This window comes from Manis javanica, chromosome 4, assembly GCF_040802235.1.
Source record: "Manis javanica isolate MJ-LG chromosome 4, MJ_LKY, whole genome shotgun sequence".
In the NCBI taxonomy this organism is placed as follows: domain Eukaryota; kingdom Metazoa; phylum Chordata; class Mammalia; order Pholidota; family Manidae; genus Manis; species Manis javanica.
Genome location: NC_133159.1, coordinates 166,729,542 through 166,837,875, shown reverse-complemented (window position 1 = coordinate 166,837,875; position 108,334 = coordinate 166,729,542). Strand labels below are relative to the sequence as shown.

General features: G+C 51.3%; 4 protein-coding genes and 1 long non-coding RNA gene across 15 annotated transcripts; 3 read left to right on the top strand and 2 right to left on the bottom strand.

Moving 5' to 3' along the window:
• Nucleotides 1-22,561: 22,561 nt before the first annotated feature.
• MAP3K14 (mitogen-activated protein kinase kinase kinase 14) lies at nucleotides 22,562-63,173 on the top strand. Of its 2 annotated transcripts, none has more exons than XM_036997071.2 (16): nucleotides 22,562-22,683; nucleotides 43,887-44,162; nucleotides 45,544-45,613; nucleotides 47,189-47,399; nucleotides 47,505-48,122; nucleotides 49,029-49,166; nucleotides 54,622-54,751; nucleotides 54,971-55,102; nucleotides 55,511-55,615; nucleotides 56,878-57,041; nucleotides 57,510-57,660; nucleotides 59,159-59,326; nucleotides 59,537-59,643; nucleotides 60,044-60,188; nucleotides 61,061-61,161; nucleotides 61,515-63,173. In XM_036997071.2, exons 2-16 carry the CDS (start codon nucleotides 43,907-43,909, stop codon nucleotides 61,677-61,679), a joined length of 2,661 nt encoding a protein of 886 aa, XP_036852966.1. In that variant the 5' UTR covers nucleotides 22,562-22,683; nucleotides 43,887-43,906; the 3' UTR covers nucleotides 61,680-63,173. The 2 variants fall into 2 exon arrangements, with proteins under 2 accessions (XP_036852966.1, XP_036852965.1); XM_036997070.2 differs by having other exon boundaries at nucleotides 58,970-59,326.
• LOC108386998 (uncharacterized) lies at nucleotides 44,101-56,881 on the bottom strand. 3 transcript variants are annotated; one of them, XR_012130814.1, is made up of 6 exons: nucleotides 55,478-56,881; nucleotides 54,590-54,703; nucleotides 53,755-53,914; nucleotides 52,205-52,462; nucleotides 50,780-50,963; nucleotides 44,101-44,270 (listed from the first exon to the last, which is right to left on the bottom strand). It is a non-coding gene; the product is annotated as an uncharacterized lncRNA (long non-coding RNA). The 3 variants fall into 3 exon arrangements; XR_001850705.3 differs by lacking the exon at nucleotides 55,478-56,881 and having other exon boundaries at nucleotides 54,590-55,451; XR_012130815.1 differs by lacking the exon at nucleotides 55,478-56,881 and having other exon boundaries at nucleotides 53,755-53,910; nucleotides 54,590-55,451.
• A 584-nt stretch (nucleotides 63,174-63,757) lies between the features above and the next one.
• Nucleotides 63,758-73,280, top strand: SPATA32 (spermatogenesis associated 32). Of its 4 annotated transcripts, none has more exons than XM_017645145.3 (5): nucleotides 63,758-64,128; nucleotides 70,384-70,438; nucleotides 71,289-71,343; nucleotides 71,630-72,555; nucleotides 73,163-73,280. In XM_017645145.3, exons 1-5 carry the CDS (start codon nucleotides 64,116-64,118, stop codon nucleotides 73,245-73,247), a joined length of 1,134 nt encoding a protein of 377 aa, XP_017500634.1. In that variant the 5' UTR covers nucleotides 63,758-64,115; the 3' UTR covers nucleotides 73,248-73,280. The 4 variants fall into 4 exon arrangements, 3 of the variants coding, with proteins under 3 accessions (XP_017500634.1, XP_073091815.1, XP_073091814.1); XR_012130813.1 differs by having other exon boundaries at nucleotides 63,968-64,128; nucleotides 71,630-72,791; XM_073235713.1 differs by having other exon boundaries at nucleotides 64,109-64,128; nucleotides 71,289-71,356.
• Nucleotides 73,281-74,815: 1,535 nt separating this feature from the next.
• Nucleotides 74,816-78,017, top strand: LOC108386994 (uncharacterized). The gene is given in 8 exon segments (XM_073232903.1): nucleotides 74,816-75,176; nucleotides 75,290-75,343; nucleotides 76,163-76,315; nucleotides 76,671-76,742; nucleotides 76,827-76,947; nucleotides 77,182-77,360; nucleotides 77,462-77,742; nucleotides 77,779-78,017. Coding segments are annotated over 8 exon segments (1,449 nt in total). The 5' UTR covers nucleotides 74,816-74,821; the 3' UTR covers nucleotides 78,013-78,017.
• Nucleotides 78,018-78,060: 43 nt separating this feature from the next.
• On the bottom strand, nucleotides 78,061-102,265 carry FMNL1 (formin like 1). 5 transcript variants are annotated; one of them, XM_036997201.2, is made up of 28 exons: nucleotides 101,846-102,265; nucleotides 93,609-93,692; nucleotides 91,925-92,038; nucleotides 91,095-91,168; nucleotides 90,655-90,738; nucleotides 90,150-90,287; nucleotides 89,843-89,860; nucleotides 88,427-88,535; nucleotides 87,827-87,903; nucleotides 87,517-87,610; nucleotides 86,516-86,590; nucleotides 86,106-86,216; nucleotides 84,851-85,000; nucleotides 84,220-84,321; nucleotides 83,796-84,048; nucleotides 83,256-83,555; nucleotides 82,967-83,091; nucleotides 82,076-82,278; nucleotides 81,399-81,633; nucleotides 81,158-81,226; nucleotides 80,507-80,587; nucleotides 80,294-80,423; nucleotides 79,974-80,137; nucleotides 79,657-79,758; nucleotides 79,423-79,518; nucleotides 79,050-79,170; nucleotides 78,786-78,885; nucleotides 78,061-78,532 (listed from the first exon to the last, which is right to left on the bottom strand). In XM_036997201.2, the coding sequence occupies exons 1-27, from the start codon at nucleotides 101,972-101,974 to the stop codon at nucleotides 78,794-78,796; spliced, it is 3,330 nt and encodes a 1,109-aa protein (XP_036853096.1). In that variant the 5' UTR covers nucleotides 101,975-102,265; the 3' UTR covers nucleotides 78,061-78,532; nucleotides 78,786-78,793. The 5 variants fall into 5 exon arrangements, with proteins under 5 accessions (XP_036853096.1, XP_036853099.1, XP_036853095.1 ...); XM_036997204.2 differs by lacking the exon at nucleotides 89,843-89,860; XM_036997200.2 differs by lacking the exon at nucleotides 78,786-78,885 and having other exon boundaries at nucleotides 101,846-102,244.
• Between the last annotated feature and the right edge of the window lie 6,069 nt (nucleotides 102,266-108,334).

Here is a 108,334-nt window from a genome sequence, read left to right as displayed (position 1 = left end):
TGCACATCCATTGTCAAATTTATTTCTGAGTATTTTATTCCTTTCAATGCTATTGTAAATGGACTTCTTTATTTTATTTTTGGGTTGTTCATTGCAGGTGTATAGATGTACAACTAATTTTTGTATCCTGACAACTTGCTGTACTTGCTTATTTATCCTAATAGCATTTTAATAGATTCTTTAGGATTTTTATATAAAAGATAACTGAGAATATAAAAACTTTTACTTCTTTCTTTCCAACCTGGAAGCTTTTAAGTTTTTTTATTTCATTATCTTCCCTAACTACCCTGACTAGAACCTCCAGTTCTGTGAGGCTTTTGTTTTAAATAGCTTTTTTGAGGTATAATTGATGTATCAAAAAACGGCACATATTTAATGTATACAATTTGATGAATTTGCATATATGTATATACCCATGAAAGCAATGGTAACAAAGGTAATAAACCAAGGTAAAATCAAGGTAATAAACATAACCATTACCTCCAAAAATGTTTTCACGCCCCTTGTTTTGGTTTGGTTTGGTTTGGTTTGGTTTGGTTAGGTTTGGTTTGGTTTGGTTTGGTTTTGATTGTAAGAACACTTAACATGAGATTTACCTTCTTACAAATTTTCTAAGTGCACAATCCATTATTGTTAACTATAGCCACTATGTTGTACAGCTGATTTCTAGAACTTATTCATCTTTTATAAATGAAACTTTAAACTCATTGAACAAATCCCCTCTTTTCTCCTGCCCCAGCCCCCAGCAACCACCATTCTACTCTTTACTCACTACAATGTTGAATAGCAGTGACAAGAGTGGACATCCTTGTTTGGTTCCTGATCTTAGAGGGAAACCGTTCAGTCTTTTACCATTAAATATGTTAACTGTGGGGTTTTTGTAGATGCCCATTACCAAGTTCAGGAAGTTCTTCACTATTCTTAGTTTACTGAGCATTTTTGTTTTTTTATCGTGAAGTGGTGTTGGAATTTGTCAAACTCTTTTCCTGTATGTATTGGGTGATCATATGGTGTTTATCTTTCATTCTGTTGATATGGTGTATTACCTCAATTGATTTCTGGATTTAAACCAACCCTGTATTTCTAGGCTAGATCCCACTTGATCGTGGTGTATAATCCTGATACATTGCCGAATTTGGTTTGCTCATACTTTGTTGAGGATTTTTGCATCATATAATTCATTGTATGTATATATTGGTCTCCAGTTTTGTCTTCTTGTGACGCTTGCCTGTTTTTATTATGAGGGAAATACTGGCCTCAAAAAATGAGTTGGGAAGTGTTTAGGTTTCTTTTTGACTACTCATTTGATCAAGTTTATCTCTTGATATTTACAGCACTGAGAAAAAGCAAGGCTGGGGAAAGTTTATCTGAGGTTCTCAATGGGAACATGCATCACAATGAACTGGGAAAACGTTCAGAACAGATTCCTGGGTCTTGGATGCAGAGACTCTGACTCAGAAAGTCTGCAGCAGGGCTGAGGACTCCATATTTCCTACAAGCTCCCCCAGGAGCCTCTGAGATGAGTGCCCTCTTGTTTCACTTTAAGAAACAGTGATAGGCTTTCCCAAGCTGGCCCAGCTAAGTAGCCACAGAGGCTGGGCTAGGAAATGAATGTTTTCAGGTACAGAAGTCTAAAGCCTTCAGTGTGTTCATGTCTATCGTGACTATCGGGGGGAAGCACAGTTCCCCAAACTTATTTGTCCACAAAATCTTTTCTTTTTGGAGGAGACCGTCACAGGATTGATGTTTCCAAAGCAAAACACTGCACCCAGGTTACTCAAATGTCCCTCTGAACTCTTAGGGGGCTTTGTTCTAATCACTCACTCCTCTGGCCTGGAGCTTCTTGGATATGTGTGGAGGTCAGAGGTCTGACCAGGCCTCTGTTAGGGTTAGATGAGTTGGGAATTTGCCTGAAGAGATAAATTTCAGGAGGTGCCAAAAAACTCAGTAATCAAGATAAATTCTTATTTGGAGGCTGGGTCATTCAGACAGCCCATCAGGCAGCCAATCGGATATAGGAGGGTGTAATAGTGTACAGGGGGGTTAATGATCACTGTGGGAGGGACCAAGGGCCAGGGTCTGTCTAGGTGGGATCCAGTCCTGGGCAGCAGGACAGTCACATCAGGTCTGTTGTCTGTCTCCCCTATGGACTGTGAACACCTGTAGAGTAGGGGCAGGTCTTCCTCCCCTCTGAACCCCCACTCAGAATCCACAGTGCCTGGAACACAGAATTGCTCAATTCCCTCCCAGGGAGAGCATAGGGATAATGCCAAGTTTACTTACCCCCCAGCTCCTGCCTCCTGCTTGAGCATCTAACCGACTGCTGGGCAAAAGGAGGCTCAACCAATGTATATTTTGAGGCAACTGAATGAATTTCATTTAGAGATCCACTGGTATCTGAGCTTCCCCGCAGCATCTGAGAAGTCTTTGTGATGTGAACTCTGTGATGAGAAGCTGTGCTCTGATGTGCTAATTGGTGGGGTGGGGGTGCGGGACTAGATGCCAGAGAGTTTCTGGAAAAAGCCTGTCCCTTCCGAATACCCTTCCTCTCTGTGTCCAGCAGAACTTGACCTCAAATGTGCAAGTTCTAACATTGAAAAAGTTGGACTTGGGCCAGATTGGCTGCACTAGATGTTTGTGATCTGTGTGGTCATCATGGCCTGCTTGAGCTCTGTAGGTGGGAGACACTCAGCCCTGGCCTTGGGAAATTATCTGAAAGCCAAGGGTGGTGGCCCACACCTTCCTGGGCCCACCCTTCAGGCTGGTTCTAGGATATTTCCTACCTCAGTCCCACTCATTCCTGTGTCTCATTGTATGAATAAGTACTTTATAGGTCCTCCTGTTTCTTCCTGAGAATTTCCATTTCTTCTTTCTTCCAAGAACTATAAAATCTTGTCAATTAGCTGGTGGCCAGGGAAACAAGAACATGGTTCCCTTTCAATAACTTGTGTAAAAAAGTTATTACAGTGGCTCCATGTTGGCCTGCTCAAGAGAGGAAACATTTTCACTCTCTTAGGCAACATCTAACTGCAGATAAGCCTCCAGCTGATTATAGAAGGTTTTTGTCTATGCAATAAAAAGCTGATTCCCCCATGACCTCTACTTATCAACACCTCATAAGTTTGCTTTGAGTTGCTTCATAACCTCAAAAGTACAGAGATGCCTTCTGGGAATCAAGCTTTATAATTACTTGATTGTGTTAAACAAATAAATATCAGAAAGCAGGGCAAGCTAGAGTCCAGGGATTCTGCACGGATATGCAGCTTTCAGGATTGCTGAAAGGCTGATTTGTAGGGATTGTAGAGTTGTCCCGGTAGTGGATTATAGCTCTAGGATGCTGGCTCTCAAAGGAATGTCATTTCACGGAGCGGGAACTGAGCTTCAAGGTCAGAGAGAGGAGTGATTTGTTCATGTTTACACAGTGACAAAGCTGAGGTTAGGATGCATGTCTCCAGACACCAAATCCAATTTCCCCCTTTCTTTCCCACTCCCAGGACCAATCCCCTCTGCTTTTATCCCTTTCCTACTAGGAAGGCAGAAAAAAATCTGACAGGTGACTGATAGAGGGTGTGGGAGAGAGATTCAGCCATTTCTCTCCTGTTAGTACTCTGCATTTTACGCCATTTATCTTTACTGTGCAGTGAAAGTCTTTGTGCTATGTCAAAGGAGTTTCAGGCCATGGGGAGAAAGCAGGGACAGGGAGGGGCCACTGAAGTCACACCTGGAGTTAAGGCTGCAGTTGTCACCCTTGGCTGCATGGTAGAATCATCTTGGGTCATTTGAAAAGTCCTGATGTCCAGGCCACACCTCAGATCAATTGCATCAGAATCTCTGAGGCTGAACTCAGTCATTAGGATTCTTTTTTAACCCCCCCCTTTGACGCGAACATGCAGCCAAGTTTGGGAACCATGGCTGTAAAACCATTCTAAATCAGATGAAGTGAGTGTAGGGCTGGAACAGCTGTGGTTGTGGTGATGAATGTCCACCATTTATGTAGACAAAGCTGTGTGATCTCATACAGAGGGTCCTGATCCTCACCCTCACCCATCCCTGTCCCCAGAGGGAATCCTCAGCATAGCAGCTTCCACTGGTGAGCGCATGCTCTGTCTCAGCGTTCTGCTGAGCGCTTTGTGTCCATTGTCACTGGTTCTGAAGTTGCCATGAGCCCGGTGCAATTAGTGCCCAACTTTGAAAATGGCAGATGGGAGGCTTGCTGAGATGGAATGTGAACCCAGGTCTGTGTGACTCCTAAGCCTGTCTTCCAGTAAAGATTTGTGGCAGTCATCATTGTATGGATTAATACTGTATGCTTACGTACAATAATGGCTTCAACAAATATTTCCTGGGTGCTTCCTGTGGGCTGGATGCTGAGCCGGGAGTGGGACAGGACACGGCCCTCAGGTTGCTTACAACCCAATGGGGCAGGTGGACTCTATTCAAAGGCTCTACTCCTACACTCGTGTGTGGAAACAGGTCATTTCCAGATGCTGAAGTCTGTGAAGGAGGCCAACAAGAGGCTCAAATGGAGCGTAACGGCAGACCTGCTTCAGCCAGAATAGCAGGAAGTGAGGAAGTGAGAGCCGAGAAGGTTCCAGTGGGCAGGGAGCACCGCTCTGCTGGGCTGGGGAGGGAATGAGCCTCCCCTTCTATTGGGAGGAGGCCCCTGAGGGTTTTCAGACAGAACAGTGACAGACTCAGATTTGGGTCATTAAGAGACCCCGACCCCCAATCCCTGGTAAATTCACTCTCAATCCCAACACCTACCAGCTGGGGACCTGCCCTCCCTGCCCCTCCCCTCGCCCTCCCCTGGCGAAGGAGGGGCTGCACGGTGGCATCTCAGGCCAACAGCTCACGGAATCCATGGGTAATGGGCTGAGGAGCACATTTGTCATCCAGCCCCAGCTCAGATTCTTAGGAAATACAGAAATAACAAGAGACCAAAGTGATCTAACTCAGCCAGAGAAGCTGGGAGGTTTTAATCAGAAACATCACAGAAATGAAAACCTTTACCCAGACCATCCCTGTCGGCTGGAAATTCAGTCTCTTCCTCAAGGTCAAAGCATTCTCTGTGCACCACCTGGCAGGTAGTTTGTGTGCCTAAACAGTATTCATGAGCTGGGCCTTCTTCAGCCTGGGCCTCTGTCTTCCTTACTGAAATCTAATATGAATACCAGCTTTTTGTGTATTTGAAAATAGTAAATTGTTTTACAATAAAATGTTAAAAATTAAAGATGACCCCAAGCTCTAAGGTAAAATAGAAAGCTATTCTCTTAAGCTTCTTTCTTCCCTGGGTTCTGCACCCAAGGCCCTTCCACCGTCGCTCCAGTCTTTGCCACCTGCCTTGTCACAAGAGCTAACACACACGTGCACACACACACACAGGTTGTCATGAACACCTTGGGGTGTTGAACTGAACAGAGCCAACCGAGGTTAGGATTGACAGATCTAAACTCTTGTCCCAGCTCTGTCCCTGCCAGCTATGTGACCTTGGACAAGGTTAACTGACCTCTCTGATGATTCGTATCCTCTCTGGGCAAATGGGTGAATAATCCACATAAGATATCCTCATGGGGCTGTTGGAGGATGGATGGGGTTTGGAGGTGGAAGCGGTTTGTGATTCATTAGCTTCATTGTTACCTTGGGTGTGACTCTGAAACAGGGGTCCAAGGGGGACAGACAGAGAAGAGGGAGAGGCTGAAGATGTGGGACTGCTGGGAGTGTCCCCAAAGCCCAAAGTAAGGCACCGGCAGCTGCTGTGGTGTCCCCCGGCTCTGGGGCTCACGTACACTGTGAACACAGTGGGGTCCCTGGGGCAGGCACAGGATCTTTCACAGGGCCATCTCGGAAGAACCTCAGAGGCAGATGCTCTCCTCCCATTCTACAGAAGAGGAAACTGAGGCTCAGCGAGGTTCTATTTCTAGGCTGGGCCAGTCAGTCATTGCCCTCTAACCTCTGAGTGCTGATCCCTATGCTGCACGGCCTGGTGGGGGTAACACAGCTTCTGCAGGACAGGAAAGTGCTAGGAGCTTTCCCACAGGGCTGACATCGTTTAGACCCAGGGCCCACCATACTTTTAGGGTCCCATGAAAATGTTTTCATTTTAATTCCTTTTAAAATCAGAAGATAAATTGAATAAAATTATAATGAATATATAATCATAAATCCAGCATAATTATACCCTTCTTAATGCCAGTGCAGTGATATAATATACTTTATAATATTTTCTGTGAAGGAAAGGGCCCGTGCAGGCAGAAGTTAGATGTGGCCCTGGCGTCCCATGACTCTGTGCCCACACGGGAGAGCAAGCTGGGTGCCCCTTCCCCCGACTTCCCACCTCCCTGCGATCTCTTGGCCCCTGAGGGGCTCAGCAAGGCCCGGCCAGGGCAAACTCAGCCTATCTGAGGAGCGCAGGCCCCCGTGGCTTGGCTGGCAGAGCACCTACCCCACACCCGCCCTGCGTCCTGCCCGCAGAGCCCCCTGCTGCCACAGCATCCCGCAGCCCTGGGCTGAGGAAGGGTGTGCTCTGATTCCTGGCAGAGCCCAGCTTCCTGTTTTTCTCCAAGTAGACAGAGTCAGGCTGCTGCTGGAAAGGAACATGGGGAGCCGTGTGGGGCCAACAGATCCCAGCCACACTGATGGGCCCAGTGGCTGAGAAAGGAGGGGACAGCAGGCAGGCCACACTGGGCTCCTGGATATCCTCCTCCTCTGCCCGGAGGGTCCTCTCGTCTCGATACTCCCACAGACCCCCACAGACCGAGCCAGGCTGAGATGGGAGGGGAAAGGGCTCTGCCAAACATACAGACCTCAGCAGCCATCAGAGCGGTAGACTCGGGGACCCGGAGCCCAATGCTACTGGTGCTGGTTTACTGCCTCCCTGCCCTGCGCAGGGCTCTGCCTGTGTGCCATTTCATCCTCCCAGTGACCCAGTGAGGCCCAGCCTACTGTTCCTATTTTGCAACTGAGGAAAGTGAGGCTAAACGTCTGCCTCTGGCCCGAGGGGTAGGAATTGACCAACATCAAGCTGTACACATACCACCACCACCTCCCTCCTCACACAGCTGGTGCCAGCCCAGAACTGGAGACCCCAGGTCTCCCTCGGGCACAGACCAAGGTGGGTGAGGAAGAGAAGCTGCTTTATTAGCCGATGCCAACAAACATTAGGGATTAGGGGAAGAGCCAGCCCACCTCCACCCTGCACCACCATCCATTGAACACTCTGCACTCCAATGCTGGCTACTGGCCAGGGGCTTGTCCTCCTCAGGATTCCCTCTGGGACTTCCGCACCCTTCCCCATCCAGGGGATGCAGTCAGACTCTGCATTGAAATTCCAGATCTGCCACTTAAAGCCATAGCTCTGGACAAGTTTCATAACCCATCTTTGCCTCAGTTCCCTCCCTTGGAAAATGGGGGTGGGATTAGTACTGACCTCCCAGGGCTATTATTCAGATTAAGGCCTGGATGTGTTAATTCACATGAAATGTCATCATCGGTGTTCTTTGGTCCTTCTTCCCTTCCCACCCTTTGCTTGACATGGCCTCATCCTTTCTTCCACTTGCTCTTACCCTTACCTCAACCCTTCCAAGGCCTTTCCTGACATCAGGAGAGACATCCCGAGAAAGGAGGCACAGGTCAGGAGTACACAGGGCCACAGCCAAGTTAGGATCAACATGGAGAATGCAGATACGTGAGAGAGCAGGGTTCCATGCTGCAGAGGGCCCCTATCCCACTGAGCCTTCTTGTGCCCAAGAGGAGGTCCATGGGGTCTTCCACGATGCTCGTTCTCAGCCAGCAGCTGAAGGTCCAAAAGTGAGGACAAGAGGCAGCTGGCTTCTCATCTGGGTGACCTGAGCATGAACAGGAAATGAATGGCAGGGGATGGGGCCTCCCTTCTCCAGCAAAAGCAAGCCTGAGCAGCCAGACTGTCAGCTCAAGGACTTGTGGGATGCAAAAGAATAAAGCAAGAGTTTAGTGCCTAGCACGTGGGTGGGCACTCAAGAAATGTTTGTTGACTGGATAAACAACTCCATGTGGGAGTGGGGAAGGGGGTACTGGAGACAGGAGCAGAAGGGGGATGGGACCAGAAGGGCCACCGACAGCCACATCTGCCATGTTCAACGTGGACCAAGATGCAGTTCACAGGGTCATACCAGTGGCTAACCCTGGAGGAGCGCCTCCCATGTGCCACAAGCACAGTTCTAAATATCTTACCCACATGACTCATTACTGCTCCTAAAGACCCTGTCTAATAGTTCTGTTATCACCACCACTGTTCTACAAGGAAATTGAGCCAGGAAGAAATCAGAAGCTGACCCAGGCACTCTGGCCTCAGGGACTATGCTGCTAACCACTTACTCTCCTGCCTGATTTTTTAGATCAAATGTTATGTTGTTAGCTTCCCTGAGGTTTCTGAGTTCTTGTGCTCCACTTGGGGTTCTTCAGTGGTCTTTTTGTTGTTCACATTGTTTCTTGTCTTTTCAGTAGCTCCATGCTGTTGGCCAGCTTGATTCAAAATCAGAACAATGTCAGCAGTTAGGAGAGAGGCGGTGGTGGTTTACACTGGGTGGAGGTAGTGAAGACAGAGGCAGTGAACTATTTGGGGCTCTATTTGGAGGTGACTGAGAATGGACTTCCTGAGAGTTTGGATGTGGGGATGAGAATAATAATTACATGCACCTTGCTGCAAATTAAATGATAGGATGCATATGAAGTGAATGATATAACGCATTGCAAGAGCTGTGAACTGTCCTCTAAGGCAAAGGAAACAGGTGATGGAAAGGGAGAGAGCTAACGATGATGACGCTGCAGGATGAACAAGCCGTAAGCTTGTTCCACTTGCCCAGAGCTTAATGCCACCCTGCACCGATACAGGACCAGCTGAAGAAAATAGTCTCACCCAAGGTCACACTCCTTCCAGAGGCAGCCAGTAGCCAATGACTGATCAACACGATGGTATTAAAGCCAGGCCCCCTTGACCCAATACAGCTGATGCTGAAGGGCTGTCTCAGCTCTGGGCTCCCTGTGAGGTTGGTGAGGCCTCCACTGAGATGGGGTCCCATCTCAACTTCTCTCTCTGCCCACTCTGGCTTCTGTCCCTCCCTTTCCACAGGTATTGACCCCCAAAGCGTGTCTAATAACCTTTCTGTCCACGAATCTCTGTCTCAGGATCTGCTTCCTGGAGAGCTCAATAGGTAACAATCACTTCTACTCTCAATTGTGTCCCAGTTAGGGTACTAAATTATACAGGCCTGCCAGCCCGATGAGACCCACCAGGTAACAGCACTTGTAATTACTCAGTGACACTGACTGCAAGCTCCTTGAGGCAGGCGACGTGTAGGTCTCATTCCCAAGCATGCAGAACCCAGGGCTTGTTGCGACAGGTGCTCAATAAATATTCGTTGAATGGATAAATAAACCACCTCTAATGCCCTGAGCATTTAGAGATCAGGGCACCTGGGGTTGGGGAGAAGGAGGAGGAGGAGCAGGAAGCCACTTTGAACCCCTAAAACTCAACAAGCAGCAGCAGGACATGAGCAACACCCCTCTGGGCACACACAATCAACCGTCTTTGCTTTTACCTCCTGGCTGGCCTCCTTGCAGTGACGTTTCACCCCTGACTGTGGTTTTTCATCTGTGACTTCATTCATTCACTCATTCTTTCATTCATTTGTGTAATGCCTGTTGAGACCTCCCTGCATACCAGGCCCAGTGGAGGACACTGGGATGCAGAGGTGAGTGCAGCCCAGCCCTCTGTCCCATGGGAGCTCACAGGTTAGGGGAGAGACAGATGTGTGAAGGACTAAAGTGATAACGGGTGAAAAGGCTAGAGTATGCCACGGCTATCCTTGATTTGTATTTTAGCAAGATGTCACTTGCACTAACATTGGGTGGACGGAAGAAATGGGATCCTTGGGTTTGTCTGTAACCTCAGGAAGGGCTCCAGGGCCTAAGAATCCCACGCCCACTGCTCCTCCCCCTCCTCTGCCTCCCCCTCCTGCTGAAATCCCGCAGTGCTGTGGCCAAGGCCAGGCTCATGGGGCCTTCCAAGATAACAACTACTCAACCATAAAAATGGCCATGAGGTCAGGGGTTCCTTCTTGGGGGAGGGTCCCATTTTTAAGCCGGCCTTCTGGAGATAGCCTCCATTTGGTCGCCTGCTCCAGAGCCTACGGGCAGAGGGCTTTATCCTGGGTGGGAAGAGAGCCTGACTCGCAGACTTCTTGCACAGCAGGCAGCCGCCCACCTTAACGGGCGAGGCTCTTAGGAGACCCAGGCTGGCTCCCGGAGAAAACCTGGCGCCAGCCTGCAGAGCTGGCAGTGCCCAGGGGAGAGCTGTCAGGCCACGTTCCCGCTTCCCATTCTCATCTCCTGTTAGTCAGAAGGGCCTTGGCTGCCGTGGGAAGCTTACACACAAAGCAGGATGCCAGGAACTCCAGGCGGAGCAGACTCCTGCCTGGTATCTCAGTTCCTTTTGCTTCTTAAAGGTCTCTGGGGCCAGAGCTCAGCCTCATGACCTTCCAAGCAGAATCCTGGTTAACTGTCTCCGGCTGCCTCCCTCCCTCCCCCACAGTCACACTTCTCCTCAGCAGCTTCTGAGAATCCTAGAAGGTCACTGCTGGAAAGGACCGTAGAGATAGTGAAAGAGGAAGCTAAGAAGCTCCAGTCCGGAGAGACCGCCCCCATCAAACTGTTCCCACCTGCCAAGCTGCCTCTCTCCAAGGTGCCCAGACTCTGGAAGGGCAGCCATTAACTAGCGCCAAGGGTTGTGGGGCACTGGAACAAGAAGAGCTTCACTCTTGGGGGCCTGACCATTTCTATAAGCGATCAAATGAAAAGGTTTAACTGTTCTAGGAAGGGTGAGGGAGTTGCTGATAACATACAAAGCCCAGGATATGAAGTGAAAAGGCAGCGATCTCCCCATCCCACCTTATCAACAAAGGGGGAGATGTAGAATTTTCTAGAAGGATGAAGAATATCTGCACGGACTGCTAAACTGAGTAAGTGCCAAGTGATGGGAAGATTGAGTAGAAGTGACTCCAGGCAAAAGGGGGTGATGAGAATTGCTTTGTAGAATTTAGGAGGAGGCTTTTCTAAGCCTGTGGTTTGTCCTGTTATTATGATGATGCAACAGGCTTGGGCCAGTGTTCACAAGTGCACTATAACCCCCAACCGCCAATCCCACTCCTCTCTCCCTCCCTGCAACCGAGAACTCTGGATAGGATGGACTCCCTCCTGCCTTCATGAGAAATGTGCGCACATTTATTTACCCATTTCTTTAGCAAAGATTTTCGAGCACCTATTCCAGACTCTGATGAGACAATAGTAATTAAGGTAGATGTGGTATTTGTTCTCATGGAGTATACACTCCAGTGGTGACAATTAAGAGAGAACACTAAGGAAGCACAGCTGAGGGATTTATCAATACAATCCCAGTGTGAGGGAGAGTCTAACCCAACCTATGTGATAACAATGGGTTACTTAAATGACAATACCTCAGGCTCAGAGACTAATTTTCCCCAAGATCATACATCTCCTAAGTGACAGTCACCAACTCAATCTCATCTCTATAGCGGATTTTGAATCCTAACTTTGCCATGTTCTAGCTGAGTGCCCTTGGATAAGTTAATTAACTTTACTGTGCCTCAGTTTCCCTAGCTGTAAAATTGGGATAAGAAGAAACCTGCCTCATTGAGCTGTTTGGAAAAATTAAATGCATTGGTACAACAATTCTTAAAGTGTCCCCCAGGGACCCCTGGAAATCCCCGGGACTCCTGGGGGTCCAAGAGGCCAAAACTACTTTCACAGTAATAGTAAGACATCATTTACCTTTATTTTCTCCAGTATTTTCCACAGACCACATGAGGTGTGACACTGCAACAGATTGAATGCAGAAGATGTATGAATCCAGCTGTTTTCATTAAGCTAGATATTAAAGGGAATTGCAAACATTTTTTTTAAGTCACTCTTCACTAAATATTTTTTATTTTGGAAATACAACATTTCCACAAAGAACATTACTTATATGCATATGTAATGGGTTTGTTATTAGTATTTTTAATGATAATATATTTTAAATTTTTTCTCCGTTTTAATTTCTAATACCTTAAATATCAATCCACATTCCCACAGTGTGCTGGAGGCAGCTTGCACTGGCTTGGGAGAGAGAGCTGATTGTTCACCTCTCTTCCCACATCACATTCAGTTATGTCAGGTTGGAATCCTGAAATTGGTCATGGTGGAAGTATTTACTTCATGGGAATTGGCAAATGCTAAAATCAGGGCTTTCCCCCAGAGAACCAGTTGTTAAACATCACATCACCAGATATAATCCGCAGAAACTAAAGCTCTTTAGAGGGGGGATCCTCAAAGTTGTTTAAGAGTGAGCCAAAATGTTTGAGAACCACTGAGTTAATCTTTATAAAATGCTTAAATCAGTGCCTAGCACATGGTAGGTCCTCAGTAATTTTCAACAGTTAATCTCCATCAAATTTCAAAGCTCACGGATTTAACTGCTAACAGATGGTCCAACTTTTTGTGCTTTCTCACTTTCCAAGCTCCCAGATGCCCCTTCATTGTCTACCCTCACCCTCACAGCACCCCTCCATTACCCTGGCCCTACCTATCTCTCACCACAAAGGTTCTCTGCCCCAGCCCCTTGAGGTACCACCCACCCTCTGACACCCACTGCTGACACTCACTGCTGGAGACTTACTACCTGCTTGACATAAAGAGCGTCTGTGAAATGCACTCTTGTTTACATTTGTGACCACAAGCTAATTGTTTGTGTCTTTAGCTAACAAGCTGTGGGTGATTACAGGCCCACTTGGTGGTTGCGGGATTGTTCCGAAGGTTCTGGCTTTGAAATCTCCTTGAAGGCCGGCTTGGGTTTGGCTGTTTCATCATGTTATATTTTAAGAGAATCATTGAGCAAGCCTCAGCCCGACTATGAAAATCTGACTAAGGGTGCTGCATGAACCCCCCTGGCAGAGGCGTCTCCAAGTATCTCCAGAGCCAGTGATGACAAAGAGGCCCAGGGCATCTTGGGAATTCAAGTGAAGAAATTTTCTGAAAGAATGCAAATTGATAACAGTTTATTAAAAAACAGAACAAACAAAAAAACTTTGGTGACCAGAAGTTCAGTGAAATCTAAGCATAATTATATGCAAATAATAGATGCCAAAAAAATAAAAATACCAAAAAAAGCTGCCTAGGAAGAAATATGGAGGCAAGACCGTTTCAACACCAAGGATGAGTGCAGATACAAAAATAAAATCAAGTACAGTATAGGGTATAAAAATCACCTTTTCTCCTTGCTTTGTTTACATCAGTGATTTTCTAACCTCAACACTTGACTATCACCTTTGTGGGTTTTTTCCACCACTGAATTCCACCTATGTTATTATTTATTTAACATTCTTCTCTAAACTGACTCATCTTTTGTGCTTTCAACTTAAATTATTTTGAAAGGGACCTTCATATTTTGACTGTAGATGGAAAATCAGTATTACTTGCTATGTAAAAATAAATCCAGTGAAAACCAAACTAGAGTTGTTAAACTCTAGCTAGGTTCTGCGGCCAGCCAAAGACTTTAATCCTAGAGCAATGCACTCTGTCTTAAAGAGGCTACCAAGTGTTAGAAACAGGTATTAAAACATATTGGCACTAAAGTGACACTTCCCCTACCCAAATGAGACTTTCTTCTTGATGTAATTAGGATTAATAGACAAGGTGCCCCACTTCTAGGAATCTATCCTACGGCTATTCTCCACTGTAGAATGACAGGTCCACGATATAAGGATGGGGTCTGTTGTGTTCAATGTCATACCTTCAGTGCCTAGGTGCTCAATAAATATTTGTTGACTACATAGATTAATTCATATACAGAATGAAATAGGTACAAGGCTGTAATTCTTACAATAGGAAATGGTTGGAAACAGTAAGTCCATCAATATGGGACCAGGTAAATTACATATCAACCATACAGTGGAATAGGATGCAGTCTTTAAAAAGAAGCCAGTTCTATATGTACTATATGGGATTCACTAATATGTAAAGTGAAATAGCAAGATACAGGGCATGAGGTACACATACACAGAGTTGTGTACAGCATGCTTCCATTAACTTTTTAAAAAGAGGTTATATGAATTTATGTGTTTGTAGATGCATAAAACGTATCTGGAAAAATACACAAGAAATCAGGAAGAAGATACAAAAGAAAAAGTTGCTTCAAAAGAGGAGAAACAGGGGCCAGAGGAGGGAGAAGCACACTCTTCTGAAATTTGTACAAAACATACACATCAACTATTTCAAGAGTAGATAAATCTAAAAAAAGAATTGGAAAGAGAATGACTTTCTCAGCAGGACATCTAATGTTACTTAGAGCTGTGGACCCACCACACATCATCGGGTACACCACTGGGGAACCACATGTCCCACTTTGGGAAGCTGTGGTTTATAGGAAAGCTCTGTCCAGACAGCACAGATTTTGTGAAAACAAACTAATCTCCACAGACTGACATCTGTTCTAATCTCTACATCTTAACACCTGGATTCCCCTCCACCTAATATAAGAACCTTTTCCTCTTAATTGGATAAAATATGTCTTTTTCCTGACTGGCCTGACAGCACCAAAGTCACATAGTCCTTGACTACCATTTCCAGCATCCTCAGCAGCCCTGTAAGTCACTCATCTCCTTCCACAGCTTTTGCCAGGCAAGGTTCTCTTCCTCAGAAAATAGGAGTAGAGCTCTTAACTGACATGAGCTACAGGCCTGTCTTCTTTCATTACTGTTTCTACATGTTACTCAATGCCTTATAAGCATAAGCTTATTACATATTAAGGCCTTTGACACAGTGTGATTTCATTCTGGGGCCATCTTTCACAGTTGGGAGTTCTCAAGTAGGATAAATTTTAAAAATCTCACCATACTGGCCAGTACTGCATGTAACAGAAACCCCACAGCAGTGGCCCCATCATGTTGTGGGAAGCTAGAGGTCAGAAGTCCCCGGGAGGTGGGCAGTCTCTGGTTGTATGATGGTTCCACAAGGCCATCAGGGACTCAGAGTCGATATAGCTCTCTGCTCTGCCATCAGAGAATGAGGTTTTCGTCTTATGCTCAAACACTGGCTGCTACACCTCCTGACAGCTGGCTTGCATTCAAGACTGAAGAAGGATAAGGCAAAAGCCAATGATAATGGGGGTGTGGGCTGGTCCTCTTAGCCAGTTTTCTCAGAAGCCCCACCCAGAGACTTCCATGTATGTCTCACTGGCCAGCACTTTGTCACATGGCTGCCCTCACTGCAAGGGAGTCTGGGGAAGCATGTAAAACTGACCAGGTCGCCACTATGAGTAAAATTAGGATTCTGACCTTAAAGAAGGACAAGCAGGATAACCCATGAGTAAAATATATTATTCTTAACTACCATTATATGCCATTAATATGCATAGCTTATCCACCCCGGTAGATAAAGGAAGGGAAGGCATGTGTTTTGTTCATGTTTATATCCTTCACACTTCGAGCATAGAGTTGAAATTGAATGTGGGACAGATTTTGAAGAACAGTGGAAGAATAAGGTTAGATACCTAAGACAGAACCTGGGAAGACCCTAGGAACAGGCTTCTGAAGTGAGTGACAATATGAAGCCACAGTAGGTTCCTGAGCTGAACAGTAGTTTTGAGCCAATTCAGTTCAACACCAATTTTCTGAATACCAGCTTACCATAGGTGATTATAAGCTGCCCTCAAGCTGCTTACTGTCTGTTAAGGAGATAAGGCTGACGATAAACTGGGAAGTATGATGCTTAAAGAAGCATTTCATCGGGGCCTTGAGGCATGGGTGTGATTCAACAGGCAGAGGCTGAGGGGTGCATCTCTCTGCAGGACAGTGTGTGGTCTGGATGCACAGCACACGGGTGGCTGGGGGCAATGGTAAGGGTGTCTGCAGGACAGTTGTGAAATGTCAGAGCAAAAAAAGGTAAGTTGGGGCTGGACTGTGAGTTCCTTAAGAGCCAGATAACATGCTTGTACTTCATCAGCAGGCAAAGGGGAGCCACTGAAAGTTTTGAACAAAGGAGTGACAGAACCGAGTAGGAAGAATTGAAATGGAGATGGCAGGAAGCAAGAGGAAAGACAAGGCTGTTGCAGAAAGGGGAGAGAGAAGGGGCCACAGACACAAAGGGCATGATGGAGATAGACTCAGCGCGGCCTGGGTGAGACAGCAAGAGGAGGTGACAGGACTCCTGGGGTTGGTGGTGATGCCATCAACAGAGACGGGGTGAGGAACAGCAGCTACGCAGAGCTGGAGATGCCGGGGGGCTTCAGGTGGAAATGTCTTATGGGACCCTGGAATTCCAGTTTGGAGCTCCAGCATTGAGGTCAGAGCTGAAGGTGTTAATTTGGAAGTCAGCAGCCAAGGTCAACTGAAGGGGCCAGAGGCACCCCAGATATACTATGTCCAAAGCAGACAAACCTTTTCTTCCCAGAACCTCTCCTCCCATGCTTCTGACCTCAACAGCAGCATCCCAGATTTGCCCCTCTCATCCTCCATCCATACCCTATCATCTGACTTATTTTCTCAATTATGCATCTCTCTATTTTGCTAATCTTTCCTGACTTCCCATTCCCTTGCACTGTCCCAGTCCAGCTCTGACTTTCTCTCACCTGGTTTACTGCAAAGCCCCCAACTGGCCTCCTAGCTTGTGGACAGCACAACCACCCATCCTAACTCTTTCACACTGCATCAGAGAAACATCTCTAAAATTCTGTTCTAGAAATGCTCATTGTCTTTTCCCCAGCCCAGCCTACTATAAGTGTGGTCTACAAGGCCCTCTACAATCCAGATTGCAGCCTGTAGGGCCACCCTGAGGATCCCTCTCTCCTTGCCCCTTACACCCCACACCCAGTTCTTCAAAAGTGTCTTGACATATCCTTTGTCTCCATGCCTTCACTCTTGTTATTTCTTCTGCCAGAATGCTCTTCCCACCCACCAGCTTACTGCTCACATACCTGGTGAGCAATTGGCTCAAGCATCACCTCCTTCAGGAAGCCTTCTTTGATCTCTTCTATGTGTTCTCCCTCCACCCCTTTTCTATGTGTTCTTACCTCAGCCAGGGCTTCCTTCTGCCCTTCTTTGTCTGTCTCCTCCTTGTGAGCTGGCCTCATGGTTCATGCATCTCTGTCACTGGGGCCTAATCAAGGGCCCAGCACATAGTAGGTACTCAACTAATGTTTGTTGAATTATTAAATGAAGTCAGGAATGAATGAGAACTCCCAGGGAGAAAGTGTAGAGAAGTGTGGGCTTAGGATTAAAACTTGGGGAGTGCCTCAATTTTTAAGAATGAGAGAAGGAAACAGAAATAGAAAGTACAGCACCTCTGAAGCCTCAGAAAGAAAATTGGCCAAAATACCAGTTATCTTTTTACTGTCTCCATAGTTTTGCCTTTTTCAGAATGTCATGTAGTTGGAATCACCCAATATAGAAATAGAAATCATCCTTATCAGATTGGTTTCTATCACTTAGTAATATGCACTTCAGTTTCCTGCATGTCTTTTCATGGCTTGATAGCTCATTTCTTTTTAGTGCTGAATAATATCCCATTGTCTGGATGTGCGTAAATCTATTTATCTATTACTATGCAGACAGTGAAAAGATCAGTGGTTCCAGGGGTAGGGGGAGGAAGGAAGGATCAGGCGGAACACAGGATTTTTAGGGCAGTGAATACTCTATGATACTATAATGATGGGTGAATGTGCAGCAGAGGGTGGAAGGTGGAAGAAGGAAAGGAGAATCTTCACCCCACTAGGTTCTGGGTGGTGTCTATGGACTCAGTTGTGGTGCCAACTTCTTCCAACTGACCCCAGCCCCCAGCCACTGATTACAATGTTTCCACCTCAAGTCCCTCCAACCCGGTGTAGTAGTGGAGTCCTGGGTGCCTCGCCACCTCCTGCTGGGCTTCTCAGTTCTTCCATTCCCTGTGTAACCCATTCCTTGCACTAAATCCCATGTTTAAAAACTCCGAGTGAATTCTGCCTCCTTGGATGGGTCCTACCTGATACTCTATCTACCCTCTGGTCACTTTCATCACCTGGAATGACTGAAGTTGAAGGTCTGCTTGCCCACTAGACTGGAAGCTTCCTAAGGCAGGGACGGGTCCTGGGGTTCTGAGTTCCCTCCTCCAGGACTGACATAATAGGTGCTCAGAGAATCATATTTGTGTCTGGCTACAGAGGAGAGCTGAGATAAGGTCATCTGACTAAGAGGCAGTTAGTGCATGTCCATGGAGAGTAGTGGCGGGCAGAAACCAGACCGCAAGGGTATGACAGGTGGGAGATGAGGCACCAGGAGTACCAAGAAGTTTGGGAGTTAGGAGGGGAAAGAAGGTTGGGCCAGCAGTGGAGGGAAAGCCAGGACAGGGGAGGAGTCTTCTTTGTTTTTGTCTATGACTAGGCTGGGACACCTGATCCCATCTGAAGGTTGAGAGGGAGCAGCTAAAGGGGCAGAGTTGAAGGGCAGGAAATGCTGGGACATAGGGGGTGCAACACATGACCTCAGTGGTCCCTCAGGAGGATTAAATATACTAGAAGGCTTGAGGATGGTACGGCCAGGAGACTGAAGGCAAGGAGGTGAGTTGGGAGAGGATAATCACTCAGGAAGGAAGACTTTGAATCAAGCTTTAACCCAGGGCTCCCAAGAAGGCTCCAAAGTTGGGAGGGGTACCAGAAAGGTATGTCCAGGCCCTGCTATGGTAATTTTGCCCAGTGCCCCACAAAGGCCCCCACCCAGGCAGCTCCATGCTTTGCAGAAATGGGCAACTTATCTCCTCCTCACCCACATTGCCATGGTTCCTCCCCCTCTTCAACAGCTCTGTGGTTCCCCAAGACCCGTTCCCCTTCCCAGGTGGGGCAGAATTGGTGGAGGCAGCCAGGGTCCAGAATCTGCATGTGGTGGTGTGCTAGTAAATGCTTAACAACCAGCTTGGGGTAGCCCTGGCTTATACTGTTTGTGAATTCCCGTGGTGTAAATACTCCCATCATGTCTGATTTCAGGCTACCAACGTGAGGTTACTGATGGCAAAGTAGACAGAATGCTCAGGCACACCACTCCCTGCACCCGTTCCCTCTCCTGCCTCCCCGGCCCCTCCTCTGGACTGGATGGCAGCAACGGGGCAGGTCTGAGCTGTGGAGGCTGGTGGCAGCCATGGGTAGGCCCCTGGTGGGCAAAGTATAACTGCCTCTCCTTCAGGAACATCTACTCCCAGAACCCAGTCATTCCTGATTTCAGCCTCAACTCCAAGTTCAAGTGTAACTCCAGGATTTCACAGGAATTTGGGACCTGAGAACCATAGACATTCAGATGATTCACTAGCCACTTTCTTACTAGACACAGCTGGACACCCTGAACTGTGCTGACTAAGGCAATAAAAAAACAGAATATCATTTCCTCCTCTCTTCCACAGCAAACAGAAAAGAAGAAAAATGATCCAAGAATAGCATTCTCTCACTGAAGAACAAAATTCACTCACTCTTTATCACTTTTCTACAGAATTGATGGGCAATTGGCTGGCTCCTCAAAGCCCAAAGTCTCTTTGCAGAGTCCAGCATGCAGGAAGGCAGGGGCCCCTGAGGTCACACTTGGTTTGAATCCCAGGTCTTCTGTTACAGCAAAGTGGCCTTGGGCCACTTGATTCTCTCTGAGCTTCAGTTTGCTCATCTGTGAAATGGGATGATAATAATAGTACCTACTCTATGGGGCTGGACTTCAAGCATACTCAACTGGGAGCAGTTTTGCTCCCTCAGGGACATCTGGCAATGTGTACAGACATTTTTTATTTTCACAACTTGTGTAAGAGGGTGGTGTTACTGACATCTAGTTAGCAGAGGCCAGGAATGCTCTTAAACCTCTTTCAATGCATATGATAGCCTCTAACAACAAGGAATTATCCGACCCAAGATGTCAATAGTACCAGGCTGAGAAGCCCTGGACTCCAGTGAGTATTCAGTGAGGCTATGCATGTGAAGCACTAGGACATGTCTAGTTTACGTTTTGCAAGCTCTCAAAAAACAGAAGCTGCTTTCTTTTTGGAAGACCACAGTCTAACTCCTCTATTTCCAGACTTCAACTGTTGGGGCGGGATGTGGAAATCCTTGAGTGCTGAGAACCTGGCTCACTGCTCCAGGTGTGAGTCACCCTGTAAATGTCAATTTATTTTATTTAAAGCAGAGTTGAGGCTGCACAAGTGACTCAGGGCTAGAAGCCTTCTCAGGTTGTTGTGACTTAACTGGCTGTGCTGGAAGGAAGTAATTTTGCCCTGAAGCTCTCCTAGACGGTGCAAGCCTTTCCAGGCTCAGACTCCACGGTGCTCAGTTGGAGTGGGTGTTGTGCTGTTTCTCACCACCTCCCTCCTTCACACACACATGGTGGGGCTTGGATAAGCCTCAGAAAAGTAGCTGAAACCATGGGGCCCTGCCTGTCCCAAATGCGTTCCTCACTCGTGTGCAATGGTTCATTCCAACCTGATGCAAAATTCCTTTTTGGGAGTTACAGCTTTGGGTCAGCACATTCACTCTCCTGTGAATACACATTAGTGTTAGTGGATAGATTTTAAGGCAGCTAATCTTGATGGGGTGGGTGGGGGAATGCAGGGAACCCAGGACTAGAGGAGTGTCAAGGGGAGCTGGGTAAAGTACGTGGGCATTGGGTGTCTAAGGGAACGGTAAAAGAGGAAGAAGGCAAAGGCAAACCAGGGAGTGTCTGCAGACTCTGGGCCTGTGCCCACATCTTTCCTGAGAAGCGGTGTGCCCAAAGGCAAACAGGTGGTGGAGAAGCAAGCCACGTATCCGGGCTTGCTGATACCGACCTGCTACCATCTGGCCAAGCTCCGCCTCTCCGAGTATCTGAAATGGGAAACCCTAGGTTTGGAAAGAGTTTTAGGGACCCCCCCCTTCTTTCTTGCCCACCATCTCCCAAGCTGGCCAGCAACTGTCCAGATCCAAAGCATGGGCTCTATCAGGGCCACAACCTCAAGTGCTTCAGGGTCCACACAACTGACATAAGGTTAAGTGGCTAGGTATAAGACAACATAGGCAGGAGCTATGAGGAATTCCTCTCTCTGTCCTAAGGTATGCAAATTAGAAAAAAGAAAAAACATTTGGCCAGCCAAACAAACATATTTGTGGCCTGCCTGAGTGGTTGAGGGCCTTAGGTTATGAGTTTTCAACCCCTGCCTAAGAGAATGGGGCTTCCCTACCCCCCAACAACAGAGATGTCTGTTGGGTGCAGAATTCCCAAAACAGGCTTTCAGCCACCAAGGACTGTCTGAAAAGTGGTTCTGAGCAGGTCCAGCACTTCCGGATATGAAATGATCCTTACTTCCCAGGACAACCTGCCTACTCCTACCACTAAAGCCAGTTACCCCCTGCTGTAGACCACTGATGGGCATGGGGTTCCCACGCAGAGGCATCTCCTTTATTTTACAAAATTTTTTTTTAAGTTTGTAGTTTTTTTATTTATTACAAATAAAATGCAAGCTCACTGTGAAAATGGACAATACAGACAAGCAAAAGTTAGAAAAGAAAAATATCCATACCTTCCCTAGCCTTCAGCCCACACCCCTCATTCAGAAAAAAGCACTGTTGACACCTTGGTGCATGTTTAGACTCCAGGGCCTTTTTTGCATAGGTAACAACTAGTCTTCTTTAAGGCTCTGTAACCTGTAAATCCAGAGGAGATGCTTCGCGTAGCACTAGCACCACATTGCTTCTCTGGCTGTGGGAAGGGGTTGCATGATGCCATATATCCTCTCTCATCAGATCTGGCTTTCAACACGCAGGTCGTGAAGGCCCTTGGCTCCTTAAGCTTTAGGAGGGTAAGTACTAGAACCTGTCTTACTCTACACGGACTCTGCAGCGCCAGGGACACTGTATGTGCTCAGTAAAAGTGCTTCCACCACCCACAACACACAGACGCACAAAGTACGTGCTCACTAAAGTGTTTCCAGCACCCCGCAACATACACACACGCGCGCGCGCACACACACACACACACACACGTGCCTCAACCACCACAGCCTCGAGCAAAGAGGAAGCATAATCAGACCTAGAAGAGCGCCTCGCCGTCTCCAAGGTAACTGAAGTCCAAGGCTGGGAGTGCCCACGCATGCGCACAATCGCCTTTCCTTCCCGTAACCTCCAGACGCAAGCAACCCGTAATGACTGCCAGAGCCCAGAGCGCATGTGTGGTTAGACCAACACCCCGACCGCCACCGCCTTCTGTCAACTGTCTGCCCAGCCATCTCTATAAACATTGCCCGGAAATAATGCCCATTTCTGGAAACGAGGCCTGTTTAACCAATTGTTGCTATGGGCGGTACGAGAGACTCGCCACCTTACTGGTTAGATCGGGGAGTGGGCGGAGCCAAGGGTGAGGGCGGCCACAGTAAGGGGGCGCGAAGCGAGGCAAATTTGCAGCCGCCGGGGGAGGCGTGGCCCCTTGGGCGGTCGGGAAAGCAGTGAGGGGGAGGGGCCCAAGGTCGGGGCGGGGCAACCGTGAGGCGGGGCAACCGTGAGGCGGGGCAACCGTGGGGCGGGGCGGCCGTGGGCCCAGAGAGCTGCTGTCGGCCACCGGCAGCGGGAGATCGCAAGCGAGGGGAGCGCGACACTCGCTGGTTGGGGAGATCGGCGCTCAGCCGGTAGGTGACTGGGCGGGACCGGAGCCCCGAAAGGGACGCTGAGGGAACGGCGGGGATGAGTCGCCCCTCCATTCTGGGCCGGGCTGTGGCCTGCCCGTCACCCGGGAATGGTGGGGTCTGCGGCGCCGCGGGTGGGACCCACTCGCACGCGAGCCCTAGGCGCCGGCAGCCGGCGCACCCGTCGCACGAACGCCTCCAGAGCCACGACCTCACGCCGCCCTCGCCCCGCAGCCCTGCAGGCCACAAGCTCGTCCGAAGCGCGCGCCGGGGCGCCCTGCTTCCCCTTCCCCAGCACCCCCATCCGCCCGCGTCAGCTGTCCCCGCCGCCAGGCCTGCCTCTCCTGCCGCGTTCCCGGGGTGTCCCCCAGGATGCGGGCTCGCCTGGGTACGGGGCGGAAGGTGTCTAATACACAAGTGCTACAGGTCCGTACACCCTCCCACCTGCCCTGACATTGAAACCCTCTGGCCTCCCTGAGAAGTTGGGTCACACCCGAAGGCGGGGAAAAGGAGCAGAGGCTGCCCTTGGCACTCGGCAGGACAGTGCTGGCCACGCGCAGCATCCTCTCCCTTCCCCTAACCCGCTGAGGTTCTTCTGTCGGCTCAGATATAATATTCCCATCTTGGAAGCCCATCATGGACGGCCCTGGCAACCCGCAGCCACAGGGCAACCAGACAAAAAGAGGCCAATTGTATAGTGCAAAGGGTCCCACCTGCCCTGGAGCCTCCTCAGGCCTGGGTAACTTCAGAAATAGCATTTCCTTCCTAGTTGAAGTTAAAATGTTGCTCTCAGTGCTAAATGGTGGACTGGAGAATGAGTTCAGGAGGAGAGAATGAGTGGAGAAAAGGTACAGAAATCAGTGGTGTAACTAGCAAAATGGTTTGTGTTAACCGGAGACAGTGAACACCGGTGACCTGATTAAGGACTCTAAAAGCAACTGAAGTTAAATGATGAAAGGTGGGCTTAATACATAACAGCAGTCTGAAGTTCAGTCCAGGAAAAATATTTAAAACAAAAAAACCTTGACTGGAAACATGGTCTTTGTGAACGATTAGAGGGAGATAGTATCTCAACGTTAGTGATGTGTTTTGTACTTAGTATCTTCATATGTTACCTCCTTTTTCCTTCAGACGTCTGTGTGGTAAAAGTGTGTGTGATAAGATAGATGGTATTGTTCTGTTTTATAGATAAGGTACCTGAGGCAGGTGCAGGGACGGGGAGGGTATATATCTTGCCTTATGCCTCATAGCTAGGACTTAGGGTGAGGAGCCTGGGCCATGAGAGTCTTCCTCTGGCTCTTTCCCCTGGACAGGACCACATCATGGGACTTAGCTACATGAAGAAGGGAGAAATATTGGTGTGGTGTTAATGTTCCTACAGTGAAAGGGCAGGTGCTTGTCTTGCTTACAAAGTGTTTGGATTTACTCTACATGTTTTTTTAAGTGATGTCAAAGTCAGTTCCTTTGGTGATGCAATGTCAGACCTCTGAGTTTTTCAGACACCTTTAGGATATCCTCATTTATTTGGAAGGGTGTGGTGAACTTCTCAGAAGGCCTTGAAATAAAAGTAATAGTCTCTAACTTTAATGTCAGAAACACATACCCAGGTATATGTTCTAGCACTTTTGTAAAATCAGACAGCAATAAGCTACCAAGCTTTGGGCCATCTCTGGCTATTTTCAGATTATAAGGACCCATTCTCATGGGGGATTTTGCCCCTGATATTGTCCGTTAGAGTTTGTAGGAGTGGCACCACCAACAGGGACCCTGCCAATGAGCCTTCATATATTAAACAAAAATGTCTGGTTGGCCGTTTCGCCTCAACAGATGGAGGTTTGGTTCCTCATTTTGGTTCTCCTGTTGAACACTGACTCCTTTGTGATCTGCTTGGAGTGTTTGTCTATCATTTAATGTTGAGAAGCAGGCTTGCCCTGATTGGTTGTCCAGCTCCAAGCAACTGTTGTGATTTTTTGGTTCATGACAACAGTTCCTCCTGGCCGGGGTCTGGTGAGAGGCCCGTGGAGGTGTGAAAGAGGTAAAGCTTCACCCAGGGTTGTTTTCTTCAGTGTTGGCACCCTCTTAAGAGTGTTCTACCCCTTTGGCCTGTGAAGTCACTTTTAATTTCCTATTTTTTTTCCTGTCTCAATGGACAGCACACGAACTTTCCTAACAGACCTGACTGCCTTGATGAAGAGCTGACAGATTCATGTTGGGCTTGACAGATGTTCTTCCTGGGAGGATAGTTAAGAAATCGTAAAACCAAATTCAGTCCCAAATTAAAAGTTGAAGTCAGCTTGATACACATAGAAGCAGCCTATTTGTACCAAGGGCTTCCATCATCTCAACGCTTTTTTTTTTCCTGGCAAAAGGTTAAAATGCAACTAAAATTCTGCTTTCATGATTAATAAGTCACTACCGCAGTTGTGTCTGATGCTTCCTGTTTGCTCCATTTTAGTACTTCAGTTAAACTGGAAACATCTGAGCATTATGGGCACTTCTGATGGCACCAGTGTGAAATTGGTGGGAAGGGGGACTATTCCATGTCAGTGGATTTGGGAACTCAAAGGATAAGCCAGCCTCTCTGGCCTCTGTACACTGAGCTCCCTCCGAAGAGAAAGAAGTAGGGGTTGAGCATCTTCAAGGGGTGGGGTGAGCATTTAACGTGACGCACGTGTGAAGGCTTAGCGTTTGCTTGGTGATGCTGACTGAAATGTTGAAAGCAGTAGATTAGAAATGGAAGGCCAAACCCAGGGCAAATCGTGTAGCAGAACACAGTTTCAGTTGAGCTGAGCAAGACATTTCAGCATGTTGGACAGGGAGGGGGTCTTCGGTTCAGGGCTTGAGTGACAATGCAGAGAAGAGTCATTTTTTTCTCAGGGGCCTGTGTGCCCTTCTCTATATTCTAATTTAAAAGCTCCTGTTCCCTTCTTGCTATTTTATATCTTTTAAGCCCTTATATCCGTCTGATAGAAACCCCTTGAAATTACGTGGCTTAAGAATAGTGGTACTTCGTGGCCATTTTTCATATTTTCTTACAAAACTCTATAAAGAGAGACAGGGAAAGAAATCTAGAAAGTGAAGCCTAGTAAGGAGAGATAAAGTGGATGAGATTACTCAAGAAATCAGTGTCGTGCCCAGAATCTAAACCCACGTTTCTTGACATCTAGTTAACTGTCTTTTCTACTAACTTACTCACGAAAGGGTACGTTGGATTTTTTTTTCCCAAAACATGGCAAGTTTTGAATGTAACTAAACCAGAGTAACTGCTCTATTTATCTATGTAGCAACAATAGTATTAATAGCATTAGTTAACATTAACAATAATTTGATTATTCATCATAATTAGGAGTAATAGGCTGAAAGATGAATAAATAGCACATCCTCCTGACAGGTCTGTTTATCCTTATTTTACAAATACAGAAATTAAGGCAGAGCGGGCAGGTGACTCACCCAGAGCAAGTCCATAGCGTCTCCATGTCAGAAGTGGAGGTTTAGGTTGTCTGGTCATACAGACCTGGGCCAGGGCCAGCTCTGCTGCTGTCTGCCTGTGTGACCACAGGCAAATCACTTCACTTCTCTGAACATTGGGTACCTCCTCTGTAATGGGATCAGAAATACTTCATGGGGTTTTGAGTAGAAAATGAGAGGATATATGTAAAGTGCTGAGCACAGTAAACCACAGAACACAGTGGCTGTGAATGTTGCTGCTGGTGGGGGTGGGGGTTGGGGTGGGGTTAATAGTAGTAATAGTAGTAATAGCAGTAGTACTTGCCAATTACCACATTGACTAGACCTGTTTTCTGTAAGATGATGTCAGGAAGGGTCAGATTGCCTGACAGAGTCATTTTCTCAGTACAACCTCCGGGGGATATTTCTTCTGTATAGAGGTTGTATCTGTCAGGTTCTCCCTGTCTTACACTAAATACTGCCCTCACCACTGTCCAAATGAGCCTGAAAAGGCCCAGGCCTGCCTGGGCAGAGTTTGTGATCCTAAACCTCGGGCACCCTTGGCTCTCCCAGGAGTTTGAGCTCAAGGAAGGGCTGGCTGGGCCTTCCTAGGGCTCCTTGTGTTCCCCGTGTGGAAAGGTGGGTCCCAGCTTTACTTAACTCTGGAGGTAAAAAAAAAAAAAGGAAAATACAGTGTAGAATATAAGTCAACAAGGACTTGTTCTCCTTTGAGGGACTAGGAGGGAAATTCTGGTTCTGAGGGGTGAGGTTCCCACCACCACATGGCACCCCCTGCTCGCTGTCCTTTCCTCTTATAAATATGTCTTTGTCACTTTATCACCAGTACAATGTCAGGGGGCCCTGGATCCTCAGTCAGCAACTTGCAGATTTCCCTTTAAACCACTCCAGGAGAAAAACAAATTCACATTACTTTTTAAATTCTTTTTTCCCCTTCTTAATACAAAACAGAAATACAGGCTCCCACCAGGCTGATGTTCCCTTTAAATAACATTTTGTTTTCTCCTGGGGAAGCTGTCTTGATGGCCAAAGAGTCATTTCTAAAGTGAACCTAGTTTTTAGAAAAAATAGTTCACCGGATGTCAAGCCTCATGCAGAGCTCAATTCAGATGAAAATGAAACCAGCAGGCCTGGATGGCAGCTCCACACTTGATTTCAGGCTGGAGGTGAAAGGCAGAGTGTGCCTGGGTCCGGCTTAATAACTGGTTGGCCCCACAGACTGCATTTGATAGGTGTCTTAGTCATTTTCCAGGCAGCTTTGCTTAGGTGAGCAGAGCACTTTCTCTGGAAGGTGAGTCACCCATGCAGGGGTGTAAGTGACAGGCCATTTATTCCCCAGCACAGTTGCAGAGGAAGTCTTGAGCAGACCTTGTTGAGAAGGCCTCTGCCAACTATCATATTCATTTCAGCCCAAAGGCTTTGGAGTCAGGGACAAGGATGCAATAGGAGGCTCCCAAACCTTGCCAACTGAGAGATGGAGCCCCTGTAAGAGGCAGGGGGGAGTCCCGTGGACAAGGCACAGAGCCCAGATAAGCAGTGTCCCTGCACTCCTGAGTCCAGCCACCTTGAGGGTGGAAAATGGCTTGCTTCCAGTGACAGTCAGCAAAGAAGCAGGAGGAGAGCTTTGGCTCTGGGGAACTGGGAAACCCCTTGGCAAAGAGCAGAGAAATATAAACCATACTTTGGTGTGAAAGACCTTTTGGGGAACCCTTTTCTATCTGAGTTCCTTTTTGCCACCTGAGTTGGGGGCCTCTAAAGAGCTCCAATGATTAGAAAGGCTAGATTAAACCCCAGATTTCAGAAAACTCTAATTCCAGGCCTACCAAAACCTTGGTTGTCTGCACTTCAAAGACCACTGTTTAGACTCAGAAGGAAGTAGCAGAGGGAACTCCTGTGCCATCCCTTCCACCCAGTTTCTGGCTGCTGATGCTTCTGCTGAGCCTCTTACCACTAAAGCCATGACCAGGTGATCCTCAAGGCTGTTCAGGTCTGTGTTCTGGACAGTGCACTTGGTGTTGTGCTTAACTGCTGGTGGTTAGGGACATTTGTAAGCCATGTCCAAGGTGGGCTTGACTTTATTGAAGCTGCAGGGGAAGAACCAGTATTACTTTGCAAGTGGTTGCATACTCCTCCTGGGCCCCATACGCACACCCCTTCAGTCTGAACCCACCAGCACTGACTTCAGGCAGGCATGGCTAAGTTACCCCAGGCCTCAGCCACTCTGTCTAGACACGGCTATTAGAATGACAGACTAGAAATGACCCTTACTCTTTGTGCACTCCCTTGTTTTGCAGAAGAGAAAATGGTGGCCCAAGGAAGCTAAGCAAGTTGCCCAAGGCCACTCGGCTACTTAATAACAGAAACTGAGCCAAAGTCCAGGCTCTTTTGTACTGTGCTTTTCACTGTACTTTTTCCTTAACAAAGGAACTCCTCCTGGAGCAGAAATTGTAATTTTTAATTAGCGTCCCCTTTATCGCCAACCCTGACCCCATCTGCAAGCACTGCCAGACCAGGGAAGGGGGGAACCAGAGCAGCAGCTGCTTTGGGTCTAAGAAAAAGTAAAAAGAAAGCTATTTATTTGGCACTGCCTTGTACCATGAGGTTCATGTAACCAAAAGGAGGCCAAGGTTGATAAGAAAATACAATTCTGGGCAGGGTTACCTGGAAGTCTCAAAGGTTGCCTGTACTTTTAGGGCACTTTCGTACTTGCCAAGCAGCATCTTACCCAGAGTGGGCCTTACTATCCGTGATTGATTGTGAGAGTACAAACCCACTGGGCACCAAGAAGCTCCTCCGCGTCTTTCTCCTGTGAAGAAGAGGTGTGTTGCGCACGGCATGCATGTGGCCAAAAGAGTCTGAGTACTCCGGCGCCATTCCAGCCCAATCCATCCAGCTCCTTTTAGTAAAGAGGTACTTCTTTGTGAGCAAAGCACCATGTCCCTTCTAGAGGGTGGCTCCGATAAATGCAAAGAGCTGTTGTATCCAAGATTTACCACCCACCTTCTACTGCCATTGACAGCATTGAGAGGTAGGAATAGCTTTACTGAGTTAAATGTGAAAGCAGAGATTTGTGTGCACCCTTCCATCTAGCACATATATGCTAGTCTGAGTCCAAGTGGATATCGTCCAGTTCAGAAGGGTCATCTTCTCAAAGAACTGGAAATAATTGGGTCTCTTGGTCAGCATTTGGGAGATGGAATGACAAGGCCAGCTTGCATGCTACCTTCTTGCTGGGGCACAGTCAGAATACAGCCACCGTGCTGTGCCCCACTGTGCAGGGGGCTGGCTCTGTCTCCTCCAGCTTGCCAGGTGATTGGACGTTCTGGACACTCATACCCCAGGCCAGCCAGGATCGTCACACCTGCGGCTCTCACTTATTCCTCAGGTGTGTGTCAGTCATTCACTCCATGACCACTTGCCCAGTGTATCAAATGTGGCAGGCTCTGCGAGCTGCCACAATATAAAAGGAGGACAACGGAGGTGCTGCCCTCAAGGGGCCCAGCATGGCAGGGGACAGACGGACATGGCAGCAGACAGACAGGGCTGAATCATGAGCCATGACTGTGGGAGTGGGAGAGGAGCGATGAAGTGCCAGAGGCTGGGAGCCTTCCCTTGCCAGCTTATCCTGGCGCTAACTGTCACCCACAGAGCTCCTCAGGGGGAGAAGCCCCACCTCCCCATCCTGCCCTGAGCATTTTTCATCTCAGGGCCTTGTACCACTCAGCTTGGAAAAGCAGTTTGCAAGCAATCTGGAAAGTTCAGCGCTTCGGGGGCAAGGAGTGCCCTTGCAGAGGTGTAGGCACCTCAGTGGGAATGTGCTCCTCAGAGTGGAAGCAGAGGATGAGTATCCAGCTGTTAAAGACATGGGCAGCTTTCCTAGCCTCCCAGGCTGGACTGGAGAGGGAGAGAGTGCACTGGCAAAGCCCGGGTGCATGGTGCCCCTCTGAGCCAGGGTCGAAAGTGGACTGTGAGACCTGAGCCATGACAGGCTTCTTCATGGTGAAAGCTCTGTGACAGCAAGGACCTTGTCTGTCTTAGCTGCCATCACATCTGCTCCGGCCAGCACATCACTTGGCCCTGACAGCCACCAGCTAGGTACTCGCTGTTGAGTGAAAGTTCAAGATGGGTATCCACACTCCTTCTTCTAGACCCTGCTGGCCTGAGAGAGGATGGAGATGTTTCATGGCTCCCCCTTTAAAAGGAATTGGTCCGAGATCCTCTGCAAATATTCCCTGTCACACCACCAGTCCCAGGCCCTTTCTCCGCTTCCTGGAAGAGGGCAAGAAAGTGACCCTTACTGTGAAGGGACATCAATGGCACCTTTGCTGCTCATGTCCTGAGGCTGGTCACTCAGGCCAGTCAGTCAAAGGCCATGTAGGCAACACCTGAAGTGAAGCTATGGTCAGGGTTCTACTGCTGAAGGGCAGAGCCGGACTGTGCTTCCTTCCATTTACACCTATGCATTGGAAATCTTCTGTGGAAAGCCGAGTTGTTTGGGTTTCTTGTTTATTCTGAAGTTCCTCAAACTAGTTCCTCAATTTCAGAACTAGTCACCAGTGACTACAATGAAGTTGATACCTCCTGCCTCATAGGGAGGCTGAGCCTGTCTTTCTCCATCTGCTCTGAATACAGGTAGACCCTGCTTAAAGCCAGTCCCACGTGGGAAAACCAGTTACAAACCAAGAAAGGAGGGGAGTGGTTGAATTTTAGCATGGTTGACCATGGCTCAGGAAACTGCCCCTGCTCAGAATACAGTCCGAAGGGTTAACTAAAGAGAACTGTTTCTCACAACCAAAGGTTGCTTGTAATGATGACTTCAAGGCTTGCCAGAAGCACGCGGAGACTCACCACAGCAAGCTGGTTGTGTTTGGCATGATTTTAGTGTCAGGAGCAGCTTATGGCGCTGTGATTTTTGGAAACCAGTCATTATTGAATGGTACCCACTGCAGCCCCCACTGAATCAGAATGTTCACTTAACACAAAATACCCCAACCTACCTACAGATTTCAGTGACCCTTGAAATATTATAGTAGAAGATACATTAAAAATTCCTTGCTGCTTATTGTATAAAATGAAGTACATATGCGGTTGGGTTTTTTCTCAATACCGCTTCCCCCATTCTCCTGCATACCGATTCCATAATTGTCTCTGTGATGCCGTCTTGGCATTTTTCTATATACTGTTGGCTGTCCTTGTTCAAAGGACTCAAAAGTAGAACTGAAATGCCATTGTAATTTTTCTTTTAAAGCTTATACAATGCCCTGTATCAAGTGCTGCCCTATTTACAAAGATAGCTGATGCTCAAGGCTTTGCTATTAAAAAAAAAAGTAAATTGGCCCAAGAAGCCTGGAACCAGATTTATAAAATGAAGGGCATATTTGGATTTTGTCATAGCGTAGGTCCTTCGGATGGGCCTGGCTCTGCTGGGCAAGGGTGGGCTAAGGCATGCAGGCCTGCTGCTTGACCAGCTTGGAGTCTCTGCTCCCAGCTTTGAGATCTTTGTCTTTAAATGTTGCCATTTTAAAAGATACTTTTTCCAAGAACATCACTGGCTACATTTATGCCTTTCCTAATTGAGATGCTTCCTCCTGGGTCAGTCCCCAGGTTTCTCACTATAAACCTTTGGCTTGTGACAGCTTCTGAGTTTGGGTCCCAATTTTTAAAGCTTAGATCGTTTGAAAGTGGGTACAGTGTTGTGCTTAAGGGTATGGGCTTTGACATGAAAGAGTCCAGTGTGAAAATCCTGCCACCTCTTTGCAGTGTGGCCTCAGACAAATTACTTGATGTACTGAACCTCAGCTTCTTCCTTCATATAAAGTAACATTAGTGCCTTGAGTTATTGAGGATTCAAGAAATAATGCACATATTACCTAATACATGGCAAGCAATTATAGCTGTCATTATTGTTTGTATTATTATTGACAACCAGGATGTAATCATGTGTATGTACATGTAGCAACAAATTGTTGAAACCCAAAGATGTCCACAGGACAACTAATTTCAGCTCTAGCTTCCAAGGAATTCTGGGTCCTTGTTCATCAGGCACCGGCAGGTCATTCCTCAGTCCATTCTGAGCTGAGGCATTGCCAGCAGAGGGAGGAGCTGAATGGCGTGCACAGAATGCTCTTCCAGCATGGAACAGCCTCCATCACGGGTTGTTCTTTTCTTGCTGACTGCTTCTACTCCTCTGCTCCCAGGCTTCTCCACTCCTCCTTTGACAGTATCTTTCCCAGACTTTCCTTCTGACTCTAAGGCTGCTGCTGGAAGCTGTGGGGGTGGGTTTCAGCTCTGCATAGGCAGGGACTTTAAACACCTGGCACTTGCAGTAATGGATAGGACTGCTCATCTTGTAACAGCTTCTGTCTCAGTGAAGGTTCTGCCAGTATATACAGAGCACCCATTGTGTGCCAGGCACTGTACTGGGCACTTAAGCATTGTTTCTGCATTTAATTGTCGGAAAATCCTATAGTTTCAGTTTGAGGATCGCTGTGTTAACAGATGAGACCCCCAAGTCTCAGATTAAATGACCTGCCCCTGGTCACACAGCAGAGTGTGGAGAGACTGTGATTCAAACTCAAATCTTTTGACTCCAAGGCCATCCTCTTTGTAATTGGATGGTCATCCCTCAGTATTACTATGTGGTATAATTATTAAGTGAAACAAATTAACTCTAAGGGCCCTTCTGATCCCAAGACATTTTGTGATTTTTTTATCATTTATTTTTCCATCCACTAGATCATAAGCACCTTGAGGGCAAGGATAGCATCTTTACAGCAAAGAACTAACATGGTGTTTGGGAACCACCTGCCTTTGACTGACAGATGCTGCTACCTCCCTGACACAGAAACAGGAGAGGAGAGGTCCCACTAAGGAAAGGGTCCACCAGAAATTCCAGTTCCAGGAATGTACCACCTAAAATTACTTGTATAAGTGCACAAAGAAGTGAATAGAGCTTTGGGTGGGTGAGCTAGTTGGTTTTTGCAGTATTACTTATAAGAGTGACAAATTATGAACAAGTCCATCTATAAAGAATAGGTGGAGAAATAATGATACATCTATCCCATAGACTCTCATGGTGCCATTAAAAAAAATTAGATCTACATACACTGAAGTGGAACAATATCCATAATCTATTGTTAAGTGAAAGATGCTACTCATAGATATTATGCATATGTGTATATATAGATATACCCTCAAGTTTATTTTAAAGATAGTCCCTAACTATTTTGTGTATGTGTACTAATAAAACTAGAAGGATTTAGTCCAAGCTTACATGTGTCTCACATTGTGGGGAGCAGGGAATGGTGCAAGGATTTCTTGTTTTTCTCTCTATACACTTTTGTATGGTTGAAATTTTTACAATGAACAAGTATTACTTCTGTATTTGAAACAAAATTAATTTTTTCTTTAAAAAAAGCAAGGTCAAATGTTATCTAAGGAAGGTAGGAGAGCCTACACAGAAAAATGTCTCTTTCAGGTTTCCAGGATTACAACCAGCCCTCAGATCCCACCCCTTGACAGAAGCAGTCAAGGAGGGGCTGGTGGTTTTCTCTTAGGCCCAGTTCTGTTGTGTTTCCCACACCTTATGGGGCCTCTTGTGTCCATGAGCTGTTCTTACATCCAGCACTAGCTCAGGCCTCAGTTGCTGCCTACATTTGTCTTGGACAATTGTAAATAAAAGCAGAGAAGCAGAGGCCATCAGAGTTGAGGACGTCTGATGGAGCCATCTTTGAGCACCTTCCGGCTTGAGTCACAACTGATAAAACCCACAGTCCCCAGGGGAGAAAAAGAAAAGGAATGAAATGAAAACCGAAACCAGGAGGGGTGAGCATACCCATCTCTAGTCTTCTCTTTTAAAGGCCCTGGTGCCGGAACTCCCTGACCAGCCACAGAGATTCTGGTGAGGCTTCCTGTGTGGGTGGTATGTGCGGGCTGGGGGAAGCAGACATCTCGTATTTATGAAATCCACTCACAAATGTGGACCAGATGCTGTCTGAATTCTCATCCTGTACCGAGACCCTTTTGTAGTTAGAGCTTGTTTTCATTATAAAAGTAGTGCTTCAGAGAGGACCTCTCTGGAGGGACATACACCAAACCACTAAGAGGGGTCCCCTCGGAGGAATGGGGGGAGGGTGGGAAGGATGTGGATATTTCACTGTATATCCTTTCTCTGTTTTTCTTAACCACTGGAAACGTTATCTGTTAAAAAAATGAAAACTGAGAAAAGTAATACATGCTTACTGAAAAAATATGGAAAACATTGGAAAAGTGTACAGAATATTAAAACACCACCAAGAGAGAACCACTGCTGCCTGTGTGAGGTGTCTGCATTTTTATAAATGCTAATATTCAGACACATGCCAGGTGGGATCATACTTTAGAAATAATTCTGGTTCTTTGTCCTGTTACATTGTTTCCCATAAGCATTTTTCCATATAGTTAACAATTATTTATAAACATTTTGATGGTGTACCTGATTTATTAATAATTATCCTCCCCCTGTAATTAGACATTTTTGTTCCAGTTCTTTAATGTTAGAAAAATACACTGAACATCTTTGTGCATCTTTTCCTGTATGTCTATTCGCTCCATACCTAGATTGCAATTCTATGAGTTGTGCACACAAGACATGTCTCTCTCCTCTTGGGATAATGTTTTGTGGTTTCCAGGGTTCTTTGATCTAGATTATTTCATTTGACAAGTAAGGGAACGGCGGGTGTGATTAAGGCCAGGGTGAGCGTGTTGAAAGTGAGGAGACTGGATGCTGGGCTGAAGGCAGTCAGAAAAGGCTGCCAGTGCAGAAGAGCTGTTGGGAGGGACTTGCAGAAGGTGGAAGGCCTGAGCTTCACCTGTGAAGGACAAGCAGGAAGCACAGGGTGGCCCACACGGGGGTGGGGCCCATAGAGACCCGTAGATTTGAGTAGCTAGCAGGGCGTGGAGAGCTCAGACTGGCCCAAGCAGACCCATGTTTAGGGAAACAGTGGTCAGACAGATTAGGGACCACAGAGTTGGGACCAGGCCCATGAACAGTGCAGAGCCAACAGATGGTTTTGGGCTTGAGGTTATCTTAAGGACATGATGTTTTAAGATCAGCTCTGGATGGAAGGGGATCAGGGAGAAACTGGATGTGGGGAAGGCCTATGCTAATAGAATAGATGTGAGCTGATTGCCTTAAACATTTGAAGGGCCTGTAGACAGCAGTGTTCTGCACGTGTGGGCCTAGCGAACCCTGCCAGGCACGTGGTGGGAATTGGAGGAGAGTCAAATTTCACTCCATACACTTCATTTACCAGGCAGTTTGACCTATGGAATTGGCAGCAAGACTGAGTTTTTGTGGGCATGCCAGGTTTCTTTTTTATAATTGATCTGTGAGATTGTGTACATTCACATTTCATACCTCCTTAATGGAAAGTGCTTACATAGAAATTGCTCTCCTAGGAAGCAGGTCTCAGGATGGCTCTGAGATTCCCCTAGCTGAGTTTCACTGGAAGTGCTCCTTCCTGGGACATCTGTTCCTGGGTCCCAGTGCCCGTTTGGTCTCCCCGCCTAAGGGAAGGAATTAAACAAGACTGTAACTTGTGATATTGTCAGCCCAGGCGCAGGAGGTGGGAGTGGGAATTCTGTCCCAATGGCGGGGTTTTCATTTAAGGCCCAGTGTCCACCATCTGCCCCCACCCTGAGGGTCCTCCATCTGGAACTCTGCCGCTGAATTATATATACCCTTCTTGCTAAGAATTTAACCCCTGGGTTGTATTAGGACAAAGCGTATTTCCATGATCAGGTACCTGAACTCCATCTGCAAACTCATCTCTTGCGCCTCCCTGACCTAAGATTTGCCCACCAGCAACTTGGAGCAGTTTGTGATTCCCACATGGATTCACCTCGATGCCTTAACTTTTACCATCCCCTCTACCTGAAATGCCCTCTTCTTTCTCTAGGGCAGTTTTGCTCACCCGAGATTCAGTCTGGGCATCACGTGCTTTAGGAAGCCTTTCCTGACACCCACTAGGCCCGGCTAGGTATCCCTCTGTGTTCCCAGGGCATGTGCTGTGTGTCTGTGTCTGTGATTGCATTACCGTTGTGTTGTAATTTTCTGACTAGTCTCTTTCCCCCAGTAGATTGTAAGATCCTCAAGGGACTGCATCTTCTTCCTCTTTGTACACTCAGCGCAGGGCCCAACGCCCAGCGGCCCGAGTACACGCTCAAAGAACACTGTGTGTATGAGATCCTGCAGGTCTCTGCAGTCTGACAGGATACCGTGAAGCTGAGACTTACTCATCCTTAAGGCCTCAGCCTGCCACTAGCCTTTGGATTTTGAGACATTTTATTGGGTGCATATAAATGATTGTTACATCCTTTTGTCTTAAGTAGTTTGCCTAATATTAAATGTTTTTGGTTACTATTAGCCTAGCAAATCTCTTTCCATCCTTTATTTTCAATCTTTTTGTATGATTTTGTTTTGTCTCTTTTAGTCATCATCCAGCTTGGTCTTTTTAAATCCCATCTGATTGTCTTTTAATCGGTAGGCTTAATCTAGTCACGTGTGTTGTGGTTAATAATATATTAATACTTTGACTTACTTCTGACACCTTGTGTTTTTGTTTGATACTTACTGTCCTTTACTTTGCTTTTTCCTCCCTTTTGTTAGAGTGATCAAGTTTTCTGTTTTTCTTTCTTTACCCTTTTGGTTTGAAAACTCTGGATTGGATTTCTATTCTTAGTTAGTTACTCTTAACTTTTAGCATACATACTTAGCTATAGTTTTTTCTAATGATGGGTAAACATTTTCATATGTAAATTCCCCAAAAAGGCAAGGCTCTTTACGCATTGACCAACCTATTCCACCCTTCTTTCTTATTTATATTGTTCAGAACTTAACATTTTAAAGTGGTTCAACTTTTTTTTTCAATTGTTAATTAAATCAACCAACAAATTATATCAATTCCTGTGCCTACCATTGTTTCTTGCATCCCCTTTCTTCTCTAGTTTACTTTTCTGCTTGCTAAAGCACATCCTTCAGTGGTTCTTTCAGAAAAGGTGGTAGCATCTTTCCTGGAACTCTTGTTTATATGTGTGGGTTTTTTTTTTTTTTAATGGTTTTAGGAAAATGAAATGACTTGTTAAAGCTAGTCAAGTTTAAAATTGTAACACCCAGGAACATGTACTGGTGTAACTCAATGAGAAGCCTGACCAATTTATTGCTGATTCAGCTCTTGCTGATGAGACCCCTCATTCTTGTGCTTTTACCCACACAGGCTAAGAAATTATTACTGTAAGATAAATTTTAGCCGAAATAAGCAGGCGAAGAGAGGCAACAAAGGGCCAGGTAGTTTATTTGAATGCCACTCCTGGGTGATGTTCCGCGGTCTGGGTACTACAGGCCAGGGAAGTTACACCCGGTCAGGGAGGTGAGGGCTTATAAGGGATTAGGAGGGGGAGGAGTGGGCAAGCTATCCTAGGGGGTGTGGAGAGGTATGATTGGCTAAAGGTGACATAATAGACAACAAGAAACTTTTTTTCCTTCCAAGAGGGAGGAGGCTGACATCCAAGTTTTAGTTGGCACATCAGAAGGATGGAATTCAGGAAGAGCTGTCCCCTTTCCATATAAAGCACGGACCTTGGGGTCTGGTCTGTTCTCCCCCTATGGCATCTCTCTATTCTGTTTGCATGTCCTTGTTTTTCCTTCCTCCAGCCTAACAATTACCCAGCAGTAGGCAGATCCTATGGGTAAAATAGGGGTAGTAATATCCACATAAGTAGTAATGTTGCTTGGTTCCTGGATGTTCCAGGTACCTCTGCCAACAGGCTTTTATTCTAGAAAGGAACCTGGGATCCTTGGGCCCTAGAGGAAAGGGCCAGGCGTGTCCTGGCTTTAGCCCTAACCCCATGTTAGATGCTCTAGTTGTACACATTGGGTCTCATTTGTTTCTGCAGGTAACTTATCTCTTAGAGCCTTAGTTTCATCTGTAAAATGGGAATAATACTACCAACCTTGCAGGGTTGCTGTGAGGTCCATCAGTAATGTTGATAAAGCACATAGCACATGTCCAGCACACAGAAGACATTTAATGAGTGGTAGTGGTTATTATAGTCCCAGGCATTTAGAACACTCATTGAACATTTGTTGAATGAATGCTGAAGCCCACCATAAAAGGCTTCATTGAAGACACAGGTTATAAAGGACAGGTGAGACCTGGACAGACACTAAGAAAGGAAGAAGGCATTCTCCATCAGAGGAACAGGGTGAACAGAGGAAAAGAAACAGGCTTACCCACTGCTGCCCTGCTCAGGCAAGTGAAAGGAGCAGTCTGGCTGGAACAGAGACTTGGGGACAGAGAGGTTAGGGAGAGCAGGCAGGGCAGAAAGAGGGGCCGGGGCTGAGCATGCAGAGGACCTCTAGGCCCACCTGACTAAATGTTTGTCTTGCCAGGCCAGCTCACCCTGCCTGGTACTTGCCCTTGGTTCCCCTTCCTGCAGAGCCCCTTGTTCTTGATAGGGAGAGGCTGGCCCATTGTGGCCTAGTGGCCAGGCAAGCTAAGCCTTAAAAGAGGAACCATCAGAATGAGATTGGTTTTCAACTAATATCTTATTAAGGAAGTTGAGTCATTCTACTTCTGCTATTTGCCCCCTCTGGGCACTCAGAGAAGAACAAGTTTTTACTTCCAGATGAAACAGTCATGAGAGGGATTTGCCCTGGTCTGCCCTAGCCCTTTGGTGGACATTTTCAAGATGACCCTGTAAGACAGAGATTTTATTTCCCCTTTATATAGAGAGAACCAAGGCTCAGCACTCTAACTATATGGTGCTGAAACAGAGGAGTCCCATTGTCTCCATGATGACATTTATGAGCCTGCTGAATGAAGGGCAAGGAAACGACCTTTCATTTAGCATCACCTGTGGGCCAGGCAAACCGGGTGGCATGCACGTATCCTACCTCCTTCAGTCCTCGAAACAAGTCTGAAGCAACTAAGAGGAAAACCAGTGGTCTGCTCAAGGTTTAGCGTGCAGGCTAGGGAGCTGCAGCAGGAGTTCAGCCCCACCTCTGCCAACTTGTAACTATGTGACTGTTTGGGAAGGCTACCGAGTATCTCTAAGCCTAAATCTTTACATCTGAAAATGAGATTAATAATGGTAGGTGCTCCAGAGAAGACAAGTAGTGATTCTGTAGTATCTTACTATGCTGATAGACAGTAACTGCAATGGGGGGGTAAGGACTTGATAATATGAGTGAATGTAGTAACCACGTGTTGCTCATGTGAAACCTTCATAAGATTGTATACCCATGATACCTTAATAAAAATAAAAATAATGGTAGGTTCTCAGTAAATGCAGACAATGTTCATTCTGAATTGGAGTTGTCCAGCCCTCAAATAATCCTGCCAAATCTGTTGTGCTAGAAGAAACCTCAAACGATTTCCCAGCCACTGGTTTTCCAATTCTCTTCCTCAGAAGAGAGGACCTAGGATTCTGCAGAGACCCCCAGTGGATGAAGAGAAGCCCAGCTCTTGTCCACCTTCTTTAGCACAGCAGCTGTTTCTAAGGAGAATTACCTGTCAGTTGCATGCTCCTAGCTCCTTTGTATATCAGCAGTTGAGGTATGATTTCATTTGACAGAAATAGTCCCACTGCTTTGTATTTTAAGTTTCAAAGACTATAACCCATATCTTCTGGTTCCTAATCTGGTGTTTTTACTGTACTTATTAAAAGAGGGAACTGAAATATGATACTTTTTAGAAAGGTTATCATCACTGAAGATCAAAATCTAAAACATTATTTTTGTACCTTCCAGTTAATCAAAAATTCATTTAGCCTAAACCCCATTCCTGTCCCAGAATCCTAGGAACAGAAATTTTGCTGTCAGAGAAAACATAGGTGTCATAGCCTCAGACAAGAACTGTCCGGTAGGACTCCCTGCAGTGGTTGAAAAGTTCTCTTCCTACACTGTTCAATATGGAAGCCAGTGGAGATGAGGAACTGATTTTTAAATTTAATTTAATTTTAATTGATTTAAATGTAAATGGCTACCTGTGGCTAGTGGCTGCCATATTGGACAGCATAGCCTTACAGTAGAGAGCAGGAGTCAAATGACAGTCCCTGGCCCCTTGGCATCAGAATCTTCCAGAGAACTTGTCAAAAGTACAGATTCTGGGCCGAACGCCCAGTGACTGATTCAGGAGGCCGAGGGTGAGTGCATTTTAGAACTCATCTGGTTGTTTTAACTTGTAGTTAGGTAGGAAGGTGCTGCATTGGTGAGCTCTTCTTTGGCATGGAAGAGCAGTGCCAGAATCAGGTGTTTAACCCTGGCCTTGATCTTCTGGGGAGACTGCAGCAATCTTCTGGGGCATGTCAGACCCCTGGAGGACAGGATGAAAGCTCTGGACCTCTTCCCTGGAAAAACAGAAACTGCATATAGTTTCCAGGCTCACATCATCCTGAAGCCATCCTTGAATCCACATTAAGAAATCCCAAAGTTGAACAGAAGACCTTTCCTGGCTGATGAGGGAGCTGAGTTTGAGTCCCAGGCCCAGGAGCCTTGTCCACAGCCAGCATGTCATGCAGTTATGTACAAGGATTGATCTGATACTGTCTCAGTCTTTGCTACCCAGACTTCTCCAGGGGATCATCAAGGCAGCACAGAAGAAAGAATAGGCCGTGTACATGCATTAGGCCCTTGAAAGAATACTGAATGAATCCCACCTTCTCCTTTCCCCTTGCATTTCCACGGCCTTGTAGGTGAGCTGAGTGGGTTTGACTGTTGCCGGTGCTCACATCCTCAGCTTTGACACAGAACAGAGAGGCAGAATGCATTTGAGGCCTGAGTGGAGTTGGGGAGAGTGTCCAGACTGAGTAATGAATCAGGATTTTGACTCGCTGCCAAAGGAAGAGACAAATGGACTCCCACTTAGTCCTCATTCCCTACAGGCTGCAGGAGAGAGAAGGGGTAGAGCCCAGGGCTGGGAAGGCCACCTGGCCAAAAGTCCCAGTCTTAATGCAGACTCCTGTTCTTTGTAGAACAAAAAAGAACCCATATAGAAGTGGGGAAGGAAGGAGGGAGCAAGCGTGTGTGAATGTGAGTGAGAGCTGCTGTCAGGCCAAAGTGTCCCAAGAATAGCCTCTTGAACTTGCAGGCTGTTGGTGAGGGTCTGAGTCATGGTCATGTGGCACAAGAAAGCCAGCCACAGAAGAAGCCGTACAGCTCCCAGCCGTGATTTCGTGCCTTGGGAGGTGAGGGTCAGCCTGTTTTCCCGTGCCCTTCACAGGTCCAGTTGCCAGCTGCTGGGTTAGGTTCTCCACGACCTGCTTGGTCTCCTCTCTGCCTGCCAGGCTTCTGAATGAGTCATCAGGGAACTGCAGTGGAGGCCCTGAGCTCGGCTGCCTGAGCCTCAGCTTCCCCGGGACAGGGGAGCCCAGCATGCTTGTGGAGGGGGGGATCAGGGCCCCTGCCAGCAGCGCACATAGCCACCAAGGTGAAAGGACAGCCCCTGGGGGCAAGGGGTGGCCCACAGCCTCCCTGGAGGAGCTCCGGCTCAGAATGAGTCAGCCAGGCAAAGACGGGCTATGTCACCCAAGCACAGCTGGATCTCCAACCACTGGGCGCCGTCAGAACAACTGTGGCCACTTGGCCTCATTCTCTCACCTTTCCCACGGGACTGTCTTCATCCTTATTGCTCAGGATCACCCTGTCTCTGAAGGTCATCCTTCGATTCCCTCATTCAGCCAACCTCCATTGTCTTGTCTGTGCCCCGCTGTGCTGTCCACTGAGAGCACCACCTCTGCCCTCAGGAGCCTTCTGACCAGGGGAGACCATGAGTCCCCTCTTCCCCTATCCCGTGTTTGCCTGGAGCCCAGGAGACGTGGGGAGTGGACGGCACAGCCTAGAGCCTAGGGGTCTTGGCCCTGGCCCTGCACTGCCACATGCATGCTGGGTGACCTTGGGCAAGTCTCTGCCTAATTAGTGCCAGTTTCTTCATGTGAAAACAAGGAAGTTAAAATACTATTGAGATCTCTGTAAACATGCCTCTAATATTGTTAGGCTTGGAGGATTTGGGGTTGTTTTTAAGATCGTGTTTCCCCTGGTAAAGAGGCTGGGAAAGGTACACGCTACCATAGGCCCTAGATCGGTTCCTTTTTGGAGGTAGAAGGGGTTGAGCAGGTAAGGGATGGGACGGAAGCATGCTTACAAGAAAAGCAGCCTGCCTTGGAGGACTTTCCCCTACCTGGAAATCAGAATACCCCTTAGACTTCTTCAGTCATCAGGTAACCAGGAGGTGCCCATTCAGCTCCCTCAGCATCCAGCCTTCAGGACCAAACCCCGGCATCCACGCTGAAAGCTGGAGCTGCTTGGAGTTCAGAGCCAGTAGGCCCTTGAAGGCAGAGCTCTAAGGATCAAATTAGCAGTGACCAACACACTCATTCCACCCTCACCCCACCTCCAGCTGAGCTGGCTCAGCCTTTCATAGCCATTGGGTGTTTCGGTAGGAGGAAGGCTTCAGCATAGTGTCCTCACTTCCCACTGTCTCCTTTAAGCTTCCAGCCTGATAGGGCAGAGGGCCAGAGGCATTTGGGGTTTGGTTTCACATGGTCTGCCTTTCTGCCCCAAGAGCAAGCAGAGGCATGATCCAGAATGAATGGCATTATAGCAGAAGACTGCATCTGTTAGTAACAGCTTTAAGACCAACCTGCCAGCAGACACCACTTATTAAAAACCTGTCTGAATTTAATGCCTTCTCAGACTTTATCTAAACCAAGTCATGACCCAGAAGGGCCCTGGCCTCTGAGAGTTCACCATCCCAGTCAAATGGTAACAGTCTCAGATTAGTGCTGTCTCTTTCACAACAATTCCAGTTCACAAACCATTTGCACAGATTGTCTCAATGCTGGGCCGACTCTCCCTTGTAGCTGCCTAGTAACACCCACGGCTGATGGAGATAGACCCCAGAGAGAGGTAAATTCTTATCCTTGGTCCTCCTGTTTCTAGGGGTATAGGTTGGTGTTGGGAGCTCTAATGTAAACTGCACTACTAAGATCACCTAAAAGAAAAGTGATCCCTAGGAAAGGTTTTCAGCAAGTAAGTTTGGAAATCACAGAGGAATCACGTCAATTCCTCCTGGAGAGCCACGGACAGATGATCCTGGGGAGGCGCCAAGTACTGGGGCTGTCATTTGCATGCTCATATTTTAAACTTTGTAAAATTTCATATATATGCATGTGTGTGTGTGCATATATATACTTCCTACTAGGGAATGAAAACTTGATTTTCCCCACTTGGAGAAAAGCCACGTTGATAGTGTAGACATGTCCTCTAAGAAGGCAAGCCTTGTTCAAAGTCAGTGAAGTGCCTGATGGTTTTGGAGCATAGGATCCACCACTGTGTTCTAGGGAAGCAAATTTCCCCACAAACAAGAGAAAAAGATTCAGCCATTATTTATAAAGGCAAGAAAGAACCAACCCAGATGTTTCTGCTGTGGCTGACTGGGAGGAGGTGGGCTGGAATCCTCTTTTATTGGGCAAAGCAGAGGAGTCTGTTTTTGGTGGTGTGCCAGTAGGACTGTGGGGGGCTTACACCACATGGAACAATCATAGATGTTGAGAGGTTGTCTCCTTTGCCATTTGAGATGTTTGGAGGAGAATGTGGCATAAAGAAACAGAGACCCTTTTCCTCCTGCTTTTCTCCTCTGACCCAAACCAGCCCTGGGCCCCTTGGGGTCTGGGAGTGACCCCTTCTGTGTTTGGTCTCTCAGTGTGAGCGTGAGCCTTGGAGATGGCAGTGATGGAAATGGCCTGCCCAGGCGCCCCTGGCTTGGCGGTCGGGCAGCAGAAGGAGCTCGCCAAAGCCAAGGAGAAGACACAGGCCATGGGGAAGAAAGAAAGCTCCATCAACAAGCTTGAGGCCGTGGAGAAGAGCCCAGTGTTCTGCGGGAAGTGGGAGATCCTGAACGACGTGATTACCAAAGGCACGGCCAAGGACGGCTCCGAGGGAGGGCTGGCAGCCATCTCCATCATTGCCCAGGCTGAATGTAAGGGGCCCGGATTGGGGCTGGTGGCAGGGTGGGCGGGCGTCTGGGTCTGCAGGCAGGTGCAGTCCTCGTGCAAGGGCGGCTGTGCACAGGTGAGGCTCAGGACCCCTGTGGAAAAGGGAGGTCAGGGTGACTGCTATGAGATTCCCACAAGTCACAACTTGGGGATTAAGCTAAGAATGAGTGTGACGCGGGAGCTATAGTTGTGTTAGGGAGTGGGATGCAGGAAGGGAGAAGTGGCAAATGGAGGCTTCTGCCCATCATAACCAGAGCAGGGAGGAGAGCTGGGAGGCAGGAATGCATGGGCTGCCCAGGTCCTGGGGATCTTGGCAGGATCGTCAAGCAGACCATTAGCCTTCCGCTGTGACCTTGAGCAGCCTAAGCATCTCTGGAGAGGCCCCAGACAGGAAAGGCCAGGTCTCCTGGAAAGCCCCTTTGTGGCCCGTAGGCTTTGCACCACCTTCCACCTCGAGGTGGCCCCGCCCTGAGAATGAACACCTGCTTTGGGGCCTGCTGGGCCAGTCAAGGGGCCAAAGGCCACTGCAGGGTGAGGCCCCCTCTGGGCCTTTGTGCTTCCACTCATGATACCTCAAAATGACTCGGAATGGTAGCTGCCACCAGAACCTAAGACACTCCCAGGAGGGTGGGACCCAGGAGCCCTCCTCTCCCCCCACACCTACCCTGTAACCCAGGAGCATTCTTAGGGTGGAGCCTGCAAGACCAACAGCTCATGGTAGCATTTTTCCACTTATACGTACGCCTAGGATACTCCACAACACTAACAATACTTCCAGCTGCCAACAACATAAAAATAAAATGACAATTTGAAACAATAAAAATTACAAAACTAACTTCACCCCTAATTATTCTATCCACAATAGCACTTCCACTCACCCCTATCATATCAATATCCACAATCTATCCACAATAGCACTTCCACTCACCCCTTCCTCTCATTTTCCACTTCCTTCTGGCTGGTTTTGAGGCAAGATGAGAGGATAAAAATTAAATTGGAATGAGTAACATAATGTTATACACACACACACACACACACACACACACACATACACACATACATATATAACTATATAATAGTTTCTGTTGGCCTCTGCCAGGCACTGCGTTGGGTCACCTCACTTAAGCTTCAGCTGTGAAGTAAGTGGGTGCCCCCACAGTCCCATATTAGAGGCATGCCTTCTGCTCCTGACCTCCAGCTGGAGGGTGGGGTGAGGGGCTGAGACAGTGAGGGCTGCTGGCATTGGCAGTTGTAGGTGGTCTGGGAAGGAGAAGTGCCCCAGGAGGGTAGTATCTCTCCTAAGTGCTGAACTCCTGTTTGTTCACTCCACTGTGCTTGTTCAACCCCTTCTCTTTTACTTACAAGGTGAGAATAGCCAAGAGTTCAGCCCCACCTTTTCAGAACGGATTTTCATCGCTGGGTCCAAACAGTACAGGTAAGGAGGCAAGCTTGAGTGGGACCCAGGGAGCTGAAACCGGAGCCCTCGCTCCCCCAGCTGCTTGCCCAGGCTGCTCCCAAGTGACCCCTGGCACCCTCCCTCAGCACCTGTGGTTCAACTCTTGGAACCCACCCAGGCTTTCTTGGCTGAGCTGCTCTCTCGGCCAAATAAGCTTTTCAAAAGCTTTTCACGGAGTGTGGATGACTGCCTCTGGGTCCCATCAACTTGACATTTATTTTTATTCCCCTCAGAGTCCTTGCTGCTCCCCTCGTTTCCCATCAATAGGGAGGGTGCTGGGAACAGGAGTCACTTTCCCACTGGTGCGTGACCCGAGTGCAGGCCCGGAGGGGCTCTAACTGTGGGAGAAACCTGCTGGTGTCTTTTCTCCTGAGAGATACACCCAAGGAGGGATGGAGGCTTAGAAACAGGTGGGGCCACAGACCTGAAGCTCAGGGACCCTGTGGAAAGAAAGCTGGAGGGAGGCTCAGTGTTTTCCCAGGCACCCTGCCCCCAAAGATGATTTTTGGCAAAAGATGAACCTGAAAACAATTCCCTCCTCTACCACCAGGTGGACCTTTTTACCATTGGAATTTGGAAATTGCTAGTGATAAAAAGATTGTGGGGAAGACCGTGGGGAAGGCTGCTGCCTTGAACCAAAAACGCTCAGTGTTTGGTCAGATTCTTTACACTCTCCCAGATGCCTTTTGGCCCAGGGTAGGGGGTTTCTGATGGACCTACTGCTTTCAGCTGCCTGAGAGAAACCTGTAGCAGCCCTTCAGGACTTGGGTGGGTCTGCCTCCCTTGTCAGGGGGATGGGGGCAGAAGATGAGGCCATGGGGAGTGGCTGAGGCTGCCGTCTGCTCCAAAGCTGTTTGGCAGCAGCCCTTTTTAGAAACTCTTGTGTTGCCAGTGCCTTCGTACCTGGCAAGGGTAAGAGCCAACTTAGATCTGTGACGGAGGTGAGCCCCTAGGCCGTCAGAGAAGGGCAGGCTTCCCTGGTACTAGCCCAGGCGTCTGTGTGTGCAACTCCTCACATTCCTACACCAGCCAGGCATCTCCAGGAACCAGGGGGGTGAAGGTGAACAACCTCAACTGTTCCTCCTGCCAGAGGTCATAGAAACAAACCCTCGTCAATCAGAGCTGAGATTGCCCACCGTGGAGTGCGGCCCTCTGAGTCGCACACCCCCTTCCAGGACCTTGCCAGAGGCAGCCCTCCTTGGAGAGCAGCAAGAGAACGCTGTGTCTACCCCACACGCTCCTCCCCCCAGCAGAGGAGAGGGGCTCACCTGTCACAACAGTGATAACTGCTGCTTATTGGCAGCTGGCTTTGGGGTCGGGCACAGAGATAGGCTGATTCACTTAAACCTCATCTCCACCTGTGTGGCAGAAAATACCACCCCAATTTTAAAATAAGAAAACTGAGGTTCCCTGTGGTTTAGGAACTTTCCCACATTCACACAAGTACTAACTAGGCTGGGATTTACCTTCGGGTGGATATGATTCTAACGGCAGCTACCTGTTAGGTCTTCCTGCCTCCCCACACTCAAAACGCCTATCTGTCCCATTTGACAGCCAGTCCGAGAGTCTCGATCAAATTCCCAACAATGTGGCCCATGCAACCGAGGGCAAAATGGCCCGTGTGTTTTGGAAGGGGAAGCGTCGCAGCAAAGCCCAGAAAAAACGCAAGAAGAAGAGCTCAAAGTCCCTGGCTCAGGCAGGAGTGACCTTGGCCAAACCCCTCCCCAGAACTCCTGAGCAGGAGAGCTGCACAGTCCCCGTGCAGGTGAGACCTGTCACCACACCCCAGGCCCCAGACTCCTGGGGCCTTTGGATTGGTGCTGCTGCCTTATCCCTGGCCCTGTGTCCTAACCTGCATTTTCCCCCACAGGAGGATGAGTCTCCGCTAAGTGCCCCATATGTTAGAAACACCCTCCAGTTCACCAAGCCTCTGAAGGAGCCAGGCCTTGGCCAACTCTGTTTTAAGAAACTTGGGGAGAGCCTGCGGCCAGCACTGCCTCGATCGGAACTCCATAAACTGATCAGCCCCTTGCAGTGTCTAAACCACGTGTGGAAACTCCACCACCCCCAGGACATAGGGCCCCTGCCCCAGCCCTCTCACCCCTTCCCCTACAGTAGACTGCCCCATCCCTTCCCATTCTACCCTCTCCAGCCCTGGAAACCTCACCCCTTAGAGTCCTTCTTCCTGGGCAAACTGGCCTACATAGACAGTCAGAAGCCCCTGCCAGGTCCATACCTGGGCAAACTGGCCTGTGTAGACAGTCAGAAGCCCTTGCCTGGCCCACACCTGGAGCCCGGCTGCCCAACTCGCGGCACATGTGAGAAGTTTTCTGTGGAGGAATACTTGGTGCATGCTCTGCGAGGCAGTGTGAGCTCAGGCCCGGCCCATAGCCTGGCCAGCCTGGCCAAGACCTGGTCGGCAGGGGGCTCCAAGCCCCAGGGGCCCAGCCCCGAAACAGAGGACAGCGAGGGAGTCCTGCTTACTGAGGTAGGCGATCCCCCAAACACAGGTACACACACCACCACCACCCGACTCCAGGGCTAAGAGCCTCAGCTAGGAGTCAGGGGGCACCTGCGGCAGGAGGAGCATCACTCAGAAGCTGCCAGACCTGCTTTCTGGTTCCCACCCTTTGGGGAGAAGTTTTCTGTCTTTATCAATGTCACTGATGCATGTGATAACGAGTTAAATAATGGAGAAGTACTTCTCATTGATGAAAAGCAGTGGCCCCCTACTCTACTCCCAGACTCCCTTTTCAGTGTTTGAACTTTTTCTGTGTTCTTCTGGTTGGTTCCCTCCGTGTTGCTGATGGTGTATACATGTGTGGCTGTGTTTTACAAATAATACATAGGCTGAGAAATAGGAATAAGCAAACATCAACTGCAGATGTTACCTTTCACGCCCGAGATGAAAAAAGGACTCTGCCCATCTTCACTACCTGCCTGCCTGCCCCTTTCTTCTAGTTCTCTTACTAGAGCACTTTGTACCTCTAAGTGATTTGCCAGACTTAAATTTTCAGGTTTTATGCCATCCAACTTTGACATCCCTGTGCCCTGCCTCTCTTCACTGTCCCTCCCTTTCTCCTACTTTATGGCTCACTGTCCAGGTTATTGGCCGTTTCATCTCTATCCCACAACCCCTAGCCTGGGAAGGTTTTCCCATCATAGGGATTGGCTGGCCTGGGGCATCCGTGAAGCTCTCCTTTGCCTTCTTATTCCCGTCACCCACTCTGGTCCTGCCCCTCCAGAGCCCTGCCTCAGACCTGGCACTGTCTTTGGTTGTGGGGGCTCAGCAGCCCGGTAAGGGCCACTGGCTGGACAGTCTTCTTCACTGTAACCCTTCGTCCCTCCACCGCTCTGACCACTGAACCTGGCCTCTCTCTCCTGCCAACCCCAGAAACTCAAGCCGGTGGATTATGAGTACCGAGAGGAGGTCCACTGGGCTGCACGCCAGCCCTGCCTGGGCAGAGGCTCCTTTGGAGAGGTGCATAGGATGGAGGACAAGCAGACCGGCTTCCAGTGTGCTGTCAAAAAGGTACACCAGAAACAAAAAGGCACGCCAGGGCTCCAGTGCTGAAGAGGGAAGCCAGGCAGGTGGCCTGCGGTTTTCCCTCTGCTTTCTTTCAAGGATAGTCACAGCCTAGTCAAAAGATAGGGTGGCCATGGATCTGACCTGTTAACAGAGTCTGATTATGGCTAGGCAGCTGGGTCAGCTGGAACCAGAAGGGAGCGGCCGCAGTCACACAGCCCTGCCTGGGAGCTGCCCTCCCTATGTGTGTAAGCGAGAGGGAGGGAGAGACTGCGCCTGCAGCCCTAGCCACTCCTGACGCCCAGGCCTTTAGGGAGCCAGGCAAAACCCAGAACGCAGTTGGGTCTTTGTGAACTTCACATTGAGCTGAAACCCCTAAACCACTTAGTGCGGCTGCCCACACCTGGACCGGAAGGTAGTAACAAGAGCAATAGCCTCCACCTAATACGTGCCTTCCAGAGGAGGCCATGCACTTGGGGAGTCAGATCTGAGGTGGGCTCTGCCTCCTGGTGGCCAGCTATGTAGGTCCTGGGAGATGGCCATCATGAGGAAATGAGATCCAGGTTTATCTGGCTTAGGATTCAGCTTTGAACCACTCTGCAAGAAGGAGTGTGGGAGGAACACTCACGGTTCTAGGATTTTGGTTCAAGGCAGAAGCGTGTATCATCCCTCCCGCTGCCTCATCTCAACAATGTTAGAACTGGAGACCAGAGAGGGCAGTGTGCCTTGCACAGAGCCACCCTGGAACTGAGGCCTCCTCCCGTCAGATCACACTGTCCTGGCCCAGCAGCCGCAGACCTTGAGGGGTGTCGACCCTGTGCCCCTGCGATGTCTTTTCTCCTACCACCAACTCTCAGCTCATTGTGATTGGAAGCTGCCTTGTCCTTGGCCCAAACAGTCCCAGAGCTGGCACCCAGGACCTCAGAAGGCAGAAATCAGGAACATTTCAGTGGGCCATTTCCTTGGCCTCAGCAAGGGGAAACAAGCTAGCTCAGAGATGGACCTTATTTCAAATGACCTTTGTCAAGGGCACACTGATCCCCAAGGAAAGGGACCAGAGAGACCAGGCAGGCCCAGCATGCTCAGGCCCCCTGCAGAGTGACACCACCAACCCCACCACTCATGGGTGCCTGTGGCTTTAAGGGTGTGATGCAGAGAAACCTGGCTGCCCTGGCTTATCTGTGGGCCAGGGTGGTAAGAGTTCTCGAGTTTGGGCCTCAGGGCAATGGGATGAGAGAGGGGACTATCCATAGGTATTACCCCAGACTTCAGGTGTACTGTGTCAGACAAGCAAGCTGCCCCTGTCACCCCCACTGGCTGAAACACGTGCTGAGTTCTTGCCAGCATGGGCTGTCATCTTCTGCTGGGATGCCAAGGCCACGTGCCTGGCCTCCGCAGCTGCAGGTCCCTCCCTCAGCCACCGGAGAAGGCTCAGCTGTCCCTCCTGGAGGCAGGGGGCGGAGGTCGAGAGTGTGAAGTGTCCTGGAGATCAATGCCCAGTGCTGGGGAGCTTAGTCACTGGGCTTCTCAGCTGTTCTCCTGCTGAGGTTCTCAGAGTCCTAGGCAACATGGTAAACAACCCTAATATAGTAGAAGAGGGCAAATACTCCATTTCTCACCTCCCAAGCCAGTCAGAAAACCTCCAAGCACACAGACCCCTGAGAGCCAGAGCAGCTGCTTGAGCCCACCGGAGCCGCCGCTTAGACCTCCGCCTCCTCCAGCGCAGTCTAGTGGGGATGGCTTCTTTCATGTGGAGAGGGTCGGGCAGGCAGTAGTGTCCTTCGGGATTATCAGCTGGAAAATCTAAGCAACAGTTCCCCACGGAGTGGGTGGGAGAGAGGTCAGAGGTCAGGCTGCACATAGGATCCAAGCAAGTCTGTGCACCTTCCCATGCTCCCCGTGGAGGGCCCAGCACAGGGGTGACAACAGCACTCCCTTGGTCCTCCCTCTAGACGTGTGGCCCCAGGTCAGATGCTGATTGGTCACAAGACTAGGGCTTAATGTAGGGTTTTTGGTTTTTGTCTTTTAAGGTTTTGTTTAATCTTTTAATTGCAAATAAATATAGGCTCATTATAAAAAAATTCAAATGATACCCCAAAAAGCAAATGTCTCCCTATTCCCCCAATCCATTCTCAGAGGTCACCATCTTTTGACTTAAACCTTTTTAGACTTGTTATGCATATATACATATGTAGTTTATTAAAATGAGATTGTACTCTAGAGGTTGTTCTGCACGATGTTTCTTCATGTAATGGTGTATCATGGACAGATTTCCTTATTGGTACATGGACATCTCTTCGGTGCTTTTTAACAGCCAATGTCTAAGTTCTTAGCCTAGTTAGAGGATGAATTCATAGGCTCCATGAACTCATGGAGCTTTATTCTAACGTGTGTATGTGTGTGGCATGTATGGATGCACACACATTTTTGATGGGTAAGGGTCTGTATCATTTATCAGATTTTTGAAGGGATCTGTGGTCGGAAGAGTTAAAAACCATTTATTTGAGAACATCTGGCTGGAGCATGGAGTTCCGGGAGCCTCCTTTTTGACTCTGCCAGTGATCTGGAATAGTGTGGCCTTGGCCAAATCAAGACAGCTGTTGCCAAGCACTTGCTCTGTGCCAGACACTGCGCCAGGGGCTGGAGACAGAGGTGCGGAATCTACACTCCTGACCGAAGGGGCTCAGATTATAACAGGGAGTGGATATTTACATGGTGTGAAGGTGGTAGAAGCAGCCGTCAGCCAGGGACATGGGCGAGGTCAGCCTGGACGAATGTTGAGAAGGAAAGCAGAACAAAGAAGGGAGACTTATCTCGATGGTGATGAGGAAATAGGGGACAAACCCCCTAATATTTATCAGGCTACTCTGTGCCCCAGACTGCACTAGTCACTTTCATGTATTTTATGTTCCTGGGAATCTTTAAAAGAACTTATAGAGAGTTATCTCCTTTTTTACTGATGAAATAAAGCAGATATGCATACTAAAGAAAACAAGAGGGGATATTTTCCAGAAGGCAAAAGTGATCCCCAGTGTCAAGCATACCATTAAGCAGAGGGAAGTGGCTCGTGGCTTGTGGCTTTGGCAATTAGGTGATTGCTGAGCACACTTCCATCCAGGTGTGCTCACTCCTGGGTGTCTGTAAACACGTTAGGATTTAAAGGCTAATACACCTGGAATGGCCTTTGGTGAGGCAGGGTAGCCAGCAGCTCTGGAGTCAGGCTTCCCCAACCACAATCCCAGCTCTGATACTTTATACCCAGTGACCTTGGGCAGCTTCCTTGTCCAGGCTTCAGCTTCTGTCTGTAAAATAGAGATAATGAGAATACCACCTCATAGGCTATATTGTAAGTTATAAATAACTAATGCTTATCAAGTGCTTAGAATAGTGCCTGGCATGTAAGTAGGCATTAAATATTAGCTCTTGTTAACATCTTCAGCACAGTTCAGCCCCTCACTTTACAGGTGGGGACACTGAAGTCCAGAGAGGAGAGGTGGGTTAGAAGGCCCAGGTGCTTTCTCGCCACCAGCCTCCCTCAGGACTGCCCTTCCAGCTTGCTCTCCCGGGGGCTGGCACATTCTTCTAAAGCACCCTGTTTCGAAGAGTCCCCTCTGATCCCCTCTGGTCTGGGTAAGTGGGAAGGTTTTAACATTGCTGGGACACTCTGAAGGATTGAAGGATTTCTTAAAAGTTAAATCAGAGATTCCCAAACTTTCCTGGTTTACAGCTCTTAATGTCTCAGTAATTTTTCATGGCACCCCAGGCCAAAACAAGTACATGACAGTTCCATGTATTACATTATCAGGTCAAATAAGTCTTTATCCTAACAACTTAGTCACCATTTGAATAACAATACATTCAAGTTGAAAATTTTTTCTTCTGTTCTCAACCATAATTACTAATGGGAGGTATGCCTCATTGGCCTGCCGACCTTCTCAAACTTTGAAATCAGATTGGACACCATTCACCTTCATTTCCTGCTCCACATTTTCCCTGAAGTGCCTTTTTTGTCACAACACCCTCCAAAACTTACATAAAAATAAATAATCGGAGACTGCATCATGATCTAATATTGAAACAGAACTACCTTATGCTAGTAGTTTACAAAGCGTCCTGCAAATATCAATCATCACTCTTTCTTTCCAATATGTAAAATTGCCTGTAGCATCCCAAGGTGTTTCATTTCAACTCACAGCTCAGGAGCAGTAGGGTCAAAGACGTGTGCGAACACAAATCCTGCTGGTGAGTTAGTTCCAACTCAGGTTCAGAGCTGGAAACACTGACAGAGTCAGACTTGATGAAAGTTGACTAACCAACCCAGATATTTTGTAAGTAACCAGAAGAGAGACATTTCCCACTGATAGGCAAAAGTCCAATAGCCCCAAAGCCCCACATCGGCAGAGCTGCTGTTTGCCAAGTCAGCAGGTCTCCCAACAAAACCCTGCCCAGTCCTGACTGATTTATAAGAGGCCGCTTTTGTGCCCCCTGGTGCCCACTGGTGGTACCTCTCCAAGCTAACAGGAAAATCAGCCACAGCTCCAAAGGAGGACAAGTCTTTAATAGGAAGTCCAGGTGTTTAACAAGCGGTTCTTACTTGAGCTGGAGGGAGGAAGTGGGGAGCTGGCATTTTTGAGCACCCACTGGTCACCAGGCCTGTTGCTGGTCGTTATCCCTCCAAGTCCTCTCTCTCAGGATCAGATGCCAGTATCGCCACCATTTGCATGTGGAAACACCGCTTAGGGGACGTGATCTACCTTTGAAAATGACCAAGGCAGATTCTTAGCCTAGGATGTTTGTATCCAAGGCCTATTTCTTCCCACCATGTCCTGCTGGTCCCTGCAGAAAGGAGTGGGTGGTTCCAGGCCCGCCAGTCCACTGCAGGAGGCGCCTTGGCCAAGCCCCTTCCCAGAAGCCTCTCCTATGCCCTGGGGAAACAGCTGCAAACAGAATAAACAAACACTGCCCATCTACATGGATATTTAAGCCCTTGGGAAAGAGGATAAATTATGAGTTGAGAGAAGTGCCGAGAAGGATGCTGAGGATCCAGAGACACTGACAGAGCCAGTCTTGGCCGCATTAGCTCTGGCTACAGAGAAAGCCAGCATCTGGAAAATAGACATGGGTGTTGATAAGCAAAATGTCTCATGTCCTAGATAGACGCTGCCAGACATTTGGGCTGGGGAAGAAAGTTCTTTGGCAAATTTGGGGGTGGGTAGCATGCCAGGAGACTGTAGTTTTGTGTGACTGTTTTTACACACATCAGCCCTGTAGCAATTGAATCAAGTACTAGTTGGCCTTGACCCCCAGGGTCCAGTTCAGTCTCTCAGGTCGCAGTAGGCCCACCAGAGTCCTACCTGGCTTCAGACTCGTCACTTAAAATGCATGGTCTCTGTGCAGGGTATGCCGGGGAGCTAGCCTTAGGCCCTTACCCTGACTTGCAGCCACCTCTGGGCCCTTCCAGGTGCGAGTAGAAGTGTTTCGGGCAGAGGAGTTGATGGCATGTGCAGGACTGACCTCACCCAGAATTGTCCCTTTGTATGGAGCTGTGAAGGAAGGTCCTTGGGTCAACATCTTCATGGAACTACTAGAAGGTAAAAAGCCAGGTGCCGCTCTTTCTCCCTCAAAATTCTGAGCCAAGGATTTCCCCAAGTCTTGCCTAGATCCCCAGTCAATCCATTTTTAACCTCTTGACCCTGTGACATCAGCAGAAAAGGCCTGCTTTCCACCGCCTGCCCTGTGAAGGCCCTTGCCCCTGGCATGCTTGGAGGCCTGGAAAAGCCACGTGTAAAGACTGGCCATTGGTCTCCTAGGTGGCTCGCTGGGCCAGCTCATAAAGCAGAAGGGCTGTCTGCCAGAAGACCGGGCCCTTTACTACCTGGGCCAGGCTCTGGAAGGGCTGGAGTACCTCCACACCCGAAGGATTCTGCATGGCGATGTCAAAGGTGAGGCACAGGCCCCCACGCCCTGGTCCCCTGTGGGCTCCTTCCCCGTCCCATCCTACTTGATTTTCTCCCAGATCTGGGCCTGCCTGGTCATCTCCTGTAGCAGGGCCTGGGCGAGGCTGACGGTGCTGTACCCGTGTGAAGTGGGAATGTGTGCTCCCAGCCCTCTGTCTGGCAGTCTCCCCAGGAATAAACTGCTCCTGTCCCCTCTCCCTCAGAGATCCGGCCTGATGCCTGCCCCTACCCTGAGCTGATACCCTCCTCCCTTCCTCCATGACTAATGAAACTAATCAGAAGCAGCAGCTGCCACGTAGGGTCAGCCAGAAAATTGCCTCACTGGAGGTCCAGATTGGGCAGGGGCCCAAAATGACTCACCTGTTCCTCCTCTTCTCTGGGGCGGCCTGGCAGCTGACAATGTGCTCCTGTCCAGCGATGGGAGCTGTGCCGCTCTCTGCGACTTTGGCCATGCTGTGTGCCTTCAACCTGATGGCCTGGGGAAGTCTTTGCTCACAGGTGAGCCTCCCACATGATAATAGCCAGTAGCCTTTACTAAACATTAGCCATGTGCCTTCTGCACTTTCCATAATGGCAATCAGAGATGTGAGTACTTTGTGTCCACGACTATATTCCAGCCCACAACAATCCTGGCTTAGAAGGCTTTTGTTGGTAGGCTTAAATGCAGTGCACGTCAGGGGCTCACTGCTGATGTTCCACTACACAGAGAAGGGAGTCAAAGGGCCGGCACCGTGTGCTCGGCCCCAGGTCCTCTGCCTCAGAGCCCCCATGGCTCCACTCCTTGTGTCCAGCCCTTTTGGAGGAGCTGGGCTCCCAGCTTGTGATCTCAGCCCTCCCGTGCCTCTGAGAGCACAGTTTCTAGAAGCATGATAGGAAAGCTATCCAAGGGTCCTGGGCTCTGTAACTGGAGAAATGTGTTTTTAACTTATTTTTCTGATGATTAATCCATGCCCATTTTTGAATAGTTGGCAACTACAGAGTTAAGTGGAAGGGGAGGAAAAAAATTCTCACCATTCCTCTTGCCCAGAGAGATAATCATGATTATTTTAGATAATTCCTTCCAGGTCCTTTTTTTTCTATGCATAGTTAAGGCCATTATAACACAATTTTGTGTCCTGCTTTATTCATTGATAGCATTAAGCATAACATTATTTCATTTTGAGCAAAAGAAAAACAAACACAAGTGATTTCTTGTTGCTAAAGGACTGTGTTGGTAATTCTGAAGATGTAAACTGAACAGGGACACCTGCCCTGCACTTCCAGATAACTTAAGTGTTTTTTCTTATTATAGAAATAATTTCTAATATCTTTTGCTGAAAGGACAGCTAAGATAAAAAAATACAAATCACCAGGAAAAAATACTGTTCACACCTGGTGTCAGTCCTTCAAGTCATTATGCACATGTGTTTTCTTTTTCCTTTTTTCCCACTTGTTAAAATTTCAGGAACATTATGCCATTAATTGGTCTCCTACAGCCTAATTTTCAATGTCCAGGCCCCTCCTATTTTTAATAAGCACTTTAAGGGTTTGGTCCAAAGGGCTGAGCCTGTACTTTGGTTACTATATTCTTTGTACCAGTCCCCAGCAGAATCCAGCTTAGCTCTTCCCCTGCAAGTTTGATTTAGAGGCCTTATCTCTATATAAAGTACTTTAACAGAGACAGATTCAGGGTATCTCAGGAATTGCCTGAAGTGGTCATTGCCGAGGCTCTTGGCCGTCAGAGTTCACAGGTGACTTTTTGGTCTCTCTCTTCTTCTCAGGGGACTACATCCCCGGCACAGAGACCCACATGGCTCCAGAGGTGGTGATGGGCAAGCCCTGCGATGCCAAGGTGGATGTCTGGAGCAGCTGCTGCATGATGCTGCACATGCTCAATGGCTGCCACCCTTGGACCCAGTACTTTCGAGGGCCGCTCTGCCTCAAGGTCAGTGACAGCACCTGGGATGGCCAGGAGGGAAAGCCAGCCTGCCTACGGGACCCAGGCTGCAGGCTCGAGGTGGCCTCCCATTTGGGCCACTGTTCGGTGGCAGAGGAGAGCAGGAGGAGGCCTCATCCTAAAGGTGGGATTCCGACTAAAATACTTCCACCCAAACCTGAGGGTTCAAGGGGAGACCCTAGATGAGGACATAACTGAGTCATGGCAGGTCAGGGCTCTCTTCCGTCCACCCCCTGGGCTACCTCTGCAGGCTGCCTGGCTCTGTCCTGCACCACTGGCCCCTTTTGTCCCTTTTCTTAGAAAAGCACCAGCCCTCACTGTAGCCCAGGCCACTCCAGTCCTTGTGACTGACCCCAGCACAGCAGGGTGGGGGTAGGTCAGGAAGAGCAAGAACAGAAAGTGGCCGCTGGGAAATGAGGGGGAGGCACACCTTACACGTTGCCTCTTGACCCCCAGATTGCCAGTGAGCCTCCGCCTGTGAGGGAGATCCCACCCTCCTGTGGCCCTCTCACAGCCCAGGCCATCCAGGAGGGGCTGAGGAGAGAGCCTGTCCACCGAGCGTCTGCAGTGGAGCTGGGGGGGAAGGTCAGCCTGGCGCTGCAGCACGGTAAGAACCCTGTGCTGGCTGCAGGGGCAAGAGGCGGCTGAGTGGTGTAGTGGTCAAGGGCAAGGCACGCCACCTCTCAGAGCCTTGGTTTCCCATCGAGAGCTTGGAGGTGACACCAACCTAACTGTCGGGCTTGGTAGGAAGACCAAGGTGATGTGAGTGGAAGTACCTCGTGCTACACCTCAAGGCAGAGACAGTGCTCAAGAGATGGGGGAAGGGCTACAGCATATAAAGGGGGCTCGGACTCATTAGTAATCAGCAAATATGAAATAAAGCCAGGTATCACTTTGCCACCATTTGACTGGGAAAAATCAGAAAGTTGGTAACACCAAGTGCTGGTGGGAAGGTGGGGCAGCAGCCCTTGGGGTCTGCTGGGGGGCACCTGGCAGCACTTGGGCAGACATAGTGACCTGTGGCCCAGCACTCTATCCTGGGAGCGCTGCCAAAGAGACTGTCACGAGATCCACAAGGGGTTATGTGTGAGGACGTGCACTGCAGCATCATTTGCGAGAGGGGAGTTGGGTGCAGATGGGTGTCCCTCCCAGGAGAGAGGAGAGGCCAAAGGCAGGGATGCCCCATGGAGCACCCTGCAGCAGTTAAAGCAACTCCATGTTCACCAAGCAGCCTGGATCTTAAAACCACAATGCTGGGCAAAAAGAGGACCAACAGGGCAAGGCCTGGAACATGATGCCCTCTTCGTATTTAAAGATTGATAAAAGCAACACGCACTTTGCAAGAAGGTCCTCAAACCTGGAGTGACACATGGAACATAACAGAGCATCACATGGGGTGGTCAGAGGAAAGGCAGTGGTTATGGGAATGAAAAAGGAATAAAACAGGAGAGAGACCTTGTGTGGCCCACCACCCCAGATACAGATGAACAGCCCCTTACTCCAGAGAAATGGTGCCTCAGGAAGTACTGTCTGTTGGGGGGCAGTGGGGGGCAGGAAGGGAGGGAGGGTCAGGGAGGCCAGTTTGCCTGGGAACTCTAAACTGGTGTTACCCCAGAGCTGTTTTAAATCTTCTCTTTACTATTAATGTTCACAAAATCCTTCTCTGGAAGCAACTCTAATTTTTAAATTTGCAATTGTAACCTAGAAAGAAAGTAGAATAAAGTAAAAAATACTGCCCTATTCGCATTATAGGAAGCCTCCTACAGAAGAGACGTCCTCCAGAGACCACACACCACCCTCCTAAATTGTGTCCCTTAGTGAGGAAAGAGTCCTCCCTCCCTGGAAGGGCTGCCTCCCTGGCCTGGAGTGTGTGCTGGTCCGCTGTCTCCTCACCACATGTGCTCTCTGTTTTGTAGTGGGAGGTCTGAGGAGCCCGTGGAGAGGGGAGTATAAAGAGCCCAGACGGCCACCCCCACAGCCAGCCCATGTGCCAAGCCATGCCCGCTCTCGCCAGACCGTGCACGCCCAGCCCAGGGAGCCGGGGCCCCAGCCAGCTGAGGACACAACAGGCGGGGCCCCTAAGCTCCAACCTCCCCTACCCCCAGAACCCCCAGAGCGGAACAGGTCTGCAAGCCTGAACTGGGCCAAGGAGGAACCTGGGACGTGGGAACCACTGCCCCTGTCCTCCCTGGACCCAGCGCCCCCCAAAAACCCCAGCTCACCAGAGCGGAAGGCAACCTTCCCTGAGCAGGAACTGCAGCAGCTGGAAATAGGTATGGGCAGCCATAGCTGTGGCCTCTGGGTCCCTGGGTTGGGGCCTGGGCCCCCACCAAGTCCAGTGCTTCATCCTTTTTCCAGCCAGTGTGAGTTTTCCTCCAGCCCCTCCCCAGAGGTTGGCTCCTGCAGTCTGTGCAGGAAGAACCCTGACAGCACAGCCAGCCCCTTCCCAGGCGTTCACAGCCACCTTTGGCTTTTCTCTGCAGAATTATTTCTGAACAGCCTGTCCCAGCCATTTTCTCTGGAGGAGCAAGAGCAAATTCTCTCGTGCCTCAGTGTTGACAGCCTCTCCCTGTCAGAAGACAGTGAGAAGGTGAGGTGGCCATGGACCAGGAGCCAGGGCACAGAGCAGGTGGCTTTGTGTCCAGCCGGTGGATGGGCTATGTGCAAGGAGTGGGTAAAGGGAGGGTGATGGGGGTCACCTTTGCTTCTGGGAGGGGTCCTCACCAGGGCAGGTGGTCCTGGTTTCTCAGAATGAGACAGTCCACCTTCAGCACACCGGGGGGTTAGGGCCTGTTTGGCTACAGGATAGTGGGGAAGAGGCTTGGACTTCAGTCCCCATAGGTACACTCCTCACTTCCTCCAACCCAGGGGCCCCTCATGGCCTCAGCCCCCCATTTAGCCCCAACAGGCCCACAGAGCCATGCTCCAGCCTAGAACATGAGCAGTTCTGAGCCCAGGGGCCTGAGTCTGTGCCCACCTTGTTGTTTCAGAACCCATCAAAGGCCTCTCAGAGCTCACGGGACACCCTGAGTTCCGGTGTGCACTCCTGGAGCAGCCAGGCAGAGGCTCGCAGCTCCAGCTGGAACATGGTGCTGGCCCGGGGGCGGCCCACTGACACTCCGAGCTATTTCAATGGTACAGTCCAACACGTGCCTGCCTAGCAGCTCCCACAGCACCTGATCCGCCTGGGACTAGGGAGTCTGAGGGGCTTATGTCCCCCTTCCCCTCACACAGTGGGGAAGAAGAGGAAGGCACCAGACACCCAGTACGTGCAGGGCAAAGGCCAGGCTCATGCAGAGCCTTTCCCACTGCCTCTCGGGAGCTGCTGATGAAGTCCCAGAAGGTCCCTAGCTTGGCCCAGAGAGCAGTCCCTCCTAGCTTGGAGTCAGGAAAACTGAACAATTCATGTCTTCTGAATAGAAAAGGAAGACAGGACCACATAAGCATTTTAATCAAGAACTCAGCAATAGGTTTGCTGGGACCCTCTTCTGGGATTTGAAGACAGATGATGAGAAAGAGCATAAATAAAGCTTTGTTTTCAAGTTGGTTGCCTAGGTTATGTTGTGATTTTGATATAACAAGGGTTTCATCAGCTCAGAGTTTCATCAGCTCATATCCCAGGGCCAGTGTGACTCATGGCATCAAACCCTCAAGGCCTGGCCAGGAGCCACTCCAACTCAGGGAACATTACAATCCAAGCTGCCCACAATCTCATTTGATACTTATAATTTAAATGTATCTTTGTTTCCAGTTCCTTGCTGCTTTGTGTACAAGTTGGAATACTACTTCCCCATAGAAGCCAACCTTAGCTCTCAGCTTTGTGCAAGCCAAATTCCAGATGTTGATGGAAAATGGCTAGGAAGAGCTAACAGGCGTATAACATCAGGGCCAGCCCAGTGTAAATGTCATCTCTGCAGCTTCCTCACAACCGACCTGCTTTGCTCTGCACAGGGCTCCCGTGGGAGCCAGCAGCTGCTCTCCTGACAGTCACCCTGCCTGCCTTCTAGGTGTGAAAGTTCAAATACAGTCTCTCAATGGTGAACACCTGCACATCCGAGAGTTCCACCGGGTCAAGGTGGGAGATATCGCAACTGGCATCAGCAGCCAGGTAAGGGGACAGATCCACAACTAGAGGCAGGGTCCCAGAAGCCAGTAGCCCTGGCCTAGCCCTCCAGGAGGAAGGCTTTCGACTTAGTATAAGTGGCTCCATAGGGGGTAGTTGGCCTTGGAGGTCCCGCAGGGTCTCAGGGCAAGACTGGAAGTGTTTGTTGAGTGGCCCTCAGGACCTACATTTGGGCCAGGTCTTCAAGGCCTCCAGAATGGAAGGCAGGTAACTCCCTCAGGGATGCCTGCCTGACTGGAGATGTCTCAGCAGGGGAGGAGACTGTCAGCTTTACACTTCTGAGTAGCTTCTGAGCCCCACGCCACTGTCTCAGGCCCACTGGTTTTCTCTGCCGCCAGATACCAGCTGCAGCCTTCAGCTTGGTGACCAAAGATGGGCAGCCCGTGCGCTACGACATGGAGGTACCAGACTCAGGCATCGACCTGCAGTGCACCCTGGCCCCCGATGGCAGTTTCGCCTGGAGCTGGAGGGTCAAGCATGGCCAACTGGAGAACAGGCCCTAACCCAGCCTTCCACCACAGCTCTGCTCTGCCAGAAGCAGTCTTCCTCTGGTGCTCAGTGCTGCCCCTGAAACATGGGCTCCGCCTGCTCCCGGAGATCCGCCACACCCTGGCTCAGCTGGGACCAGGGGCTGGCAGCAGCCAAGTGGGGGTTAGCCAGACGCCTCCCAGAATTTCCCAGCTGTGCTCTGCCTGACCCCACCCAGAGAGCACCCACATGAGGAGGAGGAAGGCAGGAGGCCTCTTCCCATGGGAGCACAGAGGGTCTTGTCTGCCCTGGCTTAAACAAGCTGGCCTGAGCAGTTTGGATTGGCCTGAGCAAGTGCCCCGACTTGCTGGCAGTCGGGGGGAGGGCAAGCCCCTTGGGTGACCTCCATGCAGGTGTGAGGGGGCTGAGTGCCCAAGGACCCACACCTAGTCCATCACATGACCAAGGTGGCAGGCATGCCTGCCCTTGGGTTAATGGGGGGGCCCTCTGACCCCCTTGCCTGGCCATCAAACCCCCTCTTCGGTCTAGAAACTCTTCCAACAAAGTCAGGGAGGGATGCCTTGACTGGGAAGTCTCCCTGGGAGGACACACCACACTTTTCAGGGTGTTGCAACACAGGTCCTGAGCTGACCTTAGCTTCAGTCAAGGCCCAAAGAAGGTGTTGAAGTGAAATGGTTCTCAAGCCCCAGCCACGTGCCCATTTGATGCTGGCCACCTGTGTTCCCCAGAGCAGCAGGCCCAAGCCTCAGCCGCAGGCCCATCACTGCCCTGACTAGCTAGCACTCGGTGTCCTTCGCTGTTAAAGGGCAGGGTGACATGAGACCTACCTGAGGGGCACATCTGAGGCCGGGGCATGATAATGCGAAAGAAAGCAGCCATGTAGGCACTACTGTTAGCTGGGCCACAGCTTTCAACACTGAGCACACCAGCTTCCGGAAACACAGCTCAGGTACCACATGTGCTGACCCTGCCTGGCGCCCCCCTCAGGGGCATGCCAGCTGCGTTTTGCACTCGGACAACCTCAAAGCACTTTCATGGCCGCCCTCCAGGAGGGCAGGTCAGTGGCTCTTCATGAGCACAAGCAGGAGATGGGATGAAGGGACTCAAGTCTTGACCTGTTTCCACATGTGTAACCCCTCAAACCTCCAGATTTCTTTACGATGAGCCCCCCCAACCCACCCATTGCCCCAACCCAGTTTCTTCTTCACAGGGGAGCTGAATCAGGACTCATGTAGCATTAATCAACTGTGAATCATTGTGGGGTGAGGGGCCTGCTAGCATCAGCTCCTGGGGCAGAGGAGGCGTCCCCTGAGATCCTTCCTTGGGAGACGCTCATCCCCATGTCTTGCCAAGGTGGCCTCTGTCCGGCTGCCCACATCGAGCCATACTGCTCCCCAGGGAGAGACCCCCGCCCCCAGCCCCTAGCCTGTGAAGAACCGCAGCCTTGTTACCACAGAGTCCGGGTTATAGAGAACTCTGTAAGCAATAAAGTTTGGGGTGATGACTAATGTGGTTGGGCCCTGGCTGTCTGCACTCTTCCCACCTGCTTGCTGCACCTCAGATCCTAAGAGCTGCCTCCCTTTGCCTTCTTGATGGGGTCTTGTCAAGTCTGCCCCTGTTTGGGGCAAGGACTGTTTTCAACCCTTGAATGGGGCCGCTTTTCCCGCCACTCCTCCCAGAGGGAATTTCCAGTCCCATCTCTGGCCTATCAGACTAGTTAGGCGAGATGCCCCACCTGGTGGCAGCAGGGAAGTCCCTGGCCAGACACTGCCAGGCTGAAGCGGGGGGAGGCCCCCAAGGCCCAGGCACTGCCAGGCCTGGATAGGTGTGGGCATGCCACAATGCCCGGAGCCAGGACCCATTCCTGACCCTGTGGTCTGGACTGCCGGCCCTTCCAGCCGCCCCCTGAGTGCACTGAGCAGAGGTGACAACCCCGCACCGTGGGTTCCTTGGTCACAGGACAGAGGCCTGTCTGAAGGTGGATGCCACCAGCACACAGGGTGCCTTGTCTCATCTGGTTCTACATCTGAAGCTGTGCCCAAGCAAGTGTGACACTGTCATACATCTACACCGTGGAGTAAAGGCTGCAGGTTCAGCCGGATCTTGGACGGGTCCTGGGCACACGGAAGGGGCAGTGGCAGGGGCCTGGCCAGCCCACTCCAGGCTTACCGGTCGCCGCCCTCCTCCGGGCCGCTGCGGGGCGGGGCGGGGCAGCCTTCTCTAGGGGACAGCCCCCAAAGGCCGCGCTCACCCGCGCTAGGAATCCTGAGCGCAGTGCCCTGCCCGCGGGGGTCGGCGGGGACGTCACAAGAGATGGCGACAGCACAGGCGCCAGCGGCCCCAGCATTCCCACCGTTCCCGTTCGCACAGCCCCAACCCAAGAGCGCGGTGGAGGCGGAGGGGCAGCAGCCACCAGCCCGTCCCCGCCTCTGGGCAGAGCCCCGGTCAGCATGGGGGTGACAGGTGGGAGCCGGCGGGCGCGCAGCGGGCAGGGCGCAGAGGGGCGGCGTTGTGGGGAGTGGCGGGTTGGGGCGGCGGGCGGGAGGGAAAAAGTGAAAGTGAGGGGAAGGGGCGCGGGGCCGACGGTAGACCCGGGGCCCCTGTCCCCGCTCCCTAAGGCCCGGGCGCCTGAAAGGAAGGTCAAACCCAGCCAGACCCATCGCCACCCAGGCGCGGGTGAGGGGCAGGTGCCATCCGAGCTAGCATACCCAGCCTCTGCCGGGTGCAACGGGCAAAACGACTTATAAATTATCCTAAACTGCAGATAACCCCCAAATTCACATCCAGGTGTCCCTGGTTGACGCTTGGAGCTTTCGCAGGGAGAAGCAGACTGCTTCAACATTTACTGAGCGCCTCCTTTATGTTTGCGCTCTTCTCAGTAAGCAAAGAGTTGCCCCTCCGGGTCTTGAGTCCCCCACGTTTCTGATAATGGGGGCTCAGAGTACCACTGAAATGGGGGGCTTTCTTCTTGGGACCTTCTCTCCCACGGAGGATACGGGCCAGCATTAACACGTGCCAAGAACCAACAACCAAAGAGCAGCTTTTCTCCTTACCAAAATTTGTAGGGTAACAAATTTTGTCACAAACAAATGTATGCAGACACCTTAAATCACTCCTCTGGCATTTATTGCACCCCTTCAGGGCTTACTCTTGTGGTAGGTCCTGAGTCTGATGAGTTAACTTTAAAAATGTAGCTTGGACAGCTAGATATGTCACAGATATGATGACACTGGAGATGTGAGTTGAACTATCAGGCATGAGTAGGATTTTGCTTTCTGTGTATCAGAAATAGCATGTACAAAGGCACTGGGGCACTAAAGGGTCTGCCATACTCTGGGTGGCTTGAGCTTGGGGCAAGGCAGGGAGCTGGATACCAGAAAGCAAAAAAAGAAGGCAGAGGTCAAATGATGCAGGATCTTTGAGGCCATCCTACAGTCCGGATGCAACCAGAGGCAGGTGTGAGGCAGCAGGTTCACTTGGGTCATTGAGAAGACCAGGTTGGGGGACAGAGGAGGGGAGGAATGTGATTGTAGAGGTCCTTCTAGAAGCCTAAAGAGATACAGACAGCACAGTGATAAGCATCATGGGTTTTGGGGCCCATCAGACCTGCATTCAAGTCATGGCACTGGTCTTAATAGCTATGTGACCTTGTGCAAGTTTCCTCCTCTGTGTGAGGAGAGTGGTGGCAGTTTGTGCAGAATGACTAGAGGACTGATCATGTGCAAAGCACTCCGCCTTGAGCATCAGCGTGTGGTAAGCCCTAGGACTGTGCTGACTTTGGCGTTGGGAGATGAGACAATGCAGTGAGACTGGAGAAAGGGATGAACACAAGGTCAATCTCAGCAGTTTGAAGATCAGGAGCTGAGGGGTTGGGGGGGGTCACAAATGATCCAGGTTTCAAATTTGGGTAATAGGATGAGATGAACCAGGGAGAGGGGAGAAAGGGTTATCAAGAGATGAGAGATTAGAAAAGAGAAGGGTCAGACATCCACATGGGTCTAGACACACAGGGTATGAACTTGAATTAAGAAATGAAGGCTAAACTGCAGGGTTTGGCAAGATGAGAGGAAGGAGTTAATGTCTTTGTGCAGATTTTTGCTGAGTATCCACCTTGTGCTAGACTCTGTACAGAGGACCAGAGATTCAAAGTGAGCAACCCAGGGGTGACTAGGGGAGGAGTCCCAAGCCCAGTGCCACCGGGTGGAGTCCGGTAGGCCTCCAGGAAGAGGTCAACCCTGAGCACCATCACAATAAGGAACAAGGGATATTTCAGAGAGAGGAGACACCTCAGGCTCTGACAAGAGGGAGGTCCCCTTAGGGAGAAATGTGCAGCTGGTGGTGGGAGTTTGAGTCCAAAGCTCAGAAGTAGGAGAACTAAGCCTGGAGGGTTTTCTGAGGTTATGGCCACAGGCTTGAAAGCTCCCAGAGGGCAGAGACTGTGCGTGTTCATCACTGTGTCCACAGTCCCTAACACACTGCCTGGCCTGTAGCTAGGGCTCACCATTTTATTTTAATTTTATCAAAAAAAATATGTGTGTATGGTTAAATAGTACTGAAGAGCGCTTATTCAGTGATGGAAAGCAAGAATCTCCTATACCACAGCCCCAGTCTCACTCCTCAGTGCCACCACCAGGTTCACTTGAACTCTTTCTCTGCCTGGTTACCTTCAGGTCTTTCTTGATTTATCAGTTCTAGACATTACCACCTTCCTGCTCTACCACCTTCCCCCTCCTCCCAACATCGATTTTAGATCTGCTGATACCTTTCTAAGTTGAATATACTTTATTTTTCATCAACTTCAGACACTATCTTGACACCCACATAGTAAGATGAAGTCTTTAGCGCCCCTACCTTTCCCTTCAGCTTTCCTCCCTGCCTTCCACCTCCCGAAGACTCTAACCTATATATATATATATATGTATTTTTTTTAAATATCAAGGTTGGTAATATTTACATTGTCCCACAGCTCAAATTATGTTTTCCAAATTTTGTCTATATGTTGGCTCTAAAAGTTGGTAAACAGGATTTACATTATTGTGACTACGTAAGTACTATTCACTGCAGATAGGACAGATACCACAGTTTTGTTTCTCAAATAGCTTTTTGTTTTTCCTGGAATTTCTAGTTGCTTTTTCCAGGGTACTCTGGTTTTATCACAGTCTTAGTTTTTATCAACCTCTACATCTAGTCAACTATTCTATCAGGTTTGCTTTATTTTATTTCATCCTTCAGCTCAAGTAAAATTTGATTTCTCTTTGTTTCCATGTTCTCTATTCTTTCTGGATCTCCTTCCTGTAACTCAGAACTAGACTTCCTATTGATCTTTTTCTCTCACTTTTTCTTGATATATTTTGGTTCCACTTTTTGGGAAGATCCTCGGTGTTTCATTTACCAGTTCTGTTTGCCAAAAAGCACTTTATTTTCCTAATTCTTTTTAGTAGCATCCCTATCTTGTTTTGTTGGATGCGATATATATTAATGAGTATCTTCATCTCCGAATCTCTGAAGATAGTAAATTTTTCTTTAAGGTACCTTCTGTTTCCCAAATCACCTCTGGTACTCTGGAGTCATCTTTTCTCTGGGTCTGTCAGTTGCATGTTAGTGGTTTCCTCAAATACCTGGTGGTACTTAGTTGCCCATGTTTAACAGTTAGCAGTGAAATCATAAAAACCTGATTGGAAACCTGTGGCTCTGCAACTGATTGCCTGGCTGATGTCACTTTAGGGTGATCAGGCAGGAATCAGACATATCTCTGGCTGATCCAAGAAGATCCACAAAATTGATAAATCTCGAGCCAAACTGGAACAAAAAAAGAAATTACCAATATAAGGAATAAAAAGGTGGCAGCACTACAGATTCCACAGATATAAAAAGGATAATAAGGAGATATTGTGAACAACTTAGGCCAATAAATTTGACAACTTAGATGAAAAGGACAGATTCCTTAAAATATACAAACTCCCAAAGTTCACTCAAGAAGAAATAGGTATTCTGGAAATAGATGATGGTGATGGTTGCACAATAATGTGAATGGCCTTAATGCCACTGAACTATATACTTAACTGTATTCTTAAGAAGACCTTAAAAGGGCAATTTTATACTATGTATATTTCACCACAAAAAAAGAAAAAATAGGCTAAACAGCCCTGCATCTATTTTTTTTTTAAGGTTAGATTTGTAATTAACAGTCTTCCCACAAGGAAACTCCAGGCCTAGTTTCCCAAGCTTCATTTTGTAAATTCTGCCAAAAGGAAGGAAGAAATAATACCAGTTCTATACAAGCTCTTCCAGAAATTTTAATAGGGAATATCTCTCAACTCTTTCTACGAGGCTAGAATTACACTAATATCCAAACCTGACAAAGACAGTATAAGAAAATTATACACCAATATACCTCATGAACATATATATAAAAATTTTCTAAAAAGTTACCAAATTAAACTCAGCAATGTATAGAATGACCAAATGAGATTTATCCTAGGAATGTAAGGCTGATTTTAATATTTTAAAAATGATCCATCATAAAAGACTTATTTTTAAAATATAACATTATTCATATGTTAACATAACATGTTCTATATAGCATATATATTAGAATCTGAAAGAAAAACCATATGATCGTCACAATAAGTGTTGAAAAAGTATCAGAGAAAATCCAACAACAGTTCCTAATTAAAAACTAAGTAAATCAGGGATAGAAGGGAAATTCCTCAACTTAAAAAAGAACACCAGTGACAAAAACTACAGCCAGCATCACACTTATGGCGAAATACTGAGTGCCTGCCCCCCGCGCTCTCAGTTCTGTCCATCCTGGTACTGGTGTTCTCAGTGCTGTCAAACAAGAGAAGGAAATAAGAGACATCCAGATTGGAAAGGGGAAGTAAAACTGTCTTGAAGGACACACATTATTGTGTATGTAGAAAAACCTTATGGAAAAGAAAGAAGAAAGAAAGGAAGGGAGGAAGGAGGGGGAGAAAGAAAGAGAAAGGAAGGAAGGAAGAAAAAGAAAGAATAAAGAAAAGAAAAAAGGAAGGAAGGAAGAAGAGAAAAGAAACTAGAAATAATAGGATTTTAGGGTGATTTCAGGGTTTACAATTCTGTATACTAGCAACCAGCAACTGAAAATCAAAATTATTTCATGCCTACAGAATGTCACTTGACTCCCTATAGAACATTCCAAAGTTAGGCACAAAGTCCCCAAGTTGAGTCAACCTCAGACTTTTGCTTCCAATCCTCCAGTGCTGCTGAGGACAAGGGCCAAGATAGCAGCAAACTGCTGACAAATGAGGTTCACACCATAGCACTTTCCCTTCTTATCCACAGCCAATGGCTGTTCATGGAAGGATTAAGGCCGTGGGTGTTAATTAAGTTGCCCAGAGAAAGTCTGCAAAGCAAGCAAAGCTCTGAGATCAGAAGCCTGGGGAATAGCAACACTTGCGGCCCGTGGATTTGAGAGACGGGTGAGGGGGGGAAGCCAAGGGAGCGTGGTTGTTGAGACGGAGGCTCTGAAGAGAGCACTGAGCTGACGGTTGGGAGCCTGCCCATGGAGGGGGACCCCTAGCCTGTGGAGGGGGCCCCTAGCCCGGCCCCCCAGCTGATCCAAGATCCCCAGGCCCAGGCAGAACATGGATGTGCCCACATTCCAGTCCCAGGACCAGCCCCACAAGGACCCTCCCCAGCCTCTACATCTCTAGGAAGAGGCGCGTTCTCATCCTTCCGATGTAGTCCTGGGAGCAGTTCTTCTCAGCCGGAGCCAAGGCGCTCATTTCCTGCCACACTCCAGGCTCATGGGGACCCAGCTTGCCCATTGCCTTGATGGCCCAGCATCAGCCCCCATCTGTACCTCAGGTAGCAGAGAATGGGATAGTGTGGTGGCCCCACCTCCAGAGAATGAAAAAGAAACTTCTGCAGTAAAAGACACAAGTCACCAGAGAAGGGACTGGAGTGGGGGGATCTCTCCTAAGGGATCACTCAGTCTCCCCTGCAGAGGGAATTGGAGCTCATAAATTACCAGACAGGTGTCAGCATCACCTAAATACCTGGGGTGAGAACCGTGGCCTGACCTGGGGGATGGACAACCCAGGGTGTATGGGGTGAGATGCCTGAGGAAGAGAGGATGGTCTTCAGGGTAGGAGATGCCAGGATTTGGATGAGAGAGAGATATTGGGCCTGGCCAGAGAGACTGGAGAAAGGGGCCAGAGAGGCAAGCACAGAGAGAAATGAAGACAGGCCAACCAAAGCATGATAGGGTCCCCACAGTGACAGACTCCTGGGTAGGACAGCATGCAAGGCAGTGAAGAGTCAAACTTGTGTTCAAGTCCTGACTTCAGCAGTGATGAGTTGAGGGACCTCGGACAAATGAATCTCTTCTCATTTGTTATGTTGAATCAATGAGAGAAAGCACAGAAAGTGCTCTGCCCAGGGCCTGGGCAAGTAGTACTCAATAAATGGAATGAATTCTCTTAGCACCCATCCTTACGCAGCACGGGGTGGAGGAAAAGCAGTCATGGCAGGGGAAGGCAGCAGATAGGGCTGGTGACACAGGCCAGCGAGAGCAGGGACAAGGGAGGGCGGGAGAAGGGTGGCAAGCAGGGTGGTAAGGGACAGGGTTGGAGGGAGAAGGTGGCTAGAGCAGCACCCCTGGCCTGGGCTCTAGAACCCCTCAGGGATGTCCCCCCACCCTCAGCAGCCTGGCCCTCACCTCCTTCTCCTTGCCAGGTGCCAGTGGATTTCCCTGCTGTTGCAAGGAATCGGTGGACATTGTGGAAACACAGTGAGACCTGGTCCCCATCATCCAAGGACCTCCCCTAACCCCCGGGCCACTAACCCTTACTCCTTCCACCACTGCCAAGCTTTCGTGTGCCTCCCCTCCCCATCCAATATCTCCCTCCATCTTGCCTGTTTCCAAAATCTCCCCAAGGGCAGTATCCACACCAAAAGGCCATAGTGGGTGGAGGGGGGAAGAGAAGGGAGGGTCCTATCGCCCTCTTCTGCTTCTGCCTACAGACCCTGACATTGGAGGACTGGGGTGGGGGTGGGGGTGGAGGGGTGCCCATGGATGGGACCTGACCCCTTAGAGCTGTCTAAGGTGGGCGTGGGCAGGTGCCCGAGGAAGGAAAGGAGGTCACAGTGACCGAGCGCTGAGGGCAGGAGCCGAGATGGCAGCGAACAGCCGACCAGACCGAGGGAATCATCCACACATACACACACACCCCTCTGCTGGAACTGGGCGGGGCAGGCGGGGGACATTGCTCTGGGCTTCTCCCTCTGTGGGGAGCAGCTTTCTGGGTAACAATTCACTGGGTGAGCCCTACTGGCTCACTACAATGCTTGATTAAAATGAAGATTATTGGGCCTCCTGCCGACCAACAGGATCCTTCTTTGGGAGCAGGGAGCGACTTGGTGAGCTCTCCAGGCACTTCCTAAACTTGCTAAGATTCAAGAATAGGACTCCAGAATGCTTGGTCAGAGTGGGGACAGCCCGGGGAGTGGCTGAGCTGGGGGCACTGGCCAGCCCCTGTCCAAGGCAGGGGGCCTTGAGGGCCCCAGAATCCCCTTCCCCCAGGAGCCACAGCCCCCAAGCCTTGAAGCCCTGTTACCCACTCTGTCTCCTTCTGTCTTAGGGGTAACATAAACCAACACGGGTTCCAGCTGGTACCAGACGAAGATGAGATGGAGGTATGGGGAGCTGGTAGGCAAGGGGCAGGGTTCTTTGAAGCCCATCTTCACTAAATCCTTGACAGGCCCCTAGTCCAGGCCAGGGTTAGCACAGTCATGCTCACCCACCCTTACCATCTGCTGCAGCCTCCCTGCCCCAGGCAGGCTTCTGCAGAGGCAAGTTAGGGAGGAAGTGAGCAGTAGGAAAGTAGGGCAGGGAGGGAGGGAGAGGGGGCGGGGCAGGGAACGGCACGAGGGAGGACCTCAAGGGCAGAGGCCTCCTCAGCTTTCAGTTGACACTTTTCAGCTGGATAACGAGTTGCTAGAGCTGGAGCCCCCAGACCAATCGGACCTGAACGTAGACCCAGAACTGGAGACGGATGTGGAGCCAGAGCCTGAGGATTTGCCGCAGCCTGAGGCTGAGCTGGATGTGGGGCCCAAGTTGAAGGCGACTCCCTGTAATGAAGACCCTTGGCAGCAGGAGTATATGATAGAGCCCCTCCTGCCCCACACAGAGGGGCTAACTCTAAAGGACATCAACCAGTGGAGTATGAGATCAGACTCCAGCTACCTGAGTCCCACAGAGGAGGACCAGTTGTCCACCAAATACCATTCCATCTGTGTGCAGACCTCCAAGGACCTCTTCTGGGCTGACAAGCTCATCCAGGCCTCAAAACACAGCCTGGAACGGGCAATCAGCACGCAGCCTGACAAGAACAACACAGATAAGAACAGCCACCCGGACCAGCAATCAGTCCCCACGGACCCCCTGTGCTCCAAGAAGCAGCTCCAGAACCCCAGCGCCCAGCCAGCTCCTCCCACCACAGACTCCCAGCAGCCGCCCAGCCCTGACCTGTCCTCCTCCGATCTCCCACCTGCCATTGGCCTGGCAGACCTAACCACCTTCATGTCTTGCCTGCCCGTGGCCGCCTCCAGCAAGATGGACCTGCCCAGTTTGGAGCATGTGATCGAAGCTCCATCCCAGAAGGCCATGGACGGTGCTGCCCAGCCAGCTCTGGAACAGCCTGGGCAGGGAAAGCTCAGTAAGGAGTCGTTAAAGGAACCTCTTGGAGCTGGGGAGCAGCAGAAAGCTTGGAAGCAGGAGGACAAGACCTTCCCCCACACTTACCTTGACTTCAGCAAGCTGGGGATCAAGAAGACCACCACTGAAGGGGAAGTGAAGCTTCTCCAGTCACCAACCATGTCCCTGCTGCCACAAGGAGATATGAAACAGTAAGTGAGACTGGCCCACAGCTGCCCCCAAAAGGCGGCTGCACTAGGACGTGGACCCCCTCCTCACACAGCTGGGTGGGAGATGGGAACAGTGGAATGAGGGACTAGGTAGGGGATGGACCAGGCCGTGGCGTCTCGACCTCAGTGACCTCATAAAGGCTGCTGGAAACAAGGTTCCAGTGGCCTGAGGTGCCGTGCTGAGGCCAGAGCTGGAGGCGGCCTGAGGACCATGCAGGGTGAGCACGCCAGGGCTTGGGCAGGGACCTGGGTTCAAAATGGGGCCATTCCAGCATGAGAGAGCTTCTCACCCGGAGGACACATGGCCTTACCATCCCTGGGACTGCTCAGGCTAGTGCCTGCCTTGCTGAAAACGTGACAACCCCAGCCCTGGCTCAGGACACTTCCATCTAGCAGAGGATGAGAATGAGGGTTCTCCAGCACCCCTTGCTTTCTGGTGACGAATGGACCCAACAGGTCAGCTGCCCAGCAGCAGGCAGCAGGAAGAGGCCTTCATACACAGCACCCTCCTCTGGGGGTCCCTGGACTCACCCCTCTCCCCTGACCCTCCCACTGAGGCCCGAGTGACACTTTCTTTTCTACATTACAGCTCAGTGCCAGAAATCAAGAAAGTGAATCCATTATTGCTGAAAATCCATTTGAAGCTGTCAAATTCCCCTTCCCCAGAGAACTGACTAGACAAAACCAATAAAGCCTCCAGTGCCGGCCTCCTGATCAGAGTTTTTGTGCGAACACACCCAGCCCAGTGAGCTCACCGGGCTGCAGTGCCCTGGTCTCTATTTTTTAGGGATGCCATTCCCTTTTATGGCTCCCCAGCTCCACCAGCCCCACCTGGCCCCTGAGAACCCTGTCAGCCCTGCTTTGCCCCCCTAGTCCCCATGGGTGGTTCCACTTCACTCATGCCTGTTCAGACCTCTAAGCCAGCCACAGACACTCCTGGCTAGTCTTAGGGGGGCTTCAGTTCCTCAGATCAGGAAATGGGGTGTCTTCTTGGCCTTCAACTAAGCTCTTCTGAGGAAAGAGTGTCCTGTGGGTGGGGCCGGGCAGGTGGAGCTGAGCAGGTGTGCAGGGGAGTCCTCCCTCCCTCCATGGGGAAAGCTTGGCCTGGGGAAGGGATGTGTCCAGGGGCTTGAAGGAGGGGAAGAACGAAGCCAAAGGACTAGCCCTCCAGAGTCCCACAGCCTTGAGTTGGAGGCCCCTCAAAATGTAGGGGAGAGCCCATGTGTAATGGTACACTTCCACATGCACACATATGCGCACACACATACACACCACCAGCTGACCAGCACACCACACATACAGGCACAACACAGCCACACATACAGGAAGCACGTTCCACCAGACACATGTACTAAACAAACACACAAAATGTGTTGGGGGAGGATGGACAATGTGGGGAAGCTTCTGGAAACAGAGAGATGGCAGCAAAAGAGGGAAGGAATTTGGAGTGCTGGGGTGGACATGGCAGTGAGGAGAGAAGTCGGGGAGGAGGAAAAGGAGGAGGCAATGCCATGCCTTTGGTCCTGGTCAGCTTTGAAATCCACTTGGGCCAAGGCTCCCTGTCAAGGGGAAGCCCAGTCTTGAAGATTCTCACGAGCCAGCCCTGCCTTGATAGGAGCTCAGAGGAAGGTGCCCAGGGCCTCGGAGAGGGGCTTAGGAAGGGCTGAGCAGTTAAGACTGGGCCAGGGCCAGAGGAGAAGGGGGCAGGAGGCTGGAAGGCGGTTGGAGGAGATGACAAGGTGATGTAGAGGTGAGGCGCTGGGGAGTGGCTGGGTCACTGGGACCCATCTTCCTGAAGTACTTTTTAAAAAGTGTTTTGTGGGCTTGCATTGTTTGGAAGAGGGAACCTGGGGTAAAGTGGGCCATAGCCCACCTTGGGCTGGACACCTCCCACCCACTCTGACTGTGGGACTCTCAGGCCTGCTTCTCCCTTGTTGAGATGCCTTAAGGGAGGCAGAAAATCAAAAGAACAGAGCAGCAGATTCCCTCACAGAGAGGAGCAAGTCTGTGGTAAGGGACATAGTGCATCCTTGGCAGAGAGATGTTAAATCCACCCCAATGTCAGCCTGGGGCTGCAGGTCTGAGGCTCTGGACCAACCTCAGAGCATGTGGCTCTCTGCCTTTCAGACAGCAGAGGGCAGAAGACCAAGAGAGCCCTGTCGGCACAGAGAATGTCCAGGTGACCAGGGCTGGGAGAGGGTCCACCACTACTACAAGCTGCTGCCCCCAGAATCCCCTGGCTAAATCTATGTGTGCAGGCCAGTGTGAGGGGACCTGGGAGGAGGTAGAGCTGTGCACAGGCCTGGTCCCAGGGCACCTGGAGTTTGTGTGCTCAAGTGGGCTGGGCCTCTGCCCTGCCTTCTCCCTGCCTCCAAGGCCTCCACGGAAGCCTGGAAGCCTGCTCACACGAGATCCAGGAGAGGAGCAGCCTGGCAAGATGCAGAAAGGGAAGCTGCAGCAGCAGGGCATTGTCCTGCTGACCCAGGTGGAGCCAGCAGCAGCCACGGCCCAGGGGGCTGAGCAGGCCTCACAGAGGGCCAGGGCATTCAAGGGCCTTGTGGCTGCCCATTCAGCACAATCAGGTCCCAGTGCTGGGTCTCAGAGGTGAGGGCAGGGACTGGAGGCCAGGCCTGGGGTGTTGGGTTTAGGGTACTGCCTGCCTGGCCTTGGCATCTCTCTGCAGCAGGTGCAACGACTTTTCCAAATTCTTCCCCCTGAGGCAGCTTTGCAGAAGAGAACTTTCTACCCCTGACAACCCAGCAGCTGACAGGTAAGGACCCCAGGGCTGAGGGCAGGGAGGAAAATTAGGGATGCTCAGGGCAGAACTATAAGGGGCTGTCTGTGCAGAGGCTGGGGTCACTGTGAAAAGCCAGTGCATTGTAACCCTCCCTCTATGCCAGGCCGGTCTAATTTGCTCATCTCCACAATTCCAAGACTCACTGGTGTGTGTGTGTGTGTGTGTGTGTGTGTGTGTGTGTGTGTGTGTGTGTGTGTGTGTGTGTGTGTGAGAAGGGGGTAGAAAGGGTAGATTGGTAAATAGGAAGGTGTTTGGATGATGGATGGATGAATGGATAAAGAGGATAGGAGGAAGGGAGAAGGGAAGTTGGGAGAAAGGATGGAAGAAAACAGTCCTGTAGAAGAAACCACTTCTACATTTGGGGGCCCCAATCCCACCCAAAGATCAGTTCTGAAATTGGCAGGGGCTCCTCAGATAATCATCATCAATAACTTTCAGTACCTGCTATATGCCAGGTTCCACAGGGCTCCAGGAGGCTCAGGGGATTGTCACTCCAGAGCTAGACTGCCTGAGTCCACAGCCCAGCATTGCCCCTACTGTGGTGAGACCGTGGATGTGAATTTTGAGTGTTTTTCATACAAAAGTCTAAATATGAATTTTGGACATGAGAACTGAATAGGCTCTTAACAGGTGCCAACACACAGCAGCCACATTGTTGTTCTTTATATTAAGTTATAATGCCCAGGGGGTTGGAGTGACCCAAGTACTCAGCCCCACCTGAGCTAGAGTGTGTGGATCTCAGGACTCCTGGTTGTGCAGTTCACCTTGCTGCCTGCCGCTCCCTGCCCCCAGCATTCCAGGATATCTTCAAACTGTTCTGCTCCAGCCAGACAGGTACTATAGGCACTGTGGACATGCTGAGCATGAAAGCCACGCTGCACAATGTGGGTATCCAGCTGAGCCCACAGGAGATGTGCGAGGCTCTACAGCAGGCTGACTTGGATGGTGGGTGCCCCCACCCTGCTCTCTTGTCCTCTCTCATCTCTAGTCCTGCAGAATGCTAACCTTGCCTACAAAATCTCTGACCTGGCCTTCTTAAAGTTCCCTCTTCCAGGAAGCCTGCCCTGATCAACATGCCTATCCCATAGACCCTCAACATTTCTGCTGCTTTAATCTTCATCCTAACTTGGGGCTCTCCCAGAGCAAGGGTTCTTTCTCCCGCACTCAAATGGGGTTGATGCTTGGCTAGAGGCAGAACTGGACTCTCTAATGCCTGGAACTGGCAAGCCCCTAATGCATATGCAGGGTAGGGCTTCTGCAGGGGCGGGCACCCCCCAGCAGACCCTCTGTCTATTCCCAGGTGATGGAACAGTGAGCTTCAGAGACTTCCTTGGTGTCCTCACAGACAGCCCCCGCATCCCTCAGTGCTTGGGTGAGGGGCAAGGCTAGTGGGGCAGGAGTGGGCTTGGCTTGGGGGAGGCTCCTCCTTACCCTCCTCCATATGCTCTACCCCCAGGCCAGGTGAGGAACAGCCGGGTCTGTGACCCCCAGGGCCTGCAGACCCTGTTCTGAGAGATGCTGTTCAAGCTGATGAGCCAGGGCTTCGTGCCCTACAAGTCAGTGCAGGAGGTGATGAGGTAAGCACAGCTGTTCCCAGCTTCAGGGCCTAGGATGGGGGGAGCAGCCTCTGTCCCGTGCAGGGGGTTCCCTGATGTTCCTGCCCCAGAGATGGGAGCCCTGAATTCTGGGTCAGTTTCCTGGACCCCAACTTGCCCCGGCCGGAGACAAGTGGCTTCCTGCTTTCCCCACCTGTGGGATGGAGGTGACTGGGAGAGGCGGTGTCTGAGGAAGCTGCTCCACTTTCCTTCAAGCTGCTACTCCAAGAAGCCGCAGGCTCTGCGGCTGCACCGAAGCTGGAAAGGTCGGTCCCGCAGCCCCTGCCGCACCAAGCGCGCTCACGCGGGCCTCACCTTCTTCTGCCAGGCCGCGCGCCTTGGCGGCCTTTCCAACGAGGAGCTGGTGCGCTTGCTGCGCAGACTGCACAAAGCGGGTGCGCCCAGGGCTGGGCGGGACCCGCGGGAGGGGAGTCTCAGTCGGACTTGCTCTCAGGACCGGCCCCTCCTTTACCTCCCACCGGCTGGCCCGCCCCAGGTGCGCGCAGCCCCTACTCTCAGATACCTAACCTGGCCGGGAGGACGCGGCTAGAACGCAAGACGGGGAACGGAGCCCCGAATCCCAACGTCCGACTTCCCAAGTCCTACCAGTCCAGCAGCCCCAGGCTCCGCCCAACCAGGGGCAGATCCGCCAAGGTGAAAGCTGGGGAAGGAGGCGGGGCCGGGGTGGGGCGGGGCCGGAAGGATGGGGTTGGGCAGACAGGTAGAATCGGGCTGCCGCGGAGCGGAGGGAGAGACGGAGTGGGAGCAAGGACTCCCTGAAATCGGAACCAGGCCGACGGAGTAATCTGGGATACTCACTGGCGACTGAGAATAGGGCGGGGACAAGCAAAAGGGTCTGTGTGCCCAGGTAGGAGGCGGGACTGGAGGAAATGGGGCGGGGCCGGCAGAAAGACACTAGAGTATACGCGCCTCTCGAAGTATATGGCTCCTTCTCCCCCAACTCTAGGGCAGAAGCCCTTCTGCCCTTCGCCAACCTGTTTGCAGAGACCTGCTATGAAGAACTTGTACAAGAAAAGTGTTTGCTGAGCGCAACAGGCTGTGCGTGGTTGGGACGGCACGGAACCGACTCGGATCTTTTGCAAACGTCTTTATTAATCTTGTATAAAAATAAGGTCCGTGGAGAGTCCCCGGAGCTGCGGGGCATGGGGGGACGAGGTTGCACTTTATAAATTATAGGCCAGGCTCCCGCTGAGGCTAAGTATGGCTATTATGGGAAGAGGGGTGCTGCAAGTCGCATTTGGAGGGAGGACCCGGGGATGCTGTCACCAGTGGCAAGATGAGGTGGCCCCCACCCCTTTAAGGTGGGCCCATGGCGGGGAACACCAGCGGAGGGAGCTGCCCGGCCCAGCCGAGCTGAGGACCACCTTCCTTTAGCCCTGGCTTGCCACCCAACCCACGCTCCCACACCCGACCACCGCAGAGTTGATCTGCGGAAATAGCGGCTACAATGAGAGGTCGGAGGTGACTTGCAGGGGAGGTCCAGGGGGACGCCTGCGAGCGCTGCGGCGGCCTGTGTCCGCGCGGATGTAGGGCTGGTTCCGCAGATCTGGCAGCAGAGAGGAGAGACATTTACCTTTCAAGAGTCTGCCCAGCGCTGGGATCACCACTCCAGGACATAGGCCTCACTTTCTAGGGACCCAGGTTGTGTGCATTGGAAGGGAGTCAGTTTATGTTTACCAGACCCCCCTCAAACACATCTCAGTCATGCATGGCCAAGGGAAGGGCAGCATGACCAGTCCCCCAAGGGCCCCTAGGGCTGTGGGCAGCCACTGGGATCAGAAGCCAGGCCATCCAGGTACCTGGGGGACTAGAGGGGGATCTCCTCTCCCAGGCTGGCCTCACAGAGGAGCCTGGACGTCCGCTTGCCAGTGCGGGCAGTGAAGGGAACCGTCTTGAGCACTGAGGGTTAGGAGGGAAGAGGGTGGAGAGAAAGGAAAAAGGAAAAAAGAAAAAGTAGCAAAAGGCAAGTGAGGCAGCCAGACCCCTAGGGTGGGGGTGGAGGTGGGGTGGAAGACAGCATAGAAGGACAGACGGAGGACCAACAGACGCAGCCAAACCCTCACCTGTGATGATATCTTCAATGGCCCCATCACGATCACTCTCATAGATGAGAGGCTCCTTCTGCTGCTTCCGTTTCAGCTCAGAGATGAGGTCCATCTGTTGCCGCCGGACCTTGGGTGGCGACTGGAGAATGGAGGTGGTAGGTATATAGCTCCGGCTCCAGGCTCCCCTCTTCCCATGCCACTAAACCCTAGAACTTCTGCCTGGTCCCCCACAGCTGGCTTGAGCAAAAGGAACCCATTCCCATCCCAGGCTGCTGGGGCCCCATCCTCATCTTGGGCAGGGGCTGGAGGGTGTGGAGAAAGAACAGATCTCTGCAGTGAGGGTACCAAGCAGCCCTGCAACCAAGTCCCAAACTCAGTGGCAGCTGCCTACCTTGGATGCTGGGGGCTCCCCTTTTCCTGGGGTGCCTGTGCCTGCCTCCTGGGCTGCTGCTTCTTTCTTCCACTGTTCCACCTCCTGCTCAGCTTTCTGAGGAGCCAGAATGGGTCTCCATGAGGGGCTCTCTAAACCACCCCAGACAGAAGCATCCCCCAGCCCTCCCAGAACCCAAGTTGGGAGGCTGCAGTGCCCTGCAGGGGTCCCAGCCCACACACCAGACACACATACCTTATAGGCCTTGATGAAACGGCTAAAAAGGGAGAAGAACATGGAAGGGGACGTGGTCTTGGGGTTCTCACCGAAGTACTCCACCACAGACTCATAGGCCTCCTGGGGGCACACAGCCTATCAGCCCAGCAGCAGGGACCCTTCAGATCCTGACCAGTTCTCTGTACCCCCTTAAGACACTGGCCACCTTGTCTCTGCTCCTCCAGGCAGGTGGGCCCTCCTGCTCCATCCCTCAGTGTGTTGCTGCTATAGCCACACCCTTCCTTCATCCCCACCCCAGCCTCCCCACCTCCAGAACTGGACCAGCCCCAGCCCACCTGAGCTGTCTTGCTGTCTGCCAGCAGTTTATCCATGATGGGCGAATTGGCTCTCAGGAACTCCTTGAGCACCATGCAGTCATCCTGCCGCACAAACTCCCTCTGGGTCAACTCCAGGCCTCGCTGCAGGGAGCGCACATCCCCCAGGACGCTGTCCAGGGACACTGAGTGGGGGATGGGGCAGTATAGTGGCAGCAAATCAGAGAAGCAGCATTCCTGTCCAGTTACATCCTGCAGTTCCCCCACTTTCTCCCAGCCCACATCAGTCCCCAGGGCTGAGCCTCTTCCCCAACCCAAGGATGGGATACCCCTATCCATACCAGAGCCCGCCTTGTCCAAGAAGTGCAGGTCGCTGTGGAAGCCTGTGAGCTGTGGGTACTTCTCAGCAATGACCTTCACCAAGTAGTGAAGCAGCGTCTGCTTGCGGTCAGTCGACTTCATCTCCAGCAGCTGCAAGAGGACCTGTTGTAAGCCACAGGCCACCAGCTGTCCACCAACCCCCAGGCTAGGGGATCCTTCTTTGCCCCCCTCACCGCATCCAGACTTTGAAGCCGGAAACCATAGGCTGCTCCACGCTTGCTGCTGTTCATGTAGTTGCCAAAGGCCAGCACGATCTGGGAGAGGCAGGGAAGAGAGTTAGCAGGAGAGCTGGGACTGAGGAAACTCCTGAAGTATAAATTGTATAAGAAAAGATGGCAAAATGCAAGCCCCACACACTCAGCCCACACTGCACTCCTGCCTGGACCCCTCAGGTCCATGACACACGTATATGCATGTGTTCGTGTTTGACACACGTGCATGGCTAATAACATAGCATACCCCATTTCGTCCTCTGCTATTCCTACCCAAGACTGTGCTGCCAACATCCCCTCCTAAGCTGTGAGGTCTCTGCCTTTCTAACAGTCTTTTCATCTGGTTCTCCGTAACTCCAATAAGCCAGTACGGGTCCCCTCTCCCACCCGGAAGAAGCTGAGCCCTCAGGCAGGGTCTGAGGTATGCTACTGTTGACATGGTCCCCACCCACCAGCTTAGTTTTGTCTTTCTGGGTGTCTGTGTGAGAGATGGAAACATATTTGTTGCATCCTAGGAGTGCAGGACAGGGCCGTCTCCCTCTCACACGACCCAGAACAGGCAAGGAGTCATGGGTAGGCCCTGCCTCCCAGACCCTTGCCCTGGCATCTCACCTCCAGGATCTGGCGGAGTTTGTCAGAGGCCTTGATGGACATTGAAGCTGCAATGATGGCATTCAGTTGCTGGGGACGGGATTGGGGAGGCAGGTAAATTGAGGGGGGAGTGGGGGCAAGCCCATTGGAGCCTCAAGTACTCCCAGATGCCCTCTTGGCGCCCAGACAGCAAGCTGCCTCCCCATCCTCAACCCAGGCCCTGCCTGCCCCGCCCACACTGCCCTTCCTGCCCCGCCCACACCGGCATGAGCAGCTGGGCAGTATCCGGGAAGTTGCCCAGGAAGGTAAGCGTGGTCATGCGCTCTGGCAGGCGTTGGATGCGGCTGAAGCGCAGCATGAACAGGTCCTCCTCCGACAGCTCCTCCATCGGCCGCTGCTCCCGCTCAAAGCGGGTGATGAGACTGCGTTCATACTCCGTGGGCAGGAAGCGGGTCAGCAGCTCCAGGAAGTCCAGGCCAAGGGCCTGCAGGTCAAACCTGGCGGGAGGGAGGGGTGGTATCACCTCAGAACCACTATTTCTGAAGAGCAGAACTACCCCTTTCCTTGACTGAATAAATAAACTTCAGAATTTATTATTTGCCAACAGCTTCAGGGAACAAGAGATAGGAGTTGAGAGAAGCTGCGAGCCAGGCAGCCTGAGGTTCCTGTCATATATCACTGGCAGATGCCCAGCTGCAAATATCTGGACCTGAGTGCCCATAGCTGGGTGAGGAGGCAGGAAGGGAATGGAAACATCTCTCCCCCAGCATGGACACACAGTATGGATACAGTTTTCTTGGCCTAAAAATTCCCTGACCAGGGTTGGTATGAAGCTTGATGGGTTCTGTCCTATTGTTGGCACTTTTACTAGGATCTGCCTGATGACCCTGACCTAGAAGAGAGCTAGGCTGCCCACAAGCCCATGTCAGAGGTACTCACGTCTCAATAGCTTGGCAGATGCGGTCGGCCCCCAGGTTGCCCTTGCGCAGGGTGATGGCCAGATTTTTGGCCCGGTTGGCCTCAATGAGGGTGGCCTTGCTGGGGGCCTTCTGGGCTGCCTTACCCTTGAGAGCGTTGAGGTCCAGACTGGGACCTTGGGACTTAGTCTTGAATTGCTCCTCAAAGTCACTCATGTCCAGCTCCTGAAGGCACGGGGAGAGGAGGTGGGGCTGGGTGGGGCCAGGGGCTGGTACCTTCCTGAGTATTGTGCTAGGTGCTAGAGCCACCCACCCAGCCCTGAACAGGCCACCCACAGAGAAACAAACCCATCAGCAGCTTGACCACGGGCCCTGATGGGGGATCCAAGGGAAATGGGGAACACTGAGAAGCAGCAACAGCGCCCACCCCAGGGGACCCAGACTCCAAGCTGCTACAGCTGAAGGAAGAACTGACTTGGCCAGGAATTAAAGGGGAAAGGGAAGCACATTCCAGGCTGAGCGAGCAGCATGAGCAATGGCCTGGGGACGAGAAAACACATCCCTTCCAGAAAACTGAATGTGGCATTATAAGGGCTGGAGCCCTGCTTGTCTTGGAGATGGTGGGAGGGGGAGTCTGAAAGCTGGAAAGAGAAGTCGGACTTGGGGGAGGGATGCACCCCTCTGCAAAGATGGAGGGGAACATCTCCAGGGGAGTAAGGGTACACTGCCTACTAGAGGCACTAATCCAGTTTGGCCTTAATACCCATCGGTGGGCCTCCATGTCATCTGTAAAATGGGTGTGTGTGTGTGTGTGTTGGGGGGAGGGCTGGAGATAACAACACCCAGTGCCCAGCATGATCTGGGCAAGTGCCCTCTGGTGCCCACACTGGCAGGAAGGCAGGGCCACACTCACCTGTAGCACCTTCTCATCATTGAGCTCAGTGAAGACAGTACCCGTGATCTGGCTGGGTTTAAGAGCCACCCAGTTTAAGAGTGGCATTCTGAACTTGGTCTGGATGGGTTTCTTGGCCTTCACGCCTGGGACAGGGGGGAAGTGGTGAGCATTGGGCAGTAGGCAGTATAATGGCTGGAGGGAGCTGGAGCCCAGCCAGACTGACAGAACTGGCGAGACAGTAGGCTGCCCCCAGACAAAGGGTGGGGTCCCTCCTTCCATCCCCCCCAGTTCTGGGCAGTCCTCTCACCTGGGCCCATCTCTAGGCCAGGCCCTACAAGGGCATCAGAGGGACCACCCGGAGGCGGTGGGGGCGGTGGAGGCACCGGTCCATCTGCACCTGAAGGCGGCATGGGCGGCGCCGGGGGTGGTGGCACCCCTCCCGGCAGTGGAGGTGGGGGCGGCGGATCCGGGGTGCCTGGGAGGGGCGAGGCCAGTGGAGGCGCCAACGGCGGTGCTTCCTGCTGGTTGGAGAGGCTGGGCAGTGGGGGCGGTGGAGGTGGAGGTGGAGGTGCTGCTCCGGAAACTGGTTCCGCTGCAGGTGGGAGATCTGAGCCCAGCGAGAACGGGGAACCCGGGACGGGAAGAGAGGAAATGTCAACTTCTTGGTTTGGATGGTTTTGTGGCCGCCTCCCCGCCCTACGCATGCGCACTCACCCCAACGCCTACCCTCCCCCACCTACCTGGGCCACGCCTACAACCCAAACCTACGTCTCTCAACTCCTCCTGCCGGAGACGCACCCCAGGGCCCTCGTTTCTACCACCCCACCAGCCGGAAGCTCCTGCGCACCTGCGCTCGGGGAGCCCATAGGCAGCCCCGGAGTCGGCGCATCACTGCCACTCGGAGTTGCCACAGCGACCGGGAGGATCTCGATGGAGACAGCATCTCCAGGCCCCCGCAGGATACGGATTAACCCCTTCTCCTCCAGCTCCTCCATCTTCAGCTCAAGGGCCGAGGGTCGCGCCGGGTGGGGAGCAGGCATTTTCTCAGGCTCAGAGGGGCGCCTGGATGCGCCCATGGGGGTCGACTCGCTGAAGCGCTCCTATGATCCCAGGGGAAGGGATGGGGAAGGGATCAGTATCGACCAGCAGGTCTGGCACAGATTCCCTATCTTCTTGCCAGGGTGGAGGGCTATGCAAAGCCTGGGAGCCCCAAATGGTCTGTTCTTGAGAGCCAGGACCGCTCCTCTCCCAGTGCACGCCCCCAGGCTTACCCGCAGGGTCTCCAACTCCTTTCTGGCCTGGCTTAGCTGCTTTTCCAGCTCCGCGATCTTGGCCATGGATTCGTTCTCCGCGTCCCGAAGCCGCTCTGTCAGCTGTGAAACCGGCACATGGTGAGCTCCCACCCGCTACCGGGCACTGGCACCACCAGTGAGGGGGCGGCATCAGGCATGCCTGCCTGGAGGGCTGGGGGAGGCTTCCGGATATGCTTAGCCCATATTACTGTGGGTGGGCCGAGCCTGGGACTTGAACCCAAGTAGTGAGGCACTGGGGGCACTAAAGTTCTCTCCGGAGAGGAAACCAAAGCACCACTGATGAGGCAGAGGGGTGGAGAGGAGACTGAGCTAAGAGGGGCCCCCAGAACCCAGTTCGACCCAAGTCAGGGCCTAGACTCTGGGCACGGGGAGAGGAGGGGCCTGTCCTCCTCAGAGATCCAGTACAGTGTGCAGCTCAATGAACACTCATTGAGAGAGACACCCAGAGGATTCAGGATTTGGATTCAGGCCAATCTCAGGGGCCAGGCACACAGCCGCCCCCAGCTGACACCTAGAACCAGTGTCCAATGCCAGTGTGAGGCCCTGTGGGCCTATTGTGTGCTAGGCTGAGTCCAGGAGGAACTCTCACCAGGGCCACCTGCTCCTGCAGTTCCTCCATGTGTTCCAGCACAGCATTCTTGGTCTCAGTGTCTTCCAGCAGGGCGCCCACATCGAAAACATTGTCCAGGTATGCCTGAATCTGCACCTGCAGCTTGTCACTCTCTGTGAGCCGCAGCCTCTGTTCCCCAAATGGAAGGAGCACGGTAAGTCCTGATGTGAGCGGTCTTTCCAATACCCGCCATCACCCGCAAACTCCAGAGGAAGGGGCTTGGCCCTAGCCTGTTTTCCTTTACTTTTTATTGAGATATAATGCACATACCATAAAACTCAGTATTTTAAACTGTACCACTCCATAGTTTTTAGTATATTCACAAGGTAATTCCATCTCCACTAATTCCAGACCATTTTCTTCGCTCCAGAAAGAACCCCTGTACCTGTAAGCAATCTCCCATTCTCTCCTCCACCAGCCCCTGGCAACCACCAATCTATTTTCTATCTCTATGGATTTGCCTATTCTGGACATTTCATGTGAAGGGATCAGATAATATTCAACCATTTGTGTCTGACTTCTGTCACTTAGCATGTTTTCAAGGGTCACCCATGTGGTAGCACGAATCAGTATGTCATTCCTTTTTTATGGCTGCATAATGTTTCATCATATGGCCATCTCACTCTAGACTACTCTTCATCTTTTGTTAATCCTAGCTTTCAAAAATCTAATCCCAAGGGCTCCACTCCTCCAAGAAGCCTCCCAAATGAATCAGGGAAGCTGCAGTCTCTCTGCCTCGGCTGGACCAGGAAGCATCAAGCCCCTTTGCCTCCCTTCCCAAGGGCAAGGAATTCCTCCAAGGCCTAGGCCCACCCAGCATGAGCTGGCTCCCACTTGGGACCAATAGCCCTGGCTGCCCTATGTGCTTGAGTCAGAGTGGCTGTCTGAGGCTGAGGCTGAGCCTCATTCTCCCAGGGCCAGACTCAGTGCCCCCTAGAGCCTATTCTAGTGCCTGCAGCAGCAGCTCCATGGACTGGAAGCCAATTATGTGGCAGACATTGTTCTACACCATTCTGTTTAGAGTCATTATTAACTTTATGAGTCTCCTGTTTTACGGATGGGAAAACTGAGATTCAGAAAGAGGAAGAGACCTACCCAAAGTCACATAGGCTAGGAAGTGGCAGAGCCAGGATTTGAACCAAAGTCTGCATGACCACAACACCCAGGCTGCTAATCACTGAGCCATACTCTGCAATGGGCAAGTGGTTAATTCCCCTGGGAATGCAAGGCTCACCTCCAAGTATAGATCCAGGCCAAGGTGGGTAAACTCATATTGCAGGAAGACACGGAAGTTCATGTTCTCCACTGAGTGGACCACAATGTTGATGAATTGCATGCAGGCCACCTGGGGGACAGGAGACAAAAGCAGGTCTAGGAACCTCTGGGTGGGGTGTGCTCAGTGCCTTCCATCCCCCATTTATCCCCAAGCCTCCTTGCCTTCCCACATTTCTCCCTCTACTGACCCAGCTATTTTCCTGCCTATATTTTTCCCCTGTGTCCCCTCCCTCCTGCCTCCCCATCTCTGACATCCACCCCTCAGTCCTCATACTCTGAGGGAGCACAGCCCAGATCCCAGATCCCCAGGTCCCTAGCTGCTACTTGCACCTGAGAGTGGCCCAGCCCAGGCTGGGCCCCTGAGCTCACCATGAAGTCGATGTTGCTGTCCTCGTTACGGAAATATTCCATCAGCTTTTCAAAGCGGTGCTGCTCCCCACACACCTGGGTGGGGGGAATGGCTGTCGGTGAGGCCCCAGTGACACACGTCCTAAGCCATGTTCCAGCTGCCACCCTTGTGCCTCTACAGGCTATTCTCAAGTTAAATCAAAATCAGGCCAGCTCACTCTTCTGCTCAAAACCTCCTCTTACTCTCCATCCCCCACAGGCCTCCCCATCACTTACTCCACTCTGGGCACACTGGCATCCCGGGCATTCCCACCTCAGGGCCTCTGTACCTACTGTTCCAGCCGCCTGGTGTGCTCTTCCTCAAGGTGGCCACCACAGCAAGTCCCTCACTTCCCTCACAGCTTTGCTCGAATCTCCTCTTCTTGGAGAGGCTTCCCTGACCGCCCTGCAACTGGGTCCCCATCTCCCAAAAGCATCCTTGATTTTTTCCCGGTAGCATTTATTGTTTTCTAATGCACTGTCCCATTTGCTTATTTATTATATTGTTTATTTTCTGTCTTCCCATGCTTTCTTTTTCTTTTGTTCACTAAAGTATTCCAAGTACCCACACTGTGCCTGACAATAAATATTCATTAAGGGACTGAATGACCATGTGCTGCCCTATGAATGATATTCTCATGAATTTACTACTCATGAGCCTGTTAACCGTGTCAGCAGAGATGCATATATGCAACTCTGAGATACATGGATAAGTCCAGTCTGGATCTGGTCAGGCTGAGGGTCAGAGGTTCAGCAGATCCCCATAGATGTCCCTCTCACCCCAGGCAATGCTGCTGTGTGGCCTTGCGTCTTACCTTCAGAGTTTCCCCAGCCCACATCGTCCCCACCCTGTGCTCCCCAAATGTCCACCCAACATCCCCAGCAGAGGCCACAGCTGCCAGCAGCACGGCTCCAAGAAACACTAGAAAGCAGCTACATGTTTGTTGGCTGATGGGTTGGTTTAGGGGGGAGAGTTCCAGTACCTCCTTGAAGTTGTCAAAGGCTGCAAGGATGATGTCGTGTCCTCCCCTCACCAGGCACACAGCTGCCAGCAGCTCCAGCACCAGAGCCTTGGTTCTGCAGAGAGAAGGGAAGGTTGTCATGTGACAGCAGGCAGACCCTGTTCTCATCCAAGGATGGATGTGAGCCTGGCTAGGGGAGGACAGGAGAGCTGATGGCGGGTGTAGAATGAGACTGGGAGTTAAAATCGGGGGTTAGAACTGGGGACAGAGTAGGCAAGGGGCTAAAGCAGGAGAATCTAGATGTGGAGAAAGGTAGGGGCCTGGACCTCACCGGGGGTTCTTGTTGTTGAGGCTCAGAGCAATCTCATTGACACAGGCTGGGTGGTTCATGACGAGGCTGAAGCCAGACTGGGGAAAGAGGAGAGGTCAGCTCCTCCAGGCAGATCCCCAGGACTGCCAGCACCCTCTAGCCCCCCACCTTGGACATTGTCAGTGTCATGCCATTCTGATCTCTAACTGTCCTCAAGCTTAGGAAGTTCTTCATATCCAATCACAACCTCTTCTGCAGCAGCCAAAGCCTGGTCCCTCTTGTAAAATACATTTGTCTATTCAAGAGCTAATGACAGGGCTCAGCACCTGAGGACAGGGAGTCCTCAAAGGCTGGCTTCACCAATCACTCCTCCAAACAAAATAACCTAGAGCTGTTCTCCCCGTGGGCCCGGGGTCCAGCCTTTCTCAGTAGGCATATCTGAGTCCTCACATGAGGCAGAGCCATGCCCCCCTTCATGTCCAGGCAACTCTAAGGGTCCTGATCCCCAGGATTCTCCAGTGGGGGGACAGTTGGCTCCTGGACTTTAACAGCTTAGGCAACCCCCAGTGAGGACAGGCCTGGCTCCCTAGGGCCCCTATTGCCCCACGCCCACTGACCGACCTGGTAGTTCATGATGGCACGCAAGCACATGATGCAGACATGGACGTCGTCCTTCTGGCTGACAATACGGGAATTCCGCAGGGCCTTCCTGCTGTGGGCTGGGGTCAGCCTGAGCGGGGTCGGGAGGAGGCAGCAGGGGTCAGAGCCCCAAACCCAGCTTCCCGTCACCCCACCACCACTCAAATGGCCTCTGGAGTAAGAAAAGGGTGCGTTTGGAACCTGTGGCTGTTGCTTCCCATCTACCCCACAAAAAAGAGGCCAGCTGAGGGCAGGAAGGCTTCCTGAGCCCCTAGGCCTGGGGACTACACGCTGCAGGGAGAGGAGACGGGAGGTCAGGAAAGCAAAAATGCTGAAGAGCGACTTGGCGTCTAAAAGGGTTGCTGTGCTGTGGGGGGTAGAAAGCCCGCAGAGGGAAGAGACAGCCGACGCTGGGAAACCCCCGTAGAAATGCTCTCCACCAGGAGGCGCTCACAGACACACGGGCTTTTCTTCCGACTTAGAGGCTCTGACTTCAGACTGCCTGGGTTCAAATCCCAGCTCACCACTTACAAGGCAAGTTACATAATTCCCTGTGCCTCAGTTTCCTCAGGTGGATGATAATAATACCTTCAGAGAGGGTTCTCAGGACTATGAAATGAGTAGAACAGCTTCTCATATAATAAGAGCTGTGTGAATGTGCCTGATAATTCTTTGCTTAAAAATATGGGACTTTTTCACTGTTGCAGAATTGCCAATCGTGACTTACACTTCAGTTTTTCCTGACAAATTCTATCACATTTCCAACAACACTGGGAGGCCCCCCTCCTCCCTCAGAGTGCCACATCACCCTTCTGCCATCGATGCTCAAATATGCCTCTGAGTCTGCGGATGCTGTTCCTTCTGCCTGGAATACCCTTCCCTGTCCCTATTACTGCCTGTACAGCCTGTATCCATCTGCAAGACATAGTTCAGTGTCATCTCTCCTGGAAACCTTCCCCAGGCAGTGGCCACCCCCCTTCTCAAAGCTCCCAGTCACACCTCCACAACAGCCTGTCACACATGTCCCCTACTAGACTGAGGGCTCCCCACGGTAAGGTAGTCTATCTCCTGAGCACCTGCCACCATGCCTGATACATAGTAAATGCTAAAAAATACTTGTTGAATGAATGAAAAAGAAAACATATTGTGAGAGTTTGGGGCTTCATAGGAAGTTGGTCCCCTACACCCAAAGCGAAGAGGGAGGAAGCGGGACATGCCCGTGAGGCTCCAGGGCCATTGCCTTCCTTCTCCCTGCCTCCCAGCAGGATGCCCTCAGTTACAGTGAGGGGACCTATCCACAGCAGTTGAACCCAGGCGCATCAGTGGAACAACCCAGCCAACCCAACTACCACCCAGGGCGCCTACCAGGCATGCACCTCCCCCGAGGCGGCTACGTACCGGGGAGAAGGGGGGCACCTGGCAGCCACATGGGAGAAAACAGGGGGTTAGATGGGCACAAGAGGGGACCTACTGACCCAGAAACCCCCTCCTTATCCCAGACCCACCAAGATTCCAGCCTGTAGCCCCCACTAGAGGCTTCTCAACACACCCATCACCTAAGCCCTGTTTGAGGCCCTTGTTCTGATCCTCAATGCCAGGCTACACCTCCCACCATCCCCAAGGGTCTGGGGTGGGGCTGACTGCGGACAGCAGTCTAGGGATAAATTGTCATTCTCCCCACCACCCTGCCATAGGACCCACATACTTGATGGTCAGGTGGCGACTCTTGGGCTGTGGTGGCAAGGATGAGGGTGAACCCTTGCTGAGGTCTTCCACTGACTGCTCCAGGGGCTTGCTCTTCTCTGGTCCAGGGGCCCCATTGTCTGTGCTCTCCATGTCATACCTGCGGGGTGGGGGTGGGGTTGGAGGCCACTGCATGGGGTACTTAGGAGAGCGCTTGGGGAAAGGGAAGGGGAGACAGATATGCAGGAAACCAGGGGTCCGGAGGAGGAGGCACTGTGCCAGGCACAGCTGGGAAACAGGAAATGGTAGGACAGAAGAGTAAACCACCCAGGTCCCAGCTGGCCAGCCCAGGTCACATCCGTCCCTGTCCGTGGCAGGTCTTCAGGAAGGGCACCTCTCAGGGCCAAGTGCAGGGGTCCCAGGCAGGCTTGGGCTGCACTGTTTGAAGTGGCCAGAGGAGCGACAGAGCACAGAGAAGCATGGGTCAAGGCTCTCAGAAGCAACACGGGGCTGCAGCAGGCGCTTACGTGACAGAGCACTGGGCAAAGGCCAGGTACTCAAGGAGCACATCCAGGCCGCGGTTCTCCTCGTTCAGGAACTCCTGCACCCACCTGCGGGGCACAGCGCTCCCTGAGTTCTAGCCAGGAAGAAGGTCCTACCCAGAGCAGGCTCAGAACGGGCAGAGCAAGGGCCCTGAGGTAAGCTTCCCCCAGGAAGTCACCAACCAGCCCCAGCCCCAGAAAACCCAGCAACACTAGTGGGTGCCAGGGGGCCCAGGCAGGACCCAAGTCCCAGCCGTGCTTCGAGGGGCAGGCAGAGGGTGCCCAGGAGAGGAGGCAGAGCGGCTGCCCTGGCCGCCTGACCCAGAGACGGCCCACAGGCACAGCCTGTGCTGGGGGCAGGGGAGTAGCGAGGGGGAGCCCCGGGGGCTGCCGGGAGGCAGAGGGAGAGCTGAGCCCTTGCTCACCCAATGTGGTTTGTCCTCAGGGAGATCTCCAGCTCCCGCAGCACCTGTGTGGACTCCTGAACTCTCCTCTTAAACTGGGGGCCAAGGACAGAGGACTCTGGTAGGGGGAGCTTCAGCCTCCCTCGGGCGCACCAAGCCCCGATACAGCAGCCAGCACCACCCACCTTCCCCCATCAACTGGCCTCTCACATTCGGCCTCCCCCACCACCCCCACACACCTGCCTGCGCAGAAAAAGCATTCTCAGGCTATGCACACTCCCCCATGCACAGACACACTCATGCATGGACACAGGGTGCACACACATACCTCCATATACAAACTTACAGAACATACATACACAACCATACGCAGGGATATGGTACATGCATGTTCAAACATGAATACCCTGAGTGCACACACACACACATACATCCATACATCAGCTCCCTGGGTACACGGATATAAGGTACCCACACATCCATACATGGACACATGGACACATGGACACACATACACACACACCTATACATGGACTCAAGCGTACACACGTCCATAGGTGGACACAAAAGTACACATAGAGTACACACACACACATCCATGCTTGGACACACAACGTGTGCACAAGCACTCACACTATGCAACTACACACAAGCGGACATATGGAAGCACAGAGAGCTATGCAGCCGGACCTGCAGGGGGGCGGGCCCAGGGCACTCTCAGCCCCCTACAGACACGCTCACACATGCACCCACAGCAACCCACAGAAAAGCTTGCACACACAGTTACTCTAGATGCCCAGAGCCTGAAAGGTGTAGGGGGAAAAGGACAGAGAAAAGGGGGAGACATATACCCCCAAGTTGGACATCCAATCTGATGCTACCTTTCGGCTGACCCCACCAGTTTCCAGATAACTCTTCAGCTTCTGGATATAGGCTGAGGGGGGGTTCTTGACTTGAAACCGCTCCTGGGGAGATGGAATGGGGTGTACAGAGGACCAGCCAGAGCTACCCCAGGGCAAATGTCCAGCCCTCACCCATTCTCAGCTCTGACCCCAGAACCCAGGCTCTCTTAAGACCCCTCTGAAATACCAGAAGTCTAACCAAACCATCCACCAGACCACTTTAAAATGCCCAGCCCAGGCCCAGCCTTCCCTCCCCACTGTGGCCTCACAGGCCACAGCCCGAGCACAGCCTTGGGGTGGGGTTTGGAGGGGTCGGTTCTGCCAAACACCTCATCCTGGGGGTGCTACTGAGACAGGCCAGTAGGCGGTATCTTCCAAGCCCTCTGGCCCTCCCTGGATCACACACTAGCCTTGAGCTGGGAGTACAGGGAGGAACGCTCTGAGGGGCCTGATGAAGGGTGCCAGCTCCTTGGCGGGCTGAGGACCCCTCCCCAGGGCTCCACCGTAGCCATCCCATCACCTGTGTCTGTAGGCACCTGTGCAGACACTCATCTCCTGTGCTCAGCAGAGCAACTCCTAACTCCCATACCTCACCCAGGGCTCCATTGCCGCTCACACAAAGAGGCAGGGCCTACATCAGAGGCTCCCTACCCAGAGGGAGCTCCCATCCTTCCCAACCTAGACCCCTCAGATATACCCGGACACCCCACCAAACCTCCCACTTCTCTCAGGCCTTTGAGCCCTGCCAGGCCCAGCAGCAGGAACCCCTACCACAGCCACAAAGCCTCTGGAGGTAGCTCCCCTCCCTTTTCTTGTGGTTCAGCCCTTACCTCCCCCGACCCCAGACTCCTACCCAGCCTGCTCAGCCCATCCCAGTCCATTAGCAGAAGCCAAAGGCCTAGTCCTGGCTCCCAGGGGAGGCTCCCTGCTCTCTGGCTCCCCATCTCTGCCTCCAGAGCCACAGGCCTGCCCCCTCCCTCACTGAATCACTGCAGCAACCAGGCCCCACCCTGCCCCAGCAAGGGAGAGGAGTCCTCCCTGCTACCATGGACAGCGGCCCCAGAAGCTGGAGGGGCAGGGGCAGCCGGTGAGCCCCGAGATGGCAAACCACACCACCTGCCTGAGCACCAGGAGACAGGGGTTCTAGAACCTGCCCCCCATGGGAACCGGTTGCCTTTGGGTTGTTGGTTGACTGCAGCATCTCGGGACCCAAGATAAAAGGAGGACAGGGATCCTGCCCCTTCCTCCCCACCTCCCATGGGGTCCATCCCTGAGGTTACCCTCTCTCTTCCCCAGCCCAAAGATGGAGGGTTGACAGAAGCTGCTCCAGGGAGCCCAGCAAGAGAATAATGACAAGGCCCCACGTGCACTGGCCTGTGCCCTTGTCTAGCCCCTGCAGCTCTTCAGAGTGAAGACCCAGCCCTGCTTGTGACTCATGAGGTCCCTGGGGAGGCCTATGTACAAGAGAGGGTGACTCCAAAGTCCTACAGATGCCTCCAGTACCCTTCCCAGATGCTACACTGGCTTCTGAGCAGGGTCTTGGCCCTCTGGGCAGCATGGCAGTATCCCCTCTCCTGCCAGACCAAACCTGGCCAGGCAGGGCACCCTGAGAGCAGAAGGGCCTGGTACCCACTTGGTCACAGATGAGCTCCCACTTCTTCTCGTTGTCATACTGGCTCAGCAGCTGGACTTTGTCTGGAGGCAGGTTCATGCAGTTCTGGGGAGGGGAAGGACAAGGTAAGGACCCTGAGCCTGGGGCCCCAACACGAGTGCAGGGGAGCATGGGCATCTTCAGGGAACCCACTACGGTCAGCTCCCTAGCGGGTCTGTCATACATGTGACTCCCCAGCAACCTCTCAACCCAGGAGATAAGCTGCGTTAGCCAAAGAAACACCTGGGTGAGGCCTAGCGGTGAAGCATCTTTTCCTCGATGCAACAACCAGAAAGTGACACTGGGATCTGAATCCAAGTCTCCCTGACTAAAGGGCCTGGGTTCTGCCAACCCCACACCACCTCCCTGGCACAGCTGGCAGAGGCAAGAGCCGGGGTTTCTCAGCCTGCCTTCCCGGGACCTCAGGTACCCCTGGACTCATGTCCCCTTGCACCATGAGGGAGTATCATCTTTTCTCCCATTTGTGTGAGAAACTAACAGGGGACCCAAGTGTGGCCAGGCATGGACTGTGCCCTGTCACTGTGTGCTACCAGGCACAACTGGGACTTTGTGCAGTCCTGGCCCAGGGTGCCAGTGTCCCATGAGCACCAGAAATCTCTTGTGAGGAACACAGACAGTGGTCTCCTTCCCCATCCCTCTCCAGCTCCCTCCCGCCTCATCACTTCTGGAAAGAAGGAGATGAGGACAGGCCTAGGGGCTGAGGTCGGACAGGCAGGGAACTCCAAGCAGACACATCATGGCTACAGGGGCCAGGGGCATTCCGGGGGAAAGTCACCCAGCCGGAGGAACTGGGGAGAGCAGACAGCGTGCTGGGTTTGTGGTGACCCAGGCTGGGACTCCCCACAGCAGTGCCGAGAAAGGTCAGCACTGCTCTGTCTCGGTCCCCCCAAGCCACAGATGACAAAAGTGCAGTGTTCCTGCCCAGCTCCCCCCCACAGGGCAGATGTAGGGTCCCACCTGGGGCTGCGGAATCACCAGGCATTGCCAGCACTAGGGACTCCCTGGACTCCCAGGGCTTGGCATGTCTCACTGATAGACCCAGAAGATGATACCAGTTCACCCCAACTCACTAAACCCCAGGTTTATTGAGGATATGCTACATGTCAGGCCCTGAAAGACAGTTCTTGCCCTCAGGGAGCTCTGTGTCTCATATGGGGACGTCACCGGCTGTGGTGGCTCAAACGACACATTCTCCATCACATGTCCTTGAGAGGAGGCCACAGCTGGAGCTGAGAGGGACCACACCCACGTCGCCGCCACCTCCTCCTTCCTCTCCGGGGTGCTGCGCCTAATTCTAGGGCTCCAGCAGACCTAACCCCCAAAATCACTGTCTTAGGTCAGCCCAGACAACAGGAAGCTGGGTGCACTCACCCCGCATTGCCCAAGCTTTCCAGCCAGGGCCCCACTTGAGAGGTGAAAATGCCAATCCAGCAGGTGCCCCCAACCCCCAGGGCCCAGTGGGGATGGGGCTACGTCATTCTTCTCCCCATTGCAAAAGCACGCGACTGGATTGAGGAACCTGCTGCTCTCATCTGCCGCTCTTCCCCGACCTGCCAAAGCCAGAAGAACTCCTGCCGCCAGGGGAGGCACTGCCCTGGAAGGGGCCCTGCAATGGAGGCGACGGTCCTGCTTGGTCAGGAAGGCCTCCCTGGGGCCATCCTCTGTCTCTGTCTCTTTCTTCCTGGTCCCTCCTGATCCATCCCCGGCACAGAGACACAGGGCTGCGCGGGGCAGAGGGGGGTGAGGAGCAGGGAGAGAGGTCAGGCAACCCCAGGGAAACTGGAGCAGTGGCCAGCACAAAGGAGGGAGTGGTGGCGGGGGGGGGGGGGGAATAGGGAGTGAGAGCCACGGCTGAGCCCGGGCATCTGGGCCTTAGAGGGCACAGCTGCTTCCCCACATAGGCCCTCACTCACTCCAGGGCCTGGTCTGAGTCCTGGAATGGCCCCAGGGCAATTGTAGGGGCAGCAGCAACTGTGGTCGCCAGCCCTGCCTGATGCTTACCCTACAGGCCCTGCTCTGAGCCCTGCACACGGATGATACCCCCCAGCCTCACCACGACTGGCACCCTTGTTCTTCCCATCTTACAGGTGCAAACACAGCTTCGTTTAGTGACCTGCCCAAGGTTATGAAGCCAGTAAGAGGGAAGTTGGTCTGGCATTGAGACCGGAACCGACTGAACCAGCACCCTTGCCCACTCCCCCAGTACAGCCCATGGTCATTACTGGGGTGGAGGAGGCTTCTGCTGGGCTGGCACACCTGTCCCAACAGTGGAGGAGGGTAGGCACCCCTTTGCCCCCTCCCCACCTGGGCCTCCTCAGGCCCCCAGGCCCACATGCCAGCCTGCCAGACAGGCTAAATTTAGGCTCGGAAATCAGAAATAGCTCTGACAGTGCTGAGCACTAATTAGCAGCTGTTCCTTGGCTGTGCCCACCCAGGAGGCTGGAACCCCAGGGGGCAGGAGAAGGGCCAGTGGATGCCATTGCATCCTGAAAAACAGCATCAGACCCCCAGGCCCAGGGCCAGCAGCAAGGAGGCAGCTCCACGGGGGTGGGGGCTAGGAGACAAGAAGATTGGCGGAGCCTGCTCAAATGGGACAGGAAAGGACCGGGAAATCCAGGTGTTTGGGAGGAGAAACACCTGTCTCCCGTGACAGGGTGCAGGCGGGAAGCTGTGATGTGGAGGAATCTGAGCTGGGTGGAGACCCAGGCTTCGGGCCCACCCAGCCTTAGGGCTTCTTTGCCTCCTTCAGCCTCAGCTTCCTCCTCCACAAAATGGGCACAATTCCCTCCTGCCTCACAGACCCACAGAGCTCCTGGGAACACCCAGGGAGAAGCTGTGTTTAATGTAATAATACCCTTCAGCAAGGTGCCACTAGGAAGAGGCATTTCACAGATGTGGATGGGAGAGTCCATTAAAGACCTGAAGGCGAGGGATGGTGTGGTGAGCAGGTGTTTGTGAAAACATCTGGGTAAAACAGACCTGTTTCCAAGGCTTGACCAAAAATGAACTGGCCCTTCAGCCCCTTTTCCTTGCTGCCCCGAATGCTTTGGGTCAGAATAAGAGTAAGATAGGATGCATCTTTTAGGGTGTGGTCAAGCAAAGGAGCCAACCCTCCGGCCCTTCTGTTAGAATATGTGGGGATCATTCTCCCACCTGCCCCAGCCTCTTTGGGTGAGAGGGGCCTCCAGCCCCTCCAGCCCCTGCCCCTAAGACCACATCCCTCCCCACAAGTGCTGACATTTGGGGAGGTGTCCCTGGTGACTGAAGGGGCTCTGTCTGCCTTTGGACACAACCACACCCTCCCATTTCACTTTCAGTTTGAGCTGAGACTATGTCTCAAACCACCTGCCCACCCTCTCCCCATAAGTCCTGGCCCTTCCAGCCCCAGGATGCCCTTGAACTTGGGCATCAATCCAAGTGTCAGACCAGCCACCCAGAGCTTCTGCAGCCTGATGTGCCCAGAAGCCAGGCCCTGATCCCCAGTCCCCACTTCCCCATACATCTCCCCTCTGCCCATCTCTATATGCCTCAACCTTGGTTTTAGAACTCTCAGAGCATCTCCAAAGACAATCAATTTCATCCACTTTTTGAAGTTCCAGTGTATAGATTTTCTAGGGCTCTTATAAACAATCCCAGGCTTAGAGGAGGGCTGGCCCTAGGATCAAGTCCTAAGAGCTCCAAAAACCTAACAGCTTCTCCCATCAGGGTTTCAGTGTCCCTAAGGCTGGGACACGGGAAAGCAGGGTGGGAGCCAGGGCAGCAGGCTGTATACTGCAGGCTGGTAGGAGAATAACAACATTTCCAGAACACTCACTCTGGGCTAGTCACCAGTCTAAGTGTGTTACACCTATTAGCTTATTTAAAGCTCAACACAAATGGTAAACTGAGGCACAGAGCAATTAAGTTGCTTACCCAAGGTCACCTGCCTGGCAAGCGGGCATGAACACCCCGTTTCCTTGGAAGAAGGAGCGCTGAGGCAATGAGAAACATGGGTTCTGGCCCCCAGGGGTGTTCTGGCCCCAATCCCCCTGTCTGAGGAACAAGGAACAGCCAGCCCCATTTCCTGCCACCCAGCACCCTACGCTTCCTGTTGTTGCCCACACAGAATTCTTACTCACTGGGGAACCCCCCCCACTCCGCCAGCACATAGTCTCTCAGAGGGAAGTGGAGGCCTCCCCACCCCCTTCCCATGTGCACCCAGCTACCGTTAGCATCGCTGCCGCCCCACCCACCAGGAGAGACAGGCCCTCCCTTTCGTGGTTTCCGGCCACCAGGCAGTTTTCTGTCTAGGCCCCTCTGTGGCTGACCTGCGTGATGGCAGGGAAGGCAAGCTGGCCTGTGATGGCTAAGGACTCAGCTTGGTTAGTCTTGATAATGGAGGTGGGAAGATGGGAGAGGTGGGAAGATGGGAGAGGTGGGCTCTGGGCACCTTTACCTAGAAGGGCTCCAAGAGGGAGGGGGCCAGAACACCAGCTGCTCTCACAGTGGGGAGTGTTCACTGAGCATTGCTCTGTGTGAGGCATGGTGCACACAATCTATTCAATCCTGTCAACAATCCTAGGAGGCCGGCACATACCGTTATTATTCTCTTTTTATACCTGGGAAAAACCAAAGCTCAGAGCTTGCTTAAGGTCACACAGGCAGTAAGTGGCAAGGACAAAACCCAACCACAAACTTCATGACCCCAAAGCCCAGGAAGCTCCCCTGCCTTACCGAGGGTAATCCCTGTGACTCGCAGAGGCAGGGAGACCTGAGCCACCTTCCAGAGCTCCATGTTCCTAAGAAAAATGCAGAGGTGGCACCTGCTCCTGCCCATCTCACCCAGCTCTTTGCCAACTGGCCCCAGATGTCACTGTGAATCATGCCTACCACATCCCTAGGCTACCAGGGTCAGAATGTGCTAGCCCTGCCTGCGAGGAATGTCACCCCACAGCCTCTGCCCAACCCAATATCTGCCCACATGGCCACAACCGCATTGGGTTCCTTCCCTGGCAATGGCAAGCACAGGGCCTGAGCGACCCCACAACTACATACCCTCTAACCTCATCTGCCCCACCCTAGAGGAGGGGGCTGGACAAGGAGGCAGGCGTCACTCACAGGCCAATGAATGGGGACATCCACCCACACTCTGCATCACCAGCCCCATCAGGGAAGGGGCCCAGCTAAAAGCAGGAACCCCAGGGTCCACACCCTGTTTGGGTCTGTGCTGACCTCCCCACACAGTCTGGCCAAGTGCCCACACCCCTGGGAACATGCTCAGGGCAACCCAGGGTACCAGCCCCATCAAGCAAACTCCTCTCCAAATGGATCAGCCACCTCCTGGCCGCCAACTCTTGGCATCTTGGCATCAAGCACAACATCCAGCACCTTCCCTGAATCCCTTCCTCCAAGGTTACAGACTCCTCCCTGCCCAGGCACATCAGGGGTGTCCTAGGCCTGTCTGCAAGCATGGACCTTCTGGGCAGGCCTGGAATTGTGCCTGGCCATCCCAAACCCTGACTCTTGCAAGGGAATGCTGGGAGGGGCTGGAAGACGCCCAGCCTCTGCTACAGCATAGGAGAGGTGCGAGTGGGGAGCCTGGCTGGCTGCTTTTCCCCCCATTGCAGCAGGCCCGTGTCGCTGGGCAGCCCTCACTCCTCCACTGTTGCTAAGGCAGCAACCAGAAACCCTGACTCAACCCGCTCCTTCTCCCCACCCCTATTTAAGCAGGGGCACCCCTCTCACAGCCTCCTCAGAAAAGTAGCCCCCCACCACCCACTCTTGCATGGGAGAAAGGGAGAGCAAGTTCCATCTCCTGCCTGGATGCAGCCTTGGTGGGGGCACCCCTCACCCACAAGAGGGGTCCCACAGCCAGAAGACAGGAGTGGTTTGGGGTTTTAAGATCCTACTCCTCACCAGGGACCACCAGGGACCTACTGAAAGGAAGAGTTTCCCTGGGGCCATGTGACTAAATCCCAAGGGGAGGGCTTTGCTTCTCCCATCAAGACTGGGGGACCCCTGGGAGGGGTGGTGGGGTGGGCCCCTCACTCTCAGCAGTCTGAGGTTCTTCTTGTGGACATTCACTAAGGACAGGACTCAGCTCTGGCCACAGAGGCGGGGTGCAGATGGAGGTGCACCCTGCAGTACCTGTTGTCAGTCCTGCGGGTTTATCCAAATCTTTAGCCTCCCGCAGCCTTAAGCAGAGACCAATGCACTCACCCCAGGGCAGGGCTCTTGCGCCTGCCAGCAAGGAGTGAGAGGAGGCAGATTCTTAGGCAAGTGACCCTGAGTTGTGTTCTGCCCACAGAGGACAAAGAACGGGCTCATCCTTCCCAGGAAGAAGATGGAGTGTAAACTCATGGGGGTTCCTGGGGGCTGGGGAGCTGAGCCCCAGTGGGTACTGCTGACCTAGATTTCTACCCAACCACTGCTTTCTCCGGCAGGACACCCCATAAAACCTATCTCTGGGCCTCCAGCCTCCACACCCTGGTACTCAAGGATGCCCAGTGGCATTTAGTGTCCGACTCAGCCAGTCAGAGGTAAGGCCAAAAATGCAAGCAAGGCGATCAAGTCCTACACAGGCATCAGAACCTCAGCATTTGACTTTTGGATTTTCCACTTGCCTGAATTATTCACTGCTCCTCCCCATTAGTGTGTGTATAACAGAGAATGGACTGGAGCCTGGACCTCACACTGAGGGCCCATCTCACCCCCATTTAAAGACACACACTTGGGGGGAAAGACAGACCTATGTGTCTGGCAGGGGTCCAGGGATCCAACACCAGCTCAGGCTCCCCAGATGGTCCACAGAGACTGTCTTTCCTCATTCTCCCCCCTCCCCCATCTGCTCAGTTCAGCTTAGCTCTGCCAGGCCACGGGTTCCGGGAAGGGGAGCAGGTGGAGATGGTGTAATCAGGGCCTAGCGTGGTGTGACGTGTCCCTGAGAGTCCTACCCTTGCCCCTAACCAAGCAAGGTACCTTCACAAGGATAGACCAGACCCCACCCCACCCCATAGCTCCTCCATACTCCTAGCATCTCTCCGGGGAGGGGGCAGCAGCCAAGATTTCCAGGAACTGTTAGGAGGGGCCGTGCACAAGATCTGGCAAGTATGGCCTAACGACTGGCCAGGGGAGGAGCAATGATGTCAAGGAGGTGAAGGGGGCAAACAATTGAGCAGTGCCACCAGCCAGCATTGCTGTCCTGCCTGCACCTCCTCCAGGCTCCCACCCTCAGACCCCGCAGTGCCAGCCTGTTACGGTGGACAAGTACCTCTGGGAAAATGCACAGCCCCATTTGTCTATCATCCACTGTCCCACAGGGGAGCTGACAGCAGACAGGCCACCAGGCAAGTAGTTAGAAAAGGGAGCCTGGAATAGGACTGAAGTAAGGAGAGGGAAGTGAGAATGAGTGTTCCCTCCCACTCCCTACTTCTGCCTCCCCCGGGTCTTAGGAAGCCCCCACCCACCAAACACATACAATTGCCTCTAGGCTCACCCTGAGCTGATGGCTGGCTCCCCAGTGGCCTAGTCCCCAAGCCCCTCAATTCCCCAGAGAAGATGGTGGCCGGGAGAGTTCCAGACTTTTGCTCTACCCTCAGCCAGAGGGACCAACCAGCCTAACCCAGCCCTTCTTGACCTTAATCCCTTCAGTGGGTAGGTGGGGAGCCCCAAGATAAGGATCCCCAGGCATCCTCTCCTGGACACATAGTGGGTAGGAAACAGACACTCCCTCTGAATGATCTGACAGCCCAGCTCCAAAGAGCCCAGGAACCAACAAATCATGAGCAAACACCTCAGCTGGATCTACAGCTACCAGGAGGGTGAAGTGTAACCCCTTTCTTCTGTGATCTGACACACAAGCAGATGCTTCAGACCCGTGCCCCGTAGCTGGGCCTGCATCCAATGGGGAAAGGGGCGCTCTGGTGCCCTAGCGAGCTCTGCTCCCACCTTCCTCACAGGACATTTTGTTTAGACCTTTAAATCCGGGAGCCTTGGGGGAAGGGAATGTCTTGGGGAAGGAGCCTAAGCCATTGCAGAAGAAAGTTTTGGGGGGAGAGTGCTAAGTCACTCTGGAAAGAAGCCACTGTAACTCCCACCCCATGGAAGAGCAGCCGCTGGGTCAGGGATCTCCAAGCAGTACCTGAGTCCCCGGGGGCGGGAACGCACGCCGGGACCCTGCGGACCCCGCCCGCGCCCTGCACGCGTTGGGTCGGACTCACCAGGACCCGGTTAAACCTTTCCTCCAGCTCTCCGGCCTCGGGCATCGGCTGCTTGGCCGCCGCGGGCTGCTTGGGGGACGGGGCGGCGGGGCCCGCGGGCTGCTCCGCGCTGCCTGCAGCGTTGCCCATGGTGGCCCCCACCCAGTCGGCCAGGCGCCTCCAGCCTCGGAAATCCAGCTTTCCGGGGGTCAGGGGACGAGGCTCCCGGCCTGAGGGGCGAGGAGGGCAGCGGCTCGCGGCAGCGGAGGGGCTCGGCGACACCGGCGCTCGGCTCAGCGGCGTGCAGGGGCCGGGACGCGGGGTCCCATCGGGGCGGCCCCGTCCGAGGAGCCGGGCGGCGAGCTGCGGCGTCGGGGGAGGAAGTCAGGCTGCAGGCCGCCGGGGCCAGAGGGCTGGGCCGGGGGCAGGAAGCTGCGGCGCAGTCTCCCCCCTCGGCGATTTTCTAACTTCTGCTGTCGCTCCCGGTGCGCGCAAACCGCATTTCGCCGCCGCCGCCGCTACGCACCCAGCCCCAGGGGGGCGGGCTGGAGGGAGGGGGCGGGCGCCGGGAGCCGGCCGGGGGTCGGCCGCGGCCATGGCGCGGCGGGGAAGGGGCTGCCGACCCGGGTCACCTCCGCCGAGGGGCGCCCGGCGCCGCTACACCTGCAGGAGCGGCAGGCGACCGAGGCGAGGCAGAGGCGGCTGCGTGCGCGGCGGCGCCTCCGGGTCCTAGAACCGTAAGCTCCCACGCGCTCGGAGCTGGGGCACTGGCGGGGTCCGGGCGAAGGGGGTCGCGGCCTGGAGGCCCGACGGGGAGAACCTCGGAGTCGAGGACTGTCAGGAACCGCGAGCGCGGCTTGGAGACCCACGATGGAGCGGCGTTGGGGCGCAAGGCTCCGTCCTCTCTCGGGTTCCCGACTGAGAAGGTGGGAACCCCCTTCCAGGGCCCCTAGCCCTTGTTCCTCTCCTCCTCCATTTAGCCCAGAGACCAGCCGAGTGCCAGAGGGAACCGCCTGCAAATAAGAGCCCCAAAGCAAGGCAGGGGGTGCAGCGGGACCCCCGCCAGCTATCCTGCCCTGGACCAACCCTGCGCCTGTGCCGGCATCTCCAGCGGCTCTAGAATGGAGGCGCTCAAGGAAAAATGCAGGCTGCAAGAATCTGGGTACCATCGAAGCAGTCTTCAGGAGAAACGCGGGGATTGGGGAGCAGAGGATTAAAGCCAGCGTTCAGGCTGAGAAAGGAGCAGGTGCCGCAGAGGCGGATAAAATCCTCATGCAGTCACCTCCAGGGACGGAGGGTGGCCTCCCGCCTTGGAGAATAACAATCTCAGAAGTCTGGCAATTACAGAAATGCTTCCAGAGGTTTTTCATTCATCCTGACAATGACCAGGGAAGGTAGGTATTGATAATCTCATTTTAGAGAAGGGGAGACTGAGGCTTGGAGTGGTTAAGTGACTTGCCCAAGGGCAAGCAGCTAAGAAAGGGCAAAAACAGGCCCCCTCTCTGGCCACCACCCACATCTACACGGCCTTAGGGCTGCTGCCCTGGCTCCCCTCGCCTTGCCCTCTCATCCAGGTTGGGCCAGATGGGTGAGTTTTGGGGTTTGTAGGACTCCAGGTCTGGGGCACAAAATCCAGCCTGAATTTGAGGCCCTCCTCTTTCACTTGCTCCTCTGTTTCCCCATTTAATTTGTGGAGATCCCCAGTTACCCCTCCCTGTCTTACCAAAGCACTGAGGAGGGAGGGCCTGTAAAATGAGCCCTGGATTTTCTCTAGATGAGGCACAGGACCATAAGTGTCTCCTCCCCTGACAGCTTACTCTTTCTTCTGCCCTTCTTCTCAGATTCAGAACCACTGACAGGAGATGAAGCAGGAGCTGGGAAGTGTATCATCTAATTTTAAGGAAAGACCCTCGATGAGCCACCCCTTTCCCCAGCCTGACCTGTGTTAAGGCTTTCTTCTGCCAAGGTCACCAGCACGTCTGGTGGCTGAGAGATGTGGTCAGTTATTTCATGTCCTAGCCAGGGACCCATAAGGTAAGACAAAGTAGGTTTCCTTCAGCATGCTAAGACAGTGATCCACTACCCTCATCTCCAGCCCAGGACACACCAGTCTTGCTCTTGGGTTCTGGCCCTTGAGATTAGCTGGGACTTTTTTTTTTCCTCTTTGTATTTCTTTTTAAAGAATTAGTTTCTGATGCCTTCAATGGCTGTTTCCATTTAACAACAAACTTGAACACCAGCCGGGTGCCCACCAGCAAGCACTGTGCTCAGTCCTGGAGATTCTGTGGTAGATGAGAAGAGTCCTTGTCCGTGGGCTGCTCACAGCCCAGCAAGGGACAGATTCTACGCACATCTGGGAGAGTGGCTACTAACAGTCCGCCTCTGGTGCCAGTTGTTCATACTGCCTCTTGCCCAGGACTACTTCAAGCAGGTAGAAGGGTGGGGATTGTCCTTGCAGCTGAAAATCCAAGCTGGGTGAAGAGCCTGTAATGCAGTAGCCAGCCCTGCAGGTGTGTAGGCCATAGTCAACCACCATCCACCCAGAAATAAAGCTGGGCTAAGTAGGACCTCGTGTGGAAAATGATCAGTTTGGCAAGCCTACATTGTCTATCATGCTGGTCAGAACTGTGAGGTTAAGGAAAAAAAGAGAAAATTAATCAATTATTGTCTAATGTGGTTGGCTTGGCAGAATGTATCTTTGCAATTATGGTCCACAGAGGAGGAAATTCTAGAAGGGATGGTTGGTGATATTTGGAACCAATGCATTAGTGGGTTTGTGCTTCTACCTACTGGGCACAGGAGGTATGACAGCTAAGACAGTCAAGGCCTCCACTGGTGATAGACTTGGAGTCACAGTATGGGTGGTATTTATGGACTGTTGTAGCCTTGTCACCTCGGATGGAGGGATTGTACAGTCACTGGGGACACTCAGAGGGCAGGTGACTGAGCAGGTTTCCCAAGGAATCTCTTCCTCCCCTTCCCTGCTCACCAGGTGCCTTTTTAAAAAAAGGAAAAAAGGTAATACATGTGCAGTTTCTAAGAAAAACAGTTCTAATGTATCTTTCCAGAGATATTTTGGGAATATACAAGCAGTGTATGTATGTGTGTGTGTGTGTGTGTGTGTGTGTGTGTGTGTGACACAAATGATAGCCCACACTCCACAGTTTGGTACCTTGCAATTTTCATTTAATAATATATATATATATATATATATATATATATATATATATATATATATATATCTGCCTCTACAAAATCTATACAGTCATCCATCACATAGGTGTGTCACAATCTACTTCACTATTCCTCTCCTAATGGATATTTAGTCGTGTCAACCTTCTGTTACTATAAACAATGGTGCCTCCAAAAAATGTCTTGGTACACATATAATTGTTTGCACTTATGTGTGTGTATCTGTAAGACAAATTTATCATCATGACATTGCTGGGCCAGAGGTTTTTGTGCTTTTAAATTTTGGATAGATTTTTACTTAAATTTGTATAGATTTGGAATTGCCCTCCAAAAAGTTTGCCCCAATTGGCAATTCCCAACAGTGGACGAGATTGACCATTTCCCTACATCCTCACTAACAGAGGGTCTTATTGGGCCTTTCGATATTTGGTGAGGCATCTGTGAAAGTCTTTGTCACAGGCAGGTGATGATTTGCTTGTATCTCCAGGGCAAAAACTGTGTCTTTTCTCTGTATCCCAGCACAGGACTTAAATATTGAATGAAAGAACACAAAACTGCATTTTGGCAGGCCTGCAGGGAGGGAACAGAGGGCTAGTGGTGAGGAGAAAGCCCACCCTTAAGGGCCACGCTTGTTTCTATGCCTCTACCCCAAAAGCCCCCCTCTTGTAGCAGCTTCCCAGATTTCAATATCTGGTTGAGGATCCAGCAGTGCCCGGGCAGCTCTCACTCCGATCTCCTGCATCCCAGGGATGGGCCTCGTCATCACTAAACTGCCTAAAGACTAAAGATAAACCAGTGTTTGGCTATAGAGGACTGGTGAAACCAGCAATCCCATAGAACTTTCTGTGATGATAGAAATGTTCTGTATCTATGCTGCCCAATATGGGATCCGTTAGCTACATGTAGCTACTAAGCACTTGAAATGTGGCTAGCGCAACTGAGGAAATGAATATCAAATTTTACTTAATTGTAATTAAGCTCCGTGTAAATAGCCATGTGTGCTACTATATCAGACAGTGTAGGTTTAACTAAACTATAGTGTCTCCCCACAATGGAAAACTATGCAACTATAATAATAATAATAATAATAAGGATCCAGATACAAATATGGCAAGGTCTCCAGGATATATTTTCAAGTAAAAATATGGTGCAGAACAGTACATATAGTATGTTATCTTTTGTGTAAGAAAGGAAGTAGAAAATAGAATAAATGTTTGTATTTGCTTGAATTTGCATAGGGAAAGTAATAAAAGTGGTAAGCTGTAAGGTGGGGAAACAGGGTGGACAAGAGACAGTTAGGAGGCATCGAAAAGACTAAGAACAACAAATGCTGACAAGGATGCGGAGAAAGGGGAACCCTCCTACACTGCTGGTGGGAATGTAAACTAGTTCAACCATGTGGAAAGCAATATGGAGGTTCCTCAAAAAAGTCAAAATAGAAATACCATTTGACCCAGGAATTCCACTCCTAGGAATTTACCCAAAGGAAACAAGTTCTCAGATTCAAAAAGACATATGCACCCCTATGTTTATTGCACCACTATTTATACTAGCCAAGATATGGAATCAACCTAAGTGTCCATCAGTAGATGAATGGTTAACGAAGAGGTGGTACCTTTTCACAATGGAATACTATTCAGCCATAAGAAAGAAACAAATCCTACCATTTGTATCAACATGGATGGAGCTAGAGGGTATTTTGCTCAGTGAAATAAGTCAGGCAGAGAAAGACAAATACCAGATGATGTCCCTCATTTGTGGAGTATAACAATGAAGCAAAACTGAAGGAACAAAAAACAGCAGCAGACTCACCAACTCCAAGAAGGGACTAGCTGTTACCAAAGGGGGACAGTGAGGGAGGGTGGGTGGGGAGGGAGGGAGAAGGGGATTGAGGGGTATTATGATTAGCACACATGGTGTGGGGGGATCATGGGCAAGACAGTGTAGCACAGAGAAGACAAGTAGTGACTCTGTGGCATCTTACTACACTGATGGACAGATGGACAGTGACTGCAAGGGGCATGGGGGGTACTCGATAATATGGGTGAGTGTAGTAACCACGTTTTTCATATGAAACCTTCATAAGAATGCATATCAATGATACCTTATTAAAAATAAATAAACATGTAAGAGAGAGTTGAGAGCAAGACAATGCATTTCTCTATATACCATTTTGATTATGAACCATATGCATTTATTACCCAGTCAAAACTTAAAGTAAAATAAAAGCAAGTTGCTTGCTGTCTAACCAAGGAGGGCTGTTCTATGTCTCTTGTTGGCAACTTGTGGTAAATGAGAGAAGTAAGCCACTACACTGTCCCTTGTATGGGACCCACCACAGCCCAGGAAAGTGGGGTGGGCAAAGCCTCATGAGCCACACCCCAAAGTAACACAGGTGCCCAAGCCTAGCTCTGCACCAGACTCTAGGGGGGAGGTGCGGTCAGGGATCTGTGGCTTTTATGGTCCACCAGGTAACTCTCTGGCAGACACTGAACTATCCTTGTCCATACCCCCTAGTGAAGAGAGGGCAGGCCCAGTATCAGGCACATGTCCCTTCCCTGTAGACAGCAGTGGCCACTGACATCTTCCAGGCACCAACTGCAGGGAAGGTTCAGAGGCAGGTGTTTCCTAAGTGTCATTTGAGGCTGGACAGCAGCTTGGCAAGGCAGGCCCATTGCTGTGCTCTCTGAGCTCAGTGTCCTCTTGAGTGACTGACCTACCCAAGGTCACACAGCTAGCAAATGTCAGACCTGGGATCCGAACCCAGTCATAAACCCCCTGAGCCTCAGTTTTCTTAATCTGCAAAGATAGTAATAGGTTTCATGGAGTTCTTTGGAATATTAAATAAAATTTCAAGTAAAGGGCTAATAGAGACTTTTATTTGTAGCAATAGGGCAGATATATGTCCAAAGAAACCCTTCTGATACAGAACTAGAAACACTAAATAAAAGATAGACTGTACTGTGTGTGTGTGTGTGTGTGTGTGTGTGTGTGAGATTTTCTATGCAAGACTGAGCTGACAAGAAATGAAATATCCCCAAAGGTACAAATACAAAAAGAAGAAAGACAAAACCTGGGGCTTCATAAGGTAAGAGGTTGGGCAGAGACGGTCTGCCCTCTTCCAAAAATCAAGGGTGCCCAAAAGGTGACATTATGGGTAGATTTGGAAAAAAAAGAAAAATCCACCCTGCAGAAAGAGATGGTAGGATACTTGCCTGCCTCCGTTTCTTAAGAAGATATAACCATCCTACAGTTGTCTGCACCTAGTAACATGGCTTCAAAATCATAAAGGAGAAATAGTGGGAAACTAGAACAGTC

Excerpts from the sequence above, each read along its gene's own strand:
- MAP3K14 (XM_036997070.2), top strand. The coding sequence starts at position 43,907 with ATGGCAGTGATGGAAATGGCCTGCCCAGGCGCCCCTGGCTTGGCGGTC. Across the intron at positions 45,614-47,188 it reads GCTGGGTCCAAACAGTACAG|CCAGTCCGAGAGTCTCGATC; the intron begins GTAAGGAGGCAA and ends CCCATTTGACAG. Across the intron at positions 55,103-55,510 it reads TCTGCATGGCGATGTCAAAG|CTGACAATGTGCTCCTGTCC; the intron begins GTGAGGCACAGG and ends GCGGCCTGGCAG.
- SPATA32 (XM_017645145.3), top strand. Across the intron at positions 70,439-71,288 it reads GTGGACATTGTGGAAACACA|GGGTAACATAAACCAACACG; the intron begins GTGAGACCTGGT and ends CTTCTGTCTTAG. Across the intron at positions 71,344-71,629 it reads CAGACGAAGATGAGATGGAG|CTGGATAACGAGTTGCTAGA; the intron begins GTATGGGGAGCT and ends GACACTTTTCAG.
- FMNL1 (XM_036997200.2), bottom strand. The coding sequence starts at position 101,974 with ATGGGCAACGCTGCAGGCAGCGCGGAGCAGCCCGCGGGCCCCGCCGCC. Across the intron at positions 81,634-82,075 it reads ATCTGCCAAGCTATTGAGAC|GTTTGACCTGCAGGCCCTTG; the intron begins GTGAGTACCTCT and ends CCCTCCCGCCAG. Across the intron at positions 78,533-79,049 it reads CATTGAAGATATCATCACAG|ATCTGCGGAACCAGCCCTAC; the intron begins GTGAGGGTTTGG and ends CTCTGCTGCCAG.